This window comes from Nelumbo lutea, chromosome 1 (genome assembly GCF_056320005.1).
Source record: "Nelumbo lutea isolate HS-2025 chromosome 1, American lotus-T2T, whole genome shotgun sequence".
Classification (NCBI taxonomy): domain Eukaryota; kingdom Viridiplantae; phylum Streptophyta; class Magnoliopsida; order Proteales; family Nelumbonaceae; genus Nelumbo; species Nelumbo lutea.
Window position 1 is genome coordinate 46,462,556 of NC_142684.1, and position 144,179 is coordinate 46,606,734.

A 144,179-nucleotide genomic window follows, 5' to 3' on the forward strand; every position below is an offset into this window, starting at 1 on the left:
TCTTGATCTTCTCTAACTGAGAGCTCAAACTGGTAGAAAAGGTGGTGGCGACTGCTAGAGGAGAATGCTAGAAAAGAAGGTGGCGAACATCTATTTTCTTCTCTAGGGTTATCTGAGATCCTATCTCAAGAATGCAGAGTGTTCTGCTAAAACCCCTAGGGTTTGAATTCAAGTAATTCGAAATTAGGGTTCCTCCTCTTTCTTGGTGATTAAGAAACCTCCTAATCATATTAGGAGTAGCCCTTATCCAAATCTGTATTTGGATTATGACTCCTCTTAATCCTATATGCAGATTAGATCAGCTTTTGGGCTTAACCTAATCTCAGATCCGCCCCTTTAAGTGACTGATCAAATCAGCCCAGATCAAAATGGGCTTTAAGTCCAATATGTATTAAGTGCTCAATAGTTTTCCAACCTGCTGCCCAGTTGGGCTTCTTTGTATGGCGTGGGACCCAAACATTGATCTACACATTAGCCACATGGGTTCAGCCCAACCTCTGTTACAAGGCCTAGCTGAATTCACTGGAAAGCCCAGCAAACCCCTTGAGCCCATCACATGGACCCTATGGGCCCAACACTTATACTAAGTGGTCATTGGGCCAAGCCATCTTATAAAAACCCAGGGACTGTGGGCAAATGCAAGATTAGCCCATCAGTTTTTATCCTAAATGGCCTTACACTTAACCTCTCAGCCCATAATGATCAAGCACTGCCCGACAAGAGAGGACCTCTCCCTCGGCTGCAAGGAACAGTGCTGCACTCTCTACTCACATGGATCCCGGGAATTAAAACAATTTGCAAACATTTTGGACCATATATAAGTATATATCATATATATAAATTTTGCAAAACAAATTTCCAATGATTGAAATCAACTGCCGACAGTTTGGTTTCCATCAGAGAGAGTGCATCCACGATCATTACCTTTGTCCGACAAAGGGGCTGATCCTGTCACTATGATCACCCACTCGGATGAATTCTCAGACTATCCCAACATACCTAGGTTTTGACCCCCGCTAAGGATCTCATTAATTGGCATATCAAAGATAACCCAATCCGACACCTAGTGTAGTATCATAATCGAGTGTAGGGGTTAGGTGTAATTTTCCAGTTTTGCCCATCAATCTCCAAGGTCTAGGGCAATACTGGAAATCTGGTCCGGTTCAAGGGTTGAAGTAATCCTACACTGCATGTGCCTTGGCTCTCACCCTGGCGGCTGAGACAAGCCACCCCAACATTTGGCAACACATCAGTGTCATCCTTAGCAGGATAAATCTCTCCAAACTTATCCAACGGATGTGAACATTTAAAACTAACACAAGTCTCGTTAAGTGTCCTGTTTTAGGGTCTTACACAGAAGCATACCACACAACATGAATCAAACATGTACTTTATTTATTTACACTACATATCAAGGGCATACAAAACTGTCTTAACAATTCTCTAATATGTTCTCTCTTCCTCCTGCAAAACTCCACTCTAAATTCACTAATTTGAGGTTAACCATGGAATGTGATGAAAGTTGAATTTATCACATTTTTATCCCCAAATATTCTGTTTTTCATACTTAATTAGCACTTAATTGGACTCATATTCCTTGTATTTTGGTTCAGGGCATAAAAGAAGGCATCAGGAGCAAAGAAAGGCAAATCGGATGATTTTTCATAGTTTCGGCACCATTCAGTAATCTGAGCCTAACTCGCGATCCAAAATCCCATGGGATGATTCAAGACCCACTGGAAAGATAAGAGAAAAATCCACAACTTTTGTATTTTGGGCTTTCGCTGATTCGACCTGCATCGAAATCAAATCCGGGCCCGAAGTCGTGGAAAATTCGTAGGAAGGCCCAATCCGTAGCTGAAGCCCAACTCGCAGAGGAGGTCTAATATGAATCTAGGAGCAAGAAACTGAGAAGAGTCCTTCCAGATCTAAATTCTTGATGTAATCTTAGAGAGATAAGATGATTGGGTTCATTAGATAAAAAGATAAGATTAGAATTAGGATAGGACTTTCTATTCTTGTAAAGATCAACTTCAAGAGGAAGTAGGAGACCATCCCCTCCCCTTTAAGCTATATAAAGGAGGGGGCAGACCAGCTTTAGGCATCACTCAATCTTTGGATTTGATCACGAATTGCATTGAGAAATCAGTCAAGAGAGGAGAAAAGAAGTCAAGAAACAGAGGAAAGAAGATCAAGAATTCAAGAAATCTCAAGAAGAAGATGGCGACAAGAAGAGGAGATCTCAGCACCATGGACGAATTCAAGAGTTATTTCTTTCCCTTTATTTGCTTTAATTCTCTTATCATGAACTTGTTTGTTTCTTGCTAGGGTTGTGGAAAGCCTAATGAATATATTTTTATCTTTATGATTTATCCAAGATTGTGATTTCCATATAATCTATGAATTATTATGCTTAATGCAATTAAGAGCTTGGCCACCTCTTAATTGATTTGTGTTATGTGAATGAATCGAGAGAGGAATTCACATAATCGACTGAATAATTCATAGTGTGAATTGAATGGTATATAGAGATATATATACATGATTCATCTGAATTTAATGGTTTTTTTTTACTTAATGCATTTCCATCTTGAGAGTTCTACTTGAGAGATCGAAGGGTTACCTGATGGACGTAGTTTTAGTATATCTCGAGAGAGAATATTAAATAAAATTGGAAAGACCTCAGCTTATGGGAATGACAAATAATCTTGGTTAATCGAATCCATTAATATTCATTACATTGGTTAGGTGGACCTAAAGTCCTAGCGATTTCATCCATTGCATATTCGGTTAGTGATCACTTTTGTTTTTGGTTTCTTTTTCTAGTTTTTAACTTCAATAGTTCTTGCTTAAATCTGAATTTCGATTGTCTAAATAATTAGGGAAGGCTGTGGTTCTAATACTTATTTTGTTAAATCCCTATGGGAACGATATTATTATACTACTTGATAACTAGTGCACTTACTAGGGTTATATTATAGCTATCGGAATGCCTCCGGCTGGGCTGATATGAAGTGCAAAGATAAGAGCTGAAGACCTCATAAACAAGTTCAGAACTTGATTTTGAGCCATGATGTGTTTCTGTACTTTAAAGGGAAATCAAAAGTAGTTGGAGGTTGAGTTGCATAAATTAATTCAATTTGGCTTCCATCAAGGAAAATGATGAAGCCTTTTCCTATAGTCGTCCTTGTTGCTGATAATTTAAAGATAGAAAGCAGTCAGTTGTGGAACTTCAAAGTCGCATAATCAAGACAAAAAGCTTTCTGGGGATAACTTAAAAAGACATTATTGTCATTGTTTCAAGCCTTCATCTTAACCAGAGCCGTCACCCGTATCTGTCACGATTCTTTCCTTCTGCGGTTTTTCAATTGCAAAAAGAAAAAGAAATTAAAAAAAAACTAAGAAACGCATTTGACAATATCTGAGATGAGAGGTGATAGTACGCGACCTGGAAGCTCCTTAAGAATCCGAGCTGATACCCATTGAATCCGTGAAGACAGAAGCAGGGCCCACACCACCGTCGATCCATGTTTTCCAAGTTGTAAGCCGAGCTCGAAGCCGTCAGAGACGAGCTCCACCAAGTCAATGAGAGCCAAGCTGACACCTCCGCTAGTTACGGCAATTCTGCCAGCTGCATAGACGCATTCACCCAAGAAATCATTTTGGAACCTCTCCCCCACACTTCAAGGCTCCTACTTTGGAGATGTATGATGGCTCCTTGGACCCTAACGACCACCTGGAAAGTTTCAAAGCGCTCATGATACTCTACGGGTATTCCGATGCCTTGACGTGCCAAACTTTTCAGGCCACCTTCAAGGGGGCAGCACGCCGCTGGTTCTCCAGCCTCCCCCTGAGGTCAATCAGCTCGTGGGAGCAGTTCGCCAATGTGTTCCTCGCCCGCGTCATCAACAGTTAACATTGCCAGAAGAGTGTTGTCTCACTCATGTCCATCAAGCAGAAACTAGGCGAAAGCTTGCGGTCTTACATCGACCACTTCAAAAAAGAAGAGCTCGAGTCAGGGACCTCGACCCCATGGTCTCAATGCACGCCGCCATCAACGGACTCCGAGCTGGCTCCGCCCTCTAGTGCTCGGTCGCCAAGACCTCATCGAAGACAAAGCTGGAGTTCCTCAAAAAGGCCCAAAAGTACATTGTGGCCGAAGAGGCTTCGGCCAGGGACCACTAGGAGAAGGATACCAAATGCAGTGGCAGGCCCTCGGGGAAGAAAAGGAAGAATGAAGACTGCCAAGGGGATAGCGGCAAAGATAATAGGAAGTTGTTGGCCCTGATCACGGCTTACAGCCAATATATGCCGCTCAACTCCTCTCAGACCCAAATCCTGGTGCAAATGGGCAAGGAGAAGTTCATGAAGTGGCCAGAGAAGATGAAGAGGAACCCAAGAGGGGGAACCCCAAAAAGTACTACAAGTTTCACCATGACGTCGGTCATGACACCAAGGACTACTATGAGTTGAAGAACGAAATAGAGTCACTCATCCGCCGTGGGCATTTGAGGCAGTTCATCGGGGGCGAAGCCGGCGCTTCTTCCTCCCAGTAGCAGCACCAACAGGTCATCAAAGTCATCGATGTCATCATCGAGGGCTTAGCCTTGGCTTGCAAGGCCTACGCCAAGTAGTTGAACGTCCAAGGGCCAGCCCCCAAGAGGCCAAAGCAGCAAGAGGACCTCTCCTTTACGGACAACGGAAAGCAGTTTGATGACACCAAATTTCGCGAGTGGTGTGCCCCCCTTGGCATCAAACAGCAATACGCCTCAATGGGCTACCCCCAGACAAATGGCCTAACCGAAGTCACCAACAGAACAATCCTAGACAGACTGAAGATGAGGTTAGACCAAGCTAAACGCTTATGGGCCGACGAGCTGAACAATGTTCTCTAGGCATACCGAACCACACCTCAGACGGCCACGGGGGAAACTCCCTTCAGCCTGACCTATGGTACAGAAGTGGTAATCCTAGCAGAGATCGACCAGCCAACGCTTTGAGTCGAAGCCTACAACAAAGTAGAGAACAATGAAGCCCTCAAAGCCAACCTAGATCTGTTGGAAGAAGCCATGGAGCAGGCGCAGATCAGGGTAGCTGCCTACCAACAACGCGTGGCTGGCTACTACAACTCGAAAATAAAAGAAAGACACTTCCAAGAAAGAAACCTCATCCTTAGAAAGGTCATGGTTCCCGAACCTAGAGTAGGAAAATAGGGCCCCAACTGGGAAGGCCCCTATAGATGTTAGACAGTTTTGTATGCCCTTGGATTCAATCAAAATGATGTACTTTATGAGTTTATTGTAAATGAATAAAAGTGCATATTTGATTCATGTTCTCTTGGTATGTTTCTGTGTAATACCCTTAAACTGGACACTTAATGAGACTCGTGTAAGTTTAGAATGTTCACAGCCAGTGGGTCGGTCTGAGGAGACCTATCCTGACAAGTATGACACTGTGGTGCCACCAAGTCGGTTGGGGTGGCTTGTCTCAGCTACTGGGGTGAGACCCTAGGCACATACAGTGTAGGATTAATTAAATCTTTGAACTGGATCAGATTTCCAGTATTGCCCTGGACCTTGGAGATTGATGAGCAAAACTAGAAAGTTACACCCGACCCCTAGACTCGATTATGATACTACACTAGGTGTCGGATTGGGTTGTCTTTGATTTACCAATCAGTGAGATCCTTAGCGGGGGTCAAAACCTGGGTATATTGGGACAGTCTGAGAATTCATCTGAGTGGGTCATCATAGTGATAGGATCAGCCACTTTGTCGGGCAAAGGTAATGATCGAGGATGCACTCTCACTAATGGAAACCAAGACTGTCGGCAGCCAATTTCAATCGTTGAGATTTGTTTTGCAAAATATATTTTATATGACATATAAAAGTATATAAATTATGGTTTCGAAATGATTTGCAAAAGGTTTTAATTCTCTGGATCCATACTTGAGAGAGTGCAACACTGTTCTTTGCAGCCGAGGGAGAGGTCCTCTCTTGTCGGGCAGTGTATGATCATTATGGGCTGAGAGGTTAAGTGTAAGACCATTGAGGATAATACCTGATGGGCTAATCTTGCATCTGCCCACAGTCCCTGGGTGTTACAAGGTGGCTTGGCCCAGGGACCACTTAGGGTAAGTGTTGGGCCCATAGAGCCCATCTGATGGGTTTCAGGGGGTGCACTGTCCATAACAGTGTATTCGGCCAGACCTTGTAACAAAGACTGGGCTGAACCCATGTGGCTGATGTGTAGATCAATGTTTGGTGTCACGCCATACAAGGAAGCCCAACTGGGCAGCAGTTTGAAAGGCTAAATGAATACATAACCCTAAATGGGCCTTAAGCCCATTTCGAACTGGGCTAATTTGATTAGTCATTAAGGGGCGAATTCTGGGATAAGATCAGCTGATAGGATTGGGCCCACACCCTATCCACTCAGAGAGTCCAAAGATCTAAATGAGATTTAGATCTGAAAACTTCCTAATTAGATTAGGAGATGGCTGATCTAATCTGCAAATAAGATAATGATTATCCTTTATCTTAAAGGGACTTCTAATCCAGATATGATTTAGGTTAACAACTCCTAATGGGATTAGGAGCTGATCCCTTTAAGTCTATAAAAGGAAGAGGGGGCGGTAGCCTTTAGACACACAACAGACAACCAACAGCCTTGTCTTCAGAACTGAGATCACAGAAGAGAAAATTCTGCTCCCTGCAAATACTCTCCAGCCTCCTCCTTCCTGCAGCCACCGCCTACAATAGTTCGATCTCCATTGCTTGGGAGAAATCAAGATTGGATCTTGATTCTAGTCTTTTGGAGAAAAGATTGGTGGGAGTTGTATTTACAAATCGTCCAGGTGATTCTTGAGAAGGATCAAGTTCTTTTGGAAGAACACTGCTGAATCTGCTCCACCCTGCATTGCGTCATTTTCAGTGGGAGCAGATTTTGGATCCTACCTTGGGTGTGAACACCTCCATTGAGAGATATTGTTTCTCTGTATCAGGTTTTATCTCTCCCTACTTCTTTTGGTTCAGATCTGGTTCAGTTTATGGTTAAAGAATGATCCTTGAAAATAAGATTTTCTAAATGGGGAATTCGATTCTCAGTTGAAGGGAGAGAAAAATTTTTGAAATCCGCCCCTCTTATTCCGCAATCTTTGGGCGTCCATGTGATGGATTTCCTATCCCTTCAATAGAGTCAAGTGCGTCCTCGGCCCCGGAACCTTTCACTTTGAACACTTGGATGGAAGACCTGTCCCCTGGACATGGAACTCGGAGAACCTCCGAATGTATTTTCAATAAATGTAACTGCTTGTGGCTAAGTGATGAATGAATGAAGCAAAAGTTCCTCTCTGGCTCAAATATTGAATGAATGTGTCCTACGTCCTCAAAAACCCTTGGCTTCACAACTTGCCGGTGCATGAAACCCTCCTCCGAGGGATGAACACTCGGTACGGACCGATGCAGAAGACTGTGATGACCCTCAGACGAGCACCTCACCAAAAGCATGCACGCTAGGGCGAATGAGGCCTTTAACGTCTCATCACCTCCTTGGTGGATGGTGACCCCCCGCGGCATGCCAGGGCGAACGAGACCCTACATGCCTCGTCAACTCTATAGAGGACGGTTACCCCTTCGGCTACCTATACTTAGTGCAATAAAAATGGCAACCCCGATTGCCTTGGCTCGAGCTCCGGCTTCGCCGGTGTGATGCCTCAGCCTTCCTTGAGGAGTCACTTGGTGGGAAACAAGCTAAGTGAGATGCACCCTGATAGTGCTGCTCCACCTCAGCCCCTCATCCCCCCAGGTACCTTGGTGTTTCACCTCGACCCATGACCTCGACTATGGTGCTAGGTCACTTCGGCCTTGCCTATGTTAACACTTAAAGGAATTCTGAAGCCAGGCGAGCCTCACTTCGGACATGTGGCCCTGCCTCGGCTCCCAATGCCCTAACTACATAAAGCGAGCATGCAAGCAAACTATACGTGCTATGTGCGAACTATACGTGTTTGTGTGTTGTGGTCTCATTGTTCGGAGGGGCAAGGACCTCTCAAACCAAAAAAAAAAAAAAAAAAAAAAAGAAGAAGAAGAAGAGAAGAAAGGAGGGGAACACAACATATACAAAAGATGGCTTCATTCATCATTGTATTTCTATACTGCCTTTACAAAAAGTTTTTTGAGGCCTCATGGGCCGAACACAAGTACATTAACAAAAAAAAAGAAGAGAAAACAACACAAAAGCTGAACAGGAAAGAAAAGGGGGGAGATCCACATTTAGGCCTCACCACCGGCAGGAGGAGCAAGGTCATCAGCAACTTGGGCTTCGCCAGGAGCATCTGGAATCACTTGCAGCCCCTTGACGTCAAAGTCTGGCATCACCTGCAGGAGTGCCTGCTTCATGTCTTCGATCTTGTCGAGGTAGGATGCCAACGCGTTCTCCTCGAGCGCATCCAGATACTCGAAGGACTTCTTGAATGCCTCCACTACTTTGGTTGCTGCCTTCTTTGCTTGCTCCACTAATGCCATGACCTTGGTAGCCTTCTTTTCCGCCTCAGCAACCCTTCCTTCATATCCGTTGCTTGCCTCTCCGCCTCGGAGACAATGCTCTCCAGGCGAACCCTCCCCATCTGCTCCTTGGATAGACCCTGTCGTGCCTCTTTCAACTATATCTCGAGGCATTCCCGAACTGACTGTTCGTCCAAGAACACCTTCCTAAATTTCTGGTATTTTTTTTCAGTGGTAGCAGCTGTCTTCTGATGCTTCTCCCTCTCCTTCTAGAGCTTCTCCTTGGCGGACTTCTGGAGCCTCTCCTTCTCCTTCTCTAGCTTGCCGATGCAGGACATCGCCAGCCTCGTCTGGTCCCCCAAACCGACAAAGTGTAGGCAAGCTTGCAACAGAACCAGTTAGTGAACAAAAGAGGAGGAAAAGAAGGAAATACATAAGATACAAAGCAAAAAAAAACAAAAAAAAAAAACAAAAATATCTTACCTCGGCCAGATGGTACAGGCCCTCGTCGTAGATGGCCTTGGGGTCACTCTACAGCAAGCGGTAATGGTCCTTCGGCAAGATCGCCCCGCTCACCGAGGCCTGGCTGATCCCTTCGTCATGGATGGAGTCCATGTTTCACAAGAGACCCCAATTTCATGGAATTTCATAACAAAGTACTCCAGCAAGTGAAGCCCTGTGGTCTTGTTCTTATGCATCATTGCTTGAAAATCCTAACTGATGCATAAATACTATCCATGTCATCAAACTAGTCTTCATCGTGGACTTGACCATGAAGGAATAGGAGCTTGAAGCTAGAGATACTGGAGAGGACAATATTTTGAAGAGTCCATTTGAATGCTCCGCGATTGCTAATGGATGCATGCGGGTAACCTTTGATGGAAGACTCATTCACTGCCAACATTATCCAAGCTGACTCTGATTCCACCCCCTCTTTCCATTGCTCTCTATATTCTGTCTTTGTTATCTTGTTGACATCGTCTCCCTGAAACCTCCCCTACATCGTAATGAAGCTTGCTACTAATATGCACCAAAGAACGGTGTGACAGACCATCTATTACTGAGACAACAGTTGCAGAACAATCGCACAAGAAGCCTAGGGATTGTTGATTGTCAGAACTAAACTAATGGTTCTTGAAATAATAATATTTATGCAATAATAAATTGTTTACCAAAAAAATTAAAGCACCATTATTTGTTGATTTGATCATTTTAGTCATAACATTGATTTCCGAAGAAAAGAAAACTGCTCATGTGGGATGTTATCAAAGCTCCATTGGTGGCAAGTGGATAATTCAGCTGTGAAATGAACAAAAACCAAGTTCTATATTCCAAGGTTAAAGGTGATGTTTTTTTCTCTTTGAATTAATTACATATCAATCTAATGCCAAAATTAACTTGGCGTACATTAGTCATTTTGCTTTCTCTATTAGAGATAACGATTTAATAAAATTAAGAGGGGAGGTCTAAGTCCAATTTAAAAAGTGAGGTTCAAGTCTTTTAGCCCACAATATTTTAAAACTTTTATTTGATAATACATAATGTATATTTTTTGGTAGAATACGAAGGGCCCGTTTGATTTGCAATAGAAAATTGGAATCAAAATCCTTTGGGCTTGAATGTTTAGGTCAAGCCCGATTCGGAATTTTGCAGGTTTGATGTGGGCTGATCCGGGGCAGGCCAAGAATGATCACCCATCTCTTGCATTCTATGGACCCTTGGGTTCACGGGAAGCGTGAACCTGCAATATAATTGAAAATTGAACACATCGCCTTAATGAATTAGCAGGAATTTAACAAGGCTCTTTGATTAACAAGGGCCTAACTGATTGAACCAGCCACTAAAAGACAAAATACAATAAAACCAAACAACACTTCCGTTCCCTCTCCCATTAGTTTACACTCTGCGTTTTCCATTGACTCTTGAATTTCATCTTCCGTTTCTTTCAAGTCTATTACACACAAAGCACAACCGCAAGGCTTTCATAAGAACCAAGCATAGTTGAAAATGGCTTTAGCTCGTTTGGCTTTGAAGAATTTGCAGCAAAAATTCTCGAGATCAGTCCTGTCTCTCACTTAAGCAGCAGAGCAACAACCTTGCCCAAACAACGGAGAACGATGGGATTCCGGGATCATAAGGAGGTTCTCAACTGCTGCTTCAAAAAAATAAAAAACAGCCTCCAATGACAAATCCGAGGGCTAGGAAGTTGCCGTCTTTGAAGGAGATAACAAGAAATCCAAGTTGTTTTGTAGGAACCAATGTAGAAGAAACCTTTGGAGGAACTGTAGACATGATTTCTTTCTCTTTTCTCTCAATGATAATGTATTCCTTTTGTTTTGGCCAAGCCAACAATTGTGATGGCATGAAATCTGAACCATTTTTTTTCTGTTACTTTTGCGAATCTCCAGAACTCTTCTGTTGAAACGCACTACTACAAGTATTGAGAACCTGAACAGATTGCTAGATAATTTGACGCCATTCTCTTGTTAATCCATGTATTCATGGACTGGTTGTGATAAAAACAGCAAGTGTCACGTTGGGTTGCTGCCATTTTTCTTACTATTTGTTGCAAGCCAAAATGGATTGAGGGCAATACTGTTAATTCGCTCATGAGCCGAGGTGTGATCGAGTAGTTTGAGGCCTGAAGTGGCCGAGGGCTGGTAGGCCTGTCCTGTGAGGAGTGAAAAAAGGAGAACGTCAGAGGCCCTAGGTTGGTACCCAAGGCAGTGACTCCGATGATCAAGTTAGTATGAGGGGGTGCAAGGTGGACGAGGCCTGAGGTGAAAACACTTAGACGAGGCCACAAAGGAGATCAGGAATTCTCAAGTCCAAGTTCTTAAGTTTCAGTCTCTTACCTTGAGGGGATTGGCTCCTATTTATACTTGAAGCCGTTTAAAGATAGGTAGGCTCGGACAGTCTGTATGCGGTTTGTACGTGGGGAGCGCGGCCATCCGAAGTTGCCAAATGCAGCTGCGCTACTAATTCCGGAATACACGCCGAGTTCTGTTCCGTGCACGCCTTGATTGGGTCCGCTCTAAACGTCGCCGCCTAACACACGCAAGCCGCTATTGGGCAGGACCACATGCACCTACATCACTATCCATCTTTTTTACAATGTCATAATTCTTGGCAATGTATCTAAAACTTCCTATTTTGGCATGTGTCTCAGTTAAAAAATGGTACTATTTTGGCCTTCTCCATAGCATGCTGAGAGGAGTTCAGATCTACTATTATTGAATAGTAGATGTGCAGCAGGATGTGCAGCACACCGGCCTTCTCCGTAGGAATATTCATATTTTAAAGCACAACCAATATTACTGATGTGTAGCAGGATGTGGGAGACCAGATTTGCTTCTCACATAAGACACCTCACACCGGCCTCACATGTAGATTCTACCATGCATTGGGAACATCTCTCGTACTTATAAGTTATTATTCATGGGAGATGTCCCCAATGCACGGTGGATGTGCCTGTGAGGCGCCCATGTATAAGGAACAAATCCCATTCCAGGATGTGTGTGGTCAGCACATCTGAACTCTACTGAGAAACGGTGGGAGGGAGGAATTGTTGAATTTTATTGTTTTTCATTTTGTCTTTTAGCGGCTGGTTGAACCAGCTTTAACCGAGCAATTCCGTCAAATTCCTGTTCACTCAATATGACTGACGTGCTCAATTTTCATTTGCAGGTTCAAGTTTCCCGTGAATCAAGGATCTATAGAATGCAAGCTCCCATGTAGGGGTGGCAATTTTTTCACCCAGCCCGTTGAACCCATCCAATCCACCCATTTAAATGGGTTGGGTTGGGTTGGATTGTGGATAACCATTGGGTTAACCGTTACAGGTCCTTAGCCTTTTTCGTTTTTTCTTGAATCAGCACATTTCACCCAATATAAATCCAAACCAATTTGACCCGAGTTCTAACCAGTTCAACGTGGTTTGACCCGATCCAGCATATACCAGTCTAGGTCGACCCAAGTCCGAAATAGACCCCAGGGGGGATGGTTCAGTACCACTTGCTATGCCCAGTTTGGGTCATTCAGTCCAATCAGCATTCATACAGCTTGACCTGACCCAATACAAGTTGATCCGAGTTGGCCCAAATCCGAAACGGTTTCAGCAAGACAGTTCGGTGTCTGTGTGCTTTGCTCGATCTGGACCGTCCGACCAACCAATAGTCACACAGTCGACCCGAATCCGGACCGAACCGATTCTACTTACGTTGATCCGATTCGGATTAGTCGGTTCGGTCCCAAACTCGTGCACAAACCTGATATGATCTAGTCCAAGTCAATCCACCATTGTGTGAACCGGTCCAACCCGACCGGACTGATCTAGATCTAAACGGTTCAACCACCCTTGATGTGATTAGCTCGAAGATAATCCAATTATCTTCGTCGCTTGTGTAAAAATAGCATGCATGTAATGTAATTTAAACCTTCACCACTTATGTAAATAATAACTACAATTACCACCAAGCTATGACCAACTTATTTGTTAAGAGAGAGTTAGTTTATTTTTTAATTCCATAAATATAAGATTTAATGGATTTGGGCAGGTTAAATTGGGTTAGGGTTTGGATTGAGCCCAATCCATTTAATTTTATATAATTGGTTCATTAATGGATTGGCGGGTTAGATGGATTAGATTGACGCTCAACCCAAACCAAACCCAGCCCAACCCGCCCAATTGCCACCGCTACTCCCATGGTTAATCCTTCTTATACAATTTCATTTACCAAAGCCCGTGCATCGCACGGGTCCGGAACTCCCGATTACGGATTAACGTCGACCATCGAGAATTTAATTGTGAAGTGGCCACCACTCACCAGAGGAGAAAGAACGCGGGCGAGAGCATGGAGATGATGAAGCCTTGCTATTTACTAATGATTGTATCAGTGCTAAATGTGATGGTCTTTTCAGCGATTTTTGGTAAAATTTTATTTGAATTGCGTTTATTCAAATCAGAAAGAATGGTGGAATGATTCTTAAGAGTTTAACTCCAATGTTTTTGTTAGATCTGGTTGGTTGTTGAAGCAATTTCCTTCTTCCTGTTTTTCTACTTTTTCCTTCTTTTGCAGTTTCTGCTAAAAAATCTGGTGACGTTACGGAGCTGCAGATCGGTGTGAAGGTAGCTTACCTTCCCGTTCCTTTTGGCCCTTCTTTTGATATTCTTTGGGATTGAGATCTACTTGTGGCAATTTATTTCTATCAGAAATATTTAGGTGGAGTCAAAGAAAATTTATGCTTTTGGAGCTTCTGTTTCATTCAATCAACTATTGTCAATGCTAAGAATTTATTGTAAAACATATGAATTTAACAATATCCGAAACGGAAGGTTAGTCTTTTTTTCCGGAGGGGGGGGTCTCCTAAAGTATGCTTGACACTGTTTGTTGATTCTGCATTGGTAATTCAAGTTTCTTTTACTCGTTTAGTCGGGCATTCTCGAAAAAATTGTATCTTACATTGCCGTGTGAAAAGAAGAAAGGAAAATGTTCCAGATCAAACGTCTAGGATATTGTTTATTTAGTGATATCCTATACTGTATTGCTTCATTTTAGCAAAAAGAAAAAATTATAATAAATATGCCTTGCAAGTTATCTATTTTCCTTAGCAGTGGTTATTTATTTTCCTTAGATGGCATAAGCCTTCTTTACTGGTTAACTTTTTATGTGCTATTGTAAGATTAGTATGCCTTGCAAGTTTAATGAAGGTGTTGTAGATCTAGATTGTTAGAGCCTTTCCATTTAAGTAGAGCTTGCTTCATGTCAGATCCATTTATACAGTGGGTAGGCAGGAAAGATTGCTTTTCAGGATCATCATAGTTGTCGTTTTCATCTCTTGAGCATGTTAAGCATTGGCATAGGCCAGTTTTGTCTTTTGTACCCCATCCTTGAGCTTGCGATGTCTTTCGTACCCCATCCTTGGCTTCCAAATCAAAATCTGTGTAAAAGGCTGTCTGAGGGAAAAATTAGTAAAAAGGTAGAGTGCCATAAAATTTTATCCATTGGATCAAAAGCCTTCCTTATTGAGGATACAGAAGGTATTGGCAATGAGAAGTTAAAGACACAGAAACTATCACCTATCTGAACCTGCTATTTTTTTTCATATTGCCACAATTAGATCAGAATTTGTGTACTATAAGGTTGTCATTTTCAATATAAATGTGTTTTGGTTTTTCTGTGCTTCTTAGAATTCTACACACACACACACACACACATATATATATACATGCACAGGCATGTATGTCTATATGTAAAATAGAAGCCTGACTATATTCTTCCATTCTCATTTACAGTTTCTTTTCTGCTTGTTTTTATTGGAAACGGCAACGTCTTTGAAGATCTTTTGAAGTACAACTGTCAACCCCTAGTATAGGGTGTTGAACAAAGAGAAAAGCAAATTAAATTACAACACTGCCCAAAACATAGTCTCCCTAACAGTCCCTTGTTTTGCTAAGGTATCAGCTAACCCATTAGCTGATCTTCTTGTCCACTAAAAAGCAAACACCAACCTCCCTTGTTAAACTAAAAATTTCTCTCATCATTGTCTGTGTCCAGGCTCCCAAACAACCTGATTGCATCCACCCAATTACCAAATTAGAATCCCCTTCTATCTCAATGTGGTATAGCCTCAGTTTCTTTTTCTGCTTGGTTATCTTTTAATTTGCTTTTTGTTTTGTTGTTACAGTTTAAGCCAGAATCCTGTGATGTTCAGGCTCACAAAGGTGATCGAATCAAAGTACACTACCGGGTAAGTGTAATGTAGCTTGAATCTCTTATAAAAGAATGAGCAGCATGAATGCATATCACTGCCACAATGGATGTCATAATAGGATGCAAGCAGTATTCATTCTTTTGAAATTTCATGATATTCTAGTTTTGTTCCAAGGTATTTTGACATAAAGCTATAAGAGACTAGATTTATTTTGTGGTGGATAATGGGTTAAAGATGGATATATTGTGGTGGGTAATGGGTTAAAGATGGATATATTGTGGTGGATAATGGGTTAAAGATGAAATCACGATAATAATATTTTACAAATTATTATGTTTCCAGTACCTATGTCTTGTGGTATATCAGATTGCTATTTAACCATTTCAGCATTTCTTAAGTTATTTTACCTTGAAATGAACATAGGATATAACTTATCAGCATGCTACATATCTGGTGTTGGGAGAAATCTTGTTTATACCCCCAGCATCTGATGATAAAATTAGGGAAGATGACTTTGATGCTAGTTATAGAATGTTTTTTACAATTTAGTAGTCAATATCTTGCACTCTTTGATTAATGTGCAATCGAGGATAATGCTTTTTATTTAGGTAGTACACTGAGTTTAATTGGTCCTTAGAAATTTATCTCCAATTTCAAGGTTGTCGTGATAAGATTTTTTATCAGTAAAAAAGATTTTATTAATATCAAGTTCAAGTATTACAAATACGTGGGTTTTTCCACCCTAAAGACAACCTTTATAAATTATAATTTTGCCCAAAACATTTGGTACCTCGCTGTCCCTTGTTTGGCCAAAACATCTGCCATCCCATTTGCTGATCTTCTCACCCATTTAAAGACAACATTCAACTCCCTTGATATGATTTCTATTTCCCAAGAAGTACGTCTATAGACCCATGGGATTTTGGAGCTACATCTTGTCCATGACTTGACCACCTGAGAGTCCCCTTCCACCTCCAAGTTGTGGAAACCGAATTGCTTAGCAAATTTTAAACCGTGAAGAAATCCACACAGCTCTGCTGTCAATGCACTACCATTTGCTAATGGTCCTGAATACAGTACACCTTTCCTTCTGTGTCTTGGAACATGGTACGAACTGCCTACTGCAGGTGCCCCTTCGAGGGTGACACAGCCTCCTAATCGGAGAAGAAGAAGAAGGAAAGAATAGTTGATTTTTTTTTTTTTTGCTAATCTAAAGAATAGTTGATTCATTCATAAGCAAATCCATAGACCAGGTCCTTTATATAGAGGAGGCCTGGGACTCTCAACAGACTCTGACCATTAGGTTATTCATGGATGCTGGTTGCTCGAGTGTATAGTCCCACTCCTAATGGCATCTGACAGGTCGGTTTGTTGTCATGGCCTTCTGGCATAAACCCAAGCTATGATGGGCCAATCCATTACCTAGGGTGGCGGGTTGGACTGATCTCCACCCTCTCCTCCCTTGGGGTCCATACTGAGCTGGGCCCTAACAGAACACCCCTCCCAGTCCAGCCTTAACCTGCTGACTACCAATATAACTCCCATCAAAATTGAGTTTAACAAAGTTGGTTGCTGGGGGTCTCCATTCCATATTTACTCTTTCCTTGGAATGAGCCGATAATACCACTTCCTTCCAAATTCTCAAGATGTCATTTGTCGTGGTAGGGTGTTAAGCACAGCAGTTTCCTCAAAAAAGAAAAAAAAAACATCATTATCAATTAAACACCATAAAGCTAAATTTCAATATTGCTTCTAGCCCTCTTCTAAGATCTCATATTGTTATTCTTCCTTGGGTACAACAGAGTGATGACAGGGAGGGGATGGATTCCTATGTTATCTTATTGAATGGACGAGAGGTTCCGTTTGTAGGGGCTATTTGCTATTGCTTGGTGCAATGGTAAAATCTCAGGCTGACAAGCATGAGAATGTGCATTTGAGTCTGAATGTGGCCATTTCGCAGGAGAATGCAGGAGATTAGGTCCATGTCCATTCTACAACACCCCCAAAAAAAATAATAATAAATAAATAAAAAGATCATGGATATCTGGGACCAAGGTAATGACACTTACGAGAGGTTCTGCTGGTGAGCCTTGATTATTGAATCATCTCAATACTAGATATTTGGCTTTTACATTGAACACCATATTCATCAGGGTTCCTAAATCTTCTAATTTCATTCCTACTAGGCTTGCTAGAGTCAGAGTTCAAGGGTGTGGGTTGTTTCAGAAGCATCTACAGGTTTAGCTTGTGTATTTTGTACATTTCTGTGCATGATGCACATACCCCATATACCCTGCATGTTAAGGTTATCTCCATTTCTGCATTCAATAGAGATAATGCTAAGTTATTATCCAGAACTTGCATTCCTATGACTCTGCATGTGACTCTTCCCTAATAACAGTGTGAGGCCAAATAATCACCTTCTCCCCAGTGGTGCCCTTTTTCTTTATTGAGGGTAAGAATAAAAATATGCATTTATTGGATATGAAGTTATGTCTAGCATTGTACATCATCGTTTTCACCATATGATGTTTCTTTGTGTTTATAGATTTCCCTCTTCCTGATCTTTAATTTCCTTGTTATAAAATGAATCTGAAAATTTAATGTTTCAATTATTGTGAGCATTTTAGAGCTAAATGACAGAACTATTCTATCATCATATAAGTTCAAGCAAATAGGTACTTGACTGGTTAGGTTAAATACATAGTCAAGCTTCACATATGTGCATTTTCTAAAACTGACGTATCTTTACATTACAGGGCAAACTCATAGATGGAACTGTCTTTGATTCCAGTTTTGAAAGAGGTGACCCAATTGAGTTTGAGCTTGGTAGTGGACAAGTTATTAAAGGTATGTTAACAAAAGTAGATGACATCATGAAATCAGCAAATGTGCTTCTGCAGCTTAGTCTTCACATTCTATGGGCTATAGAAGATTATGTGAAAGCAATTGTATAAAATATGTCATCAATTGATCTTTCCCAGCAACAGTGGTAAAGATACATAATGTTACTTGACCACAAGCAGTTAGATCGTGGTGCAATGATAAATCCAATTCCATTACTGTAGGCATAATTCATTCTCAAAAACTTGCTGTCTTTGGCTATTCAAACTACAAAAGAAATGGTTACAGGCCTCTTTTAATACAAGTTCAATGCTATTCATAGTGGACCCTTGTGACTTTGTATTTGCTTTCTATAGTCTTCCAATGAGAGTAACCTTCTTTAATAATAATTTCCTTCATCAGAGATGTGATTCAGTCCAATAAAACCTGAAAATAATCTCAGATTATAGCAAGAAAAAGAAGAAAAAGTAGAAGAGGAACAGCAGAGAAGGAAGAAGAAGATGGAGAAGAGAGTTCAATGTCTTCTTTTTCCTCTCTCTAATCTTTATTAATCTCACTTAATTAGAAGTGATTACAATTCTGCCCTTAAGTGGGCAGCCAGCTCATGAACACACTTAAAAGAAATAAAAAAAGATTAACAGACCCATAAGAATAAGGCCTATTATCAAACAAAAACATGTAAGGAACAATAATAACAAAATAATGTACTAGGGCCCATTCGGCCCAGTCTCTCTACACTCCCCCCCAAATTGAGCATAGATATCAATCATGCCCAGCTTACTTATGTAATGAATCAGCTTCCCTTTTGGAATATCTTTTGTCAAAACATCAGCCAACTATTTTTTAGAAGCAATAAATGGCAAGCAGACTTCCCCTGAAGCAACTCTCTCCCGTATAAAATGTCTATCAACCTCTATGTGCTTAGTTCTGTCATGCTGGACAGGATTATGTGCAATGTCGATAACTGCCTGATTGTCACAATATAGCATCATTAGCTTCTCATAGTCAATACCCAATTCTTTCAAAAGTGATCTAAGCCACAATAGTTCAGAAACTCCATATGTCATTGCCTTGTATAGTTGTACTCTATCTCAGCTAAGAATAAGGCATTGAAAACTTCATCACTATATTATTGTTTTTTTATCAATAACATAAGCATTTCATTAATGAAAAATGAAAGATAAGTACAAAGGTTGGGGAAGATAAACTCTCTTAACTCCCCCCAAAAAATAAAAGATTACAAGTAGGCCCAAAATAGATTATTTCTTCTCACCCCTTGTTTGGCTAGTGCATCTGCAAAGGAATTGGCACGCCTCTTTACCTGTTGTAATCTCACTGTCATATCTCGAGTCAACCACTTAAATATTCTTTTTTCATTCAAGTAGCTCCACATGCTACTCTCCTCCTTTTGTACCCATTCTATTACTAACTTCGAGTCTCCCTCAATAATTAACCTCCTTGAGGTAAGCTCCTTAGCCTTTTTGGCATCTTCCAAGAGTGCCAAAATTTCAGCTCGAAGAGAGTCTCCTTCCCCAACTGGGCCTGAAAACATAACAATAATTGCATCCACCTCATTCCTAAAGACCCCTCCAATGCCTAAAGGGCCAGGGCTTCCTTCACTTCTACCACGAAGTTCAGCTTTATATAGCTAGGAGTTGGAAGATTCCATTTGGACGGGGGACAATCCAATGATTTAAAAGGCGTGCCTAACAGGCGAGGCACATTTTAGGGTAGGTGCCTTGCCCAAGTCCTAGGCACAACCCTTTCAAAAGGCGCACACTTGGTGCGCCTGATGCACCTTGTGCCTCAACCCAGGCATGTGCCTTTTGAAAGTTTGACACTTTTTTGCTTTTTTGAACCTAGTGGCTGGGTCGGGGGCTTCACCCCTATTTGGTAATGGTGTTCATTCATTCATCCTACTAAAATATCTTCTTAAAAAGCAATTAAAATTATAAAATGGACTTGTTTGGACTTGCCTCGAGGGGCGTGGCACAAAGGTGGCTCATACAATTAAGAATGTAATATGTTTTACATCACATTAGCTACTTTAATTAATGCAATTGAGGAAAAAAAGAGATTGTGGGTTTTACATGCTTGAAAATGTTTTATATGTTTGATTTTATTTTTAAATTCACATTTGAATATGTTTGATTTTATTTTTAAATTCACATTTGAATATGTTTGATTTTATTTTTAAATCCACATTTAAATATACTTTACATGTTATGCTTATGTATTTTAATTTTAGATAATAGGTTTTTTAAAACGTTTATTTTAAACTTTAAAGTTTATATTATTAATATTATGTTTAATATTTTTTGGCATATTTTTTTATTTTCTGCCTTTTTTTAGGTTTTTAGCATTTTTTTTTTTGCGACTTCCTTCAAAAGGGCGTGCACCTCACCTTGTGCCTCGGGCGCAAATTGACCCCTGTGCCTTTTTAGCGCCTTGCGCTTTTAAAACACTGGGACAATCTTGCCAGGAGCTGAACATGCCACTTCCAATTGTTCAACAAAGCTGATGTGGATATATCTTCAAATTCATCACCATATTATTGTTTGTGGTGGGTGGAGTCTCCTCTTTCATCCTTTTATACCATTTTACTTTTGTTTTCAAAGGGTGGAAATATGTGTTTGTCTAATGTCCTTTTCTAGAATCATTAAAAAAAAATGAAAGATAGTTAAAGTGATAATTGAATACATAGTTTTCAAGGCACCAAGGCGAGGCTAGGCAACGAGGGCACCTTGTCGCCTAGGCAATTTTTTTAAGTAAACATCATATATTCTAGGGTAGTTCCCTAGGTTCCATAGCAACTGGCAATCATATTTCCTTAATAATAATCTATAATTTTCATGAGAAAAGTATAAACTTCATATTAAAGTATAGAAAATCAACATGTTCATGAGAGGAAAAAGGAAACAGAAAAAAGAAAAGATAATTCAGAAAATATAGGAGCTGAACCCCCTATTTTTTGTTATCAGGTTTTGAAGTCTTTGAGGCTTCAAGACAGCATTTAGCAACATGTGTGTTGATTAAACCTAACAAATAAGAAAATAATAAAAAGAAACTAGTATATAAACACAAAATGATTATTTTAGTTTAGGTGTCTATTTTATAATTATAATATTAAAAAATTAAGAATATAAAAATATTTCATAACACCATGTACAAATCTGCTTGGTGATTAGGGAAGGTGACCCTCCAAGGGTGCATTGTTGCCTAGATGTCACCTTGACAACTATGATTGAATGGTTTCCACTCTAAACCTATGCCATGACTATGGGACAAAAAGCATATTGGCATTACACCATTGAGTATATGGAATCAAATGATTCAAACCACATAGTGTCATAGTAGGAAAGAGAAGCTAATCTTCGCCCTTGTCTAAAGGAGGGTTACGAGGGCATGCATATAGACTCGTAGCGCTTCCAAGAAAATCCCTTGGTTGATCTCCATAAATTCTAATTTCCCAAGGCATTTCAAATCATGATATGATTAAGTGTAATTTGATGATTGTTCCATAGAGAGCATGGGGGATTGAGACTTGATGGGGTCTTTAGAAATCATCTTGGACAAGTTCTTTGAGTTTCTCAGTTACTATTTGGGAAGGAATCTAGGTGCTGATCTGATGGCACTATTTAAAGGTTTAAAACTTACATCTTCGGGGTGAGTTAATTTTTTGGTGGAAAGAGATTGTCGAGTTGTTATTGGTTGGATGTCTTCTTCTGACAAGCTTCATCTCTGTCTTGGGATTTGGGTTGAATTGTCCAATTGTTGATTAATAAATTGGGTTTGGATGAGCATTTCACAATCAGAATTCTGCATGGTATGGATTAATACAACCTTGTCAGTCATTGAACAAACTCTTTATCCAGCCCTGTTCTCCATAGGTTTGGGTTGGCATTTTCTCTACCAAGTTGGTAAATTGGTGGATTTTGTGAACCCGACCCCAACAACCACCATTTGTCATAAATGTTGAAGGAAAAGAAAAACGAGGTTTGCATAAAAACCTTGTACATATATTTTCTGTTACAGGTTATGTTCTTCATGGTTTATATTTTTCTATACAAGGTTTACATTTCACAAAAATATCAATGACAGTTGATTGTATCACAGCTTAATTTTTTGTGAATAAATCATATAGTTCGCTTCATCAGCTCATGCAACAGCATTTTTTATGAGCTCATGCAACAGCTTTTTTTTACCATTAAAAAGCTGTTAGACATCCAATTAAAACGAAGTGTATGTATTATATGCAACAGATTGATCAAAAAAGCTGTTTGATTATAATACCTATACCTCCTAATTAATTCCAATGAATTCTGTTATTGATCAATATATATATACATATATATATGCCACAGGTTGGTGTAGGAGCTTAGGCTGTTGTCAATTACCATGGTAATCTTCTCTTGATAAGATCCATTTTTTGCAGGATGGGACCAAGGGATTTTGGGAATGTGTGTGGGGGAGAAGCGGAAGTTGAAAATACCTGCAAAACTTGGTTATGGGGCTCAAGGATCCCCGCCTACAATCCCAGGTAATAATGATCCTTTCTGGTATTCTTCTAATTGCAAACTTTCATGGATCTTGATAAGTATTGCAGTGAGACAATGCCACCATGCCATATGGTTGAAAAACATGTCTTCAGAGTGAAACAGTTCCTGTTGCTTCCAGCATCAGCTGTTACAATGTCGTTGCCTCAAGTAGGAATCTTTGCACTCTAGTGAACTTAGGACCCATTTATAACAGCTGAATGGCTTACTGCTTTATCGTGTAATGAATAAATTACCAAGAATATTGTGAGCTCCTTAATGTCTCAAGATGAAGTTAACATGTTGAAATTCAATTTCAGTTCAAAATTATATTGCAACCTGATGTGGTCATCATCTCATTTATTTTTTTCCTAATCATATGATTTCATACTTAGAACAAGAAAAAAGCAAAATAAAAACGCTAAATTGTGATGAGGTGCTTGTTTTCTTAACTCACCTTCAACCTTTTGCAATATCCTAACAATTGTTAGAGGCGATTTGGAGATAAGAGGTTTTATCTCCGATTGTTTTTTGTACTTTGTGTTGTTTATATTTTAATGAAATTTCAGTTGTTGATCCAAAAAAAAAAAGAAATCTTAACAACTGTTCTAAACATTACAGGCGGAGCAACACTGATTTTTGATACTGAACTTGTTGCGGTGAATGGAAAAACATCTAGTGGAAAGAAAACAACAGGTGGCAAGAGCGAGTTATAGTCAGAGGAAGAAGGAAGAATTTCTCAAGTGTTACATAGTAGCTAAATGCTTATAGGTTTTCTTTAGTTACAATGTTTTTGTTTCTTTAACGGTCTGACCATTTTGATACATATCAATCTGTAATACTAACTTTTGGCCTTACAACACTTAGGATTACATTTAGACTTTGAAATCATGGATTTGATCCCAGCTTTACTCGTAAGGAAAATAAGAAATAATTGGTCTTAGCTGCTATGTCAAATCAAAAGTAGATCATTTGAAATGCCAAATTATTTAGTAAACCTGTGTGTACAACCATCATAGTTCACAAGATAGTTTTGTCATGAAATTTCTGAGTATAAGACGGAGAAAAATAATGGAACGTTAGTTCAATTAGAAAAATTAGGGAGGCTGATGTGCAGATACATTTATTGTAAATAAATAAAAGTGTCTTATTGTTTCATGTTGATTTGGTATGTTTTTATGTAATTACCCCTTAAATTGGACAATTATAAGACTCGTGTTAATTTAGAATGTTCTCAATCGTTGGATAGATTTGGGGAGTTTATCCTGCCAAGGCTGACACTAATATGCTAGGGTGTAACTAGAAGCACATGCAGTGTATGTTTAAATGAAACGTTGAACTTAGACCATTTTTTAGTTATACCTTGAATCTTGAAAATTGATGGGTAAAATTGAAAAGTTACACATAACCCTTAAATTTGATTATAGTACTACACCATGTGTTGGATTATGTTGTTTTTTATATGCCAATCAATGAGATCCATCAAAGGTTAGAACCTAGGTATATTGGGGCAATTTAAGAATTCATTTGAGTGGATGATAGGATCTGTCTCTTTGTCAAACAAAGTGAATTATAGGGTTTATGTTGGAAGGGTTATGATCTATTATTTGTGGAATCATGTTAGATGGCTAGGTGAAATTTCAAAAATTCCATAATCCTTTTAGGAATCAAATTCCTTATGTTTTGAAAAATTGTATTTTTTAGGATTGATCTTGCATTAAATTAGACCAGATTTGAAACCAAACGAAAAGATAGATGTGTATCTGATATGGATACCACAAACGCAAATTCCAATGTGGAAGCTCACACCCAAATCAATCATAAAACCAGCCTCTATTGAAAATGGCGAAGTGTATAAGTGAGTTGATTCAGCAACATAGTTTTTAGCAAAACTATAATTAATTGCTTTGATCGAGCTAGGGAAAGTGAGTTTGAAATTCCTTTAAATTTTTCTTGCAAAAATTAGAAAAAAAAAAAGCTAATCTCTATTGGTTCTTTAAAGCCTAGGTTGTGATAGAGTTTCTTGTAAGACAAAAGAGAATAAAAGAAAACAAGAGAGAGTGGTCTCTTAGTTTGTTTCGCCATCTTCTTCTTTTATCTCCTTATGGAACACTCTCCTAATCAAATTAAGAGATTATCCAAATCTAATTTGGATTTAGAATTTATTAAGAGATAAGTCTTATCCCCTTAAGAGGATGGGTGTTCTATATCTATTTCCAAACCTAGATTTGACCCAGAGCATAACAATTTGCTTAATCTTATTAATTATGGACCTTATGACTATTTCCTTCAAATGCTCATGACCCAAGGTGTTGCATCGCCAACTTAGGCCCGATTTGTATGGCGTGAGACCTCACAATGACTTTAGTAAATCCACAAGAGTTTAACCCAGCCTCTATGAAAAGGCATAGCCAAATTTACTACTAAACGAAGTGAACCCCTGAGCACATCACTATGGACTCAATATGGATTCAACATTTACTCTTAAACGATCCTTGAATTCAGTCATCTTATGAAGATCCAAGGGTAATGGATTTAAGTAAGATAAAACCCATTAGGTAATCAGCCTTGTAAAGGTTTCTCACACTTAACCTCACAGCTCATAATAATTAAACACTATCTGACAAGGAAGGACTCCTCCCCTGTAATGGTCTCTTACACTTAACATCTCGGCTCATCTTCAATGGAGGCTAGTTATAGGACTAATTTAGGCATAAACTTCCACCTTGGGAATTGCATTGGTGGTATCCATATCAAGTATACATCTCCCTCTTTGTTTGATTTCAAATCTAGTACCGTTTAATACAAGATCAATCATGAAAAATGTAATTTTTCAAAACATAGGAAATTTGACTCTCAAAAGGATTAAAAAATTTTTGAAATTTAGCCCAACCATCAAGCATGGTTCGGCCATCCATATGATGGATCTTAACCCTTTCAACAAGAGTATATTCAAGAATCAGTTACTCTTTATCAGAGTCTCAAATTTCTTGGATGTATTAAAAATTTGACTAAAGCCTTGTCCTAAATCCTAACTATATGGGGTCATCTCAGTGAATCAGAATATGGAACAATTCAACTTGGGAAAGAGCTCAATTAAAGAGCTTCTGTGGCATTGGAATGTCAGACTTGAGTAAAAAAGTGTGTGTAGAAGTCTATCCCCGTTGTTGTTTTAGGAACTATTTGGTTGCGAGAAACAATCAAGTTTTCAAATTCAGTTGGTTGTTGGTTGGGTGGTGTCTTGGTTCTCTGTTGTTAAAGAGATTATGCAACAAAATGTCTCTTTGCTACTTAGCTCTAAATGTTTGTGGGAGTTGTAATCTGGTGTATTTTTATAGGTGGGGGCTTTCTGCTCCCACAGGAGACTATTGTACCTTTCTTCTTTTTGTTTTAGCTTATTTCAATCATGTAAGGGCCAATCCACTTAGAGTTGAGTTGGCCATAAGGTATCACTTATATTAATGATGCATGGTTCTAAAGGCAGGTTTTTCACATTGTATGCCAGTGAGATTTTTGTACCCTGTTACAAACCCCACTAATCCATTAAGGCAGCATTTGGCTAAAGCTCAATAAATCTTTTCATACAGTAACCAACATTAAAAGAAATCAAAATAAAATTTTTAGAATTAATAATGAAGAGGGTGAGTAGATTAATAAAGATAATGACATTCAAAATCATTTTTGCTCCATCTCTCAACAGAAATTTAAAACCTAGGGCAAATGTGGTATTGATGAGGCAATTAATGAAATTAACCATTGCATCACAAATGGTGTCAATTAGGAGATCCTAAATACTTTATTCATCATTTAGGACTTTTAAGCCACTAGTCTTGATGGATTAAATTCTTTTTTTCTTAAAACTTTTCAATCTATTGTGGGGATTTTGTTTGTAAGACAATTAAAGCCTTCCTTTGTTCTAAGAAAATGAACAAAGCAATAAATAGAACATTCATAATGTTGATTCCCAAATCCAACAACCTGGAGATTGTTAATGGCTACCATCTCGTCAATCTATGTAATGTGATTTATAAAATTATTTTAAAAAATTTGATTAATCGTCTTAAACCTTATTTACATATCATCATCTTCGTTTGAAAGTGCTTTTGTACTTAATAGATAGGTTGTTGACAATTTTCTCATTGCTAATGAAATGTTTCACTCCATGAAGAAGGGAAGTTGGATGTATTGGCCTATAAATTTGATATGGAGAAAGTGTATGATAGGTTGAATGGGATTTTATACAAAGGGTATTGGATAAATTTGGGTTTCATTACCAATGGATTAAGTGGGTTATGGAATGTATAAAATTAGTGTCCTTCCATATTTTGATTAGTAGATCCCTACTATAAAGTTTCTTCCCACCAGAGATATTAGACAAGAGGATCCTTAATCCCCATATATCTTTGTATTATGTGTGAAGGCTTTGTCTACAAAACTTGTGTTGGTTAGGTTAGAAATCAGATTTAACATGGCCGAACAAATCGGGTGGTTGGTCAAATTATTAAAAAAAAGAAAGCCCAACTTGGGAACTGATTTCCTGATAATTTGAAAACTGAAGTTTTGGATCAATTTTGCATTGAACCAGACCAAATTTGAAACACAAATTAAAAGTTGATCATACCTGATACGGAATCCACAAAAACAACTTCCAAAGTGGTTCATGCCTAATATTAGACCTAGGTCGGCCTCTTGTTAAAGATGGTGTAGCAGTGTGTGTGAATCTAATCCAGCAATGCAGTTTCAACAAAACCAGCTCTAAACTCATTGGAACAATGCAGATGTGTGAACCTTGATGTGACTGATGTTTTTCTCAAAAAAATCAGCTAAGTATTGAAGAGAATCAGTCCCTACAGTGGCTAGTTTGAACTAGGGTTTTGGGGTGTAAGGGAAAAGAGAAAGAGTGCAAGAGAGTGGAGAGAAATTGGATAGTTCGACCCTTCACTCTCATCCCTTATATAGAACATTTTCCTAATTCTATTAGGATTTTATCTAAATTAGATCTGGATCAAGACTCATCCATGTTTAAATAAGCATTATTTTATTTAAAAGAAATGGGTGCTCCATTACCCATATTCGACCCATATCACATTACAAGTTAAGTCGTCACGTGACTACTTAATTAATCTTATTAATAATTGGACTAAGGCCCATTTCCCTCAATGGTTCATGTCCCATGGCATTGCATGGCCACTTTAAGTGGCCATGAATATTGTGTGGTGTGGGACACACAAATGTCTTACATCAACTTACAAGGGTTCAGCCCCACCCCTAGAAAGGAGTAGGTCGAATTCACTACCTAAGGGTAGTAAACCCTTGATCCAATCAACTTAAGCTTAGTTTGGGCCCAACATTTGAACATAAATTATCATTGGATTCAACCACCTTATGAAGACCCAAGAATAATGAACTTATGCAAAATGAAACTCATTAGGTAATCAATCCTATAATGGTCTCTTACCCTTAACCTCTTCACTTATAATCATCAAAACATTGCTCATTGGGAAATACCTCTTCCCATACTACAAAATGTAGTGTCACTCTTTTCTGAAATAGACCCTAGGATTAAAACTTTTTTTTCAAACATTTTACATAAAATAATAATATAACATATAAATACATTTTGCAAACTAGATTTTAAATGTAGTTGAAATCTACTGCCAATAGTTTAGGTTTCCATCAGAAGGAGTATAAACCTTAATATTCACTTTGTCTGACAAATGGGCCAATTCTATCACTATAATCACCCATTTTGGTAATTTTTCAAATTGCTCCAATATGCCTAATTATTTGACCCTTAATGGATATCACCGATTGGCATATCAAAATCAATTCAATCCAAGACCTAATACAATATCATAATCAAGTCTAAGATTAAGTGTAACTTTCTAAATTTGTTCATCTATCTCTAAAGTTTAGGGCATAACTAAAAACTGGTTCAGGTTCAATGTTTCTTCAAAACACCCATTGATTATGACTGGGATCTAACACTACCAGCTGAGACAAGCTGCTCTACCAATTTGGCAACACATCAGTGTTAGCATTGTCAGGATAAATCCCCCAAGTTTATCCAATGGCTAAGAATATTCTAAACTAACATAAGTCTCATAAGTGCCCAATTTAAGGAATAATTCACAAAAAATACACCAATTTGAACATAAAACAATAATGTACTTTGTTATTCATTCATAAATGTTTATGTACATCAGTCTGATTGGAGTAAGGGCGCACACACTGTTTAATAACTTGAAAAAGATTCCATTTGTGGTGAAAAATTAATTGGTTGTAGAGTTTCTCGTGGAATCCTACTATCCCAATCTTGCAATTTGCAGATAATTGTTTAATCTTTCTTAAGACTATCAATGCTTGTTTTAAAATCAAAGAGATTCTAGATAACTTTGCAAAGGCCTCAAGACAATGCTAGAAAGGGTATCTCTTCGGCTTTGAGAGGTATCATCTCCTCAAGAGATGTGATTAAAGGGGCTTGGTTGGGTCACTAGTGATGGTAAAAAAGTTAACCTTTGGACTGATGTTTAGGTTGGCAACAAACAAACACTTCAGTTATCAATGAGGTGGATCATGATCGTATTAAAATCATGGATCTTCTAATTAATTACCTCGTTGTTCATGAGAGAAACATTTGGAATGAGCAGCTTATTCAATCCTTGGTGCCAGGATATGTTTGGTGGAGAATTAAACCTTTTTTCTTCCATCAATGCCTAAGGAAGACAAAATTATATAGAGACTCACCCTAGTGGTGAGTAGACTATGAAGTTAGCCTATAATAATGAGTGTTTATTAAATCTTGATAATCCTATGCCAAATAATTTTTTCAAGAATGTGTGGAGAATCCTCTACCTCCTTAGCTTAAAACTTTCATGTTTTTGGTTCTCAATAACAAATTCCCCATAAAAAAAAAAATTGCTCATTGAAAGGGGTTGTAACATTGATGGTGCTTGTGCCATTTGTGGCAAGTACAAGGATATTGATCATATTTTTATCAAATGCCCATATATCAAGTAGGTATGGATGATCATTGGCTCAAATGATATTTGTTCCGGCAGAGAGATAGCTCAAGTTGTGATTGGTAGATAAGAATCACTAAAACTTTTTGTGGTAATCATGGTTCATTATTAAAAAAAAATATGGGGTTATTTTGTGGTTTCTTTGGAAAAACAAGAATGAGAAAATTTTCAATAATAGGTTAATACTCCCTCCAATCCTAATTGGCAGATCTCTTAACTTCCTTATGGAAATGAAAATCTTGTTTGGTGGGTGAGCAGGTTTCTTTGAACACTCATAAGATTTGGCTGCCGACTAGCCACTATATGGGTTCTATAAAGGTTAACTTTGATGCCTCCTATGAGCCTGGTGGTTTCCAATCAATGCAATTGGTGTGTATTGCTAGAGATCATGATGGTAGAATTTTGAATGTGAAAGATTATCCTATTGGTGTAACTTCTATTAACCCAACAGAAGTCTGGGTTGCATAGGAAGCCCACTATACTGTTCTCCTTTTTCGCGGCAAGCCCATTATTATTGAGGGTGATTCCAAGATCATCATAGATTGTCTTCTTAAAAAGGTGAACCCCCTATGGAGATTAAGGAATATCATTGAGTGTCATCATCTTGGTGTACAGATGGATCAAGGTACCAACATGCCTATTGCAAGGCCTCACAAGCAGCAAATTGATTAACTCATGTTGTGGTCAACAATCCTTCTTTTTTTTTGTTAATGATCTACTATGGGATTTAGTTTTCGTTTTATCAAAAAAAATCAACATGCCATTTCTTTTAAAATTTATTTCTCATCAACTATACTAGCCAAAAACATGTTGGATGCAATTAGGTGAGACAAGAGATAAAATAATTGTATTTCTTACCTGGTTGAGAATCAAAGTCAAGATTGGGGTTCGCAGCCGCCCCCCACAGAGTTGCCTCCCAAATACATCCCATGCATTGTAGGCGTGTTGCGTATCCGCCTACATGCAAATTAAAGAAACTCATGGAGCTAACGGGACGGCCGTTAGCTCTGCCCCGTTAACTCCCTCTCACCCAAAAGGGCATCATCCCCTAGGCTATTTTGTGTTCATATCCTCTTTCTCCAAACTCTAATCTCAAAACTGAAACTTAGGTCCTGAACCAGTTGACGAATTCTATATTGTGGTCCTGGTTGACTCCAAGCTTGGACTAGTCCTTGGAGACATGGGTGAAGAAGTGGTCTGCAAGAAGTTCAAGGATGTTGTCTCAGTTGCCCAATTCTCTTTGGTCTCCCAAACAGAGCATTTCTCAGGGAACCCTTTGTACTCAACCAAGGCACAATTCTGCGATACTGGGACAGCTCAAGACACTCTGATCAGATGTAGTGGAGAAAACAAAGTGTTGAAGTCTCCAGTGCTATTAGTCTATATCGATTAGAGGAAGGTAATTCGAGTGAAGAGGTTGCGATAAGAGGAAGGTAATTCGAGTGAAAAGGTTGCAATGGAATTTCAAAGGGAACCAGACCATCTTTGTTGATGGGTTGCTGGTTGATATGATGTGGAATGTTCATGACTGGTTCTTCAATTCAGACACTAGATATGTTGTTTTCATGTTTAGGACAAGAAGCAGGTTGGATAGCCGGTTGGGTTAGAGGAGAAGACAGCGCAGAAGGACCAAGAAAGAGTTAATTTTTCTTTGTTGATCTATGCCTATAAGAGCCCATAAAGAAATTTACTGTGTCCATTTTTTTTCAATTTTATCTTCTCTCACTCTTTCAATTCTCTTTCTTCTTGGGAGAGTGAATGTAGTTATTCATTTGATGATGATTATAGGAAAAAAAAAATAGAAAATACTTAGCGATGACTTTCTTCTTGGCATTGACCGTTAGAACTCAAAGGGGGGCAATCTCCGATGGGTTACGGAAAGTGGAGGTTTCAGTTATGAGTTTAGAGTCTGGAGAAAGAGGATACAAACACAGAATAGCCTAAGGGATGATTCCCTTTTGGGCGAGAGGGAGTTAACGGGGCAGAGCTAACAGCCATCCCATTAGCTCTGCATGAGTTTCTTTAATCTGCGTGTAGGCAAACATGCGGCACGCCCACAACGCGAGGTATGTATTTTGGGGGCAACTCTATGGGGGGGCAGATGTGAACCCTCAAGATCGGAAATGTTGGACCCACTCAACTCACTTCTCTACCTTTATGACCTTGGCATGGCTTTAGTCCCACAAAAAAAATGTTTATGTTTTTGTCGTATCCATGCAAGAGTCCATCTAAATGCAAAAGATGTATCCAATAAATTAAAAAAAAAAAACCAATAATATTAAAAATGTCACATGGGCTATTTATTTTTCATTATTCTATCTTTTATAAGGTGTACTTACTAATCACATTAAAGATTTTAATAATATTAAAGATGTCACTTGTGATGTTTCACTTTATCATGGATTCATGTTTTTTGCTTCATATTTGTTTCTACACTATATTTTGCCAAAAAAAATGTATTTATAATATGATCAAGTACTAGAAAATGTCAGCCTAATAGTTTGCATTTGGGCTTGGAGTAAGGGAATGTCAACCTCATTGAATTAGGTCAAGCTTACATTTGGGAATCATGTAATTCTTCCCTATTTCTTTTTATTTTTTGTATTCTTATACTACACAAGGCAAGGGATTCCATTGAGCACATGATTTCACACAATTTGCAAAGCACTTGAATTTTACAACACCATGAAAATGAATGGATTCTCTAAGTGGTGTCACCAATATTTGGACCAACAAGTCATTTATTATGAATTAGCTGTTGTTTGGCTTAAATGATTGACTTGTATTTTAGTGAATAAGCCATTAAGTTGTGAACTCCTTAATGGTTGAATGGAATGACAAGGTTTTTTAATTTGATTCCATTGTTGTTTCTACCTAAAGTTTTGGGTTGATAAATCCAAATTGGTATATACTTAAGTTTTTTAAATAAGAGTGGGCTTTATTCATAAGAAGCATCAAAGGATACGAGTGGCAAAAACATGTCTACAAAATTTCCACCATGGTTCTTTTATTATTGCGCTATGGCATGAGCTACCTTGGTTGCTTCCTTATGAAAAAACTTTAACTCAAAATCCTCCAACTTTCCAAGCATCAACCAAAAGTCAAAATATATAAAAAAGAGGGGAGATAATTACTTATTTTGTTTTAGATTCCACCATGAGCTTCCTACACCCAATAGTAAGGGGATCTAACCACAACTGTTCTTATAGATTGAGCTTTTTCCAATTTAGTAGACATGCATCCCATTTTTGTTCCACCAACATTAATTAGGACCCCATCTGCGTTCCTTAATGCAAAGCCAAGGCCAGTCGTGTCTTCTCTAGGCTTCCATGCCACATTATAGTTCAATTTCATCCATCCCCTAGGAAGTTTTGCCCACCTAGGATTGCACTATGCTGCACCCTATCTATGTTCTTCTATAGAGGCATTTACCTCCGACCAATCCTTCTACTCCTTACTAATTTTGAGTAGCAAGTTTGCACGATTCAACCTTTCCCTCATCTTTTCATCAATCCATTACCAATTCCTAAAATATCTTGTTCCATAAGAAACTTGTTCTTAATGGCGGTTCAAAAATAAATAAAAATGTTCTTGTAAATAGGTAGTGCATTAATAAAGGCTCTATTGTTTCTTGAGTGGCTAGGCATCTTGAATGTTTCCCCCTAACATCAATATATCTTCTAATCAACAAATTTATTTATTGCAATTGCAACAGAAACACATCTTCATACGAAGCTTTTAATTATTGGTTTTGAGGGTAACCTCCAAATTACTTTACAATCCCCTAGGGCTGCTATTGCATCTATTAATGTGGTTCTTCTAGTCTCATAGCTAATCTATACCCTGATTTTACAGGGTGTTAGCGGGGACCCGTGCAATGCATGGGATTTGTTAAAAAAAATGTGAAATAATAGAAATAAATAACAGTAAGCATACATTTTATGTTTGACATCACAAAAATATAGTCAAATGCCATCATAATGAAGGATTGTAATGTTTAAATTATATAATCTATAATCTATAAGAAAAGAGCAATGTAGCTATTATCCAAAATAATATGGTTCAATAATACATTTTTCATAAAAATAAAAATACATTTTAAACTCTCCATAATTTATAGTAATCTTGAGCCTGTTTGAAGGGTTGGGATCCATCGTATGAATGGCTAAACCATGATAGATGGTTGGGCGAAATTTGAAAAATCACCTAATCCTTCTATGAATCAAATTCCCTATGTTTTGAAAACTACATTTTCAGGATCGATCTTGCGCTAAACTGGACTAGATTTGAAAACAAACAAAGAGGGAAATGTATACCTGATACAGATACTATAAACGCAGATCCCAAAGGTAGAAGTTCATGCCCAAATCAATCCTAAAACCAACCTATACTAAAGATGGTATAGTGTATTCCTGAAGTCGGTTCAACCACAATTTTCTACAAAACTAAGATCCAACTATTTGAATCGAACTGAAAATGATGAGCCTGATATCCCCTAAATTTTTCTTGCAAAAATCAGAAAAAAAAAATTATCTATATCAATCCTAGATAGCTAATGTCGAATTATGAAAAACTAGGAGACAAAAGGGTGTAGAGAGAACAAAAAACTACAAAAATATAAAGTTGTCTTGGGCTGGTCCACCCCCCCTCTTTTATAATCTCTTGTGGAGCTATCTCTTAATCTAATTAGGAGATAATCCTGATCTAAATCATATCTAGACTCTAATTAGATGCATACCTTATCTTCTTATAAGATTAGAAGCTCCATGCCTAAATTCAAACCTAGATTTGCCTCATGGCACATGACAACCAACTTAATTAATCATATAAATAATGGGCCTTAGCCCATCAACTATAAGGCTCACGACGCGAGGGTGTTGCATAGCCAATTTAGGCCTGATTTGTATGGCATGGGACCCCACAATGACTTCACATAAGTCCACATGGGTTCGGCCTAGCCTCTATGAAAATGACTGGCCAAATCCACTATTAAATGCAATGAACCCCTGAGCACATCACTATGGGTTCAATATGGACCCAACATTTACGGTTAAATGACCATTGAATTCAGTCATCATATGAATATCCAAGGACAATGGACTTACATAAGATAAAGCCCATCAGGTAATCAGTCCTATAATGGTCTCTTACACTTACCTCTCGGCCCATAATGATCAAACACTACCCGACAGGGAAGGACCTCTCCCTAAGCTACAAGGTGCAGTGTCACACTCTCTACTCAGATGGATCTCAGGAATTAAAACATTTTGCAAACATTTTTCATAAAACATTTATATATATATATATATATAGTTGAAATTCATTGTCGGTAGTTTAAATTTTCATCAGAGACAGTGTAAACCCTATCATTCACATTGTCCGACAAGGGGTCTATCCTATCACTATGATCACCCACTTAGGTGAATTATCTGGCTACCCCAATATACCTAAGTTTTGACATTTGATGGATCTTATTAATTTGTATATCAAAGGCATTTCAATCCAACATGACCACATACATTAGTATGTATAAGGTCAAGCGTGCCTGTAGTTCTTTCAAAATTACCTGTAAATGGCATTTTTGCCATTTTGCCTTGAAGGCAAGACTCACAAGCTTATAAATCTTTCATAGTGAGAAATTCTAGAGGACCATCATTCACCAATCTTGTGATATGTTCTATATTAATATGTCCAAATTGATAATTCCACAAACACGTGTGATTAATTATATCACATGTCCTTTTCTTAGGGATGTGTTCCAATAACAGTAGTTGCAATAGTTGTAGTCATCCCCAAGTAAAGCACAATCTCGTCATCAATTAGCCTTCTATTTTTCTTGAACCCCTGCAATATATTACATATATTAGTGGAAGCTCCAAAGAATACATTAAGATGTAGAAGTCACCAACATATTAGTGGACAATCCCTCTATAGAATTCCATAAATTTATCTTCTTTGTTCTTGTAGAATTCCAAATATTGTGGACAATCCCTCTATAATGAAGGAGTTTAATGACAATATTGTATTCTTCATAGTACAATATTGTATCCTACTATGATGTTTAACATGAAAGATGAGAGGCTATATTATTCAAAAAAAAAAAACAAATGTAATGGGTTAACTTCACACAACTTTCAATGACAATTATAATTTTTTTTATTTCTTTAGTACAAAAATGAACAATATCTACAAATTTGTCCTATAAAGTGAATTTCATTGGAATCAACATGTCATTTTTTTAATCCGGATACACCAGGCAAGTATCACCCACATAAATGATTATTCCAATAACATCTATATTAGATATAAATGTTAGGAAAAAGAAATATAATTTTAATATATTTAAGAAAAGAATAAACTAAAACATACATATAAAAACCTTTTTGCTTGCATATTCTATAATATGGTCAAACATAACAAAATTGTACTTGTATAAGGAGATTTCTATGCAATTGTCAACACTACATATTATCTTTGTATTTTTAGTGAATTGCAATTTTATATCAATACATGTTACGGTATAAATAGAATCAGCATAATCAACCATTAACCCTGAAATGCAATATATTGTTCCCTCATTTAACTCATTCCATAATTATTCAACTTCTGCTCCATACATTTTGGCTTCAATATCATCCCCTTGTAATATAAAAAATTGTAAATGTATTGAACAAATATTAACTATAATTATGTAATAACCTTTAAATATGTAAAAATATACCTTCTAAGAGTCAACAAATATCAACTTGCATGCTTTTTGAATATTATCTTCTTTTTAGGAAGTGTGGATATCCAATTTTCTAACAAAAGCACCTGTCAAGTCCTAATACTTTTTAATAAAGTTCTTCGAATTTGATACTGGATGAAATAGCATTCTATTAACATAATTTTATTGTAAAGACAAAATGAGAGTAATCAATTGAAAATAAAGCATTTAGCGAAAAGTATCAAAATAATAAAATTCAAAGATAATATTTTCATTAAAAAAATCTAAAAACTCATATATATAATCAAAATTTATTCCAAAAAAATAATGAAGCTTCTAAAAATTTTAAACAATGAAAATATCCTTGTCATTCCCCTGTTGCATAAAAGTTCACGTTAGAAACTTAAACAATTACAATTTTATAATATTAGTTATAGATTTTAATAATTTAAAATGAGTAATATTCATTCTAATAGAAACACTATATGCCAGTTAAATATACTCAATGAAGAACAACTTCTTCATTAGGTAAATTTAAGTTTCAATCAATTTCTTATACTGTAGAAAACATAATGAGTGCATCTTTACAGTCTAATAAAACAATCAATAACTTCAAAAAATCTTTAGGGATTTGGTTTTCAATGAATCTGAAACCTATTCTAACAGTGGTCGCGTTAGGGATCTTATTGGCTAATTTTTATCCATTTTTACTAATTTATGACAATTTTTAGTAATAAAATGTAACTTTATACTATTTAAAACATATTTAAATATATATTTTGAATATAATTATTGTTAATCATAGTTTAAAATTTAATATTAGTTATAGTATCGAATAATAATAATAATAATAAAGTATTTAGCATAATAAATTGGGTTGGACCCATGTTTAACATGATAAACCTTCCAACCATGTATAATATGGTATTTAGAAGGCTATTTTGAAAGATGGGTCAACACTGACCCACCATAGCTTAATTATTGAAAACAAGTCAATGCCAACCTATTTATATTCATCTTCTTCGTCCGATTAATGGAAAACGGTTTTTTTAACAACATCAGGTTTTGTCATTTTTTTTGTGTTGTTTACTATTTTCTTATTAATAACATATATAGTGTTCTCAACATACATTGAACTGAAACATGTAGAAAAAAAATATTTCTACCCGAATTCAAAAGCAAAACGCATTAATCACACTTGGTTTGCCTTTGCCCCTGTTTCTTGTCGAAAACAACGTATTCTCACCTTTGTTTTTAGTGGGAAAAAACAACAAAACTTAAACTAGATTTGAAATAAAGAATGAATAAAAGAGATGGTAAAGTGATTTACTAATTTGGTGTTCTTTTGCCATTGTTTTTCTCTCAAAAACTGAGTTACTTCCACTATTGTGGAAGCTACGAGTTGAAGAGAAATAGAACGAATAAAAAAAAGAGATCAAGGTGGGTTGATAATGAGAAGAGAATGGGGAAAATCTAACTTGTAAGGTAGAAGAAGAACAAAGTTTTAGATTGATTGATCGTGTTTCAGTTGGACACGATCTAGGAGATGTTTTGGATGTGATAAACCCTTTTAGAATCATGACGAAACATGGCTTTTTTAAAGCCATCTAGCATGGCCAAAAATCGTTCAAGTGTAGATATTTAATTGGTTAAATTCATAAAAATGTATTAAAAAATTTTCAAAAAAAAAAGAAAATTTATTCACTTCCTTCTTATATATATATTGGCTACTTTGTTCATACTTATTATACTAAATTTCATACTTATTATACTAAATGGCGGAAGTTTTGAAACCTTTTGGAATATTTCAAAATTTCCCTCCTTTCTTTTAATCCAAACACGAACTAAAGGAAAGTAAGAAGTCACTCAATTTAGCCACTTCTGTTGTTATCAAATGACTTAAGGATATAGTCAAATTTGACTAAATTCTAAATGATTGGATCAATTTATATATAATGGATTGGATATATCCAAAATTGTTTTAAATCAGTTTTTGAAAAGGACAAGCAAAGCATCCATTTTCACTAAGAAGAAAGCAAATACAATGAGAGCATGCAGGAAAGGTGGTTCAAGAGACCACATATGAAATGCTTTAATTGTGACAAGCATGCTTCACTAATCGCTAGGAATGTAAGAGAAGTGACACACCAAGAAGGAAGATGGTAAACTTCTACAAGGTGGAGAAGAACATTCCACCAATATATTGAAGTTTAATGAGAAGTGCACAATTGCCTTCAATAATGATCCCTGGGTATCCAACTCCATCGCAATCTATAAAGCACCAAGGATGGCAAGTGTTTGACTAGGTTCTTTAGCAAATCCAATATTTTTAAAACCAAAATGGATAGGAAAAGCTAGGAATTAGTCACCTGACTGATTCCGTTTCACCTCAAAACCACTTTTTCGTCTAAAACAGTTGATTTGATCAATGAACCGTTGACCTGGGTGATCGAACTATTGTCCCAAACAACAGTTTTTGGCCTTTTTTGTTTTTAATTTTTTATTTTTTATTTTTTTGTCAGAATGGATTGTCCATTTGAACTAGATGGTCGGATCGCTTGACCCAAGAGTCGGACCCAAAACGGTTCCCTATCCAGTCCAGTTTTAAAAATGTTGATCAAATCAACCAATGCAAAACTTTCTGCCAATGGCCCTAATGATAATACCTGCCCCAATGCTAGTATTAGAGGAAGTTCCATCAATGTTGGTTCCCATAAATCCTTAAGGCATGGTGATTACCACTAGGCATAGCACATTAGACGGTTTAGGAGTTTCATGAGCTATGACATGAGGGAAGTGCGACTTCCATTCAATAAATTGATCTTGAGCAGTGACAATGATATCATGTGGGGAAAGTTGCATCCGCCCATCACCCTTCTGCACCTCCACATCTAAGTTTGTCATAGTACAATGCAACAATATATAAAGAGCCAAGGGTCTCTACTATATAGTATTGCTTCCAAGTGAGAAACCCATCGTGAAGGACCAATTAGTATGGAAGTTGATTCTTACATGAAAGGAAAATCAAGTTGGCTTCATGGAAGGACATCTCAAGCAATGTTCAAAATATCGATACAACTTGATACGTTAATAGGGCATATCGAGTTGTATTGGCCCTCGCAATTCTTTTTTTTTTTCTTTGTGAATCTGGTTTAGAGGGGTCGGTCTAAGGCCCTTCTACCACCTAAACCGGGTTAAACCTTGAAACACCCCCTGTAGGGGCGTATTAGGAGGCTCCTGATATGTTACATATTGGCTAATACTGTCCGATATGTATCGAAATTTCAAACCTTGATCTCAAGAAATGATGATCAATAGACATCTCAAGAAAAGTTGAAATATTTTGTAAAATCTAGGAAAATGAATAAGAAGGATTTTGGAAAATTATTGAAAATGGTGTAATTTTCATTGTAAATTATTGAAATTAGTGAAAATTAAATTAAATTTACACTATTTAATAAATAAATAAATAATGGTAACTTAAAAAATTAAATAAATTTTTAAGATTAAACAAATTTAATAAAATTTTCAAAATTTTACATAAAATTGCATTTTGGAAAATTAAAGATAATGGTCAGGTATACCGATGTTGATTTCTAGTTTGACTCAGATGATAGAAAGTCTACATCTAGATACATCTTCATGATGGGGTCCTGTATAGTTAGTTGGAAAAGTAGCAAGGGTCCATAGTAGACCCATTGACTAAGTCACTAACACATAAAGTGTTTGAGAAACACATGGACAATATGGAACTAAAGCTTATACACGATTGGACCTAAATGCATGTGGGAGCTGTTAAATAGTATAGACCCTTAGCTCCAATCAGATTGATGTACAAATACATTTATTGTAAATGAATAAAAATACATTATTGTTTCATTTTGATATTGGTATGTTACTGTGAAATTACCTCTTAAACTAGTCACCTATGAAACTCGTGTTAGCTTAGAATGTTCTTTGCCATTGGATAAGATTTGGAGAGTTTATCCTGTCAAGACTGACACTGATGTGCTGCCAAAGAAGTTAGGGCAGCTTGTCTTACCTGTTAAGGTTAGACTCAAAGCACATGCAATGTGTGTTTGTATGAAACAATGAACCCGGACCATTTCTAGTTATGCCCTAGACCTTAGAGATTGATGGGCAAAACTAGAAAGTTACACGTAATCTCTATACTTGGTTATGGTACTGCACTAGGTGTTGGATTGGATTGTCTTTGATATGCCAATTAGTGGGATCTATCAAAGGTCAAAACTTGGGTATGTTGGGGCAGTCTGAGAATTCACGTAATCTCTAAACTGGTAGCAATGGATTTCAATTGTGTTTGAGATTTGGTTTTACAAAATATACTTATATGAATGTTTTATAAAAACTGTTTGCAAAAGTTTTTAATTCTTGAGATTCATTTGAGTAGTGAGTGTGGCACTACACCTTGTAGCCAGGGGAGAGGTCCTGCCCTCTCGGGCTGTGTTTGATCATTATGGGCCGAGAAGGTAAGTGTAAGGGAGTATTACAGGGCTGATTACCTGATGGGTTTTAGTTTACTTAAGTCCATTATCCTTGGGTCTTCATAGGAGGGTTAAATTCAATGATCATTTAGGTGTAAATGCTAAGCCCATATTGAGCCCATAATGATGTGCTCAGGGATTCAATATGTTTAATAGTTAATTCAGCCAAGCTTTTCCAGAAAAGTTGGGCCAAACCCATGTGAACTTTTGTGAGGTCATTGTGGGGTCCCATGCCAAACAAATCAGGCCTAAGATAGCCTTGCAACACTTTGGGTCATAAGCTTTTGAAGTAAATGGGTCTAATGCCCATAATTAATAAGATTAAGTAAGTTGTACAAGACAAATTAAGTTGTCATGTGCTCTAGGTCAAATCTAGGTTCGGAGCACCCATCCTTTTAAGAGAATAAGGCTTATCTCTTAATAGAGTCTAGATCCAAATTAAATTTGGATGATTTCCTAATTTGATTAGGAGAGTGCCTCATAATGAGATAAAAGAAGAGGGTGAATCAGAGTAGAACACTGCTCTCTTGTTCTCTCTTCTTCCCTTTTGTCTTCCAAAAAACCCTATCACGACCTAGGCTTTCAAGGACTGATAGAGACCAATTTTCTTATGATTTTGCAAAAAAAAAGAAAAAAAAATCAAAGGAATTTCAAACTCACATTCCCTAGTTTGATCCAAGCAATTGGGTTGCAACTTTGTTGAAAATTGTGTTACTGAATCAACTTGTCCTACATAATGCGCCATATTCAATGGATGCTAGTTTTAGGACTGATTTGGCATGTTAGGATTTGCGTTTGTGGTATTTGTATCTGGTATAAATCTCCCTCTTTGTTTGGTTTCAAATTTGGTTCAGTTTAGTGCAAGACCGATCTTGAAAAATTGAGTTTTTCAAACCATAGAGAATTCGATTCCTAGAAGGATTAGGAAATTTTTGAAATTTCACCCAACCATCTAGCATGGTTTTGGCCATCCATAAGATAGATCCTAACCCTTCCAACACATGTGGCCACCCAAGGCCTATGTAGTAGTGAAACTTCACTTATAGAACATGCACCCATACGATCAATTGCTACTTGCTTCATCTTGATCTTGTTGTTGATTGCTTTTCTAGCTTGAGGTCTTTGAATCCTAACGCATATGCTTGCCGCCGGTCGACTCCACTAGTGATGAACCAATGAACCTTGGTTAGAAGAAATGATGATTTGACATTGTGTATGAGGGTTTCGAAAGCTTAAATTGGTAGAAGATATGAAAAGAAAAAGGACTAGCTATTGCCCATCCAATCTCCTTCGGTTTCATATTGTGTCATTTAAACTAGTGTAATCAATGCTAAATGGTGAGAATGGATGGAACTTTTAGGCACCTAGTTTTTATTCCACCACCGCCACCCCACCCCCTCCTCCACCTCCTGGGAAGCTCCAGCTCATCCTCTATAACTCCTTCTAGACTAGTTGTCTTTTAGAATTCATCAACAATTTCTCCGATTAGATTGACACAGAGTTCCCATAACTTGGAGAGAAGTGAGGAGACTCCAAAACCAAAGCTAAAGGACGATGCTAAGGCAAGCTTTGATCATGCAATGGTTTGGGATCAGTTGAAATCTAGTTCTTTCTAGTATTTTTTTTTTAATTTATCTCTCAATTTTCTTTTCTGATGTCACCCCAGGCTCGTCTGTGGTAGGGATGCAAACAGATTAGATCATATTCGAATCCAATTCGACATTTTGTTTAGCAACATGAACAATGTCGGATTGGATATGGGATCTATGATAAAGACCCCCCTATACTTTGTTTTGCAACAAATACCACCCTTGTACTATGATCGTGAGACAAAGACCTCCTTCTGTTAGCCTTTCATCCAAAAAGACCGTTACAATATTTTTTAATCCCTATATTACCCTCGAACGAAAAATACTATTCATCTTCCCCGACTTCATACACTAACAATAGCGGCACTAATCTCATCTACCTCAGATTTTTTTCAAATTTCTCTCTCCCAGATTTTTTCAAATCTAGAGTGCACTGTTCATGATGCACTAACAGATCTGGAGGATAAAAATCCGGTACAAATTAGCGGCCTTGGCATGGGACAACACCATATTGTGAAGTACAATCACAAGTTCAATCTCAAACAATGGCCTGGTGGATACACTCCCCTAAATACGCATAAACAGCATATGCGTTGGGCTCATTCAAGCTACTCCACAACATTTGTGACAGTGAGATACAAACACAAACTTCCCCCAAAATTTGTGTTTTATAATTCATAAAATCTAAACGAGATTCATATAATTAGAGAAACAAAGGGCTTACTGTATTAGAGGGCTCAACCATCCCCCATATCTGTCCTCTAGTTCTTGTGACAGGTCGTGATGATACAAGGTCACAAACGGTTCGATCCCTGCCGACACAAGCCTAAATTTGTTACAGATGATAAGATGAACACAGGAGTCTAGGAGATTGTCTATCATACTGTTATAATTCTAGTCTTGAGGTCTATGAGAGTAGATTTGGTTAGAATTAAATTCCAAGTCTCTGACTCACCTCTCAATAGGAATTGTCTATGATACTACTATAAAATGCGATCCTCGTAGGATTAACGTTTCCAAACCTCCCTCCTACAGCATACTGGTAGCTTAGTTAAATGGGATTTATCATTTATGAAGAAGGTGCATGATGAATCAATTTTTTGGCTAAGTACCTCGTCATTTGGTTTGCTTCCAAGTGGCCAATGACTCAGGCCGAAGTGGAGAACTTTGGCTGCTGAGCTGAATCGAGCTAGGCAGCCTAGGTGGCGAGATGACTATAGGGCCGAGCTGCCTATGAGGTGCCGGGCTGACCAGGTGCCGAGTTGCCTGTGAGGTGCTAGGCTGACCAGGTGCCGAGCTGCTTGTGGCGGACTAGATTGATGAGCTTCGCTGATCTTTAGAGACCTGCAAGGAACCCAATGTCAGAGGACCCGGGGTGGCTAACCCGACAAGGTCACTCCAATTCTTAAGTCAGTACTCTCATAGTAGACTACGAGCTAAAAATCACAAAGTCTGAGATCTAGAACTTGCTTACTTGCTTGCTTGCTCGCCCTATGCCATTGGGAGGTCATGTCTAAATTGTCCGAGATCCTCGGAGGTAACTGCCATGCACGTTGACCATCTTCCGGAACAAGGGCCAACCTCCAATGATCATGGGGTATGCATGCCGAATTTGTCGGCGAGCACATCTCGCAGGTTGCCAGATCGACGCATGTGCCAAGTCAGCGCCTAGGCCAGGCCGCCAGGTTGGACACCACCAACTTGGCAAGTTGTTGCCTGAGTGGTTTCGGGTGTCACCTAGTTGTTTTGAGGTGCCATGTGTCACAATGTCATTGGAGGGCCGAATTTGCCCTCATCAATGCATATGAAGAAGGTGTAGCTTGTCTATGATACTGTTATAGAACACGATCACCGTAGGATTTACAATAGTGCACTCCGGATTTTTATCCTCCAGATCTGTTAGTGTATCATGAACATAGCACTCTAGATTTGAAAAAATCTGGGAAAGAGAGAGGAAGAGAGAAATTTGAAAATATCTGAGGTAGATGAGATTACTGCCGCTATTGTTAGTGTACGAGGTCGAGGAAGATGAACATTGTTTTTTCATCCGAGGGTAATATTGGAATTAAAAAATATTATAATGGTTTTTTTGAACGGAAGGGGGTCTTTGTCTCACAGTCATAGTAAAAAGGGGGTATTTATTGCAAAACAAAGTACAGGGGTCTTTGTCACAGACCCCATAATACAAGGGGGTATTTGTAATTTACCCAAATTTTTTATCCGTAAATTGGGTTTCTCAGCTTTCATGGATAAAATCGTTCAACTCACTTGGCTTTGGTCTCAGAGCCCGTATATTCACTATTGCCATCTTCCCGTTCCCTGTCGAAGTGTCAACCAGTCGACCAGTTTACAGGATATTATAGTCGTTTATAAACCATTGCTGGGGTCTCCCAGTGCTATTTTTCTATTTTATTCAAAAGTACGGGAGGGGACGTCCTCCCCCACTGATCAGAAATCCTTCTCGCTTCTTCTCAAATTCCAGCTCCAAGGTAGAGTGGAGGGAAAGCCAAACCAAGTTCTCACATTGTCTTTATAGTTTATGAGAAAATGCAGTTTCCCAGGTTCTATAAATCAGAGGATTCATCAGCTCCAAAGCCCTGTCTCCAACAAGCCTTCTTTAGCATTCAAAACAACTTCTCTGATTTTCTACAGAACATCTCAAACTCTCTTCAACATCAAAAACAACAGAAACAGCCTAACCTTTCTTTCTTGAATCCTAACCCATCTGCCCTGAAAACCCATTTCGAATTTGCTTTAGAGAATTTCGGAAACCAAGCCAAACGGGCGTTTTGCAAAGGCATTTCTGGATTTGGCTCTGCTTCTTCTTCTAGCAGAAATCCGGTTTGGGCTTGGGTATCTGCACAGAATGAGACCCTCAACGAGCCAGTTCATCGTTTTGACCTTGCCATGTCGACTGAAGCTATTGAAGAGCGTCTAGCCGGCGTGCCTGTATATGCTCTCAGCAACTCCGCCGAAGAATTCGTATTGGTTTCGGGCGTTAAGACAGGGAAATCTCTTGGACTTTTTTGCTTCAAGAGGGAGGATGCTGAAGCGCTTTTAGAGCAAATGAGGTCTATGGACCCTGGCATGCGCCGTGGTTCTAAAGTTGTCGCCGTCGCTCTGAACAAAGTAAAGTACAGACTTTTTTCTGTTCTATTTTTCATTTCAAATTTCGCAACATTTTTGGTGCGTATATTTGTGTTTGAATTGAAATTTTGATAAAGTATTTTGCACTGAATCGTCTGCAATGATGTCACATTGTTTTCCATCACCATTAATATAGTATTGCACTATTTGCCTGATATTGCAATGTTTTATTGTACTGCATGATTGATTGACTGCAATATAACCTTATTACTTGGTTATTTGTTTGATTTTTAATTTCTGCATTATTTGATTGGAGAAGTAGTGGATGATGAAAGAATAAAGACAGAGGTTTAATGTTTGTTAATATAGTCTAATAATTTATGGGTGATGCAGGTTTTCCAGCTGAAGGTTGATGGTGTTGCCTTTAGGTTTATACCCGACTCTTCTCAAATAAAACATGCACTTACGGTGAGTGATGCTAATTTTTTTGATGGATAACTTGAAAATTTTATTAGTTGTGGATAAAGAATGATACTATTTACAGCATTGATTGTGCCAAGGCATTCTATACTTACATAAGGGAGCTAAACTCCCAAACCCCAAATCCTTTTCCTTTAGTTAGGATACAGAGTTCACAAGTTCCCAATCAGTGGATCCCCAAAACATTTGGATCCTGTTGGCCCCTTGTCTTGCTAATGCATCTGCCATCCCAGTTACTGTTCTTGTCCAGCTGAGTGTAGCTCTCAGCTGCATTTCTAAACATGTTGTCTCTCTAATGGGGTTCCTATAGAACCATCGACCTTTTCTGTTGCTAGTCATCCACCCAATGTTTGTCCAAGAGTCACCTTCCACCAAAACATTTTTATAGTTCAGTATCTTCCCTAATTTCAACCCATGCACTAATGCCATCAAAAATCAATTCTGCCTTGATCGAGTTACCTTGATGTATGGGTCCTGAATAAATTGTTAAACTTTCATCTTCATGGTTTCTAAACATGTTGTCTCTCTAATGGGGTTCCTATAGAACCATCTTCCTTTTCTGTTGCTAGTCATCGACCCAATGATTGTCCAAGAGTCACCTTTCACCAAAAGATTTTTATAGTTCAGTGTCTTCCCTAATTTCAACCCATGCACTAATGCCATCAAACATCAATTCTGCCTTGATCGAGTGGTCCAGGTTCGAACAATCCATTAAATAAAAAATAAATAAAGAACAAATCTAAATAAATTTTTGGATTTAACAAAATTAATTTCAGATCAAACGCCCTTAACAATAAACCATTTCTTGAAAAAAAGAAAGCAATCTGCACAGATCTTGGCAGAACATTTTCTGTTCATCTGCGCAGAGTTATATCTGATTTTCTTTTGGTTCAAGATTCGAACCTGGCTCTGATACCACTGAAAGAATGGTAGGATCCATCTAATGGACGCCAAGAAGGGTGCGAAATGGAGGGCGAATTTCAAAAGAAATTTCCTACCTTCCAACTGGGAATCATATTCCCTAAATTTAGAATACATTATTCAAGGATCCTACTTGAATCATAAACAAACCAGATCTGAACCAAAAAGAAACAGGAAGGATTATACCTGATCCAGAGAAATAATATCTCCCAAAGTTGGTGTTCACGCCCAAAGAAGAAACCAAGATCCGCTCCTGCTGAAGATGACACAGCTGTGGATGGAACGGAACCAGCAGGGTGCGTCCTACACTGGATTCTTCACAAGAACCCTCTGGAAACTTTGAACACCGAATCCTTTTGTCTTTCTTGCAAGACTATTGTCAGGAACTGCTTTCTTGACTTCCTGTTGCTGCAAAGATCCAATCTTCCAACAGGGAGTGGCGGCGGCTGAAGGAGGAGAAGTCTAGGGATGAAGAGGGCAGAACTGTCTCTTCTCTCTGGAGTCTGTCAGAGATCAAATCTCAGATTGCAGGATGTGTTTCTTGCTTACTCAAACCCCTAATTTGAAATCTGATATTTCTGCTAGGGTTTTCTCCTCTTTCTTCTTGATTAAGAAACCTCCCAATATTTTGGGAGTTATCCCAATCCAAATCAGTATTTGGATAGGGGTTAATCTTAATCCTATCTGCAGATTAAGTTAGTTAACTCCTGATCTTATCAGGAGGTTACCAGATTCAAATCTAATTTGAATTTGGTCTCTTAGAGTGGATAAGGTCAAAGACCCAATCCTTTTACTAACACTAATCTCAGATTCGCCTCATGAACTGGTGATCATATCAGCCCAGTTCGAAATGGGCTTTTGGCCCATTAAGTGTTCAGTGTTTAACCAGTTTCCAACCTACTGCCTAGTTGGGATTCTTTGTATGGCGTGGAACCCAAGCATTGATCTACACACTAGTCACATGGGTTCGGCCCAGCCTTTGTTACAAGGCCTAGCTGAATTCACTGAAAGACTCAGTGACCCCCTTGAGCCCATCACATGGACCGTATGGGCCCAACACTTACATTAAGTGGTCCCTGGGCCAAGCCATCTTATAAAAACCCAGGGACTGTGGGCAGGTGCAAGATTAGCCCATCAGGTATTATCCTAAATGGTCTTACACTTAACCTCTCAGCCCTTAATGATCAAGCACTGCCCGACAAGAGAAGACCTCTCTCTCGGCTGCAAGGAACAGAGCCGCACTCTCTACTCACATGGATCCCGAGAATTAAAACCTTTTTGCAAATCTTTTGAAACCGTACAATATATATATATATTAATTTTGCAAAACAAAATTCCAACGGTTGAAATCAACTACCGGCAGTTTGGTTTCCATCAGAGAGAGTGCATTACCGATCATTACCATTGTCCGACAAAGGGGCTGATCCTGTCACTATGACCACTCACTCAGATGAATTCTCAGACTGCCCCAACATGTCCAGGTTTTGACCCCCACTAAGGATCTCACTGATTGACACATCAAAGACAGCCTGATCTGACACCTAGTGATGTGTCATAATCGAGTCTAGGGGGTCAGGTGTAACTTTCTAGTTTTGCCCATCTGTCTCCAAGGCCTAGGGCAATACTGGAAAATCTGGTCCAGTTCAAGGGTTCAAGCAATCCCATACTGCATGTGCCTTGGGTCTTACCCTGATGTTCGAAACAAGCCATCCCAACACTTGGTGGCACATCAGTATCAGCCTTGGCAGGATAAATCTCCCCAGACTTATCCAATGGCTGTGAACATTTAAAACTAACACAAGTTTATATAAGTGTCCAGTTTTAGGGTCTTATACAGAATTATACCAAACAACATGAATCAAACATGCACTTTAATTTATTTCCACTAAATAACAAAAGTACATCAAATCCAATTGAAGCTAAGGGCATACAAGACTGTCTAACATCTACCTCAATTCAGTTACAATAGGTCTTCTAGAAGCAATGTTTGCAATTGTTCCCCATGATTTGAATAAATCTTCTGTTTTAAAATCTGCAAATATTTTCAAAGTGTTCATCCAATGTGACACCCTTATAGCTATCACTTCAATCACAGCATCTCCACCTCTTTCCTTATCATCAAATATCCTTAGATTTCTTTCCTCCCGGATTTTCCAAGCCACTGCTGCTCTAGTGCATTTTCCATCACTTTGCCTCTCCTTTTAGAGCACCTGAATATGTTGGAGCTAAAAAGATCTTCCGGATTAGCAGGAGGTTTCCAGTCGCAACCAAATAGAGAGGAAAACCACTCCCAAATAAAGTTAGCAAAAGGACAGGAGATAAAGAGGTGAAAAGCAGTCTCACCATTCAGCTTACATAAGGAGCACTAGTTTGGGGACAAGCACCACTTTGCTCTTTTTCTCTGAAGCAAGTCATAGGTGTTGATGGAACCATGGAAAACTTCCCAACAGAAAGCACTGACCTTAGGAGGGATGGGCAGAAACCAAATCTCCTTAACAGGGAAACAAGGAAAGGAGGAAGTGGCAACAAGAGAGTTTAAGAAGGATTTGCAAGAAAAAGAACCTGACTGATTGAGGGCCCAGACTCTAGAATCTGGAACACTACCCCCCAATCCCCCAAAACTATTTGAATTCAACAAGTCAACCAAGGTAGAGACACTAGAAATTTCAGATTCTAGTGTAACCCAAATTCCATCTCAAGTTTGAAGAGGAAGAGGAAGAGCTGATAAAATCAGTAATAGGTTTACCCTTGAGTCTGGAAAGAGCAAAGAAGGAAGGGATTAGAAGGAACTATTTATAGACAAAGAATGCTAAAAGGGCGTTGGGTAATGTTGCAAAGACTTAATCTCAGGTTATGAATGTCGCAAGGGCCTATTGTGTGAAGTGAATAATCTGAAATAAGGAAAGAAGCAACTAGTACTTCTCAACTTTTAAGTCTTATTGGCAGGAGTTAGTTCATCTAGAGTCTGGAACGAGAGGGTCCCAAGGATTTTTCTACGTATAGGAAGTTGGTTGGGAGAAACCGTATTGGAGTTTTTTTTTTTTTGGGTTAAATCCTGAGCTTGACATCACCAGTCAGCATATTCTCACACATGATGATATCACTGTTCAAGGCTTATTATTATTATTATTATTATTATTATTTTGATAATTGAAAAGAAAAACTTCATTAATGAAAGTTGGATACATCCGCCATTGGTGCCAAGATGGCACCACTCAACAAGCATAAATCAAACAAAGCACAAGAAAACACCTCACAAGAGCTTCAAATTCATCAGAAAAAGATAACTTTTCAAATTTCCAATGGGACACTCATTCCTTAGAAACAAAAAATTCTTCTGCCCCTCCTTCCTAATTCCAAATTTCTCCCCCGTCCCCTATTAATGATTTCTTAAGACACTCTTCCTTCTCATTTCAAACTCCTCAAAAGCCATTTTAGCGAAAGCCTCACCTCCCAAGAAGAACAAATCCAAAGATTTGCTGACCTCCACCTCCCTATTGACAAGCTTCTTTAAATCCACGCTTCCTTGCTTCACCTCCTCCCCTTTGATGCCACCTCTCCCTCCACTTCTTATCTTCCTTCCAATTTTCCTCCACACCTCCAACAGGAATATCAAATCTTGGCCCTCTACATTTAGCTCCTCTTCTTTTGTATAATTTAAATTTATTGGTTGGGCCTGCCCCAGCAAGACCATCCTTTTTTTTTTTTGGTAAAACAACAAGACCATCCTTAAGACACGAGAAAACCTTAGTAACATGCATTAAATGAGTTTTGTCCAAACTTCTTGTCTTCCTCCTACGTCCTAGGTTGACACCTAGCTTCCCAACAATCACTTTAGCAACAAAAGACTCATCCCTACTTTCAAAACACATTGCTTTGTTCAGAGCAGGGTTGGCACATTTAGATTCCACAAAGCCACCAAAAACTACTGTCTATCCTTCTACCTTACCCATCTTTTCTCTCTCCATCTCATCCCCCAAGCCAACCACCTTCCCCACCTCCAAACCTTGTGAATGGCCACCACTTAAATTATCAACTCCACCCAAAATCATCTTTACTGTCCCAACAGAATTATAAGGCAAGGCTCCCCCAAATTCACAACCTCTTGAAACAAAACCCCAAAGTCAACAACCTTTGGCTCACCATTGGAAGGTGTTGGAATAGGGTTACAATCCATCAGATGGATGGCCAAACCATGCAAGATGGCTGGCTGAAATTTCAAAAATTTTCTAACCTTCTTGGGAACTGATTTCCCAGTAAATTGAAATATGAAATTCTAGAATCGTTCTTGCATTGAATCGGACCAGATTTGAAGCCAAAGATAAGGGAGATAGTACTTGATACGGAGACCATAAATCACAGCTCCTAAGGTGGTAGTTCACGCCCAATATCAGTCTTAAAAACTGGCCTTCAATTGAAGATGGCGCAGTGTACAGAGAACCGACTCAGCAACACTTGATTTCGACAAATATGCTATCCAATTTGTTTGGATCGAGTGGGGAAATTGAGCCTGAAATTCTTCTGAGTTTTTCTTGCAAAAACAAAGAAGAAAACTGATCAAAATCAGTTCTTGACAGCATAGGTTGTTCTAGGGTTTCTTGGGAGACAAGAGAGAAAAAGAGAGAACAAGAAAGAGAGGTGTTCAGGTCTAGTTCGCCCTCTTCTTCTTTTATCTCTTAATGTAGCATTCTCCTAATCTAATTAGGAGATTATCTAGATCTGAATTGGATCTAGACTCTTTTAACAATTAAACATTATCCTCTTGAGAGGATAAGTGCTCCATACCCAATGCCAAATCCATACCAAACATTAATTAAGTTGTCATGTGACAACTTATTTAATCTTATTAATATTGGGCCTTTGGCACATTTTCTTCAAAGGCTCATGATCCTAGGTGTTGCATGGCCACATTAGGCCTGATATTGTATGGCGTGGGACCCTACAAAGGTCTCTTTCAAGTCCATAAGGGTCCAGCCCCACCTCTGTAAGAGGCTAGGTCGAATTCACTGTTTAGAGCAGCGAATCCCTGAGCCAATCAGCATGGGCTCAGTCTAGGCCCAACATTTACACATAAATGATCATTGGACTCAACCACCTTATGAAGACCCAAGGATAATGGAATTAAGTGAGATAAAGCCCACTAGGTAATCAACCTTGTAATGGTCTCTTACACTTAACCTCTCAGCCCATAATGATCATGACACTACCCGACAGGGAATGACTTCTCCCCTGGTTGCAAGGTGCAGTGCCACACTCTCTGCTTAGATGGATCCCGAAATTAAAATCTTTTGCAAACCTTTTTCATAAAATAGTAGTATATAACATATAAATATATTTTGCGAAAACAAATTTCAAATACAGTTGAAATCCACAGTTGGCAGTTTAGGTTTCCGTCAGAGAGAGTGTAAACCTTGATATTCACTTTGTCCAACAAAGGGACCGATTCTATCACTATGATCACCCACTCAGGTGAATTCCCAAACTACCCCAACATGCCCAGGTGTTGACCCTTGATGGATTTCATTGATTGGCATATAAAGACAGCCCAATCCAACACCTAGAGCAGTACCATAATCAAGTCTGGGGTTGTGTAAATTTTCAGTTTTGCCCATCTATTTCCAAACACACACTTTCTGTGTTTGGGGTCTAACCGTAGCAGTTGAGACAAGCTGCTCTAACTGTTTGGTAGCACATCAGTGTCAGTCTTGGCAGGATAAACTCCCCAAGTCTATCCAATGGCTGAGAACATTCTACATTAACACGAGTCTCATAAGTGCCCTGTTTAAGGGGTAATTCACAGAAAACATCACAACCTCCTGAGACAAAACCCCAAAGTCAACCACCTTTGGCTCACCACTGGAAGGTCCAGTGGAACTTACCACTGGCTGGTAGGAATTGGAAGATCGAGCAAAGAAAAACTCCCCAAGGTCCATTTTTTTTATTATTTGGTACACAACGAGGGGCAATATTTGAAAACTCAAATTGGAGGTTGACCTTTTTTCTATCTTAGTAACAATTCACCGATTTGACTGTCCGGGTTGTATGGGTCAACCCATCAAACTAAAAACAACCTTTAGATGGGATTAGTGGGTTGAATCTAGTTCTCAACCCTTAGCTAAGAATATTAGGTTAAGTGTTAAGGGCTTTTATATATGATGAGAAAAAGAAAAAGAAAGAGAATCTCAGAAAGGAGGAGCAGGAGCATGGATGATTTGTTTCCGAATGCCATTTGCCATCTGCCATTGTTGTTTGTTGTTGCCGTCGTCAGTTTCTGTTCATCAGTTAAAGATTTTATTTTATTTTTTATTTTTGATCAGTAACAAAGCAAAGGTTTTTATTGATGTTATAAAAAGTATAGTACATTACATGTATGGATAGCCTTAGCTAGCCACAACCTCAAAGCAGAACAAAGGGAACCCATTACAATAATACACCCCCTCTAGGAACCCAACTAATGGTAGTATTCATTTGCCTCAAAATGCTTCTTATTTCCCTTACGATATGTCTGTAGAACCATAAACCCTCCTGATTGCTCTTCATCCAGTTTGTGACTACCTTGGAATTGCCTTCAATGATAACATTTGTATAATTCAAAGATTTAATCTTTCGTAAATCTTTTAACACTGCCATGAGTTATGCTGTTGTTGAGTTGCTCATCCAAATTGGTGTTGAAAATAAAGCAATTATTTCACCTGCATTATTTCTAATCAGCAATCACACCTCCAATCCATGATAGCCCTGGGTTGCCTAGGCTGCATCCATCAAAATTCAGCTTATAAAAGGGGAACAAGGAGGTCTCCAAACAGCATGGAATTTCTTTTTTCCAGTAGAAGGTTCGGCCACTTGTTGCTACCTCCTGCAAATATCATCGATGGGGAAAGGAGCAAGCAAATCTGACATTTTGACCAAACGAGCTACCTTGATCAGAATGCCATTGCTGACTTTCAAAATAGTTCTCTCCTTGAAAAGCCTTGAATTTTTTTTTCCTCCCACATAGACCACAATACTACTGCTCTTGTGCATCTCCAAATGATTTTACCCCTCTTTCGTGCAGGGTAGAGAAGAGTTGAGTCAAATAAAGTCTGTACTGCCTTGGAGGGTGCCACCTACAACCAAAACATGAAAAGAAGTAATCCCAAATAGTAGTCATGTAATTGCAGGATATTAGCAGGAGATTAATAGCCACACATCAGCGATCAGCCTAAGGCTACTTAGTGTATGTCTTGGGCTTGATTCCTATTTCCTAAGGCTGTAGTGTTGGGGATTCATTGTTATTTCAATGGAATCATCTGGAAGTGGTTTCAAAATAGTGCTGGATAGGGATGCAAATGTAAGAAGGTTTAGGATTCATCATATGGATGGCTAAACCATGCTGGATGGCTGGGCCAAATTTCAAAAATTTCCCAATTCTTTTGGGAATCGAATTCCCTATGTTTTGAAAAACTGCATTATCGATCTTGCATTGAACTGAACCAGATTTAAAACCAAACAAAGAGGGAGATGTATACCTGATACGGATTTCACAAATGCAAATCCCAAGGTGGAAATTCACTCCCAAATCAGTCATAAAACCAACCTCTGCTGAAGATGGTGTAGTGTGTAGATGAAACCAATTCAACAACACTATTTTCAGCAAAATTGTGGTCCAATTTGCTTGAATCGAATGAGGTAAGTGAGTCTGATTTTCTTCTGAGTTTTTCTTGCAAAAACAAAGAAGAAAACTGATATAAATTAGTTCTTGAAAGCCTAGGTCGTGATAGGGTTTATTGGAAGACAAAAGAGAAGAAGAGAGAACAAGAGAGTAGTGTTCTAATCTGGTTCGACCTCTTCTTCTTTTATCTCCTTATGGTTATGGAGCACTCTCCTAATCAAATTAGGAGATTATCCAAATCTAATTTGGATTTGGACTCTATTAAGAAATAAGCCTTATCCTCTTAAGAGGATGAGTGCTTTGTATCCATTTCCAAACCCAGATTTGACCTAGAGCAAGTTGTCATGTGACAATTTACTTAATCTTATTAATTATGGGCATTAGGCCCATTTACTTCAAAGGCTTATGACCCAAGATGTTGCATGGCCAACTTAGGCCTGATTTGTATGGCGTGGGACCACACAATGACCTCACATAAGTCCACATGTGTTCGGCCCAACCTCTCTAGAAAGGTTTGGCCGAATTCATTGCTAAATGCAGTGAACCCCTGCGTATATCACTATGGGCTCAATATGGGCCTAGCATTTACACCTAAATGATCATTGAACTCAGCCCTCTTATGAAGACCCAAGGATAATGGACTTAAGTAAGCTAAAATTCATCAGGTAATCAGTCTTGTAATAGTCTCTTACGCTTAACTTCTCGACCCATAATGATCAAACACTACTTGACAGGGAAGGGCCTCTCCCTTGGCTGCAAGGTGTAGTGTCACACTTTCTATTCGAATGAATCCCGGGAATTAAAACCTTTTGCAAACATTTTTCATAAAACATTAATATATATATCATATAAGTATATCACCCACTCAAGTGAATTCTCAAATTGCCCCAATATACCCAGGTTTTACTTTTGATGGATCTCACTGATTGGCATATCAAAGGTAGCCCAATCCAACACATAATGCAGTACCATAATCAAGTTTAGGGGTTATGTGTAACTTTCCAGTTTTGCCCATCAATTTCCAAGGTCTAGGGCATAACTGGAAATGGTCCGGGTTTAGTGTTTCATCCAAACACACACTGCATGTGCTTTGGGTCTAACCCTAGTAGGTAGGACAAGCTGCCCCAATTTCTTTAGCAGCACATCAGTGTTTGCCTTGGCAGGACAAACTCTCCAAGTCTATCCAATGGCTGAGAACATTCTAAGCTAACACTAGTCTCATTAGTGCCCAATTTAAGGGGTAATTACAAAGAAACATACCAATATCAAAATGAAACAATAATGTACTTTTATTCATTTACAATAAATATATTTGTACATCAATCTGATTGGAGGACATACACTGTCTAATAGCAAACGGATTGGATCGGATTGAAATCAGGGTATATTTGAATCCAACCCAACACTGTTCATGTTGGATCCGATCTTATAGGACTCAATTTGAATTCGAATCCTATTGGTGAGTCGGATCTTCGGAATCTGATTTGACTTGTTTTCTTTAAAAATTAATAAATTATTAAAAGAAAAATGAAATATACTAATTTAAATAAAATAAAAACAAAAATTTCAAGTATTTTGAATTATTTTCATCATATATATACATGTTTATTTTATAAAAAATAAATAATATAACAAATTTTTAAAAATATAATATAAAAAATATATTTATATAAATAAATAACATATGTATATATGTATTATATATGCTTATATTTATAAATATATAATATATATCGGATCGGATAGGGGGTCCGAATCTGTTTCAAAGATCCAAATTGGAGCGGATCTCGGATTTGATCCAATCCGATCCATTGGCACCCTTAGTGCTGGACCAATCTCTTATTTTTAGGAATGCCAGGGAGTTTCTCAATGCATCCATTACATCTTTATGATTAGATGAAACAAATTATTTGGAGTGGTCACAATCCATTAAAATCTACATTGGTGGTGTAGGTACATGTTGTTCACCACGACTGTAATAGTACAGAAGGCGCTAAACTAATGCTACAAAAATGCCCGTGACGAGTTCGCAACTCGTCATAGATTTCCGATGAGCTCAAAGCCCGCATAGACTTGTGATTAGCTCAAAGCCTGCACGAGCTTGCGATGAGCTCAAAGTCACCACAAACTTGCGATGAACTCAGCCACAGTGCTGATGACAAACTTGAGGTTGCCATGGATCTGCGATGAGCCCAAAGCCATTGCAAGCTTGCGATGAGCTTAGGGCCATCACGAACTTGCGATGGGCTCAGGGCCATCGTGAACTTGCGATGAGCTCAAGGCCATTGCGAACTTGTGATGAGCTTAGAGACATCGCAAATCGGCGACGGACGAAAAAGACGATGACTAGTCGATGTCACTCGTAACAGGACGCCCAATAGGATTAAGAGAGACACGTAAGACTAGCACTGACATCATCTACGCCACGCCAATATAGGAGACCCGCAAAAGGAAGTAGCATACATGTATTATGAAAATCCTCAGATGGAAGGAAATCTCGTTCTGGAGAGATCTCATAAGACACATGGCGAACCCTTAGCAGTGTCCCCCTGACAATTGACACCGAATCAAACATTCCCTTTCCAAATGGAAATCAAACTCTTTTGGCTCCTTCCTTTCAGGACCTTGGGATCTCTCCTTATAAAGGGAGGCATGAATCATAATGAGCACATGACTCTGCCGATAGAAGCCCTTAGTCTACACACTTTGCTCCCAGCCTTTTTTTGTCTTTCAAGGAGACCACCACACGTAGCCTTACCACACCACTCACAATGAGCATGAGAAGATTGGTTACATAATTGGAGAAACTAAAAATCTGCTTCTACAAACACGTCTTAAGCAAAATGGGTGCAAGAAAATTATATGGTGATGTTGTGGCTTCTTGGCTTCTTAACTCTATGCATTCACACATCAGCCATAATTTTATGTAGGCAAAAACTTCAAAAGAAATATGGGATGGTGTTGCTGAAACCTATTTCCAGGCATTGGATGTTGCAAGGGTTTATTAGTTAAGTGAAATCAACAATTTGATAATTAAGATTGGGAAGAAATGTCTTGCCATTTACTTCTCTACTTTGAAATCTCTTTGGCAAGAAAAGTTCTTTGGGTTGAACCTAGAATATGGCATAATGAGGCAACATATTCTCACTAAAAGATGATATCACCTTATCTCAGGCGTATGCTACAGTTCACAGTGAGGAAGTAGGAGGGTTGTGATATTGTCTTCTACTTATGCACTAGATTTTTCTACCCATGTGTCTATGAAGCCCAAGAATACTATGGGAGCTCGTAGTCGCAAGGGTGAGAACAAGAAGTATGTGGTATGTGACTATTTCAAAAAGCCCAAGCACATTAAGGAGAAGTATTGGAAGTATTCCTTAATGTGCTTGGGCGTTTTTGCAATAGTCACATACAACACCTTTTGAGAAATTGGGAAATGATCTTTTAGGGGAGAGTCCCCTGTTGTGGATGCTTTTACAGCCGCAAACAGCAGCAGTAATGGACAGCAGTAGTAATGGGCGATTAATTCAGTGTTTAATGGACAACAACAGTAATGGGCGATTAACTTAGTGTTCCTATCTTATCTCTTAGCCAAATTCAGTGTTCCTATCTTATCTCTTAGATAGATTCAGTGTTATCTTATCTCTTAGCTAGATTCAGTGTTCCTATCTTATCTCTTAGCTAGATTCAGTGTTCCTATCTTATCTCTAGGCTAAATTCAGTGTTCCTATTAATTAGGTAATAGCATTATCATTTAGAGATAAATGTTGTTAGAATGTCTTCCTAAAGAAGGACTCTTATCTTCTTGTAATCTCCTATTTAAAGGACCAGATGTTATTCAATGAAATCATCGAAATTTTCAGTCAAGAAAGAGCAGAGGAGAGTTGGCGATATCTTTAACAAATCACCATTAAGGCGCCAAAGATAGGTACCTCGAGGAAAGGGAGAAATAAGGGAAAACAAGAGGTTTTCCCCATTAATTGACTTGTGACGAGATCCTATTTTTCGGGCCCATAACAATTTGGTATCAGAGCAGGGCGTCATGGGTGACTTTGAGCAATTGAAGACTAGGGTTCATGATCTATGGAGCACAAACTCATGGAAAACAGCAAGGAGGTGCGCGAGATCAAGGACGGCGTTTGAGAATTGAGGCGCTTGATGGAGTTATATTTTTCTAGCAAGGAAAAGAGTTTAGAAGGGGCTGCAATCACAGACAGCCGCCGACTAGACATGGCAGAATCGTCCGGCGAGCAGCAAGTCGTTGCCCAGGGAACCGCGATCGTTCCCAAATACAGCAAGCTAGAATTTCCTTCCTATAATGGAACTGGAAATCCTTTGGGATGGCTGTACAGATGTGAGCAGTTCTTCTGCAACCAACGGATAGAGGATAGGGACAAGGTAGGCTTAGCCGCATTCCACATGACAGAGGAAGCGCAACTCTGGTTTTATATATTGGAGCATGAGGAACCTGGGCTCAGTTGGACCCAATTCAAATCCTATTGCCTTCTCAGATTCGTGCCCCCATTAACAAGCAATCCATTAGGTGAACTAATCAACCTCAAACAAACTGGAACTGTGGCTGAGTATCAGCGCTAGTTTCAGACCCTCCTTACAAGAGCATCTTCGGTACGACTAGACCAACAAGTTGACATGTTCACCGCGGGTTAGCGGAAACTTTGAGGGTGGATGTGGAGATGCAAAATCCCCTCAATCTGGTTACTGCTATGAATTTGGCTCGCGCTTTTGAACGCAAATTGCAACTCAACCTCGGAAGTATCAGTATTGGGTGGCCTCAAACAACATGGGCAGCCCTGAAACCACTCGGAATGGCTCCATCTGCAGCAGCCAGCCAAGAACAGAAACCACAGACGAGCAACAATTCTTGATCGACATCCAGTGAGGGATGCAGTGTTGTTGCACCCTCTATTAAGCGCTTGTCTAGGGCTGAGATGGCGGAACGCAGGGCGAGGGGACAGTGTTTTAATTGTGATGAACTTTACTCAACAGGGCACAAGTGCAAGAGACTTTTTTGCCTCCTGGTGGAACAAGAAGAAGATGAGGATGAACCCTCTTCATTGGAACCCGATCCAGGAGGGCAAAATCATTCCACCTATCCTAGATTCCTTTGACTGTGTTTCAAGACACCTATCCTGAATTCGAGCTTGAGGACAAGCTCTTAGTCCAGGAGGGGAGTAATGTTGTGGATGCTTTTACAGTTGCAAACAACAGCAGTAATGGACAGCAGTAGTAATGGGTGATTAATTCAGTGTTTAATGGACAGCAGCAGTAATGGGCGATTAACTCAGAGTTCCTATCTTATCTCTTAGCCAAATTCAGTGTTCCTATCTTATCTCTTAGCTAGATTCAGTGTTCCTATCTTATCTCTAGGCTAAATTCAGTGTTCCTATTAATTAGGTAGTAGCATTATCATTTAGAGATAAATGTTGTTAGGATGTTTTCCTAAAGAAGGGCTCTTATCTTCTTGTAATCTCCTATTTAAAGGACCAGATGCTATTCAATGAAATCATCGAAATTTTCAGTCAAGAAAGAGCAGAGGAGAGTTGGTGATTTCTTTAACAAATCACCATTAAGGCGCCAAAGATAGGTACCTCGAGGAAAGGGAGAAATAAGGGAAAACAAGAGGTTTTCCCCGTTAACCAACCTGTGACGAGATCCTATTCGCTGGCCCATAACATCCCCCACTTACTGTTCTTTCCAAAACATTATTTTGTTACCTGCCCAAGTGTCATACCTTATGAATCTATGAACATAGATGTTAGATCATGGATAGAAGTCCAAGGAGAAGCAAAGTACCTCTAGTTGCCAACCAGGCATCTCAACCATTAGAGCACATCCTATGAATGATAATTACCACCGTGTGCCTCAATCCATTGGATTCAATTGGAAGTCTCCATAGCCATTTTCCAAGTGGGGATTTGTTATTCTCTCTCAACCTTCCAAGCCCCAAATGGCCTTTCCTCCTATAGGCTACATCCCACCTCACTATATGTTCTCTTTTGGTCTCCGTTGCTTCCCAAAGAAAATCCCTCATGATCATTTCTAAGCTCTTCACCATTGACATTGGAGTAAAATACTAGAAGGTTTGCCAAAGTTGATCAAATCAAGGTCATCCTCCTATCCATAAGATGTGGCTCTTTTTCCAAGAGGTTAGCTTTCTAGTGAATCTGTTAAGAACCAGGTCTTAGAAATTGCTAGCTCTGGGTTTGCCTCCTAATGGAAGACCTAAATACTTAATGGGCCAAGGAGACACCAATGATCCCATTGCTACAGTATATCTTCCCAATTCCTCATCCCCGATATTTAATCCCCTTAAACTGCTTTTGTGTCACGGGGATAATTGTTGGGGCCTCGTGCGGCACTCGAAATGGGCGAGTAAGCCTACGAAACAAAGCAAACACAACCACAAAGGCAACAAGATGGCACACGAGTTAGCAAAAGGCTATTTGTATTGCATCAATCAGTGGTAAGCACAAGCACACAGTACAGTGTCGAGGGGATCTCGTGCTTAACCTTTACACGCTTATGAGCTCACTCGACTACCTACCTCCCCTCAAAGAGTACGTTAAGCTTTTGGGGGAGTGACAATATGAGACATCAAAATGATGGAAAAGCATACTAAGTAATTACAATAACGCCATTGGCGGTCCCCCTTACAAAATACAAGCAAAGCCCACCCATGACACATGTTGACACCATGAAGGCACGCGGTTGGCACTCGGATGGCTCACTGTAGGTGCTTGATGGCGCGACGAAGGAGTCACCTGTGACATTCTCCCCCACTCAATTCGATCTACGTTCTCGGAGATCGGCTTTGGCTGGTCCCTTAGAGTCACTGTTGCGGAAGGAGGGTTCTTCTGCTGCTCCGTGAACCGGTAGTCGTCCAAGGCCGAGGTGTATATTTTGGTGGCATGGTCGGGTTGGCTCATTCTGTTGGGGTTTCCTATGGCTAAGTCCTTTCCTAGCAGCCTCAAGGTAGGTTAGTGGCTGGTTCTGTTTGGTTAAGGGGTAGGTTTGTGCCAGGTAAGGATCAAAATGGTGTTTTGGATTATTATTAAGGTGTGGATCCCCATGCATTTTTCCCCAAGGGTAACTCACAGGGCTACTATGGGAACTGGCCTTAGGGATGATGTGAATGTGGTCCCTAGATGGCTTGGGTGGCACTCGCTCTCCCCGGTGGTTGTGGTAGTAGATGTGGGCAAGGTTTGACCCGGCCTTGGGTCTTCTTCTGTTGGGCCCACCAGTTGTGGCCACTTGTGGCTTCTGCTGCGAAGTCGATTTCTGCTGATGTGGTTGGTGTTGAAGTTGATGCTGCTGCTGGTGTTGACTTGGGCGCTGGCATTGGTGTTGGCGCTGAAAATGGAGCTGTCTGGGGGGTGACTTCCTCCTGGTGACGACTTCCCAACCAGTTCTCGTGTCGATGGGAGGTACTTGACAGGGGTTCGTCCTTGTTGCTGCAAAGCTGTCTTCATGGTTGATAGTTTCTTGGTACAACTGCAAGGCTGAAAGCTGCTTCCCAAGTATCTGCAAGACTGATGAGACAGGAACCATGCAAGGGCAGTGTTCGTCCAGAATAAGCAAACTGTTGATGTGGGGCATAAGTGCTGCTTCCGCCTGTTTGAGGAACTCCACTCTAAGAACCACCTGAAAATCATCCAGGGGAACCACAGATAGATGGATGGGTCCTTTCCATGGTCCAACTCGAAGTTCTACTCCACGGGCCGTGCCCTCTACTGCTTTGGCCCCAGAGTTGACAGCCTTGACCCATCCAGTTTGTTTGGTGGTGGTCAAGCCGAGTCGCTTTGACTCCGCAAGCGAAATGAAGTTGTGGGTGGCTCCAGTGTCCACCAAGGCTTGGGTCGGCCTCCCGCCGAGGGTGATGTCTACATAACTCAGCCCCTTGCGGGCTTTGGTGGGCCGCTTTGATGTGGCCTCTTTCTTGACCATGGCATTGATGAGTTGGAGGGCACCTACTCTTGGCGCCGCTGTGGGTTTCTCCTCATCGCTCTCTTCACTATCGCTGAGTTTGGCGATGAGGGCAGTTATTTTCTTTCGGGTTGGACAGCCACTCGTCCAATGTTTCCTGTTGCAAAGGTAACACGGCGCAGGAGGAGGTCTCCTAGTGGATTGGTGGCCCTGGTAGCTTGGGCCTCCTTGTGGCTTCTTCCCTTGTTGGTAATTGTAGGACTTGTTCGTGGGCACTGGCTTCTCCTTTGTAGGGGTTGATTGTGGGTCTCCCCCACTCAAACTCGTGGTACCTGGGGTCTTTGCACATCTTCCTTAGGGGTTCTCAGATCAACAAGTTGTTCAACTATGGCCATGGCGGTGGCGAGGTCCTCAACCCCACGTCACTAGAGTTCAAGCTCAGCCCATGGCCTGAGACCATCCATAAAATTGAACAGAAGATCCTTGTCTGACATGTCAGTGATCTCCAGCGTCAAGGCCGAAAACTCTTTGACATAGTCATGTAGTGATTCTTGATGTCTGAGGTTCTTCATTCTTCGGCGCGCCAAGTACTCCACATTTTCTGGGTAGAACAGCCGCTTGATCTCACGCTTAAATCCAACCCAAGTGTCGATGGTACGGGTTCCACGTTCGATGTCTTGGCAACACCTACGCCACCATAACATTGCGATATCAGTCAAATACATAGCAGCTGTACGTACCTGAGTTTGGTTGTCAATGATGCCAGTGGCTGAGAAATATTGCTCCAGTTGCCACAAGAAGTTGTCGAGCTCCCTAGCATCCCGAGCACCCGAGTAAAGTGTTGGCTCTCGGATCTTGATGTTCATGGAAGCTAGGGTGGAGGGAGTGCTTGGTGTGTTGGCCACAGTCCTCTTTAGGAGAGTCATCTCATCTCTCATCTCATCCAATTGCGCTTGGAATCTATCTAGCAAGCCCTGCAGGTTGCTTTGGGACGGCCCAGCTCCCGAATTCTGTATGGTGGTGTGCATGTCTCTGAAGGCGCCATTGAAACGTCCTTCTAGTTCCACCACTGCATTCTCAACCGTCTCTAGGTTGAGGTGGAGTTCATCAACCCGATCTCGGGTTTCTCCCACTGTCACCTCGCAACGTAGGAGGCGCATGTCCACGGTAGCTAGTTGGTCGACTGATTTGGTAGGTTCGTCAAGTGGAGCTTCATCAATGTCGTGGGCTTGAATCCGCCCATGTGGTGTGTCATCGGAAATGCCCCGATTGCTCTTCATTGGGTTGATGTAGGGACGAAGACAAGGTCCAAGGTGTTTGTAGGAGCACCTGCTCTGATACCAACTGTCACGGGGATAATCGTTGGGGCCCCGTGCGGCACTCGAAATGGGCGAGTAAGCCTACGAAACAAAGCAAACACAACCACAAAGGCAACAAGATGGCACACGAGTTAGCAAAAGGCTATTTGTATTGCATTAATTAGTGGTAAGCACAAGCACACAGTACAGTGTCGAGGGGATCTCGTGCTTAACCTTTACACACTTATGAGCTCACTCGACTACCTACCTCCCCTCAAAGAGTACATTAAGCTTTTGGGGGAGTGACAATAGGAGACATCAAAATGATGGAAAAGCATACTAAGTAATTACAATAACGCCATTGGCGGTCCCCCTTACAAAATACAAGCAAAGCCCACCCATGACACACATGTTGACACCATGAAGGCACGCGGTTGGCACTCGGATGGCTCACTGTAGGTGCTTGATGGCGCGACGAAGGAGTCACCTGTGACATTTGTGCTCAAGTTAAGTCTTAGATTTGTTTTTCTCTTGAACAACTCAATCAAAAGTTCAGGCCTCATTCTTACCTGCTTGAACATGATACGATTCTTTGAGATAACTCATTTGTCACCAGAAATTGTTCTTTCCTATTTTCTATTTGCTAAAATGATTTTTCTCATTTATAACATTTTCTTTAACAATTATTATTTTTATTTGACTAAAATATTCTACCTTGTATCTGTTTAATTGCATAAGGACAACTTGTTAATATCTTTTTCCATTCTTACTTTTTGTAGGTAAGACAAAATACTGAGTTTTCTGATGAGGGCTTCTCTGGGGTTCCAGTTTTCCAGGTTCTTATCTTAGCACATCTCAATCTATCTATTAATTAGCAGCAACATTTCTATTTGGTGTATGTTCTGAAAGGTAAGTGAAACATTATCTTTGCATGCTAAAAACCAACTTAAAGAGAGTGAAAACCCAACATAGTAATCCCAATATATCCGCAAAGAAGTTAGAAAACCAGTATACCAAACAGAAACCAAAGTGAAAGCCACATGTGTTATGGGTGTGCAAACCTTAGAGCATAGATACTGGTCTACTGGAAAATCCAAGAGATCACCTATAGGACACAGATGAATTCTAAAACGTGATTGCACTCCATCTATTTAATTGATTTATTGGGTGGGCAATTTTAAACATTTGATAATTTGGAAGTTACTTGGTAATAGTTTTTTTTTTTTTTTTCAAGGAGATGATGAAGGATGATTCGAGAGTTGTGTACTTAGATCACTAACTTATAGAAAAAATGATAAAAAACAACAAAGAGAAACAAGAGAGAAGAGAGTAGACAAAGAGGAGAGCATGTGAAAGAGTTTGAGAAAGGTAAAGTAATTTCATTACATAACGAGGCAACAACTGAGGGAATAAACACTGAGACACTGTTTTAGTGATCTAAAAGGCATGCCTAGGAACACAGGAGAGGTTCATTTTAAGGTATGCGCCTCACCTAGCCCCCAAGTGCAGCACTTTCAAAAGGCGCGTGCCTGGTGCGCCTTGTGCTTCAGCCCAGGTGTGCACCTTTTGAAAATTTGTGCCTTTTTGATTTTTTTTTTCTGTTTTTTTATGCCTAATGGCTTGATTGAGGGCTCTGCCTTTGGGCCCCCAACCAAGCCCCTTGAGGCAAGCCCAAACAAGTCCATATAAAGGTCTTAAATTCTTAATCCCTACAAAAAAGAAAATATTTTGTAACTTTAATAGTCTCTCTTAGAAATATCTTTTATTAAGATTAATGAACGAGCAACATTAGCAAATATGGGGTTTTCGGAGAATTAGGAACACATAAGGTTTAATGTTTAAGACCCTGGTACGAACTTGTTTGGACTTGCCTCGAGGGACTTGGTACAAAGGCGGTTTGTAGAGTTAGGAATGTGTGATGTTTAACATCACATTAGCTATTTGAAGTAATGCAATTGGAAAAAGAATAAAGAGATTGAGAATTTTACATGGTTGAATATGTTTCTCTTTTTTGAGAAAAAGGTTAACCAAATTTCATTAAAAAAAGCAGGGAATGCATGAGTAGATGTACTACACAGAAAAAAGAAAACCCGAACAGATAAATAAAAAATTACAGAGGGGGAAGCCTATTGCTGTACAGATTCTCTAGTCTTGCTCCAATTTTAGCTAATCCATCTGCAATATGATTCAGCTCCCTCGGTATCCACAACAAGTTTGAGTTTAGATTTTCCAAGGAGTCTCTTGCCTCAGCCAGATAATGACTCAACCTCCAAGGACCCCCTCCTTGTCCTTCATCCATTTAATGGTATTAGCAGAATCTCTGAAAATCCTACAATAGATAAGTTCTGAATGCCCAATCTTTTTATTATTCTGATTCCAATGAGAGCAGCCATAACTTCAGCCTTTGTTGAGTCAGCATAACTGACTGGGCCACTGAAAACCCAACAGATATTACCCACATTGTCCCTCAAAATACCCATGTTTAGGATTAAAAATATATAATATATATGATGCAAAAAAATATAAGGCTTGAGGGGCCAGATTTGACAGCTGGCCCACTTCACATTAATTAAAATTTAATTTATTCTGGTTATGGGGGGAGTTAAGCAACCACCCCACGTATGAAGAGTGGGGAGGTTGCTTTAACCTCCCTACCCATAACTGTCTTATAAGAGAGAGAGGAGAGGAAAAATGGGCGGCAGATAGAGAAAAAGGAGAAGAGAGAGAAGAAAATGAGAGGAGAGGAAGAGAGGAAATAAGGAGAGAACTTATAGTTCTGCTGGTTGAAGTGATTAAGGATAACTGTACACAGGTATAGATCTTATCTTTTTTCTTCTTTCCCTTTAATTTTATCTATTATCAATCTTTATCTTATCTTCTCTCTCTCTCTCTCCCTAGAGTTCTGTTAGAACTCAAAATCTTATCTCAAATTATATATACATATATATCTAGCGGATCCCATCCACCACAAAGAAAACAAAAAACTAATACTGGGGAGCCTCTGATATGATTGGTGGATTCTATCCACCCCAAAGAACTTTCAGTAGGCTAATCCAGTGCACTGTCAATACACCTGAAAATGGAATAGATGTGCTGGTTTACCACCTGTAACAACACTTTGCCACTTGTTGCAGCACTGCTATCTACCTGAGAAGGGGGACAGATGTGCTGGTTTGCTACCTGTAACAGCACATGTTGTCACTTGTTACTGACAATTTTTTGGAACCCATTGTTTTCAGTTTTCTGCTAGTGGGCTCAACCTGTCAGTGGGGCCCACTTAATATTCAGTATAAAACATTAAAGTGGGCCACACCCACTATCAAATCAACCTAGTGGGTCCCACCTATCAATGGGGCCCACAGTTAAAATATTTAAGTTTAAAACATTAAAGTGGGCCACGCCCACTATCAAATCAACCTAGTGGGTCCCACCTGTCAGTAGGGCTCACTGTTAAATATTTAGTATAAAATGTTAAAGTGGGCCGCACCCACTATCAAATCAACCTAGTGGGTCCCACCTATCAGTGGGACCCACCATTAAAATATTCAAGTTCAAAACATTAAGGTGGGCCGCACCCACTAGCAAGTCATTGTAGTGGGTCCCACCCATCAGTGGGGCCCACTGTTAAAATATTTAAATGTAAAATATCAAATTGGGTCACATCCACTATCAGATTAGTATAGTGGGTCCCATTGATTTGTGGGGCCTACTGTTAAAATATTAAAGTGGGCCATGCCCACTACCAAATCAATATAGTAGTTCCACTTTTTACCGATTAACGAAACTCACTGTTTAGATGTGTAAGGCTAAAATACATAAGTACCCAATGGCGTATGGGTCCTATGGCTTATCTACCAATTGTGGGACCCACTCATGGGTATAACCCACTAAGAATCCAAGTTGATGGGACTGCTTATACCTGCTATTGGGTTTAACCCTTACAAAACAGTTCTTTCACATAAAATCAAAGGGTATTTCCTCTAAGGAATATAATTAAGGGGTTTTAGTAGACATAGTGCATACTTATACACCCCGAATAGGGAAACCCTAATTCTACTCAAAGTCCTTTTTTTTTTTTTGTGAATTAAGATCAAAACAGCCCACAATCCCAGCTACACCAGGATTGCCTGCAAAACTTCCGTCGAAGTTTAAAGACATTCCTCCTTCATTAGGAGGTACCTGTAGTCTCTGGACTGATTGAGGGTAGGTTGGAAGAAGCAAGATTGTTTGGATATTTCTGTTAAGGTCACTGAGAGAGAGTCCTTGGAACAGCTCAGAATTAGCAGCCCAGAAATTACATTTGAAAAGATATCTGAGATTAGCTCTTCAAGAGATCTGGTTTTGTTGTCAAATAAGCACATGTTTCTTTCCTCCCAAACTCCCCACAGAACTGCATGTAACATTGTTTGCTAGTAAACTTTACCTCTATTGCTCAAGCCTGAACCTTGCCACTGATGGAGAAACTCCTGAGTATGCTTTGGAAAAACCCAATTGTTTCCAGCCAGGTTTAAGAAATGGCACCAAATCTTTTGAGAGAAATTGCAATGGGTAAGTAGATGATCAGCTGATTCACCTTCTCTTAGGCATAATAGACAGGCATGGGGATAAATATAGGATCTTCCCAAACTTTTTTTTGAAGGTCACAGGTATTTATTCTTTGTAGGCACGCTTCCCAAACAAAGAAGCAGACTCTTAAGGGAATGTGACTGCACCATATCTTCTTGAACGGGAAAGAGGAACTCTGTTCACTTGCAATTAGAGCCTTGAACATAGATTTGGAAGAAAATTCACCATTTGGGTGGAGGGTCCACACTTAGGTGTGAATGGAGAGAGGGGATGTATAGACTTCTTTAATGGTATTCTTAACAAAGAAAGAATAGTAGGAAACAAGAAGAAGAAGGAAGAGAGAGAAGAGAGAAGGGAGAAGAGAAGAAAGATGTTTGGCGAACTGAACTGAGTCTGGCGGCACCAGATTATATCATTATATATGGGGTGATCATAAATAAAGGGGAAAGGACCCTTGTGCCTCTACTATAGTTAAAGTACAAGAACAATGATAAAAAAGCATATCAGAGTGAGAGATAGGATGCTTAGTAGTATGAGATCTAATACCTTTTCTCTTAGCAATAGGAACATCAAGATCATCAAGAACAGGTGGATCAATATCAAGAGGTTTAGGCATATCAATGGGAACAAGTGTACCTAGTTGATGATGAGGATCTGCTTCTGGAGAGTCTAATGATGTTGGTTGCATAGTCTCAGGTTCCATGGCTCTTGAACTCTATTGGCTCTTATGGTGACAAAGAAAGACATGAAATGGAGGGTCAAGAAGAGGAGGTAATTTAGCCTAGGCGTGTTTCTCCTTAACCCTACTCTCCCCCTAGGAGAAACCAGGAAAAAAGGTTAACACTCAAAGAAGGATACATCCATGGAGATATAGCACTTGCGTGAAGCAGGATCATAGCATTGGTAGCCCTTTTGAGATAAAGGGTAACCAAGAAAAACACAAGGAATGGCACAACGATGGAGCTTATCGCCAGTAGAGGACAAGTCATGAACAAAGCAACGACACCCAAAGACATGCATTTGAATAGGGGATAGAGGAGCCGTAGGAAACAATAGTTGATGTGGGGCCTTATACTCTAGTAACCGAGATGGTGTACAGTTGATGATATATGCAACACACATAACGACATCGATCCAAAAGCGTTTCGGAACATTCATATGGATTTATAACCCATGGGCCATTTCGAGAAGATGGCGATTTTACCTTTTAGTGACACTGTTTTGATTGGGTGTCCTAGCACAAGAGCTTCAATGCATAGATCCACACAAAGCAAAGAACTTCGTGAGATCATTATGGAAGTACTAATTTGCATTGTCTGACTAGAAAATATGAATCTCAGTTTGGAATTGAGTAAAAATGATGTGTTGAGAATCTTTCACAATCTTTGGCACTTCATCTCTAGATCACATAGTATAAACCCAAGTATATCTAGAGTAGTCATCAATCAAAGTAATGAAATGCTTATATCCAGTGTCAGAAGATAGAGTAATAGGTCCCCAAACATCAGAATAGACAATATGAAATGGAAATTCAGATCTTTTATTTCTTAAAGGAAAAAAAAAATTTTACAGTGTTTGCTCAATTGACATGTTTGACATTGTAACTCACTAATTGACAAAGACTTAAATAACTCTGGAAACATAAGTTTTAATGACTTAGATGAATATGCCATAAGTAGGCATGACTCTCACTAGATGAATTCAAGGGCTCAGTAGCCATAAGACTGGCTCTATTCTTCAACACATAGAGACCACCCACCATGCTTCCTCTATCAATCATCTTCCCTGAGCCCAAATTTTGAAACACACATGAAGAAGGAAAGAAGGTAACTGAACAATTCAAGGAGTGAGTGACACTGCTAATAGAAAGTAAATTGATAGGTAATTTAGGAACATGCAACACATTAGAGAGGGTAAAACCGAAAGGAAGGGATATAGTTCCTTGACCGGCTATGGTGGAGAATGATCCATCAACCAGTCTTACCTTATCTCTCCCAGAGAGGAGGTTATATGCCTGAAATAAAGTTGACTTACCAGTCATGTGGTTTGAGGCTCCAGAGTCAGTTATCTAGGGGGAATCAGATTATGAGATGATACATGGAAAGCAATGGCAGTGCTACTTGATGTAGACACAAAGGAGGTGGAAGGAGTAGGGCAAGAATCCATCAGGCGAAATGTCTTACCATATAACTCCAAATGGTCATGAAAAGAGTTGATAATCTCTTCCTTGGGGTCAGAACCAGAGTGCTGCTCTTGAGGTATATTTCTTCTAATTTTGCTAGGTTGGCTTCTTACTTTGATCAGATGCCGATTTATTGCTCAATTTTTAAGCCCATTTAGGCTTCCCATGGAAGTCCCAACATGTGTCTCTAGTGTGCTTGATCTTTTGACAATGAGTGCACCAAAGCTTGTCTTTGTCGTCCACTCTCTTTTGTGAATCGCTCTTCTTAAAAGAGCCTCCAACATTTGAATTTCTACTTCCTCGAACTGCAAGAGCAACTGGCTCCCCCTTTGCACTGAATTTTGATGGAAGTAGCAGAGGGAACCCGAGGCCTTTGGGTATTGGGGACATGTTTAGGGATGAGAATGGGACCATTTAGCTTTGTTCTCAGGCCCAATAGGGACAGGGGATTCTCTCAGTTCTGAGATCTGTGCAATTGTGGAAGGTTTCCAGAAAGCAAAGGATGACTTTGTAATTGAAGGGGATTTGGAGGTGGTAGTAGGGTGGCTGAAAGAAGATAAGGCTGGCCTATGGGCATATAACAATGAAAGGAAAAAGTTTAAGTGGCTGGTCAAAGACATGGAAGTGAAGTTCAGTTGGGTGAAGAGATCTGCTAACCCATTTGCTGATGAGTTGGCTAAGCTAGGGGTGGGTAGGGAAATTTTATTTTGGGCTCAGTTGTAATTCCAAACTTTTGTCTAGGGCTTTAGCCTCACTAGGGGGAGTTAAGAAATTTTCTCTCTTTTGTACCATATTTACAGACTGGTTAATGAAACTGTTGTTATTGATAAAAAAAAGAAAAAAAAAAAACTAATCAGTGATGTTGAAGGGGACAAAGAATTCAGTGCCAAGAGGGGAGAAGGAAAGGAAGTCTTTAGGAAAAGGGGGCATTTGGGTTTTCTCAGTTAAGTCCAATGAAGATCATTAGCTGGAATGTTAGGGGTCTAGGAAGTGCTACAAATAGAAGATTGATTAGAGAGTTGCTGAAGAAAGAAAAACTAGACATAGTTTTGATTTAGGAATCTAAGGTTCAGGGGGCTGATAGGAAGTGAATTAGGAGTGTAAGCTGAAATGTTGTAGCCGAAGTAGTAGAAGAGAGGAGGAGACCAAGAGGTGCTGAGAATGTCGAACTGCATAACCCAGTCGACAGTACTATCATTTATATTAGATTACAGTACAATGTTATAGGAAATGTCTGGAATGCCCCTGATTAGTGATGGGACACCCAAACTACTTAAAATACCAAATAAACTTAGGCCCATTAACACAAGCGCAGTACATAACAACTTAAACACAAATACAGGCTAATAAGAACACTTATCAGCCGAACCATCAATACATAAAACCCTTCAACCTAACACTCCCCCCTCAAGCTAAGCATGGATGTCAATCATGTTTAGCTTGCCAAGAAGGTCCACGAATTTTGCTGTAGCCAACCCTTTGGTCAGTACATCTGCAATTTGCATCTTAGGTGGAGTATAAGTAACGCAGAGTTCTCCCGAGACTATTCTCTTTCTAACAAAATGTCGATCGATCTCAATATGTTTTGTCCTATCATGTTGCATAGGGTTATTTGCAATGTTGATGGCAGCCTTGTTGTCACAATACAATCTGAGAGGGCCTTCAACTTTAATGCCAAGCTCATTAAGAAGAGTCCTGAGCCATAGGAGTTCAACAACCCCGTGAGCCATAGCTCGATATTCAGCTTCGACACTTGATCTAGCAACTACATTCTGCTTCTTACTGCGCCATGTAACCAGGTTCCCTCCCACAAATATACAATATCCTGAAGTTGATTTTCTGTCCCCAACATAATTGGCCCAATCTGCATCAGTATAAGCTTCAATTTCAATTTTATTGTTTTTTTTTAATAGAATTCCCTTTCCTGGGCAAGTCTTCAAGTACTTGAGAATCCTTTCAACTGCTTTCATATGAGGGATCTTTGGAGAGTGCATGAATTGACTGAACATGCACATCATAAGCAATATCTGGTCGAGTGAGAGATAAATATATCAGCTTCCCTACCAATTTTTGGTATCTCTCTCTATCACAGTAGTCCTCCCCTACTGATTCCTATAGGCCATGATTCTGTTTTATTGGAGTATCTGCTGGTCTACACCCCATCATGCCTATCTCCTCCAGGAGGTCAAGAACATATTTTCGCTGACATATGTAGATCCTCTCTCTTGACCTAGCAACTTCAATCCCAAGAAAATATCTCAAATGACCCAAGTCTTTGATCTCAAATTCAGAATCTAAAAACTCCTGTCTTTTGATCTCTTCCAAGTCATTCCCAGTAATCACCATATCATCCACATAAACAATGAGTGCTGTAAGTTTTCTATCCTGTCTCCTTATGAATAAGGTATGGTCTACACCACTCTGAGTGTACCCCACTTTCTTCATGACCCCACAAAGCCTCTCAAACCATGCACGAGGAGACTGCTTTAAACCATATAATGCTTTCCTCAGTTTACACACCTTTCTGTCAAAGTCATAGCCTGGTGGAGGTTCCATAAATACCTCTTCATGAAGGTCACCATTTAGGAAGGCATTCTTCACATCCAGTTGATGAAGTTCCCATGAAAAATTTGCTGCCAATGACAAATTGTGTTGAGCTTTGCTACTGGGGCAAAGGTTTCTTTGTAGTCAATCCCTTCTTTTCGAGTAAACCCCTTTTCCACAAGCCTGGCCTTGTACCTCTCAATGGACCCGTCCTCCCTATGCTTTATAGTAAACACCCACTTGCACCGACAGTGCTCTTCCCCTCTGGCAGATCCATTAATTCCCAAGTTCTTGTTTTCATTAGGGCTTTCATCTCTTCATTCATAGCTTCTTTCCACTTGGATCAGACACGGCCTCTGAGTACCTAGAAGGAACATGTTACAAAGGAAAGAGCAGACACAAAGGACTGATAGGCTGGAGATAAATGTGAGTAAGAAACAAAATCAGCAATGGGATGCCGAGTGGTGCAAGAACGGATAAGCTTACAGAGAGCAGTAGGAAGATCCAAATCAAAAGTATGTGTGCTGGAATTACCTTGGATTGCAGAGACAGATTGATCCGAGTCCAACTGGTTTTTGTCCCCTACTAGAGCCCTTTTTCCTTCTGTTGTAGGTGATTCATATCTCTTTCTGTTCCCTACTGGAGCCTTCAGGGATATCTGCAGTATCAGGAGAGGTAACCGACACAGTGGGAGCCTCACTAGGTTGACCCGGGATGCTACAACTAGGAGTAGAAGAAGAGGATGGAAGGCCCGAGGCAGATAGGGGAACAAAAAAGGAGGGAGAAAGAATCCTCTTCCATCCCACTAGTCTCCCCCTGAAGAGGATTCAGAGAAGACTGAAAATAGGGTTGAGACTCAAAAAAGACATCTCTAGTGACATACTTTCTCTTGGAGACAGGATTATAACATTTGTAACCCTTTTGTGTAGGAGAATACCCCAAAAATATTCCTTTCGTAGCCCTAGGATCCAACTTGGTCTTCTTTGGATCCTTCACATGTATAAAACATATACAACCAAAGACCCATGGAGGAAGAGGAAAGTCTGGAAGAGTAGGACACATAACAGAGAAAGGGGTTTTCATACCCAACACCTTAGATGGCATCCGATTTATCAGATATGATGCAGTAAGTACAGCTTGAGACCAGTATTGCTTGGGAACATTGTGTTGGAATAGTAAGGCTTGAGCTGTCTCCAATAGATGTCTATTCTTGCGCTCAACAACCCCATTCTTCTGAGGAGTATTAGCACAGGATGATTGATGTAACATGCCAGCATCTTCCATGAATAAGTTCAAGGATTTTTCAAAATATTCAGCAGCATTATCTAACTGGAATTGCTTAATCCTCTTATCAAATTGTATTTCAATCATTTTGCAAAATGCCATAGTTATCCGTGGAACTTCATCTCTTCCTTTTAACAGGTAGATCTATGTGCATCGTGAGTAGTGGTCAATAAAACTGATAAAGTAACGAAAGCCATCAATAGAAACAATAGGTGAAGGGCACCAAACGTCAGAATGAACCAAATCAAAAGGAGCTCGAATTTCATTACTGGAAATTGGATAAACAGTTCTACATTGTTTTGACATTTGACATACTTCACAGACTAAACTCTGACTTGAAATGCCCTTAAACAATTTGGGAAACAACATTTCTAATGAAGAGAAAGGTAAATGACCTAACCTAGCATGCCACAGATGCAACCTAGCTATTGACTCCACACTCTCCGTACTACTAGCAACAGATGCTTGTAAGGCTGAACCGATGTCTGCATCAAAATAGTAGAGGCCTCCATACTCATGACCGCTCCCCATCGTTCTCCAAGTCAATTTGTCTTGAAAGACGCAATGAGTAGGAAAAAAGGTAATACTACAGTTCAAATTTTTGGTAAGTTTTGAAACAGACAAGATTTGAGGTGAGATTGGGAACATGTAGAACTGATTTAAGAGAGAGGTCCTTGCATAGGTCAACCACCCCTTTTCTAGAGATGGTGGAGAAAGACCCGTCAACAACTCTCATCTTATCCTGACTAGACAACAATTGATATGAAGAGAATAAGGACATATGTGTCATGTGGTCAGTTGCACAGGAATCAATAACCCAAGAAGTAGAGTCAATAGAACTAGTTGCACTAAAGGCAAAGACTATACCTGATCTGGCAAGAGAGGTGGAAGCAAAAGAATTACTCCTTAGACGGGCTAAAGCTCGGCTAAGGACCTCTACCTCACTAGCAGTGAAGCCCAAGGCACCAGCTCTAGAGGAATCAACAACCTGCCCCATGGGAGAAGAAGCCACTGTTGGTATTCTCTGTGAGTTGTCACCATTGTTACTAGTGACAAGGTTCCCACTTGTCGCATGACCCTTCTGTTGTTTCTTGTCCTTTCTTAATGCAACTGGCTTCAGGTGAGGATACAGGACCCAACACTTTTCTTTTACATGTTTCTCACCCCCACAATGAGTGCACTTAAGATGCTTCTTGTCTGGATGTCTGTTTCCCTTAGTGGAAATCAGAACTTAATGTTCACCAAATTGCTCAGTTGGTTGAATCTGAGTCAACTTGCATCTCCTTTCTCCTGACTTCTTCATTCCTTACTAGATAATAAACATGATGTAACTCGGGTCCAAGCCAACCAAGAACTTAAAGGCTCTGCTCTCTTCAATCTGCTTATCATGTCTCTCCTTGTCCCTGGCATTTTCCTAGTCCAAAATCAAGTGATGGTCAAGTTCTTCCCAAAGGCCTTCCAGAGTTGCAAAATATGTTGCAACTGTCATATCCCCTTACCTTAAGGCAGCAATGTCTTGATTCAATCTGTAGATTCTAGCATTATTTTTCTTCTGTCCATAGGTTTTAGACACTTTTTCCCAAATCTTGGCTGCTGTGGGAAGTGTTGAACAGTCCTGGCAACTCGTGGAGTCATAGAGACAAGCAGCCAGGACATAACTGTGGCATTCTCCTTGCGCCACACTGCATACTCTGCACTGCCAACTTCAGGTTCTTTCTTACTCCCATCTAAGTAGCCTGTGAGATCACGGGAAGTAATAAAAAGCATTGCAGAAACAGACCACTCCCTGAAGTTGTATTCATCCAGCAGCACACTTGTAATCTGCAAGCTGTGCAGATTCGGGCTTTCCAGATTTGAAGACCTCTCACCAGGTCTGATATCCCTAGAAGAGACCTCTCTGGATATTGAAGACATCTTGGCTGCTGACTCTGTGTGGATAATACTGATCCCGATTGGTTATACCTGAATGCGGTCCCCTTGCCGGCAGGTAACAGACAATAATAGCTTAGCCTTTGGTTTTCTAATCTGCGCGCTTGTTTGTTTGGTTGAGGTGTCGATCTATACGATGTTCTTATTACTTATTCAATATGAAAAAGAAAAAAATGAAAAATGAAAAGGTCGTCTTATTCAAAACCCCAATTATGACATCCCTTCTCTCCCACTTCACACCTCAGAATGCACCGCTCTTATAGAGAGAAACGCGCTTTCACATCTTCTTAACCCGAAATGGCTGAGGAGAGGAAAGGTTCCTTTGTGAGGGTACTCCCGGGAACAGATCTAGTGGAGACGGGGTGGGGCCTGTAGCTCAGAGGATTAGAGCATGTGGCTACGAACCACGGTGTCAGGGGTTCGAATCCCTCCTCGCCCACAACTGGCCAAAAAGGGAAGGACCTTTCCTTTACCTCTGGGGGTAGGAAAATCATGATCGGGATAGCGGACCCAAAGCATATTGATTGTTCCCCAATAACCGAATACTTTTGTCTGTAAATACTGCATATTTGATTCCATCCATAAATCCATTTTCTTCCCTATGAGTTCCAGTATCTATAAGAATTCTAGTTCTTACTGTTCATATGTTATGGTATGAATATACCATACCAATTCGTTATGTATGGATGATGAGATTCCATTGATACAGAGCCAATTCCAATAGACTTATTGAACGTTCCCATTGGCGTGCATCCAGCAGGAATTGAACCTACGAATTTGCCAATTATGAGTTGGGCGCTTTAACCATTCAGCCATGGATGCTTAACTAGCCGAAGTGTTCACAGTGCTGAAAGAAGACTAGTTGCAGTATTGAAGAAGGTTCTGACAGCTCGCAACACTGGTTCAGACTTGCCGAGACTGTCACAGTTCTGAAGTAGTCCAGTTACAGCAGCAAATAAGGTGTTCTGTGAGCTGGTAACCGACCTGAAGCTGAGAGCTCTCCACCACTGCACTATGCAGACTTCTCTTGGGCTTCGATTACTGCAACTATAGAGAGTGTTCCCCCCTACGACCAATACTAGGACTGCTGAAATCAGTCCTCAATCTAGGTCTGTCCTATACAGACCTCTCTTAGCAGCTGAATGGCTACACACTACTAGAAACAGTCTAGTAGGACATCAACTTCTGGATCTTACTTCCCTTGCGCCCTACAGCCAAGGGAAACCCTAGGTTCGAACCTTGTATTGTTCTCATGCAACCCTAGGGTTTCACCGCAGCAACCAAGATAAGAAAAAGAAAGAAAGACAGCAAGAGAGAGGAGATGGCATCGGCTATAACCAGGAAATTGCTTAATGCTCTGATACCATATAAGCTGAAATGTTGTAGCCAGAGTAGTAGAAGAGAGGAGACCAAGAGGTGCTGAGAATGTCGAACTGCATAACCCAGTCGACAGTACTATCATTTATATTAGATTACAGTACAATGTTACAGGAAATGTTTGGAATGCCCCTGATTAGTGATGGGACACCCAAACTACTTAAAACACCAAATAAACTTAGGCCCATTAACACATGCCCAATACATAACAACTTAAACACAAATATAGGCTAATAAGAACACTTATCAGCCAAACCATCAATACATAAAACCCTTCAACCTAACAAGGAGCTTTCGGGGAGAAAGAAACTATCAATGGGGCTTTGCACCAGTTTGGGGTGCTTCTGGGGGAATAATAACAGCCTGGAAGGATGACATGTTTACTTGTTGTGAAGAGCTAGTGGGAAGATTTTCAGTCTCGGTAAAACTGAAAAATAATCAGGATGGGATGAATTCCATAGAAGGGGAGTAATCAGCCCAGGGATGAATTCAACCTTCTTAGCTTTGATCCCAAAGAAGCAAAGTGCCACCCGGCTAGGTGGTTTCAGACCTATAAGCATAGTGACTCATATCTATGAGGTAATTGCCAAGGTACTATTTCTAAGGGTTAAAAATGTGCTCCCCTTTTTCATTTCCCAATACCAGGGGGACTTTGTCCAAGATAGACAAATTATTGATCAAATTCTAATTGAAAGTGTGTGTAAAGTCTCAAAAAAGGCTAAAGAGGAAGGGAGTGGCAATTAAACTGGATTTGGAGAAGGCCTATGACCTAGTGGACTAGGATTTCTTTATTAACATCATGAGATGGTGTGGGTTTGGGGATTTGTGGTGTAAATGGATCAAAGGTTGTCTGCAAACAAGTCATTTTTCTGTTCTAGTGAATGGCACTGCAGTCGATTTCATTGAAGGGATTAGAGGCCTTAGACAAGGAGATCCACTCTCTCCCTTTCTCTTTACTTTGGTGGCTGAGGTCTTAAGTATGTTAATCTCAAAGGGTAACTTGATGCAATTAATCAAAGGTTGGACAGTAGGGAGAGATAGAGTTTTGGTCTCACATTTGCAGTTTGCAGATGACATCTTGGTCTTCTGTGATGGGGAGAGCCAAGGTGTAGAAAATCTAAAGCTAGTTGTGAGCCTTTTTGAAAGGATTTCCAATTTGAGAATCAATTGGTCTAAGAGCCTAGTGGTTGGTATCAACTTGGAAGAGAGTGGTTTGAGATCTTTGGCTGATTTGTTGGGTTGTGAAAAAGGAGATTGACCTTTGTATTATTTGGGATTGCCCCTTGGTGGAAACCCTTGATCAGTTAGCTTTTGGAACATAGTAGTGGAAAGGTTTGAAAAAAGGCTGGCAAGTTGGAAAAGGAATTATATTTCTTTGGAAGGGAGAATCACACTGATTAAATCTACTTTGGCTAATCTTCCAGTTCATTACATGTCGGTTTTTAAGACACCCCAAGTTGTCATAAGAAGATTAGATAAGATCATGAGGAACTTTTTGTGGGAGCTTGGAGAGGGGAAAAAGATCATCTGGTTAGGTGGGAAAATGTGAGACAGTTGAAAGAGGAAGGGGGCTTGGGAATTGGAAATGTAAAGTTGAAGAATGTGGCTTTGTTAAGTAAATGGCTTTGGAGGTTCCCTAAAGAAAATGAGAAACTATGGACTAGAGTTATCTCAAGTATCCATGGGATGTCAAGCAATGGTTGGGATGCGGGCTGTTTGCATAGAACTACTTTGGTTGTTCCCTGGAAGGCCATCCATGACATTCTTCTTCTGTTTCTCCCTACATAAGGTATGGTTTGGTTTTGGGTCAGAAAATCAGATTTTGGGTGGACATTTGGGTTGGGGATACCCTCCTGTCTGAGGTTTTCCCTTCCCTTTTTGCTATTTCGAATCTTAAAGGAAAACGTATTAGTGATTTTATTTATTCATCCTTTTCACTTTCAATTTTGAGTTGGAATCTGGGTTTTATTAGAAATTTGAGAGAATCTACAAGTCTAGTGTCTTTGTTTTGATTAATTTTCTGAACTCAGTGGTATTGGGGAACAGTGGTTCAAACTCTACAGTTTAGGAACTCAATCAGTTTAGGTCCTTCCCTTGCAAATCTTTCTTGAATTCTATTGTTGCCACCTCCTCTCCTTCATTCCTTGTCAAGGAGATTTGGTTTCGGCCCATCCATTCCTAAAGTCAGGGCCTTCTGTTGGGAAGTATTCCATGGCTCCATCAATACGTGAGATTTGCTTCAGAGAAAAAGACCAAATTGGTATTTGTCTCCAAATTGGTGCTCCTTATGTAAGTTGCATGGTGAGACTGCCTTTCACCTTTTAATCTCCTGTCCTTTTGCTAACTATATTTAGGAGTGGTTTTCCTTTCTGTTTGGATGCAGTTGGACTCCTCCCGCTAATTTCGAAAGCTTCTTTAGTTCTCACATTTTCAAGTGTTCTAAAAAGACAGGCAGAATTATGGGAAGATGCACTAGAGCAGTAGTAGCTCGGACAATTTGGGAAGAAAGAAATCTGAGGATCCTTGATGATAAAGAAAGGAGTAAAGAAGCTGTGATTGAAGTGATAACTCTAAGGGTGGCGCATTGGGTGAAAACACTAAAATTGCTTGCTGATTTTAAGACAAAAGACTTTTTCAAAATTCAAATAATGGGGAACAATTACAAACACTGCTTCTAGAAGATCTGTTGTAAATGAGTTCTGGTCCCCTCGGGATGCTGGGTGGAAGAAACTAAATTTCGATGGAAGTTTTCTGGGAAATCTAGGCCCATTGGGCATTGGTGGGGTAATAAGGGAAGAGAATGGAAATATGTTAGCCATGTTCTCAGGTCCTATTCAGCATGGTGATGTGGTGAGCTCAGAAATGAAGGCAGCAGTATATGGCGTTGAAAAAGCTAAAGAAATGGGGATTAACAGGTTGATTATTGAAGGGGACTCAAAAATTGTGGTAAACTGGCTGAAGAAAGGGGAAGGAATAATTTGGCAGCTAAGGAATGAGTTCAGGCACTTCAAGCAGGCTTCTAAAGACATGGTGATTCAAATAAGATGGATTAGAAGATCAGCCAACCGTACGGCTGATGGTCTAGCTTGGTAAGGAGTTCAAAGACAATCTATGTTCCGGGCTATGTTGTAGTTAGTGGGATTTTCTTTTTGGCCACCTTTGGGGCTGTGATGTAATTAGTGTGATACTTTGGACTTCTTGTCTGCCCACATCTTCTTGTTGTGCATGATTGAATCTTTTCTGTGTTGCAGATCAAAAAGAAAAAACATGAGGGAGGAGGAAGCAAGGAATAGATAATGGAGGAATGGAGGGACCATCCACTATAGGAGCTAGGGAGTGGTAGGTGGTGGATGTCAGATAGACTTGCAATGTGGGAGCAAAATTTTGAGCATGCACAATAATACTATCCACAGTTGAGTTAGGAACATTAAAATCATGAAGAACAATTGGAGACCCATTGGAACACTTTGCCACTTTATTGAAATATAAAACTTGCTCAAGAAAGATCAAATTTATAGAAACACAATAGCAATGAAGAGTTGGATTATAACAAAAACAGCCTTTATATTGCAACTGTAGCCCAAAAAGACAGCATATTGAATAGACAACTTAGTGTGCTCATCAGGAGGAAGGTGAACAAAACATATGCAACCAAGGACGGGCAATATTGAGTGACAGGAGAACAATGATACAACTGTTGAAACAAAGAAACATTTGAAAGAGTTTGTAAAGAACACTGATGTGGACCCCACTGATGTGGACCCCACTGATGTGGTCCCCACAGTGTTCGTATGGCAGCAATGTTTCTGTTAGATATGACAGTGTTAGTTGGTAGTTATTTCAGCTTTATTATTAGTTATTTCTTATTCTATTTGCCATGTAAGCAATAAGGGCAATTCAGCTTTGTTTACTTCTTTTCTTCCTATTAGTCAATAGTTATAAATACTAAGACAGGGTCGGCAGAAATTATGACCTACTCTCTCTCTTTTCTGAAACTCTCTTTGTTTACTTCTTTTCTTCCTCTCTTATCTTCTTCTTCTCTTCAAATTTTCATCATTTTTTTCTTTTTAATTCAAGACTAATTGTTGTCTAGATCGACTACTTGGTATTAGAGCCGACCTAGGAGCTCTTATGCTAGTCTGATTAGGCCGACTGCATGAGGACCACCTAGGTTTGGAAGTTTTTCAACAAGGAAGGAGGATCAGCTGATTCTTGGAGGTTACTGGTAGTGTGCAACTGCTACTAAAGAGATTGTAGAAGTCTAGGAGAGTTCCAGTAGTCAGGAAGAATCAAAAGAAGCTTTGGATCTTCAAGATTAGGGTTTTGCATCAACCAGAAGGTGGTGGCCAGAGATTTTTTCATAAAGTAAGCTTTTTCTTGTGATTTTGTTCAGAAAAGATAATCTTGGTTTAGTCTGAGAGGTGCGACTTCAGAATTTTTGTGTTTTCTTTAGGGTTTTGAGAGAAAACCCTAAAATTCAAACTGTTATTTGTTTCAGATTAGAATTTGAACTGGTTTCATTCAGAATTCTGTTTTTTGGAAGAACTAGGCCGGCTGCTATAAGTTGTTTGAGTGCTGTTTCTCCTATTATAGTAATTAAAAAAGATTTTTTATTAATTCTTGATCAAGAATGGAGTTCAAGAGTCAAGGGGAAGGTGTTTTTGGGACTAGAAATTCTGGTAACATGTCTGAGAATACCTTTTAGATTACAATAGTTAAGTTTGATGGATCTCATAATCCGTTACAGCATGACAAAACTAAGCATATTGAAGTAGACCGACATTTTGTCAGAGAAAGGGTTTCATCTCAAGAAGTGTGTCTTCCGTATATATCACCTCTAGCATGCAGCTTGCAGATCTTCCCACCAAAGTTGTTCCAAGAAAGAAGTTAGAGGCAGATTTATGGAAGTTGGGAATGACAAATATCTATTCCCAACTTGAGGGGGATTGTAAAGAACACTGATGTGGACCCCACAGTGTTCGTATGGAAGCAATATTTCTTATTCTATTTGCCATGTAAGCAATAAGGGCAATTCAGCCCTTTTACAGTTAGCCAATAGTTATAAATACTAAGAGAGGGTCAGCAGAAATTATGACTTTCTCTCTCTCTTTTCTGAAACTCTCTTCGTGTACTTCTTTTCTTCCTCTCTTCTCTTCTTCTCTTCAAATTTTCATCCTTTTTTTTTCTTTTTAATTCAAGATTGATTGTAGTCCAGATCGACTACTGAGTTGAGAAAGGGAGACGGTTTACAAGATACATTGGGTACATAGTTTTCAAGGCACCAAGGCGAGGCAATGGATTTTTTATGTAGAAAACATAGATCCTAGGGTAGTTCCCTAGGTACCATAACCATATTTCCTTAAGAATTATTGTTACTTTCATAAGAAAAGTATAAAGTTCATGTTAAAGTAAAGAAAATCAACATATTCATGAGAAGAAAAAGAAGGAAAAGAAAATTCAAAAAGTATAGGGGCTGAACCCTTATTATGGTGGTAGTAGTAGTAGTAGTAGAGAAATTTCAACAACTTCTGAAATTAACCATCCATATACTCTCCTGTTGAGTCTATATAAGAAATTTTAATGTTAGTAGAGAATTGGGTCTCAACCATAGCATGAAAGTGTTGAGAATATGTAAGAATATATGTGTGAACTAATGGTATTTTAGCCCTTTTTACTTCTTTGTATTTGGGTGCCCATGTAAGGGAAACCTTGTACTTTTTTCCATAAGTACAAATGTCATGTTTGGGGTGTGAACATTACACACCATTTGTAACTTGCTCTCTTCTTTTCTCTTTCTTCATCTTCTCTTCTTCTTCATTCTTTCCTTCTCTCTTCCATCTTCAATCTAACAACTTGGGAAGCAACTCCTAGATTCTTGGGAAGTGATGTTCCTATTCTACATTTCAAAGGTGACCTACTAATGTTAGACTACTGACAGATGATGTTGGTAGTCTGTATAGGTGGTGGTGGCAACACTCGAATCTGGTTCAATTCAAATCACATTGATTTTAGGGATTTTTTGGTATTAATCTTGTAGCCTTTTGAAGCTGCTGTGATTTGTTATGATTTTCTGAGCAAAAAATTGTAGAAAATTCAGATGTGTAATTGAAGCATTTTTTTGCGCATAGATGGAGTTTTTCTATGTTAAACCTAGACTACTTGAGTCGTTTTACTTATCATTTTTTTTGATAAACCCAAAAGGGGCTACACAAGACAGGGGGTAGCACGTCTCCACATATCACAAAAACAAATTAAGGATAGAAACCAAGGCAGGTCAGCAACATTATAGGATACAAACCCGTTCACTAATGTAGAAGCTTCATGGGCCAGCTAGTTAGCAGTTTGATTTGCCTCCTGAAATACATGTCTACCCTTCGTGCCCCTTTCTAATTGCTCCTTCAACTCTCAATAGTCTTGGATGATGTTCCTTAGCTTCCATGGCGGGTCGAGGTTGTGTTGCAAACAAGATATCACCAGCTTTAATCATCCTCGATAATGATGGGATGGTCCTTGAATTTTAGAGCCTAGTTGTGGGCTTCCCAAGCAGCCTAAGCTTCAACCAAGTTGATGGTTGCAGACTGTTAAAGTTTGACCTGCCCTAGAATTCTGTCTTGTTTGTTGACTGTAAAGTAAAGTAAAGTAAAGTAGGAGAAGAAAGAAGAAGAGAGAAAGATGAGGAAAGAAAGGCTGGTTCGAATTAGAGAAAGATTTTTTTTTCACCCTAGATTCGGCCAGACCTGTTATTATATTATTAACTAAATGGAAAAGACTTAAGTGCCATTCTTTAAGTAAGAGACACTCGAACTAACATAACAGTACGCATCAACCTTCTCAACAAGTACAAAGACCGAAATACCCCTTCACTAACACCACTAACACTCCCCCTCAAGCTGGTGAGTATATATCATATAATCCTAGCTTGTTACATATGTAGTCCACTCTCCCCCGACTCAAACCTTTTGTAAACAAGTCTGCCCACTGGTTTCCCGTACTAACATATGCAGTTTCTATCACCCCATTCAACACCTTCTCTCTCACAAAATGACAGTCAACTTTGATGTGCTTGGTTCTTTCATGAAACACTAGATTGGAAGAGATATGAACCGCTGCCTGATTGTCACAATAGAGCTTCATTGGAGTACTGATGTCATATCCTATCTCCTGTAGAAGGTTCCTCAACCACACTAATTCACAAGAAGTATGTGCCATGGCCCTATATTCTGCTTCTGCACTGCTTCTTGCCACAACTGTTTGCTTCTTACTTTTCCACGTTACCAGGTTACCCCCCAGAAAGGTGCAATAGCCTGCGGTGGATCATCTGTCAGACATAGAACCTGCCCAATCAGCATCGGTGTATCCTTCTACTACCAGTTTTCCACCACTCCTGTACAGCAAACCACGACTAGGAGCTCCTTTCAGATACCTCACAATCCTTAGCACTGCATTCCAATGTGGGACCAAAGATTTCTGCATGAACTGACTCACCACACTAACCGTAAATGAAATATCTGGCCGAGTAATGGTTAGATAGTTTAGTTTGCCTACAAGCCGTCGATATCTGCCAGGGTCTTCAAATACTTCACCTATATCACTGCTCAGCCTCGTATTTGTTTCCATAGGTGTCTCAGCCGGTTTAGTACCCAACAACCCTGCTTCTTCCAATAAATCGAGCACATATTTCCTCTGACACAAATTAATGCCATGCTTAGGTCTTGCTACTTCTATGCCCAAAAAGTATTTCAACTTGCCAAGGTCCTTTGTCTGAAAGTGTTCCTGTAGGAATGCCTTCAATCTGTCAATGCCCATTTTGTCATTCTCAGTCACAACGATATCATCCACATACACCACCAATATTATTTTGCCTGCTGAAGAGTCAAAATTGAAGACAGAGTGATCAACTTGGCACTGTTTCATACCAAACTTCTTGACCACCTCACTGAACCTACCAAACCATGCTCGAGGGGACTGTTTAAGTCCATAAATAGCCTTCTTAAGTCTGCATACCTTACCATCCTCCCCCTGAGCAACAAACCCTGGTGGCTGCTCCATGTAGACCTCCTCGAGCAAATCACCATGCAAAAATGCATTTTTGATATTTAGCTGATGGAGAGGCCAATCATACATAGCTGCAAGAGAGATGACGACATGAACTGACCTTATCTTAGCAACCGGGGAGAATGTCTCTGTGTAGTCAATGCCATAGGTTTGGGAGTACCCTTTGGCAACCAGCCGTGCCTTCAAGCGCTCAACACGACCATCTGGCAAGTACTTAACACTATACACCCACTTACAACCGACAACCTGCTTCTCGGGAGGAAGAGTGGTGAGGTCCCAAGTGTGATTATGAAGCAGAGCAGAGAGCTCTTCTTCCATAGCACGACACCACTCTGGAGAGGTAAGGGCTTCCTGGACATCCTTAGGAACAACCACGGAGGATAACAAAGAGATGAACTGGCGATGGGAGGCGGAGAGGTGGGTAAGTGAAACAAAATTGGAAATAGGGTGAAGGGTGTAAGTACGTTTACCTTTCCGGAAGGCAATAGGGAGATCTAGGTCGGAGGCTGGTGTCGGAGCCGGAGCTGGATCTGTCGACGGTGATGAAGTTGGAGGAGCTGCAGCCGGTACACGCGGGCGATGTGTATACACGTGACGGATGGGTGGACGGTCAACCGACGGTGGCACCGGAGGCAAGGACGTAGGCATGACTGGAACCAGAGGAGGTGGATCAACCACGGGAAGAGGAAGAGGAGGTGGTGATGAGGAGGAAGCAGTAGCACCGGACCCGACGAAGAACGGAGTAGACTCGAAGAATGTAACATTAGCACATACCAAGGAACGACGAGAACTGGGATGATAACACTTGCACCCTTTCTGAGTTCGGGAATAGCCAAGGAAGATACATTTCAGGGAACGTGCATCTAACTTGTTAGTCCCGGGACCCAGATTATGAACGAAGCAGACACACCCGAATACCCGAGGAAGCGGAAACAGAGACATGTTGGGGAATAAGACACTAAAAGGAGAACGACCATCGAGGATAGACGTGGGCATCCGATTAATTAAGAAACAAGAGGTGAGCATTGCATCGCTCCAAAAGGTTTTGGGAACATTCATGTGGTGCATGAGGGAGCGTGCTGTTTCTACAAGATGACGGTTCTTCATCTCAGCCACCCCATTTTGTTGCAGAGTATAAGTACATGAAGTTTGGTGTATAACGCCATGTTGGTCCAAGTATTCTTGAAAAGATGAAGACAAGTATTCACGTCCATTATCAGAACGGAAAATTTTGATGTGAACGCCAAATTGATTGCGGATCTCAGCATAAAATTTCTGGAAGATGGCAAATAATTCACTTCTTTCTTTCATTAAATAGAGCCACGTCATTCTTGAACAGTCATCAACAAAAATAACAAAATATCGGTATCCATTATATGACATTACTTAATAAGGACCCCAAACATCTGAATGAATTAAAGAAAAAAGACTCGACACACAATTATCAACCCTAGAACGAAAGGGAACACGATGGTGTTTCCCAAATTGACACGACTCACAATCTAAAACAGAAAGTTGACTCAATGAAGGGACTAAGGACTGCAACACTTTCAACGAAGGGTGACCAAATCTACAATGCCACTGGAGAGGAGAAATGGATGACTGAAGGGCCGTCGACGTTCGTCCACCACCATCAAGATAATACAGTCCACCGGCTTCATGCCCTCCACCAATCTTCATCCCCGTCTTGAGATCCTGAAAAACACACATAGAAGGGTAAAATGTGATGGAGCACTTAAGGGACTTGGTCAGCTTACTAACAGACATAAGATTAAATGGAAACTTAGGTACATATAAAACAGAGAATAGGGATACAGGGTCTAGGTCAACATTACCAACACCACAGATAGATGATGTGGAGCCATTAGCAAGGGTAACAGATTATGATGTTGAGCAATGAGTGAGAGATGAAAACACACCTGGAGTTCCCGTCATGTGATCGGAGGCTCCATAATCAATAATCCAAGGGTTGGGTGTGGATGCCAAACAAGCTATACCTGAGTGTGCAAAGGAAGCTGTGTTCTGTTGCGACTTGGATTGAACCAACCTCTCATACTCATCCCGAGGAACACTCACCATCTCCTTGCCTAGGCCATCTGAGGGAGTAGAAGGCAACGGGTCAGTTGACCGGTTCTCCTGTCTAGAGCTGAAACTGGTGTCACTAGTCATGGCATGGTTGGCCCATGTCGAGGGAGGACCATGTAAGTCGTAGCAGTAGTTAATGGTATGTCCATCCAATCCACAATGAGTACACTTCCGTGGACCCGAGCCACGTCCTCTACCATGATCTCCCCCTGAATCTCTGCCTCCAGTACGACCACCACCACGGGTATGTGTAGATCCACCACTACCACTTCTGCCAGGCTGGGCTTCTCGAGCCCCACTTCTGCCACCTCGACCTCTCGACACTACAAATGTTGATTTATTGGAGACATTAGAATCCATAGATCCAATGGAAGCCCTCCGAAGACGGGCAAACACCTCTACAGATGGAAGAGAAGATCTCCCTAGTATCTGAGCTCGTACTGGTTCATACTCAGACTTTAGCCCCACCAGAAACCATGTCACATCAAGCTGCTCTTGTTGTTGCTGTTGAACTTTGACATCAGAAGTGAGAGGATGATAGACATTTAACTCATTACGGATATTCCTCACACTGGCATAGTATTCCTCAAGGCTCTGACTTCCCTGTTGCAGATTGAAGTATTCCTGATACAGTTGATATACCCTAGTGGTATTATCCTGACTTGAATACAATTTCTTAGCATGATCCCACACCTCTTTGCTGTGTCAAGAAACATGAAGTTCACACTGATTTTGGGTTCCATACTGTTCCACAACCATGTAATGATCTGTGCATCTTCCTGTTCCTAGTCTTCATACTCTTGAGAATTAGCAGGGGGTTTCTCCTCTCTTATATGCTTCACTTTCTTCTTTGCCTTCAGAAAAACCTCTACAGACTTGGCCCAAGGAACATAATTCTCTCCATTCAGTTTAATGGAGGTCATTTGGACATTCAGGTAGTCAGTAGAGATCATGACACTAGGTTTACTATCACTGTTATCTGCCATTGCCGAACTCCTTATCACTGAATTATGAGCACTACACACTGCACACTACACACAGACACTTCACCGAAATCTGCACACTGATTTCAACAGTAATAAATGCTGAGAACTGCAACACCACAAACCCTACTCACCGAAATCTGCACACTGATTTCAGCAGTATTAAATGCTGAAAACTGCAACACCACAACCCCTACTCACCGAAGTCTATACACTGATTTCAGCGATATCAAATGCTGAAAACCACACTTGTAACACCACAAACCCTAATCCACAGTTATAGGGAGTTTCACCATTAAGTAGACACTATTGCCCTTCGATTCACACACAAACCAGAATAAACCCTAGCTTAAACCCTAGCATACTGCAATCTGAAAACCCATCATGCGAACTGTACTACACCTCTCATGTATTCTATAACAGATAATAAAAAAAAACTTTACCTCATTGCCTGAAGGCCAACCACACGAAGTGCTGAGACACCACTGCACCACACGTACCAAGCCCTAACTAGGGCTTAGAAACCATAGCAACCAATCACCAACGACACAATCGGAGGCATAGGAACCTCCTAGGGAAGAGGGCGATCACTCCTTTTCAGCCCTTTTCCCAGTCTCCAACTCACAACTGAGAAACCCAAGAGAAACCCTAATTCGAATGCGCAAAAGGCAGAATTTTAGCAAGTCTAATTTGTTGAACCTTGCTCTGATACCATGTTAAAGTTTGACCTGCCCTAGAATTCTATCTTGTTCGTTGACTGTAAAGTAAAGTAAAGTAAAGTAGGAGAAGAAAGAAGAAGAAAGAAAGATGAGGAAAGAGAAAGGCTGGTTCGAATTAGAGAAATATTTTTTTTCACCTTAGATTCGGCCAGACCTGTTATTATATTATTAACTAAATGGAAAAGACTTAAGTGCCCTTCTTTAAGTAAGAGGCACTCGAACTAACATAACAATACACATCAACCTTCTCAACAAGTACAAAGACCGAAATACCCCTTCACTAACACTACTAACATAGACAATAGATAATAAGTTTTTGTTAGACAATGTATGCCCTTAGCTCCAATCAACATGATGTACATTATGACATTTATTGTAAATGAATAAAGTACATATTTGATTCATGTTATTGTGGTGTGTTTCTGTGTAATACCCTTAAATTGGACACATATGAGACTCGTGTTAGTTTAGAATCTTCATAGCCGTTTGATAGATTTGGGGAGATTCATCTTGCCAAGGATGACACTGATGTGTCGCCAAGTTGGTTGAGGTGGCTTGTCTCAGCTGCCAGGGTGAGACCTAAGGTACATGCAGTGTGGGTTTTCTTGAAACCCTAAATCGGACCAAACTACAGTGATTGCCCTAGACTTTGGAGACAGATGGGCAAAACTGGAATGTTACACCTGACCCCTAGACTCGATTATGGTACTACACTAGGTGTTGGATTGGGCTGTCTTTGATATTCCAGTCAGTGAGATCCTTAGAGGGGGTTAAAACCTGGGTATGTTGGGACAGTTCGAGAATTCATCTGAGTGGGTGATCATAGTGACTAGATCAGCCCCTTTGTCAGACAAAGTGAATGATCGGGGAAATGCACTCTCTGATGGAAACCTAAATTGTCGGTAGTGGATTTCAAATGTGTTTGAAATTTGGTTTTGCAAAATATATTTATATAGAGATATATTTATATATTATGGTTTCAAATTGTTTGCAAAAAGGTTTTAATTCCTAAGATCCATGTGAGTAGAGAGTGCAACACTGTACCTTGTAGTCGAGGGAGAGGTCTTTTCTTGTCGGGTAGTGTTTGATCAATAAGGGTTGAGAAGTTAAGTGTAAGACCATTGATGGTTATACGTGATGGGCTAATCTTGCATCTCCCCACAGTCCTTGGGCCTTCATAAGATAGCTAGACCCAAAGACTATTTAGTGTAAATGTTGGGCCCGTTAAGAGCCCATGGTGATGGACTCAGGGGTTCATTGTATTCAGCTGTGAATTTGGCCCAGCCTTGTAACAGAGGCTAAGCTGAACCCATGTGGTTGATGTGTAGATCAATGATAGGGTCCCACGCCATACAAAGAGAGCCAAGCTAGCTAGCATTAAAAAGGAAGTGAGCCTGAAAGCTTAATGGGCCTAAATCCCATTTTGAGCTGAGTTAATTGGATTAATTAAATAGGGGCGAATCTGGGTATGGATCAACAGATAAGGATAAGAAGATAGCTCTTATCCACTTAAAGAGTCCAGATCCAAATAGAGATTTGGATAAGGGAACTCCTAATTTGATTAGGAAAAAACTAATCTTGATTTGCAGATAAGATAAGGAATTATCCTTATCACTTAAAGAGTTCAGATCCAAATAAAGATTTGGATCAAGAAACTCCTAATCAGATTAAGAGATCATCTCTTTGAGGCTATAAATAAAGAGCAGGGCGGATCTAAAAAACACACAACACAGAAAATAACTTAGTTTGACTGTTTCTGCCTTCAGTTCTTTCTCTCCCTGCTCTTGCCGCCCTACCCTGTTCGATCCCCATTTCTTGGAACTGATCAAGATTTGATCTTGATATTGTTTCTTACTAGAAGAAACAATTTTAAAACTGTGCTCACTACCCCATTCGATTCTTGCTGAAGAATTACAAGTTCTTGGTGAAGAACTACCTACTGATCCTGCCTCATCCTATGCTGCGTCATCTTCGATGGAGGGAGGATTTGGTACACTCTTTGGGCATGAACACCTGTGTTGGGAGGAGCAACTTTTGCGTGGATTCCGTATCAGGTATACCTTTCCCTAATCTTGGTTTCAGATTTGGTTCAGTGTGGTTACAAGAACGAACCTTGATAATGCAGTTTTCTAAATTGGGAATACGATTCTTGGATGGGAGTAAAAGAAATTTTGAAAATTTGTCCAACCTTCCTGTAGGGTTTGGCCATCCATATGATGGATCTCCCATCCCTTCAGTTTTGAGGTCCAAAACTTCTCCAAGATGATTTCTTGCAAATTTATCGATCCATATTTCGGAGGGTGCCATGCAATAAGATTCCAGGGCTTTGACGAGTCGACTAACCCCTTATCATTACAATTAGAGTTCTCTAAAAAAGAATCACTAACTCTTTTTAAAACCATTTCAGGTGGGTTCGAAGAGTTGTTGGAGGTCTTCCTATTTCTATTCTTCCATATAAGCCATAGAATAAAAACACATCATTTGGATCCATAATAGATGGACCCATAAGCTGCCATATTTTTTGAGCCATAGAACATTTCTTGAAAATATGATCTAAACCTTCATCCTCACCACACAAGGTACAAGAGCCATCAATATCAAACCCTTTACTTGTAAGTTTTTGGAAGGGAGTCTATTATTGAGGAGAAGATATAAGAAAATCTTCATCCTCACCCTATTTGTCGTTTTACTTATCTAGGAGGATGAAGAAGTGGTTCCATGTTTTTTGAACCCTCGAAGATTTTTGGGAGATTTTCTTCTCCTATATTGTTGCCAATTAGGTTTTGGGCTGTTATTTGCCTCTTAGTAGAGTTTTTGACCCATTTTCTTGGGTTTATTGTGTGTCGGTCACTCGGTTGAGGGTTGAATTGGCTGTCGAGAGATTCATTTGACAAGGTATGTAGTCTTCCTTGGATGTTCAGATGACCTCCAATGTGCTTCCGGAAATGTGGATACTTCTAGTGGTATGATAACCATTATAAAGGTTGATTGGACCAACTTTCTGGGGTGGTCTCAATTTGCCAAGTTGACCATTTGAGGAAGGTGTCAGCTAGGTTTCATTACCGAGGAGACTAAGCCTAAACCCAAAGACCTGAAGATTGCTAAATTGGAGCAAGACAATCACATGGTAATGTCTTGGCTAGTTTGCTCTATGCAGTCACAAATAGCTCATAATTATATGTTCTTATCCATTGCCAAGGACATTTGGGATAGAGTCACTGCTACCTATACCTAAGCTCAAAACAATGCTAGAGTCTATCAGTTCTGTAGGGAGGCTTGTAGTATGTGTTAGGGCAAAGGACTGTAGCTATGTAGTTTTCCTCTTAACAGTCTTTGGGAAGAAATAGTTCATTTGGAGGCCCTGGAGTGGATAGATCTAGAAGATAGTGAGAAGTATATGAAATACATTTAGAAAAATAGGGTCTTTGATTTCTTTGTGGGTTTGGATCTTGAGTTTGATTTTACTCAACAACATACCTTGAGTGCATACATTATATCCCTTATAGTTGCTTACTCCCTAGTGCAGGGCGAGGCAAGTAGGAGGGCTGCCATGATGCACCTTCCATGGTTGAACGTTTTGCTTTCATGTTTTCAAGTTCCAGGTAGAGCATTAGCAAGCCCAAGGTTAATGAGAAGGTTGATGATGCGATTTGTGAATATTGTAAAAAGCCTAAACATACTAAGGAAAGATATTGGAAACTCAATCTTCATTTGAAACCTGAAAGGTTTAAGACTGGTAAGAAGGGCCCACTTGGCTATGGTTGATAATGATGTTTAGCCCTTTGCTATTCCAGCTCTTTCCCATGACTCCTAATGTAATGGATAAACTACAGAGTCTCTTGCTACACCTGGAGAAGAGTGGGACTTCTACCTCGATTGGTTCTAATAATTCTTCTGGTGCATATGCCGAGATAGGTATTTCTGATTAAAAAAAAAGTGCTAAGTATTGCACTTGGTTGTTTCTCCCCTAACAATATCTGGATTGCTGATTCTGGGGCAACTGCCCACATGATTGGTATGCATCCCTTCATATTTTACTTCATATAAGTCAACCCTCGAAGTTGATTCTAGGGCTAGCTTCATTGGAACCTAGGAGTAGCTCCAATAGGTGACAAAACGAGAGTAAACTAAGATGGTTTAGTCACATGCATAGAAGATCACCAACAACTCCATTTAGAACAAGTGGAAGGAGCTAAAAGAGCTAGGGGTAAACCAAAAAGGAATGGGTAGAAGTAGTATGAAATGATTTAAGCACTAATAAGTTAACAATGAATATGACTTTAAATAGAATGGTGGCAAAATAGAATTCATGTAGCCGGTCCCATATAGTTGGGATAAGGCATGGAAGATGATAAGGATGATATGATAAGTTAATCCCTGGGAAAGGCAAGATTGTTGTTGTCCATGGATATCAGACTCCAATTTCTGGTTTGGATGAAGTTAAGCTTGTCAACAACCTTTCCCTTGAATCTATCCTTCATGTACCTTAATTGCATAAAAACTTGTTATCTATTAGTTCCCTTACTAAATCTCATAGTTCTTTTGTGATTTTCTTTTCCACCCATTGTCTTTCAAGACCTGAGCACGGGGAGGATGATTAGAAGTGGATGTAAGGTTGATGGAGCCTACCTTTTTGACCAAGTTTTAGAACAAGGGATGTTGTGCCAAATTGAGCCTTGTTCTAGTGAGAAATTGATTCTTTTGAAATTATAGCATTTTTGTCTTGAACACATGCATTTTTGTTTTATAAAACTTTTGTTTTCAAATTTGTTTAGTTCGGTGTCAAACTTCAGTCCTCAATGTGAGGATTGTCATTTGTCAAAGCAATGTTGGTGGTTACAAGTATTTCACTTGATACATATTGATTTTTTTTGGGTTAATTACATATTGATTTTCACTTGATAGAAGAAGTAATGTTGCTTTTTACTTGATACAAATTGATGTATGGGCCATATACTATTCACCTATTCCTTGCATTGGTGGTTACAAGTATTTCATTCTCTTCATTGATGACTAATATTGGGTATACATAGCTCTACTTGATGATAAGTCGGGATGAAATTACTATTATTGTCTAAAACTTTATGGATATGGTAAAAACACAATTTGAGAGGAGGGTTAAAATAATAAGATCTAATAATCAATGTTTTAAAAGGCGTGGGAGGCAACACCTAGAGGCATGCTTCCAGGTAAACCTATTCATAGGCTAGGTAGCCTGATAGCCCGGTTCAGCCCAACTCGTTAATTTTAGGCTTGGACAAAATTTCAGGCTTGCGGGTTCAAGCTCGGGCTTTAAATACCAGGCCCAACCATTTTTCGAGTTGGGCTCAGGCTTTCTCAAATAAGCCCGACCCGGTACTATTACATATAATAAAAAATCATTTATGTTATATATGAAGGGATAGAAAATCCATCACATGGACGCCCAAAGATTGCGGAATAAGGGGGCGAATTTCAAAAATTTTTCTCTCCCTTCAACTGGGAATCGAATTCCCTATTTAGAAAATCATATTTTCAATGATCATTCTTGAACCATAAACTGAACCAGATCTGAACCAAAAGGAGTAGGGAGAGATAATACTTGATACAGAGAAGTAGTATCTCCCAATGGAGGTGTTCACGCACAAGGAAGGATCCAAAATCTGCTCCCACTGAAAATGGCGTAGTGCAGGGTGGAGCAGAATCAACAGTGTTCTTCCAAAATAACTTGACCTTCTCAAGAATCACTTGGACGGCTTGTGAATACAACTCCCACCAATCTTTTCTCCAAAAGATTGGAATCAAGATCCAATCTTGATTTCTCCCAAGAACTGGAGATCGAACTGCTGTAGGCGGCGGCTGCAGGAAGGAGGCTGAAGACAAGACTATGTATTGCTTGTTTGTGATGTCTAAAGGCTGCCGCCCCCTCTTTCTTTTATAAACTTAAAGGGATCAGCTCCTAATCCCATTAGGAGTTGCTAACCCAAATCATATCTAGATTAGAAGTCCCTTTAAGATAAGGGATAACCCTTATCTTATCTGCAGATTAGATCAGCCATCTCCTAATCTAATTAGGAAGTTTCCAGATCTAAACCTCATTTAGATCATGGACTCTCTAACTGGATAGGGTGTGGGCCCAATCCTATCAGTTAATCCATCTTAGATTTCGCCCCTTAAGTGACTAATCAAATTACACCAGTTCGAAATGGGCTTAAGGCCCATTTAAGGTTATGTATTCATTTAGCCTTCCAAACTGCTGCCCAGTTGGGCTTCCTTGTATTGCGTGGGACCCAAACATTGATCTACACATCAGCCACATGGGTTCAGCGCAGCCTTTGTTACAAAACCTAGCCGAATACACTGTTATGGACAGTGCACCCCCTGAAACCCATCAGATGGGCTCTATGGGCCCAACACTTACCCTAAGTGGTCCCTGGGCCAAGCCACCTTGTAACACCCAGGGACTGCAGGCAGATGCAAGATTAGCCCATCAGGTATTATCCTCAATGGTCTTACACTTAACCTCTCAGCCCATAATGATCATACACTGCCCGACAAGAGAGGACCTCTCCCTCGGCTGCAAGGAACAGTGTTGCACTCTCTGCTTATATGGATCCCGGGAATTAAAACCTTTTGCAAATCATTTCAAAACCATAATATATATACTTTTATATCTCATATAAAATATATTTTGCAAAACAAATCTCAACGATTGAAATCGGCTACCGGCAGTCTTGGTTTCTATCAGTGAGAGTGTATCCCCGATCATTACCTTTGTCCAACAAAGGGGCTGATCCTGTCACTATGATCACCCACTCAAATGAATTCTCAGACTGTCCCAACACCTAGTGCAGTATCATAATCGAGTCTAGGGGTCGGGTGTAATTTTCCAGTTTTGCCCATCAATCTCCAAGGTCTAGGGCAATACTGGAAATCTGGTCCAATTCAAAGATTCAATTAATCTTACACTGTATGTGCCTAGGGTCTCACCCCAGCAGCTGAGACAAGCCACCCCAATCGACTTGGTTGCACCACAGTGTCATCCTTGTCAGGATAGGTCTCCCCAGACCGACCCACTGGTTGTGAACATTCTAAACTAACACGAGTCTCATTAAGTGTCCAGTTTAAGGGTATTATACAGAAACATACCAAGGGAACATGAATCAAATATGTACTTTTATTCATAAACTCATAAAATACATCATTTTGATTGAAGCTAAGGGCATACAAAACTGTATAACAGCTCCCACTTGCATTTAGGTCCAATCAGGTACTAGCCGGAGTCCCATGCTTTCCACGTGTTTATCAAACACTTTCTGTGACAGTGGCTTAGTCAATGGGCCTACCACATTCACCGCTGATGCTACCTCTTAATGTCATCTTCCCGTAGATCCAGTCTTGTCATACAACAATGGAATGGGTGATGTGTTGAATTCCAAATTCAGGAATGAACACCTTCATTCATAAGGCAGCCTCACTTACGGCAATGCGTTCAGCTTGGGTTGTGGACTATTAATTTGCTACTCAGGACCCCTGTTTGTTGACACTCAGGAAACAGCACACGATCTTATCGTGAAAACATATCCAGATGTAGACTTTCTATCATCTGGATCCGACTGGAAATCGGCATCAGTATACCCTTGGATCTGTAGTGAATTACCATCGAATACTAGACAAAACTCTTTTGTCCTTCGAAGGTACCTAAGTATGTTTTTCACAGCAGTCCAGTGCTCCTGCCCTGGTTGGCCTGAAATTTGCTTACTACACTCACTGCTTGAGCAATGTTAGGATGAGTGCACAGCATGGCATACATGATGCTCCCTACGGCAGAGTCACAGGGAACGTCTTTCATGCCATCAAATCTCCTCAGAAGTCTTGGGAGACATCTTCTTAGAGAGAGTGACTCCGTGCCTGAAAGGAACATTTCCTTTCTTGGAGTTTTCCATGCTGTATCTTTTGACTATTTTGTCAATGTAGGCAGATTGGGATAATCCTATTATCCGCTTCGATCTATCTCTATAGAGTCGAAGACCTAGTATATAGGAGGCTTCTCCAAGATCTTTCATGGAGAATTGCTGTGAAAGCCATACTTTCACCGTAGTCAGCATTCCTACATCATTCCCGATGAGTAGAATGTCGTCTACATACAGAACCAAGAAGGTAACCTTATCTCCACTGTACTTTCTGTAAACACAGGGTTCATCCAGATTTTGTTCGAAGTCAAACGATTTGACAGCAGAGTCAAAACGGATGTTCCAACTTCTAGAAGCTTGCTTAAGTCCATAAATGGATCTATTGAGTTTACATACCATGTTTTCTTGAACCGCAGCTGTGAAGCCTTGCGGTTGCTGCATATAGATATCTTCAGTAAGATCTCCATTTAGGAATGTAGTTTTGACATCCATTTGCCAAATCTCATAATCATGGTATGCTGCTACAGCTAGCAGGATCCTAATGGATTTAAGCATGGCCACAGACGAAAAGGTTTCCTCATAATTGATGCCCTCTTTCTGAAGGTACCCTTTCGCCACCAGATGAGCTTTGAATGTCTCAACCCTACCATCGGGGCCCTTCTTCCTCTTGTAAATCCATTTGCAACCGATTGCTTTTACCCCGAAGGGCGGATCTACTAGAGTCCAGACTCCATTGGTCTCCATTGAGTCCATCTCTGCTCACATGGCCTCCACCCACTTCTGGGAATCTATGTTCAACATAGCTTCCGCGTAAGTCACGGGATCCTCCTCACTAGTCAAAGTTTCTACCAAGTAATTATCCTGGTCATAACCATAACGGACTGGTGGCCTGGATACGCGAGTGGATCTTCTTGGTTGGTCACTACCTGGAACTTGTGGGACATCTCCCACTGCTCCTGAGCTCTCCTCATCAAAACAATTTCCTGACGATGGGTGTCCAGGATGTAATCGGTCTCCAAGAATTGGGCATTTCGACTGCAGAACACTTTCTGCTCACTTGGGTCATAGAATAGGTAACCTACAGAGCCTTTTGGGTAGCCTACAAATAGGCAACGACTGGTTTTGGATTCCAACTTGTCTGCACTCGTTCTTTTAACGTGTGCTGGACAACCCCAAATCTTCAAGTGTCTGACACTTGGTTTATTTTCGGTCCAAAGTTCATATGGAGTGTTCGGAACCGATTTGGTTGGAATCCTATTCAGCACGTAAATCGCAGTTTCTAATGCGTAACCCCAAAAGGATGTGGGTAACTCTGAATGTATGAGAAGTCACCGGACTATATCCAATAAGGTCCTATTCCTCCTCTCTGAAACACCGTTAAATTGTGGTGTAGCAGGAGGAGCTAGTTGTGATACTATCCCATTGTCCTTTAAGTAGTCCCTGAATCCGTCAGAGAGATACTCGCCACCTCGATTAGATTGAAGGGCTTTAATTTCTCTTCTCAACTGTTTCTCGACCTCTTGTCTAAACTTTTTGAACTTTTCAAAGGATTCAGACTTGTGTCTCATTAGGTACACGTAACGGTATCGTGAGAAATCATCTATGAAGGTGATAAATACACGTGTTGATTTCGTGTTCTAACACTCAGGGGACCACATACATCAGTATGTATTAGGTCAAGTGTGCCTATACATCTTTCAGGCTTACCGTTAAATGGCCGTTTCGTCATCTTGCCTTGTAGGCAAGGTTCACAGGTGGGAAGATCTTCTACAGTTAGAAAATCCAAAGGACCATTCTTTACCAACCTTGTGACCGTGGGATTAACTGTATCACGGGCTCTCTTCTTGGGGATTTCAGCCGACGTAGTTTCGTTTATGTTAGTTTCTAGAGAAGGATGTAGAACATAGAGACCGTTCTCCAGTTCCCCGTATGCGATGAATCTGTTATTTTTTTAATAGTAATCGTATTATTAAAGAAGACAGAATAACCATTTGCACACAGTTTTGAAACAGGAATCGAATTTCTTCTTAAATTTTGTACATAAAGACAATCAATTATTCCTTCTCTAAAAATTAACTCCACGGTTCCTATTGCCGCGGCTGCAACAGTTGCAATAGTCCCCAAATAGAGTGTAATTTCTCCTTCACTCAGCCTTCTGTTTACCTTGAACCCCTGCAGTGAGTTACACACATGAGTTGAAGCCCCGGAATCAATGCATTAGGATGCAGAAGCTACTAATAAATTGGTTTCTATAACACAAGATTCGAAATTACCTTTCTTGGATTCCAGGTAGGCAGGACAGTTCCTTTTCCAGTGCCCGGTCTTCTTGCAGAAGTGACAGGCATTCGATGTTTTGTGTTTCTTCTGCCTCTTGGGTTTGGCAGCCTTCTTCTGGGGCTTTCTCTTTGCCTTCTTTTTCTTGCCCGATTTGCCAGTTTCAACAAGCATGGCAATGGGCTCATCATTTTTAATCAATTCTTCAGCTCTTTGCAACATATTGCTGAGCTCTTGCAAACTGACATTCAGCTTGTTCATGTTGTAGTTCATGATGAATGGATTAAAGGATGGAGGCAGAGAGTTGAGAATAGCATCGATCTGTGTTTCCAGATCCAGCCTAGATCCAAGAGCCTTTAGTTCATTGATATAACCCATCATCCGGAGACAATGGTCGTGAACTTGTTGGTTCTTGGACATCTGCGCGGTCATGAACTGTTTCAAGACCTTTTGCTGAGTAGAACGATTATGCTCTTCGTACATTGTCTTAAGAATATCCAATACGTCCTTGGCAAGTTCGACCTTTCTGTGAAGGATCATATTCGCTCATCATATGAGTTTTCCCTTTGGCCTGTGTCAGACAAGGTTCAGAGCCGTTTTCAGGTAAACCTTTCTGTCCAGTGAGTGCTCACCCATCATGTTCATGAACGCCAAGGTACCATGAGAGAGTTCCCATTTTTTGGTGAAGCCCCTCCCACATCGGTCTATGATGCCTCTATAATCTTATGAAACACTTAGACAAGCCCAACATCAAATGGATAGCCCATTTTCTGGTGCGTTTCCTCATTACTGAAGGACCCATCCTCATGCTAATGATGGAAGGCCTTTAGAGAGTTCATCATATGAATCTCCCTATCACGTGCACTCATATTAGCTGAAGGGAATAGTTAATTACGCCCTAGTTTGATTTAGGTCAAACCAAAGTGGCTCCCACTTACTTTCATAAAACCAGATTTCGGTGGGTCTTAAATCGGCTAGGGTTCTGCACGTAACCTTTTGATGAGCTGTGGGGCCCACCACTGAGGGAGGTCATCCAATGACCAAAAGGGATGGCAATGATGTGCATTCAGCCATGGTGTGCGCAAGAGCCGCTGTCGAATGAGCATGGGCCAAACACTTATGGCCCATGTACGGAGCACATCACACATCCAAACATCTCATGCAGGGATAAATTGATCCAATCAATTAATTATCTGTAAGGCCCATTGGAAGCCCGTTGAAAATCCATAATATTAACCATTAATATTATCTAGGTATATGGGCTGAATTAGGGTTACCCAGTTCAGCCCATATAGCTTTATCCTTTGAACTGGGCTTTTAGCAGTTTTAATTATTTAAAACTGGGCCTTTACAGGTTGGGTCGAATTAACCATTTAATTAAATATCAATCCTCAGGCCCATTAGTGGGAAAATTAGGGCTGACTTTCAGCCTTGATTAAACCATAGGTTTGGTCCAAACAGTTTTGAACCAATCTTGGTTCGAATGGGTTTTGGGTTTGATCTTTAATTAAATCTTTAATTCAAGAAAATAATCTGAAATTAAATAACTGATAAAAGAAAATAGTTAATCAAGGTTGTTCGCACACTCCATCTTGCAAAACAGAGGTTAGATCACAGATTGCAGTTTCTCAAACTGCAAATCGCAGATAGCGAATGTCCCATCTGCGAAATCTCCTCTGTGCCGCCATCTTCGATCCAAAATAAAATTAAATAGAAATCCTATTTCTATTAATAATTACATCAGATCGAATGCCTATACATTGAGTCTAAAAATAAAAAAAAATTATTTACAGACCAAATGTAATAAATAAATTCAAGAAATTGCAAATCTTGTAGTTCTCCCTGCGCAAACCAAGAATTCGATCTCCTCTTGTACGAACAGCCCATAAATCAAGAAAATCATATAGAACTATTCTAAAGAATAATCAGATTTATATAAAATGAATTTCAGATTATTTGCCCATCAATTTTGGGAACAAATTTCCCAAAACCCATATATGCGCAAATTGGGTATAACGCCTTCTCCCTATTTGCGCAGGTTTAGATCTGAAACAGAATGGTTCAAGATTTGAACCATGGCTCTGATACCACTGAAGGGACAGGAAATCCATCACATGGACGCCCAAAGATTGCGGAATAAGGGGGCGAATTTCAAAAATTTTTCTCTCCCTTCAACTAGGAATCATATTCCCTATATAGAAAATCATATTTTCAAAGATCATTCTTGAACCATAAACTGAACCAGATCTTAACCAAAAGGAGTAGGGAGAGATAATACCTGATACAGAGAAGTAGTATATCCCAATGGAAGGATCCAAAATCTGCTCCCACTGAAAATGGCGCAGTGCAGGGTGGAGCAGAATCAACAGTGTTCTTCCAAAAGAACATGACCCTTCTCAAGAATCACCTGGACGGCTTGTGAATACAACTCCCACCAATCTTTTCACCAAAAGATTGGAATCAAGATCCAATCTTAATTTCTCCCAAGAACTGGAGATCGAACTGCTGTAGGCGGCGGCTGCAGGAAGGAGGCGGCAAGAGAGTATTTGCAGGGTGCGGATTCTCTCTTCTGTGATTTCAGCTCTGAAGACAAGACTATGTATTGTTTGCTTGTGATGTTTAAAGGCTACCGTCCCCTCTTCCTTTTATAAACTTAAAGGGATCAGCTCCTAATCCCATTAGGAGTTGTTAACCCAAATCATATCTGGATTAGAAGTCCCTTTAAGATAAGGGATAACCCTTATCTTATCTGCAGATTAGATCAGCCATCTCCTAATCTAATTAGGAAGTTTCCGGATCTAAATCTCATTTAGATCATGGACTCTCTAAGTGGATAGGGTGTGGGCCCAATCCTATCAGTTGATCCATCTCAGAATTCGCCCCTTAAGTGACTAATCAAATTAGCCCAGTTTGAAATGGTCTTAAGGCCCATTTAAGGTTATGTATTCATTTAGCCTTCCAAACTGTTGCCCAGTTGGGCTTCCTTGTATGGCGTGGGACCCAAACATTGATCTACACATCAGCCACATGGGTTACCCACTCAGATGAACAGCCCAATCCCACACCTAGTGCAGTATCATAATTGAGTCTCGGGGTCGGGTGTAATTTTCCAATTTTGCCCATCAATCTCCAAGGTCCAAGGCAATACTTGAAATCTGGTCCAGTTCAAAGATTCAATTGATCCTACACTATATGTGCCTAGGGTCTCACCCCGGCTGCTGAGACAAGCCACCCCAACCGAGTTGGTGGCACCACAGTGTCATCCTTGTCAGGATAGGTCTCCCCAGACCGACCCACTGGCTGTGAACATTCTAAACTAACACGAGTCTCATTAAGTGTCCAGTTTATGGGTATTATACAGAAATATACCAAGGGAACATGAATCAAATATGCACTTTTATTCATAAACTCATAAAGTACATCATTTTGATTGAAGCTAAGGGCATACAAAACTGTCTAACAATATATAATAAATATATATATATATATATAATATTTGTTTCTTAAATTATTAATAAATGTTAATTTACTATTAGGAAATACAAATTAGTTTATTAATTTATTAAATTAATATAATATTAGTTTATAAAATTACACTGAATTTGAGACATTTTCTGTATAGATCGGGCTTCGAGCTTTATATTAGGGCCATGCTCGGGATCAAGATCTAGGCCAGATGGTCGGGTCATGCTCAGGCTCGGGCCTACACATTTTATGTTGATAAAGAGGCAAAGCCCGACCCATGAACGATATACTTCCAGGTGAGGTGCTCCCAAAACGCCCTGTGATGTATGCCAAAGGTGCTGACACCTTTGAGGTGTACGCCTCAAGTGCAAGAGGCATATGCCTCATATGCTTTTTTCATGAGGCGTGCTAGAGGCGTACGCCTCATGCGCCTCATGCACACCTCGTGTAAAAAGAGAGAAAAAAAAGAAAGAAAAAAAAAAGGAAAGGAAGGGAAAGGAAAAGAAAGGGAAGGGAAAGAAAATAAGAGAAGAAAAAAAGTGAAAAAGAAAGAAAAGAAAAGGAAAGGGAAGGGAAGGGAAGGGAAGATAAGGGGAAAGAAAGTGGGCTGAAGCCCCCCAGCCCCCCAGGCCCTCAGATCCCCCCCTAGAGGTGTGAGGCATAGTTCAGAACTAAGAGGCATAAGGGGTGTCTTTCCCCTCAGATCCTCCCCTAGAGGTGAGGCATAGTTCAGAACTAAGAAAAGAAAAGGAAAGGGAAGGGAAGGGAAGGGAAGATAAGGGGAAAGAAAGTGGGCTGAAGCCCCCCAGCCCCCCAGGCCCTCAGATCCCCCCCTAGAGGTGTGAGGCATAGTTCAGAACTAAGAGGCGTAAGGGGTGTCTTTCCCCTCAGATCCTCCCCTAGAGGTGAGGCATAGTTCAGAACTAAGAGGCGTAAGGGGTGTCTTTCCCTTTATCTTTCTATCCTTCCCTTTGCCTTTTCTTTGTTTTCTCTTTTTTCTTTCTTTCTTTTTTTTTTATCCTTTCCTTTCCCCTTCTTTTTTTTTGTCTTTTTGTATGAGTTGTGTGTGAGGCACTATTGTCACTCTCATCTACAGTTTGCAGACAACATTATAATTATATGTGAGACATAGAGGTGACCAATTTACCATTTCTTCACTTTTCTGCATGAATTTCTTGGCTAATGTTTTGAACTTTCTCAAATTTGTTGGCTTCAGTCACAAAGCTTGATCTTGAGGAGTCAGAACAAGAGATATCGTCCAGTTTTCTTCAGAAAGGTAAGCCAGTAATTGTATCTACCCCTGCATTTTATTTTCTTAATCCTGATATAAAAATTAAATGTGTTCCTTTGCCCATACTTTTCAAGGAGGACCTAGATAAATCACTAGAAAGAGCTTCTCGCCAGCAAAACCAGTTAAATCCTGCATTCAAGCAAGGAGACATTCAGGTATATCTTTGATGTCTCTAAAGTTCAGTTAGTGTGATAAGGAAAGTTGAAGCTTTTTTTTTCTGATACTGTCCTGCTCTGTTGTAGGTTGCTGTGCTTGAGGAAATAATCAAAGGGATGAAGGTAAAGGATTCTCATGAAATGGAATCTTTGCATTTCTTCTAAAAATTTACTATTTAACTGACAATTTTGCAGGAGAGTTTGCCTTCAAAGTGGGATGATGTTGTTTTCATCCCTCCTGGTTTTGATGTTTCAACTGATCTTCCCAAGCAGGAGAAGCTCATTGCAAATGCATAATCATTAGCATTCTTGAACTACTGTAAGTTTATGTACTCTTCAATTGTCACATAAAGATACTTGCCAGGATACTGGAGGCATGGTGAAAAGAGTCAACCGTGTTTTTTCCTTTTAATTTAATTTAATTTATTTTTTTTTTGTGAAATATAGACATGATGTTCTCCTGAAGTCATGATTGCATGTAGAGGTCGACTAGAAGGGTAAGATTTTCATAAATGTAATGGTTTAACTGATCTATCAACTGCAATCTGTTACACTATGGGGGCGTTCTTTTTCTGGATTTTGAGGGGGCAAAATTGGTCAATGGGATTTTGATGCTTATTGACCAAGAATTCCATGCTCTTTTTTCAGATTTATGTGGGGACCAGGAAAAAACTATTTTCTAGTGTATCACTTACCCAAGTAAGTGGTACCCTATCTCTTAGGTGGGTAAATAACTTTCCCACTTGGGCATCACAAGATATGACAAAATAATAAACTATTATAGTGGTTAATTAAAGCCATTATTCATATAAAACTGTAGAGGTATTAGCCAATAGCCAAACAACGTACTGATATCATAGCATAGCATTTTGCTCACAAATTGCTCAAGCATTTTGCTTTTCATTCACTGATCAGTAACGAGCAAAGTACCTTCATGGGATAATTTACAGCCACTCCGGTGGCTCACTGTCAACCGAGTATTAGATCAGTGTGTCTCTTGTCTCAGTTTCTTCAATTTCATGATTCAAGTTATATAAAAAATTATTAATAAAAAAGAAAGGTGGCCTCAAATAAATAAGTAATATATATATATATATATTCTCTTTTTTTGAAATTTTTATTTTATTTTATTCCATGACATTTTTACAAACAACCAAAATATAAAGAGATTGTTTTTCTGATATCTAGCCATGTGGCACCATTATCCCCTTTACCAATAAGTCCCACTTCAATTCCTTTCTATTCTCTTCTCCATTTTCTCATAAAAAGGGAATTCTTTTAAGAAATTATGTCCTGTTTGGCATCATTATGGAGAATCAATTCTAGTGGTTTTTACAATTCTTCGGATGAGAATCATGTTCGGTTGTGCCATTTCCTAAAAATCAGACTCTATTCACAATAGAAAAACTCAGTCTGAAGGCCTGTTTCTTAGAAGTAAAACTTTTTCACTTCTAAGAATTTTATTCTCATAACCCAAACAATTCTTGCTACGTCCTTTTATAAGTAAAACGAACATGTGACGTGAGATCGATTTATACATGAGAGAAGGGGTATTAATGTGATTTTGCATAAGAATATTACATTGACAAACCCTAACCCTTCTTCTTTCATCTTCTTCTTGTCTTCTCAATGCCTCTCTCTCTGCTCAATGTCTCCTCTGCTTAACGGCTACATGAGATCTGGTTGTCTTCATCGTTGGTGGTCATTCTCTTATCTTCATTATTTCAACTTATATGATAACAAATTGCAAGAGGTGGATCTCTAGGAATCAAACTTGAAGCCAGTTAAAGCTAGTAGTGATGTGTAGATTGGGGCCATTCCTTCTATTGAAGCTTTGAATTGTAGTTGAGACTATTTGAACACAACAGAGGGCAATGAGGTGCGATGAATAACTATTTACAAGTTAGTTTTATGTGGTTGTCAATTATTGAATTAATCACGCCAAATATCATTCTTATTCTGAGAAATAAGAACCAGAAACATTTATCAAATGCCTACATAGATTCTTAGAATCACAAGTCTAAATCCATTCTTTTTTGGATGATTATGAGAATGAGAATTTTTCAGAATTGATTTCAAATAAATTATTCTCTCCAAAAATATCTCTAATTACTATTTGTCCTCTCCTCCACTTTCTCATATATATCTATCCAAATAAAGTTTGAATTAAAAAGTTTAAAAACTATTTAAATGTTATAACCAAATTATGTAATAACTTTAAAATGTTTATTAAAAATAAAAAGAATAAATATAATATATTTAATAATATTTAGATTATTAATAATTTTAGATTTTTATGAAATTTATAACGACATTATGTAACAAGAATATAAACTATAATCTTATGGATTATTCAATTTAATAACTAAAAATGTTTTTAAATTTTAACTAAGAAAATTGTTTAAAAGTTATTTAAATAATAAAAGTTTAAAAAATATATTACTTATATATTTTAATAACTAAATATATTAAATAACAAAATAATTAAACATAGCTAAATAATTATATAACAAAATATTTATATTACATAATAACTTTAAAATAAATAAAATTTAAATAAAAAATTATTATAATAAATTTCATAATATTTGAATTAAAAAAATTCTATTTTACAAAATTAATAACGAAATTATGTAAACATAGTGTAAATTATAATTTAATAAATAATTAATATTTTAAAGAGTTAAATAACAAAATTACTTAAATAACTAAATAATTTTCGAAAAAACTATATTTTAAAAATCAAAAAATTTAAAAACTAAATAGTATTGTAAATATTATTTAAATAACGAAAAATATATTAAATAATAAATTATGTAGTAATTTTAAAAATTTTATTAAAAACATAAAAATACTTATAATAGATTTAATAAGAATATAAAATATAAATAATTTAAAAAGTTTAAATATTATTAAATTAGTATAAACTAATTAAATATTTTAAAGGTATTGAAGCTTCCAAAGAACAAAAATATGTAATAATAGTAAATTACAATTATTTTTAATAGTTATTAAAAAATAGAATAAAAATTACAATTATTATTGTGCTAATAGTAAAAAATAGAATAACAAAGTCAATCTATTTATATTATATATTTATATGCACTAAAATTAATATTTATTTTATTTTTAATAATTATTTATTGTTTATTTGTGATAAATATATTTTCAACAATTATGTATATATCTATTTTTGTTTTATTATTTAACAATAAATTTTCAATAGTTATTGGAGATTAAACTATTGTTATTTAACTTTTTTAAATTTAATTTATTGAACTTATAATTTTTTTTTCAATAGTTACACATTTTTGTTATATTTTATTAATTAATATTTAATAGAGATTAAACTGTTATCCTCCCGTGGAATGTACTAACATGCCAAGTCTAGAAGGCTGGCTTGAATTCAGTTAATGGACAAGAGAAAAACAACTCTTTGGTGGTACTCTGAAGCAGGGTTTGGAGTAACCTTCAACACACCTTTTATACATAGTCACTTCTTGTAATCACAATTAGGTCATCAGAGGCCTTGGGATGATATCCCGGGGTGAATGCTTATACGGTCAAGTTAGACAAGTCTGACGAGGTAAGTATGAGGTGTGCAAGGTAAAAGAATAGTTAATGCAAGTGTAAACACATACCTATTTATAGGGAGAATATTTGCCTCTCGGGACCGATTGGTTTGCAACATGGGTTTCGAGATAGAGGTCAATTGGACTGGATTTGGTTCAACCCGATCCAATCCAATGTGAGTTTACTTACAAATGGACTGGACTCAATCCAGTCCAAATCCAATACAAATTAAATTCAATCTAATCCATTAAAATGTAAATGGACTGGATTGAGTCCAATCAAACCAGATGAAATGTCAAAAATTATATAAAAAATAGAACATATTAAAAATTACAAAAATATACCTTTTGGTATTGTAAGTACTTCGTAAAAGTACTTTTATAAGAATACTTTTGTTGAAGTGCTTTTACAAAAGTACTTTCATAGAAGTGCTTTTACAAAAGTACTTTCATAGAAGTGCTTTTATAAAAGTACTTTCATAGAAGTGCTTTTATAAAAGTACTTTCATAAAAGTGCTTTTGTAAAAGTATTTTCGTAAAAGTTCTTTCATAAAAGTACTTTTATAAAAATGTTTTCGTAAAAGTGCTTTTATAAAAGTACTTCCATAAAAAGTGCTTTCATAAAAGTACTTTTGTAAGTGCTTTTATAAAAATACTTTTGTAAAAGTTCTGTAAAAGTGATTTCATAAAAGTGCTTTCGTGTAAAAGTACTTTTATAAAAGTGCTTTTGTAAAAGTACTTTTGTAAATGTGCTTTTATAAAATTTCTTTTCTAAAAGTGCTTTCATAAAAAGTATTTTTGGAAAAAGCACTTTTCATAAATTTACTTTTATAAAAGTTTTTGTAAGTGTTTTCGTAAAAGTGCTTTCGTAAAAGTACTTTCATAAAAGTGATTTTATGCCAACTTCAGTTTTGATTGGTTTCAAATTGGACAAGGATTTAACCTCATGATCGGATTATTGGGAATTTGGTTTAGGTCCAATTTAGACCAATAAGAATATTGACCAATTTATTTTGGATTACCCCAATTCAATAATTATAATGGACCATCCAAAACCGGTCGATTGATGGTCCTATCTCGAGACACTTGTTTTACTGTGCCTTGACATGTTTGGTGTACATGGTATGATTTGGGGCCCCACTCTTAGTCTTACATGTAGGTTAGTTGGTTACATGAGATCACAACATGGCGAGGTGGTGCCTAGATCATTACCATTTGTTCTAGTGCTCTTATCATTGAATTGTCATACCTAAAAGCACTGAATTCATCTTCTTAGTACAAAGATAATAGGTGATTGCTAAAGCTAAGGTGGGTGAAGTGGTTTATGAGCTGAGGTGTTGAGTGAACACATGTTAGGAAGGAATTGGTGCCATATGTCTGTAGGGACCGATGGTCTTACCTAAAGGGGTGAACTGGGTAGAACTTTAAAACTTAGGCCATGTTTGGTTCGTTGCTTTGGGCCTCATTCTCTTAATTCTTGATCATTCTAGGCAAGAATGGGCAAGAATAAATAACATTAGAGTGTTTGGTTACAATATTCTTGCCCAGGGCCACATTCTTTTTAGAATAAAAAATCAGCCCCATAGCACAAAAATTAACTTGCCTACAGCATGAAAAATAATCATGCTCCATCTTGCTCGGTTCATTCTTTGAGGAAACTCTACCTATAAAACTGTTTCCATAGATGTTTAATTTTGATAAAGCACTTTTACAGAAGTACTTTTGCGAAACCACTTTTACGAAAGCACTTTTACTAAAGTACTTTTATGAAAGTACTTTTACAAAAGTACTTTATTCTTTAATGCAAAAGTACTTTTATAAAATCACTTTTACAAAAGTACAAAAGCACTTTTAGGAAAGTACTTTTATAAAAGCACTTACTTTTATAAAAGTTCTTTTACAAAAGTAGTTTTATAAAAGCATTTTTATGAAAGTACTTTTATAAAAGTACTTTTGCGAAAGTACTTTTACAAAACATCTATGCCAATTGGTAAACATTGACTATTGGAGACCTAGGCTGGCGTGTTATGGATGCACCACCCAACAGCGCGCTGCGACGTAGTCATAGGCAGCAGCACGCACCGCAGCACGCACAGCAACACGCACCTCCCGGCGGTGCACTGCGGCACAGTCATAGGCAGCAGCACGCATCGCACGGCAGCAGCACGCACCCCACGGCAGCAGCATCGTGAGGCGCATGCACCATCGGCAACAGTAGTAGAGCGGGGCCTACACGACAGCTCATCAGGGTGGGCCCCACCTTATCCTACCACAACAGCTCTGCTCGCTATCCGCCAGCTACACTTTCCCTCATGCCTTATCCTTATCTTATTTGTTCTTAGTAGGAGTTGTTATCATTAGAAGTAGGAGTTTGAGTTTGTTAAGGATTCCCTAGTCTACCCGAATCGAACAAGGAATTCCCTTTGCAATCTCCTATTTAAGGAGCTGTGTGGAAATAAATTCATTCAGTTTTCAACCAAGAAAGGTGTTAGGAGAGTTTGGGTGATCTCTTGGACAAATCAACCATGTGATTGCCACAATAGGGTATGTACGCAAGGGGAAGGGCAAGGGAAGACAGGAGTCTCTCCCGGTGGACTGACCCATGACAAGATCCTACGCTCGGGCCCATAACATTCTGGTATCAGAGCCTTCCATAATGGGGGAACAAGAGCCGCTGTCTTCCAAGGTCCACGAACTGGAACACAAACTTACAGAGACCAACATGGAGGTTCGTGAGTTCAAGGATGATGTTCGAGAGCTTTGGCGCTTGCTAGAGACGTTCTTAGCCAATAGGGAAGGGAACTCAGAAGGAACCGCCACCAACAACAGCCACAGGCAGGACTAGGCAGAAATGTCCGGCAAAGATCAGATGGCCGCCCCGACTGCCGCTGTTATCCCCAAATACAGTCGGCTAGAATTTCTATCCTCCAACGACACTGAAGACCCACTGGGATGGTTGTACCACTGCGAACAGTTCTTCCCCAACCAACGCACCGATAACAAAGACAAGGTTAGTCTGGCCGCTTTCCACCTCACAGAAGAGGCACAACTCTGGTTCTACCATCTAGAGCAGGAAGAACTCGGGCTTAGTTGGGAATAATTTAAATCCTATTGCCTCCTCCGGTTTGGACTCCCGCTGACAAGTAACCCACTGGACGAACTAATCAATCTCAAGCAAACCGGGACTGTGGCGGATTATCAGCACCAATTCCAAATCCTTCTCACCATAGCAGCCTTGGTACGCCAAGACCAGCAAGTCGACATGTTCACAGCAAGGCTAGTGGAACCCCTAAGAGTGGACGTCAAGATGCAGCACCCCCCTAATCTAGTCACAGCTATGAACGTCGCACATGCCTTCAAAAGGAAGATGCAGATCTTGCACGGGGTTTTCAGTATAGGACGACTGACATCAACATGGACGCCTTCGAAGATAGCAGGAGTGACTCCCTCTTCGATCACTAGCAGAGAACCAAGGCTGCCAGAGGGCAACCCCTCCAGATCAGCGTCAAGCATAGGAAGTAGCAGGTCTGCACCCCCCATTAGGCGGCTGACCCGAGCCGAGATGGCGGAACAACGCGCAAGGGGGCAATGCTTCAACTGCGATGACCTGTACTCCGCCAGCCACAAGTGAAAGAAGTTGTTTTGTCTCCTAGTAGAAGAACCCGAAGAGGAAGAGGACGAACCTGCAACATCAGACTAGAAATCTCCCTCCATGCCATCACGGGGGTCAAGACTTCCCAAACCATGCAACTGAGAGCATTGATAGCAGAGCGGCTAGTCCGTATTCTAGTGGACTCAGGTAGCACCCACAATTTCATCAGCGAATAGGCGGCCCGCAAGTTAGAACTACCCATGGAAAGACCACAATTATAGGTGGTTGTGGCAAATGGGGAAAGAGTTCACAACCCTGGAATTTGCAAGAACACCAGAATTCAGGTCGGAACAAAGTCCTTCCATGCAAATTTATTCATACTATCCTTTGACGAATTTGACATCGTCCTAGGTGTTAAATGGCTGATCATGCTTGGACCAATCCTATGGGACTTCGCCGCCTTGACCATGAACTTCCATTCGGATGGCAAACCAGTCACATGGCAGGGAACCAGAATAAGAACAAGGGCGCAACTACATACACTCCAAGGTTGGGACTCACGCACAACAGATATGGAAAGGCTCCTTACGGACTTATCTGCAGTATTCAAGGAGCCCAAGTGGCTTCCCCCTCCCAGAGCTTGCGACCACCGAATCCCGCTGATAACCGGATCAGATTTTGTTGTTGTCAGGCCCTACCGCTACCCACATCGGCAGAAAGACGAAATAGAAAGGCAGTGCGTAGACATGTTACAGCAAGGGATCATTTGCCCCAGCCACTCCCCCTTCTCCTCCCCAGTTCTTTTGGTGTCCAAGCAAGACGGGACTTGGAGATTCTGTGTGGATTACAGAGAACTTAACAGCCGGACGGTCAAGGATAAGTTTCCCTTCCCAGTCGTAGATAGACGAACTCCATGGCGCGCAGTACTTCTCTAAGCTAGACCTCCGATCAGGATACATCGAGAAGACGACATGCTACTCCATGCAATCTCACAGCCCCGAGCCTCCATGCTGGAAGACATTCGGAATGAACTGCCATAGTCACTCGAATGGAATGATCTGCTCAAGAAAATACAGGCGGGAACGACCAACTCAAATTGGAACATGTAGGACGGGTTGGCACTGTACAAGGGCCGAATTTATCTTCCAACCGACTGCCCCTTAATTTCCTCTGTTATCTCCAACATACACAATGCCACGGATGAGGGTATCTAGAAAACACTGCACCGCATCCATGTAGATTTCCACTGGAAAGGCATGAAGGCTTCGGTACGGGACTTCATCCATAATTGTTCAACGTGCCAGTAGCAGAAGTGGGAAAACTTGCACCCAGCAAGCCTTCTCCAACCCCTCTCTCTCCCCACTCAGATCTGGGTAGATATTCCATGGACTTCATCGAAGGCTTACCCAAGGTGGGAGGGAAATCGGTAATATTTGTGGTGGTGGACCGTTTCTCAAAGTATGCCCACTTCCTCCCCTTATCTCACCCCTACAGCGCGGTTTCAGTGGTCCACGCCTTCTTCAGCCACATCTTTCGATTACATGGTCTACCCGAATCCATTGTAAGTGACAGGGACCCGATCTTTACCAGTGCCTTTTGGAAGGAGATCTTCCAGCTGTAGGGAACAGACCTAGCCTTCTCCTCTGCCTACCATCCACAAACTGACGACCAAACAGAGGTGGTGAGCTGGACAATAGAAATGTACCTCCACTGCCTTGTGGGAGCCCAGCCTAGGCGTTGAGTGGAGTGCCTTCCATGGGCCGAATACTGTTATAACACGTCCTACCACTCCTCCCTTGGCATGACTCCCTTCCGGGTGGTATATGGCCAAGACCCTCCCCGTCTCTTATCTTACGAACCAGGCTCAACACGGCTGGAAGAAGTGGATTGTAGCCTCCAAGATTGCGACGCCCTCTTGGCCGAAGTCTCCCTGTGCCTATAGCAGGCATAGGCGCGCATGAAGCACACCTACGATCAACACCACCGCGAAGTCACCTTTGAGCCAGGACAATTCGTTTGGCTGAAGCTACATCCCTACTGGCAACTTTCCCATAGGTGTCGAGGCCCCCCAAGCTAGCCCCAAAATTTTACGGGCCCTTCAAGGTTCTCAGGCAGATCGGGAAGGTTGCCTATCAACTCGAGCTACCAGAGCATAGCAGAATCCATGACATCTTCCATGTATCCCTCCTGAAGCCTTTTACAGGGACTCCCCAGGATCAAGTGCCTCCCCTACCACCTCTAAAGGACGGTAGACCCATCCTCCAACCTCGAGCTCTTGTATGGTCACGCATCAATCAGGGTACCTTCGAGGTTCGGGTGGAATGGGATGGACTACCATCAGCTGAGGCCACCTGGATTCCCTGGACCGATCTTCACAGTGCCTACCTCGAAGTCGAGCTTGAGGACAAGCTCGTTGTCTAGGAGGGGTGTGATGTTATGGATGCACTGCCAGGCAGCGCGCTGCGGTGCAGTCATAGACAGCAGCACGCACCGCCCGGTGGTGCACTGTGGCACAGTCATAGGCAGCAGCACGCACCGCACGGCAGCAGCACCGTGAGGCACACGCACCACCGACAGTAATTGTAGAGTGGGGCCTACACGAAAACTCATCAGGGTGGGCCCCACCTTGTCCTACCACAACAGCTCTGCTCGCCATCCGCCAGCTACACTTTCCCTCATGCCTTATCCTTATCTTATCTATTCTTAGTAGGAGTTGTGTTATCATTAGAAGTAGGAGTTTGAGTTTGTTAAGGATTCCCCAGTCTACCCGAATCCAACAAGGAATTTCCTTTGTAATCTCCTATTTAAGGAGCTATGAGTGGAAATAAATTCATTTGGTTTTCAACCAAGAAAGGTGTTAGGAGAGTTCGGGTGATCTCTTGGACAAATCACTCATGCAATTGCCACAATAGGGTCTGTACGCAAGGGGAAGGGCAAGGGAAGACAGGAGTCTCTCTTGGTGGACCGACCCGTGACGAGATCCTATGCCCGGGCCCATAACATTGCGTTTTGTGAATATTGGCACAATTTTTTTTTGAATATTGAAAATGAGCAACATAGGAAGCTTGTCAGTTTGAAAAGAATTAATTTTTAAGAAAAAAGTGTTTGGTTCATAGCAATATTTTCTCATTCTGCCTATTTTTATCCATTCTTTTCCATTGAATTCAAAATCCGAATTTTTAGACTCCTAGCAAATTAAGCTCAAAACACTTTCCCTTAAACTGAAACTAGGCCTTCTTGCTAATAAAGATCAAGATGTAGCGGAAGATTAGGCTTAGTCAATTTGGTTCAATAACTAATTAAGAAGTTATTCTTAAATTAACCTTAACTACTAAACTAGAAACCTACAGCTACAAAACAAACAAACAGTATAGTAGCAGGAGCTATAGGATCAATAAATAAGAGCAATAATAAATAAGGATTGCTAACAAGTTGATAGCAATGCAAAGACAAATATATAATAGTTAAAATATATAATAGTTAAGAACTATAGCCTGCTATCTAGTTAGTTGTTCTACAGTTAACAAAAGAATATAAACATTGAACGTAACTATAGAAAAGCAAGTAAAGGAGAGAGAGGACTGCCCACAAACAGTATTAGAGATGCCGACCTACTACAAAATGATAGTTGAGATATAGACCAGCTATTCATCTACACTCAACTTGAGATTTCTAGTGAAATCTCAAGGACAAGTCTACTCCATCCCTGCCCTGACCCTAGTGGTGGGATGGGTTCATGGCAAGACACCTATTCCCCGTTGGAGATGGGGAATCCCCAAATTTCCCCACCCTGAGGCAACCATCTAAAAATATCTAATATATGGATATTTCATAAATAAAATTATAAGAATTTGGGGGTATTTTAGGAATTGGATTATGGCAATTTGGGGGTTTTATAAATGAAATTATGGGATCATAGGATTATAAAAATATGAGGAAAACTTAGAGATATTTTAAAAATCAATATTAAATCTAAGGATATTTTACTAATTTACCATTGGGTTCAGGGAACTATATGCAAACCCATCCCTAATTTAGGGCAAAAATAATTTTCCCTATCTCTGCCCCATCCCCATTTAAGATTTGAGAAAACTTGTCCTGTTCAGGGTGGGGTAGGGTAAGGCCCTAGTTTTAAAGGGACAACTGTCATCCCCACAATTTTAATAATTTTCTATAAGTAATGAACTAACATTAAATTAAATAACAACAAATTACAATATTTTATTATAATTTCCAAAAAATTATTGAAATTTCTATTGATTAGTAGTAATGCATAGTAAATTAATCAATTACAATAATAATAAATTAATGTAAATTGTTTACTTTATAACCCTAAATTATTTACTATTAATCAAAGTAAATGTAATTATAGTAATTAATGTAACTATGGTAAATTACATTAATTTTAATTAAAAGTAAACCATTTGTTGTTAATTAATGTAAAACCAGGTGTCGATTCTCGGATTGGATGAGGTCAACATTGTAATTCACTTCCCAAGCCGAGGTGAGGCTGAGGGGTCTGAAGCCCGAAGCCTGAGGTTCATGGAGCGAGATGTCAGACGACTTGCGAGGAGGAAGGGGTCAAAGGCCTTGGGTGGAAACCCAAGGCGAGGACTCTGACAATCAAGTCAATAATGAGGTACGAGGTGGACGACGTCCGAGGTGACAAGCACCCAGACGAGGCCACAGGAGAACAGGTAATCTCAGAGTCTAGTGAGAGGGCTTTCGTTCCACATCCCTTACTTGGAGGGGGTCAACTCCTATTTATACTTGAGGTTGCTTGGGGTCTATGTGACCTTATGCCACTAGTTCCGTGAAGCCCATCGAACTTGGGTGCGCGTGCACTCTGATTGATCCCGACCTGATGCATGCCCGGGGACATGTGTAGGTCTATGGTTGGATGAACCAAACATGCCTACACCATTTGCCTCCCACTTCTGAGGCCATGGTGGAAGTTTAGGGTGAGGGCCTCGGCTTCGGGCGAAGGGAGTGTATCGATGGTGTAAGGCGGCGCTGTTGGGTTTCCGAACATAACGTAGCTTGTGGCGGCAGCATTTTGACTTTGCCTCTCCCTCTCTCTAGGGTGAGCCACAAGGGCTTCTCCCATGAGGAGGCCTTGGCTTCAGCTTTGAGGTTGTCCTTGGTAGGCGGGTGAGGGAGAGGTCTTGCCCCCATGTCCTATTCTAGTGCCGATGCAGAAGCAAATTCATTGCTACCTTAGCCTCGACTGTAGGGGCCTTTGGCTAGGCGCCCTGGCGCTCGAGTTGGTGACTCGGCCACCCACGGGTGAAGCTCGTCTTCACCAAGTGGTCATGGAGGAGACAGGTTCTGAGTGAACTAGGTTTTCCTATCACCGGGCCAGCCTAATTAGTCGAGCCAATGGGTCATAGTGTGTCGGTCGACCGGTTCGCTCGTTGTTGTTTTGTCTTCCCGAGGTGAGAGACGTGTGTTGGCACGCAGACGGGGCCGTGGAGGCAACCGCTTCATGGCCGTTGGATTGGGTGAGATCTGGGCCATCTATTCTTCTAATAGGGGCCTTAGTCACCATTTTCCCTCCACATTTGCTCGTGAGTGCTTTCGCCTTCAAGACCCTTGCTTCCCAGAGCCCTCGACTTTAGCTCTCGTCTTTAGAACTTTTTCATCCACATCCTCGTCCTAGGTAAACGTCTCACCATGTCTTACTCTAACTCAAGCCTAGAATGTTATGACCTCTTGGACTCCTTGGGAGCAAGTTCATTCCAAACCCCTTTGCCTGTCAGCTCCAGCTAAGACCTGTCGGTTGTCAAGATCTTGACCCTGTGTCATGGGGTCGAGGTGCTAAGGGAGAGGATTGCCCCTGGTGATGCCGAGTGCGGCTGAAGGGGCGAAGACTCTCCTCGTGAGAGCGCCAAATCTGTGATGCCTAGGGAGGCCGAGGGGTCCCCCTTAGTGGTTCAGGGGGAACCGATTCTCGAGTCGAGCCTGAGGACGATGACCAATTATGCTGCCCGAGGTGTGCACATACAACGTTTGTTGCATTCGGAGCACAACAGTATCTTAGACGTCAACCAAGTGAAGTCCCTAGCCAAGAGGTACCACATCCCTCAGTCCTATAAGTTGAGGGTCCTCGATGTTGGTGACTAGTCACATATGTCGGAGGAAGAGGAGATATGTGTTTATCAGCACTTCCTTGAGTTCGGCCTCAGGTTCCCCTTCCATCCATTGATCTCCAAGCTGCTGAAGTGATAGGGATCACTCTTAGCCAGTTAGCCCCAAATGCCCTTAGGACCATTATAGCCATGTTGGTGGTGGCTCAGCTTCAGGATGTGGACCTGACGTCGAAGGCGTTCTGAGCCCTTTTTGTGCTAAGGGCTCACACTACCGAGGGAGGCATGCATTACTTCCATCCTCGGAGAGGTCGACCTATAGACAACTCGTCATCCGTCCACAATTGGAAGAGTAAATTCTTCTTCATCTCTTGTCCTGAGGATTGGTCTTTCAAGTCAGGTTGGGGGGAGATCTACTTGTCCACTGAGAAGCCTAAGCCGATGCTTCAAGATGATGAAGCTGCCACGGTAAACCATCTCCTTGTGTTGGGAACGCTCCGGGCCAAGCCCCTGGTGGAGGCCAAGCTCCCCTTGGTTTTTGTGGGGCTTAGCTCTGCTGCCCTCGGTAGGAGAAGTCCTTGTGCCGCTAGACGCTAAACACATGCTGCTAGAGAGTGCTTTGGCGAAGAAGAAGGCTCCAGGAGAGGGGCCATCAGGGAAAACGCTGAGGAGGACCACCGAAGAACCAAGGGTGCTTGCATGTGCGGAGAGAGGTGTCGTGCCCGCCAAGAGGACATCTTGGCCAAGCCTCCTACCAATGGAGGGGGCGATAGAGGAAAGAGGCTACCGAATGGAGGTCGACTGAAGGAGGCGGGGCAGGAGAGGCCGGCCGAGGCACTGACTATGCCCCCAACGAAGAAGCTGGCACATAAGGACCATCCTACCAAGGGTGGTAAAAGAAGGAAGGACACTCCTATTGCTTCGAGGAGGCCTTTGGCTATGGGGCTTGCAAACGGGCCTTCATTCGCCCCTCCTTCTACATCGGGGCCAGCTGAAGAGGGGCAGCACCTTGCACAGGTATTTTGGCCGAAGTCCAACGTTCGCGAGGGTGACTCCATCGATGCCGAGGGGGTTGGCTGAGCTCTGGTGAAGGGGATGATCCCCCAAGGTGATCATCTTGGCATGATGTAGACAGACCCCCTCCTCGTTCGGGATTAGGGGCTGGACTTCCTAGCCAAGGTAAACTTTGGCTACTCTTGACTTGTTTTTTTTTGCTTCCTTTCATTTGCTTGACTGGCAGGTGTGTTCACTACAGGTCTACCGGCATTACATTGGCTTGAGAGATTGAGTCAACCTCCTCCTCAACCGTGTAGACCGGGATGAGGAGAAGAACGAGCAGCTCATGATGCAGTGGAGAGCAGTTGAGATGACAACCTTAAGGCCCTGTCGGACGAGAGGAAGCTCCAGCAGACACTTGAGGATGACCTGAAGGTGGAGTAGACCTGCATTACTCGGCTTCAGGAACACTTGAAGAAAATAGACCTGGAGCGAGTTCATCTCAACAAGGTCATGCTGGAGGCCAACAAGCATGCTGCGGAGTCCAAAGCTCGAGTAGCAAAGGTTGAGGCCAATTCTTGGGAGTATGTCCTTGCTTGGAAGTGGAAGCTAGAATATCAGTGTCTGGCAAACTATGCGGCACTGCTGAAGTTGATCCCTGAGTTCCAAGTGGATGACTTGGAGGTGCTCCCAGAAACCGTTCCTCCTGAGGACGCTTCCAAGAACCCTACTGACGTTGCTATCGCCGAGGACTCATTTGCCCCCTAGCCAAGGGTGATGCCCCACAAGCCTAAGCTCCCTGAGTGCCTTGCTATTTGTTTTTTGTTTTTCTTTGCCTGTACATGTTTTTGTAAAGGGGTTCGGCCTCCCCGTTCAAGGCCAAAGTTTTTCTAATATGCCAAACATTGAACATTTAATGAAATATACTTTTTTTGCATATCTTGTGCCTTCGCATGTTTCTTCTCTTTTTGCATCTTTTTTTACCGAGGGATCTATGCCCCCCCTCCTTTCGAGAGGTCACAAGTAGGAAAGCTTGTTGCTCGAAGTGGCTCGTTACTTGGTCACTTGCTTTAGAAAGTTAGAGGGCATTGGCCAAGGCTGAGATGGTTTGGGTCCCTCTCCTCTTCAGGGAGGGGTGGGCTGCAATCAGCTCTCTTGTCTTTGATCTTTTGAGGATCGGCTAGGCGAGGCTGAGGTGGTTGCTGTATTCTTGGCTTACCAAGGTGGTCGGTAGCTGTCGGGCTGGCCTGATGCCACCGAGGTGGTCGGGGCAAAGGGCTGAGTTGGCTTTATGTCATCGAGGTGCTCGAGATGAAGGGATGAGTTGGCTTTATGCCACCGAGGTGCTCAAGACGTAGGGCCAAAATAGCCCAATGCTGCCAAGGTGCTTGGGGTGAAGGGTCGAACTAGCCCGATGTCCCCGAGGTGCTCGAGGCAAGGGTTATACGTTGGCCAGCCTGGCCGACTTTTATAAGGGTGCCCTAGGGCTTTCCTTTGAGTGACCAACATTATCGAGGCGTGCTTGGCTGAGGACCATGCCCTTCCTGTATGACGAGGTGCTCTAGTGTTTATTTGTCATGGATCGAGGAAACTGACTACGTCTCAACCGCAGTCTAGTCCGAGTATGGGGCCTCTGTTGAGGTTGTGCACGTCGGACAAGCATGGGGCCAAGGGGTCCTAGCCACTTAACAACTTTCACACCAAAAAATTGAGCCCAGGTGAGGAACCTTGCACCAGTATTCTTTGAGTTCCATGTCCAAGAGATAGGTCTTCCATCGAGGTGTTCAAGCTGAAAGGTGTCGGGACCGATAACTTGTTCAATTTTGTAGGGACCCTCCTACTTGTTAGACAGTTTTGTATGCCCTTAGCATCAATCAAAATGATGTACTTTATGAGTTTATTGTAAATGAATAAAAGTGCATATTTGATTCATGTTTCCTTGGTATGTTTCTGTGTAATACCCTTAAACTGCACACTTAATGAGACTCGTGTTGGATCTTGATTCCAATCTTCTGGAGAAAAGATTGGTAGGAGTTGCACTCACAAGCCGCCCAGGTGATTCTTGGGAAGAATCAAGTTCTTAGGAAGGACACTACTGATTCTGCTCCACCTTGCACTGTGCCATCTTCAGTAAGAGCAGATTTTGGTTTATACCTTGGGTGTGAACATCTCCATTGAGAGATATTGTTTCTCTGTATTAGGTATTATCTCTCTCTCCTCCTTTTGGTTCAGATTGGTTCAGTTTATGGTTCAAGAATGATCTTTGAAAATATGATTTTCTAAATAGGGAATTCGATTCCTAGTTGAAGGGAAAGAAAATTTTTTGAAATTCGCCCCCTTTATTCTGCAATCTTGGGTGTCCATGTGATGGATTTCCTATCTCTTTAGTGGTATCAGAGCCATGGTTCAAATCTTGAACCATTCTGTTTCAGATCTGAACCTGCGCAAATAGGGAGAACGCATTCTACCCAATTTGCGCAGATATGGGTTTTGGGAAATTTGTTCCCAAAATAGATGGGCAAATAATCTGAAATTAATTTTAAATAAATCTTATTATTATTTAGAATAGTTCTTTATAATTTTCTTGATTTATGGGCTGTTCGTACAAGAGGAGATCAAAATTTGGGTTTGCATAGGGAGAACTGCAAGATTTACAGTTTATTGAATTTATTTATTACATTTGGTCTGTAAATAATTTTTTTTTCTTTTAGACTCAATGTATAGGCATTCGATCTGATGTAATAATTAATAGAAATAGGATTTCTATTTATTTTTAATTCTGGATCGAAGATGGCAGCGCAGAGAAGGAGATTTCGCAGATGGGAGATTCGCTATTTGCGATTTACAGTTAGAGAAACTACAATCTTTGATCTAACCTTTGTTTTGCAGGATGGAGTGTGCGAACAACCTTGATTAACTGTTTTTTGTTTTTCTTTTATCAGTTATTTAAATTCAGATTATTTTCTTGAATTAAGGATTTGATTAAAAATCAAACCCTAGACCCATTCGAACCAGGATTGGTTCAAACTGTTTGGGCCAATTCTAGGGTTTAATCAAGGCTGAAAGTCAGCCCTAATTTTCCCACTAATGGGCCTGAGGATTGATATTTAATTAAATGGTTAATTCGGCCCAGCCTGTAAAGGCCCAATTTTAAATAGTTAAAATTGCAAAAAGCCCACTTTAAAGGATAAAGCTATATGGGCCGAATTGGGTAACCCTAATTCAGCCCATATACCTAGATAATATTAATGGTTAATATTATGAAATTTTAACGGGCTTCCAATGGGCCTTATAGATAATTAATTGATTGGATCAATTTATCCCTACATGAGATGTATGGATGTGTAATGTGCTGCGTACATGGGCCATAAGTACTTGGCCCATACTCATTCGAGTGGCTCATGCGCACACCCTGGCTGAATGCACATCATTGCCATGGTGTCCCTTTTGGTCATTGGATGACCTCCCTCAGTGGTGGGCCCCACACCTCATCAAGAGGTTACGTGCGGAACCCTATCTGATTTAAGGTCCACCAAAATCTGGCTTTATGAAAGTTAGTGGGAGCCACTTTGGTTTGACCTAAATCAAACAATGGTGTAATTATTTGTTCCCTCCAGCTAATATGAGTGCATGTGATAGGGAGATTCATATGATGAACTCTCTATAGGCCTTCCATCATTAGCATGATGATGGGTCCTTAAGTAATGAGGAAACACACCAGAAAATGGGCTATCCATTTGCTGTTGGGCTTGTCTGAGTGTTTCATAAGATGATAGGGGCGTCATAGACCGATGTGGGAGGGCTTCACCAAAAAATGGGAACTCTCTCACGGTACCTTGGCGTTCACGAATATGACGGGTAAGCACTCACTGGACAGAAAGGTTTACCTGAAAACGGCTCTGAACCTTGTCTGACACAGGCCAAAGGGAAAACTCATATGATGAGTGGATATGATCCTTCACAGAAAGGTGGTGGGGCTATGCAGCTGAAACAGTTGGCTCCATGCACCCTATGTGATTTTCCACATTTCCAGAGACAACCCGTAGTCTCCGTTACTGAGAAAGGAGGGAAATCTTAGAGATGAATAAATGGAAATGGATCGTAGATTAAAATCCATATCTATGAAATGAACATGAATCAAATTAGGTTGGGGACTGATGTTTGCTCTTTTATCAGAAAATGGAAAACGGATCTTTTGCAAAGCTTCTTAATGACAACAAGCTTAAGGGCCCAAACTACGCCGACTGGTACGGGAACCTTATGTTGGTCCTAACTTCAGAAAAGCTGGACAAAGTGGCAAAAAATCCTGCCTCGGAGCGTCCGGGAGACAAGGCTTCTGAGCCCCGAAGGAGAGTTACCTGGTGGAAACCTTGACTAGTGAAATGGATCCCGTGACTTACGCAGAAGCTATGTTGAACATAGATTCCCAGAAGTGGGTGGAGGCCATGAGAGCAGAGATGGACTCAATGGATACCAATGGAGTCTGGACTCTAGTAGATCCGCCCTCTGGGGTAAAAGCAATCGGTTGCAAATGGATTTACAAGAGGAAGAAGGGCCCCGATGGTAGGATTGAGACATTCAGAGCTCGTCTGGTGGTGATAGGGTACACTCAGAAAAAGGGCATCGATTATGAGAAAACTTTTTCGCCTGTGACCATGCTAAAATCCATTAGGATCCTGCTAGCTGTAGCAGCATACCATGATTATGATGTTTGGCAGATGGATGTCAAAATTGCATTCCTGAATGGAGATCTTACTGAAGATATCTATATGCAGCAGCCGCAAGGCTTCATAGCTACGGGTCAGGAAAACATGGTATGTAAACTTAATAGATCCATTTATAGACTTAAGCAAGCTTCTAGAAGTTGGAACATCCATTTTGACTATGCTGTCAAATCGTTTGACTTCGAGCAAAATCCGGATGAACCCTATGTTTACAGGAAGTATAGTGAAGATAAGGTTACCTTCTTGGTTCTGTATGTAGATGACATTCTACTCATTGGGAATGATGTAGGAATGTTGACAACGATGAAAGTGTGGCTTTCACAGCAATTCTCCATGAAAGATCTTGGAGAGGCCTCCTATATATTGGGTTTTCGACTCTATAGAGATAGATCGAAGTGGATAATAGGATTATCCCAATCTGCTTACATTGACAAAATAGTCAAAAGATACAGCATGGAAAACTCCAAGAAAGGAAATGTTCCTTTCAGGCACGAAGTCACTCTCTCCAAAAAGATGTCTCCCAAGACTTCTGAGGAGATTGATGTCATGAAAGATGTTCCCTATGCCTCTGCCATAGGGAGCATCATGTATGCCATGCTATGCACTCGCCCTGACATTGCTCAGGCAGTGAATGTAGTAAGCAGATTTCACGCCAACCCATGGCAAGAGAATTGGACAATAGAGTTTTGTCTAGTATTCGATGGTAGCTCACTACAAATCCAAGGGTATACAGATGCCGATTTCCAGTCAGATCTAGATGATATAAAGTCTACATCTGGATATGTTTTCACGATAGGATCGTGTGCTGTTTGCTAGAAAAGCAGCAAACAGGGGTCCACTACAGACTCCACGACCGAGGCCGAGTACATTGCCGCAAGTGAGGCTGCCAAAGAAACCGTTTGGATGAAGAAGTTCGTTCACGAGTTGGGAGTAGTTCCATCCAGCACATCACCCATCCCATTGTTGTGTGACAACAATGGAGCTATTGCTTAGGCTAAGGAGCCACGAGCCCACTCGAAGTCGAAGCACATCGAGAGGAAGTACCATGTACTGAGGGAGATTGTTGGTAGAGGGGACGTCCTGATTCAGAAGGTAGCGTCAGCGGAAAATGAAGCAGACTCATTGACAAAGCCACTATCACAGAAAGCTTTTAAGAAACACGTGGAAAGCATGGGACTCCGGCTAGTACCTGATTGGACCTAAGTGCAAGTGGGAGTTGTTAGACAGTTTTGTATGCCCTTAGCTTCAATCAAAATGATGTACTTTATGAGTTTATTGTAAATGAATAAAAGTGCATATTTGATTCATGTTCCCTTGGTATGTTTCTGTGTAATACCCTTAAACTGGACACTTAATGAGACTCGTGTTAGTTTAGAATGTTCACAGCCAGTGGGTCGGTCTGGGGAGACCTATCCTAACAAGGCTGACACTGTGGTGCCACCAAGTCGGTTGGGGTGGCTTGTCTCAGCTATCGGGGTGAGACCCTAGAAACATACAGTGTGGGATTAATTGAATCTTTGAACTGGACCAGATTTCTAGTATTGCCCTGGACCTTGGAGATTGATAGGCAAAACTGGAAAGTTACATCCGACCCCTAGACTCGATTATGATACTGCACTAGGTGTCGGATTGGGCTGTCTTTGACGTACCAATCAATGAGATCCTTAGCGGGGGTCAAAACCTGGGTATGTTGGGATATTTTGAGAATTCATCTGAGTGGGTGATCATAGTGACAGGATCAACCCCTTTGTCGGATAAAGGTAATGATCGGGGATGCACTCTCACTGATGGAAACCAAAACTACCGGCAGCCGATTTCAATCGTTGAGATTTGCTTTGAAAAATATATTTTATATGAGATATAAAAGTATATATATTATGGTTTCGAAATGTTTGCAAATAGGTTTTAATTCCCGGGATTCATAATAGAGAGAGTGCAACATTGTTCCTTGCAGCCGAGGGAGAGGTCCTCTCTTGTCGGGCAGTGTATGATCATTATGGGCTAAGAGGTTAAGTGTAAGGCCATTGAGGATAATGCTTGATGGACTAATCATGCATCTGCCCATAGTCCCTGGGTGTTACAAGGTGGCTTGGCCCAGGGACCACTTAGGGTAAGTGTTGGGCCCATAGAGCCTATCTGATGGGTTTCAGGGTGTGCACTGTCCATAACAGTGTATTCGGATAGGCCTTGTTACAAAGGCTGGGCTGAACCCATGTGGCTGATGTGTAGATCAATGTTTGGGTCCCACGCCATACAAGGAATCCCAACTGGGCAGCAGTTTGAAAGGCTTAATGAATACATAACCCTAAATGGGCCTTAAGCCCATTTCGAACTGGGCTAATTTGATTAGTCTTTAAGGGGCGAATTCTGAGATATGGTTAGCTGATAGGATTGGACCCACACCCTATCCACTCAGAGAGTTCAAGATCTAAATGAGATTTAGATTTGGAAACTTCCTAATTACATTAGGAACTGGCTGATCTAATCTGCAGATAAGATAAGGTTTATCCCTTATCTTAAAGGGACTGTAATCTAGATATGATTTGGGTTAGCAACTCCTAATGAAATTAGGAGCTGATCCCTTTAAGTCTATAAAAAGGAAGAGGGGGTGGCAGCCTTTAGACATACAATCACCAGCAACAGTCTTGTCTTCAGTGCTGAGATCACGGAGTAGAGAATTCTGCACCCTGCAAATTCTCTCTAGCCGCCTCCTTCTTGCAGCCGCCACCTATAGCAGTTCAATCTCCATTGCTTGGGAGAAATCAAGATCAGATCTTGATTCCAATCTTTTGGAGAAAAGATTGGTAGGAGTTGTATTCACTAGCTGTCTAGGTGATTCTTGGGAAGAATCAAGTTCTTAGGAAGGACACTGTTGATTCTGCTCCACCCTACACTGCGCCATCTTCAATGGGAGCAGATTTTGGTTTCTACCTTGGACGTGAACACCTCCGTTGAGAGATATTATTTCTCTGTATCAGGTATTATCTCTCTCTTCTCTTTTTGGTTCAGATTTGGTTCAGTTTATGGTTCAAGAATGATCCTTGAAAATATGATTTTCTAAATAGGGAATTCGATTCCCAGTTGAAGGGAAAGAAAAATTTTTGAAATTCGCCCCCTTTTATTCTACAATCTTGGGCATCCATATGATGGATTTCCTATCCCTTCAAAAGGGACTTCTAATCCAGATATGATTTGGGTTAGAAACTCCTAATGGGATTAGGAGCTGATCCCTTTAAGTCTATAAAAGGAAGAGGGGCGGCAACCTTTAGACTCATCCAAGAGACTCACCAGCAACAGTCTTGTCTTCAGAGCTGAGATCACAAAAGAGAGAATTCTGCACCCTGCAAATACTCTCTAGCCGCCTCCTTCCTGCAGCCGCCGCCTATAGCAGTTCGATCTCCATTGCTCAGGAGAAATCAAGATTGGATCTTGATTCCAATCTTTTGGAGAAAAGATTGGTAGGAGTTGTATTCAAAATGCCGCCCAGGTGATTCTTGGGAAGAATTAAGTTCTTAGGAAGAATTAAGTTCTTCAGTGGGAGCAGATTTTGGTTTCTACCTTGGGCGTGAACACCTCCATTGAGAGATATTCTCTCTGTATTAGGTATTATCTCTCTCTCCTCCTTTTGGTTCAAATATGCTTCAGCTTATGGTTCAAGAATGATCCTTGAAAATATGATTTTTTAAATAGGGAATTCGATTCCCAGTTGAAGGGAAAGAAATTTTTTTGAAATTTGCCCCCTTTATTCCGCAATCTTGGGCGTCCATGTAATGGATTTCCTATCCCTTCACCAGTTGGGGCCGAGTTTGCCTACACTAGGCTCGGGCACCATGACTTTTCTGAGGATGAAGTCTCCTTCTTGGTAATGTCTTTCTTTCACCCTTGTGTTGTAGTAGCGAGCTACCCTCTGCTGGTAGGGTTCTATCCTTATCTACGCTTGCTCTTAGACTTCTTCCAGCAGGTCTAGGTTCGTTTGGAGTTCTTTGTTATTCTCGGCTTCATTGTACACCTCGATTCAAAGCGTTGGCTAGCCGATTTCTATTGGAATGACGACCTTGGTGCCATAAGTTAGGTTGAAGGGAGTCTTTCTCGTGGCTGTCCGAGGTGTTGTCCGATAGGCCCACAGGACACTACTTAGTTTGTCAACCCATAGACCTTTGGTTCGACCAAGTTTGGTCTTCAGTCCTTCCAAGATGGTTTGCTTGGTGACCTTGGCTAGGCCATTCATCAAGGGGTAGCTAACCGAGGTGTATTATTGTTTGATGCCGAGGGAGGCACACCATTCTCGAAACCTCGCATCGTCGAATTGCTTCCCGTTGTCCATAACCAGCATGTGGGGGAGGCCAAAGCGGTAGATGATGTTCTTCTAGAAGAAACTTTGAATCACCTAGGCTGTAATGGTGGCCAAGTGTTTGACTTCAACCTACTTGGTGAAGTAGTCGATGGAGATGACAAGGTATTTGCTGTTGCCTATTGCTTGAGGGAAGGGGCCGAAGAGGTCCATGCCCCACTTGGCGAAGGGCCAAGGGCTGTTGAGGGCCGATAGTGTTGTGGCCGGCTGATGGCAGATGTTGGAGTGTCTCTGGCATTTGTCATATTTTCATACTAGCTCGGCCGCATCCTTCTGAAGAGTCGGCCAAAAATACCCTTGCCTTAGTGCTTTTTGGGCCAAGGCTCTACCTCCGAGGTAGTTGCCACAGATGCCTTCATGAATCTCTCAGAGCATGTACTTGCCCTCCTCTTGATAGAGGCATCGGAGGTAGGGAAAAGTAATTGACCTTCAGTACAACTTTCCTTCGAGCAAAGTGTAGTGAGCGTCCTGACGTCGGATTCACTTGGCATGGTTTCTATCATCGGGCAACTGCTCGGTCAAGAGGAAATTAATAATGGAATCCATCCACGACGGCTCGTCTTGGACTGGGAAGATGTGAGCTTCTTCAATGAAGGGTCGAGGTAACTTCTCCACGTGAACTTTGCAGCCAAGGGCTATGCTTGAGGTGCTCCCTAGCTTGGATAGGGTGTCGGCCCTCATGTTCTCGGACCGCAAGACTCGTTATAGGAAGAAGTGTTGGAAGTGGTAAGCTAGTTCTTGTACTTTGGCGAGGTACTTGGCCATGCTCTGCTCCCTTGCTTCGTACTCACCGTTGACTTGATTAACCACCAGTTGAGAGTCACTAAAGACCTCAATGTGTTGTGAGCCAAGGTCCTTCATGAGTTATAGTCTGGCGAGGATGGCTTCATACTCAACTTCATTGTTGGATGCCGAGAAGTCCAACCTCAGCGCATATTCCACTTTAGTATTGTTTGGGGTGAGAAGTATGAGGTCAACTCCACTTCCTTTAGAGTTGGATGATCCATCAACGAAAAGCTTCCAGGTGGGTCGAGCTTCCTCTACTAGCCGAGGTCTTTCTTTGGTTTCGTCCTCAAGGGCTCAGTAGAGGGCTCGACTTAAGGTGCACCCTGTCACAAAATCCGCCAAGGCTTGAGCTTTGGTCGCGAGCCTCGGCTGGTACTTTAGGTCAAATTCAGATAGCTCAACAACCCACTTAGTTATCCATTCCAAGGTCTCAAGCTTAGTTAGGACAGCTCTGAAGGGTTGATTGGTCAGGACCGTGACTATGGGCTTGGAAGTACGGCCTGAGTTTCCTAGCCGAGATGACCTAGGTGAAGGCTAACTTCTCCACCATGGGATATTGGGTCTCGGCGTTGCAAAGGTCCTTGCTGACATAGTAGATTGGTTTTTGCACTTCGTCTTCTCTAATTAGGATTGAGTTGATAGCCTCGTTCCCGGTTAACAAGTATAAGTGCAAAATATCTCCTAGGAGGGGCCAAGTGAGGAGGGGAGGTGAGGCAAGGTAGGACTTCAGTTCTTCAAAGGCTCATTGGCACTCTTCCATCCATTGAAAGTCTATTATGTTCTTGACGGCCGACTTTGACATGAAGCGGTTGAGGGTATCCACTTGGCCGGTCAGTCTTTGTGTTTCCTTCACCAACTGAGGTGGTGCCATAGATAATATGGCTTTGATCTTCTCTGGATTGACCTTTATGCCTCGTTGATGATGACGAAGCCCAAGAATTTGCCTAAGGTGATGCCAAAGGCACACTTGATGGGGTTGAGCCTCATGTTGTACCTCTGTAAGGCATTGAAGGTCTCGGTCAGGTCCAAGGTGTGGGCATCGGCCTTCAGGCTCTTCACCACCATGTCGTTTACATAGGCTTTGACGTTCCGCCCAATCTGATTCTTAAAAACTTTGTTAACAAGGTGCAGGTAGGTGGCCCTGACGTTCTTTAGGCTGAAGGGCATGACCTTGTAACAGTAAGTGCCATGCTCAGTGATGAATGAGGTCTTCTCCTTATCCTTAGGGTGCATCTCAATCTGGTTGTATCTGGAGAAGGAATCCATGAAGCTAAGTAGCTCATAGTTAGGGGTGTAACGAGCTGAGCTTTTCACGAGTTGCTCGAGTTCAACTCATGAAAAGCTTGGCTCAACTCGATTTCAGCCGAGCTCAGCTTAATTCAATGGCTCGATCCGAGCTCGAGCCTACTAGCGCTCAGTTCGTAAGGCTCGCAAGCCGGCTCGAATATATATATAACATAATATAATTATAAAAAATAATATATATAATAAAAATATTATAATTCTTAATTTTTAAAATTTAAAATAAATTTTTTATATATAAATTTATATATAAAATTTTTTATATATAAATTTTATTTTTATAAAATATTTTTTCTCAAAATTGAGCTCGAGCTTATGAACTTTTGACTCGAGCCAAGCTCAAGCTCAAGGTTCTAGCTCGAACCAAGCTTGAGCCTGGTACTATTCGGCTTGGCTCGGCTCAAATCCACCCTTACCTGTAGTGATGTCGACGAGTTGGTCTCTCCTTGACAAAGGAAAATAGTCTTTTGGGTAGGCTCGGCTGAGGTCTGTGAAATCAATACAGATCCACCACTTCCCATTATCTTTTTTTACCATAACAACATTTAACAACCAGCTAGGGTACTGTACCTCTCGGATGAAGCTAGTGTTGAGTAGCTTGTTAATTTCCTCTCCTATGGCCTTCCAACACTCCAGTGCAAAGTTCTTCTTTCTTTGCCGAACTGGCCTAGAGCTCGGGTCCATGCTCAGCCTGTGAGTAATGACCGAAGGGTCAATTCCGAGCATGTTAGTGACAAGCCAAGGAAAGACGCTGGCCTTGGTTTTGAGGAAACTTACTAGTTCTGATAGGTTCTTTAGGGGAAGGTTGGTTCTGACGCAGATTGTCTTCCCGGGCTTGGCCCCATCTAGGGAGACTAAGATGAGGTCCTTGGCTAGCTGGCCTCGGCTCGCCAACTCTTCCCTGTGGTCGAGCCCCTTAAGTGGTAGGGCTTCTTTATTCTTTCCCTTTAGTGCTGCCACATAACATTGGCGGATTGCTTGCTGGTCCCCTCGAATGACTCCGACGCCGTGCTCGATGGGGAACTTGAAGGCAAGGTGGTAGGAGGAGATGGCCTCCTTGAGTTTGTGGAGTGTCAGCCTCCTGATGATGGCATTGTAAGGAGAGTCAACCCTCACGACCAAGAACTTGTTCATCCTCATCACCTGTCGAGGTTCTGTCCCTACCGTGGCAAGTAGAGTGATTCTTCCTTCCAGCCTGACTACGTTGTTGGAGAAGGTGATGAGTGGGACATTGGCTGGTAGAAGGGGCTCAAGTTCCAACTTCATCTTCTCGAATGCTTCATAGAAGATGATGTCGACCGAGGAGCCGTTGTCAACCAATATCTTTTTCACCTTGAAGTTCTCTACGACGGCTAAGATCACAAGCGCATCATCATGGGAGACCGTGACCCCCCTTCACGCCCTTGTCCATGAAGGTGAGGGCTTCTTGCTACTTCGGCTTTTTGGGAGCTGGCCCCTGGATGTTCAGTTTCCTAGCATAGACCTTGCGGGCCGAGGCCGAGGCTCCACCTAAGGCCGAGCCCCCGCTTTGACATCGATGACGCTGGCTAGTTGTTGGTGTTTTTTCTATTGGTGGGAGGACGAGGCCCTTTCCTTGCCTCCAATGTATTACTTAAGGTGGCCATGGTGGAGGACTCTATCTCGTTTTTCAACTTGTAGCAATCCTCGGTATCGTGGGCTGGTGCCTCAGTGGTATTTGCAATACTTCTTTGTGTTTCCCCTCTTGGCGTTCCTTTTCATCTTCTCTGGCCATTTCACGTACTCTTCCTTTCCGACCTGCATCAGGATCTGGGTCTGGGTGGAGTTGAGTGGCGTATACTGACTCTAAGCCAAGCCTGAGGTCTATGGCTTCTTGTCGTTGTTGTTGTTGTGGTGGTCTCTTGTGTGTCCGGAAGCATGTCGTTAAACACTCCAGAATACCAGTTTAAACATTTATAATTTTATTTCGATTCTCAAACAACTACTAACGTAGTAAAGTGATGAGAATGGTTGTATCCATAGGGAAGCAAGGGAAAAATAATTATGTACTCAGATTTGGGAGAGAAAACACAAAGTGGAGTTGTAGAAATATAAAATTAATAAATTAAAAAGAAAAAAAAATGGAATTCATTAAAACCAAATTTGAATAGTACTGAGAATAACAAGTGCATAAAAATAAATAACAAAAACAAATAAGTAAAAGGTACGAAATAAAAATGTCTGAGAATCTGATCAAAGGTAGTAGTCTACGGATCTCTCCTTCGACCCTCGAACTTCTCAAGCTAGGCCTTCTGTCTTACCTGACTGAATTTCAGATCTATAGAAAAGAAATAAAACGCAAATTAAATCTAATAAAATAAATTTGAAGGAATAAACTAGAAATTAAAGAACATAAAGTAATTCTAAAACAGTAGAAAAAATGGTTGGGATTTAAATCCAGAGGTGGTAGTAGTGGTGTTGGCGAACTGCAAGTAGGAACCCCAACTCTTGCCTAGGTATCCTCCTCATCCTCTACCCTTGAACTTCTCAAGATCAGCCTTCCTTCTTACCTGGGTGAATTGACCAACTCCTTCTACATGGCCCCTGGGACACTTTTTTATAGAGAATGGTGGACACAACTAGAAATAGGAAGAAAGATGGAGGGCGGCAACTAGGATTTAGCAAAGTTAGGGATGCCCTAGGGTTTCTAATGGATGGCTAAGATGGTTTTGGGGTGATCCTATGGGTGAAAATGGAAGGAGAGTGTACCCAATATTATATAGCGCTAAGATTTGGGCACCCAGAAATGGAGGGTGTAGATTGGAACATCTAGGGTTGAAGGGTTAAGATTAAAAGAATATGTGGTGCCCTAGATTGAATGGTTGGGATATAGGATGGAGCGAGTGGCTAAGATTTAATGGTGAGGAGCTGAATGGTGAGGATTAGCAGAATAGGTGGCACCTTAGGGTTTAGAAGCTACAAAGGAGAGCCCTAAAATGGATGGTGGAGATTAGGAGTGGATGATGAAGATTTCACATATGGGGTGGCTAGGGTTAGCTAAGGAGGAAAAGATTTGGTTAAAAAGGCTCCCTAGGGTTTGCTAATGAGAGGGGAGCATGGTAATATAGTAGAATGGGTGCCAACTGGGTTTAGAAGCTAGGAGGCGCCCTCCTGTTCTCAATTCTTTACAAAAACACCCCCTCTCACAACTGGACTTCACACCAGCTTCCCAAAAACTGCATTTCAACCATGAAAACTTTCCAGTTTTCTGCATAATTTGCACAAAGACCCTCAGAGGTCACATAATTGATTTTAACTGGGAAAATGGTGCACTTTGACTATTCTAAGTTCAAAATTACCCCTGAATTGATGCCCTTAAGGCATCAAAATGCAGGGTTATCAGTCTTCATTCTTTCTCTTTCTCTGGGCCTCCGTGGGGGCAGTCGACTAATCCCTCTTGACCATTGCCAGCCGAGGCCTCCTCAATCGCAATGTATTTTTGTGCCTTCTTGAGGAATTCTGCCTTGGACTTCGGTGGGGTCTTGGCAACCAAGCACTTGAGGGCCGAACTAGGGATGAGACCGTTGATAGCGGCGTGCATGGAGACCATGGAGTCGAGGTCTCAGACCTCGAGCTCCTCCTTCTTGAAGCGGTCAATGTAGGACCGCAGACCCTCCCTGCATTTTTTCTTGACGAACATTAGGGAGACGACGCTCTTTTGTTATCGCCTGCTACCGATGAAGTGTGCAAGGAAGAGGATGGAAAATTCCTCTCACAAAGCTAATGGAGCAAGGAGGAAGACCAGAGAACCAGCGTTGAGCTACCCCTTTGAAGGTTGCCTGGAAAATCTAGCACGTCAGGGTGTCAGATTACCCGTAGAGGAGCATGAGCGCCTTGAAACTTTCCAAGTGGTCATCAGGGTCGGTCGTCCCATCATACATTTCCAACACTGGTGTCTTGAAGTGCAGTGGGAGAGGCTCAGAGATTATATCCGAAGTGAATGCGTACATCCTTCCAAACGGATGGCCCTCCCTGACTTGGCAGAGCTCGTCCTTAACAGCTCTGAGCTAGGCTTGCAAATCTGCGATCCGTGGATTGAGGGGGGCCTGTGCCCCATTTTGGTCCTCGCAAACTCGATGGGTGTCAGCCCGGACCCTGGAGTACTTGAATGCAGGCTGCATTCATTCCTCTTGGCTTGTCGATTGTTCAGGAGAGAGGCACGGCGTCGGCCTTTGGCCCTCGAGAGGGGGTTGTGATGGCCCGAGTGCCCGGCTTCATCCTAGGGGTTCTCTCTTCGGTGGTAGTGATGCTGGTTGGAGTCTCGGCCATCATCGCAAGACTATACAGACTCTTCCCCCTTTGGTTGAGGGGTCTTGAGACTTTCGGTGGCTGGCTAACATGTCGATTGCTGCCAGACTCTAAGAGGTCGACTCGACAAGAGTCGGTGTGGTCGAGGGCCAAGGGATCTGTGGACTCGCATTCTCCTTGATGGCCTGAGCCCCTGGTGGGGCAATCACCCTGGTGGTAGCTTCCTTCCTGGGGTACCCCTCATCCACACGTCAGGCAAGGTGGTCCAACTTATCGAGGACCGCTTGGAATTGTTCTGTTGTGACCAGGTTCTAGACGTTCTTGGTGCTCCTCACCATATTGGCTGAGGCTTAGGAGTAGATTCTTTTACTTTCAGGTTAAGTTGAGGGAAGTCTTAGCAACATTCCCACAAATAGTGTCAATTGTTGATGCTCGGATTGGCCGAGGTCAACACTGTAATTCGCTTCCCAAGCCGAGTTGAGGCTGAGGGGTCTGAAGCCCAAACTCTGAGGTCCGGAGGCTGAGGTCCGTGGAGCGAGATGTCAGATGATTTGCAAGCAGGTCCTACGAGGAGGAAGGGGTCAAAGGCCTCAAGTGGAAACCCAAGGTGAGGACTCCAATGGCCAAGTCAGTAATGAGGTACAAAGTGGATGAGGTCTGAGGTGACCAGCACCCAGATGAGGCTACATGAGAACAAGTAATCTTAGAGACTAGTGAGAGGGCTATCGTTCCAAATCCCTTACTTGGAGGGGGTCACCTTATATTTATACTTGAGGTCGCTTGGGGGTTGCAAAGCCCAGACGATCGAGATGGATTTGGTACCAAGGTTTAAAATTTTGATACGATTCGCCCGATACAGGGCATATCGTATCGTATCTTTGAAAAACAGATATGAGATACACATGGAAATCAGACATTTCGTCTTTTTTTCATACGTATCGGGGGTGTATCGGTAGCATATCGATGAAAAAGATACAATGAAAGTCTAAAAAAAAGAATAAAGGGGAAAAGCAAGCATTTTCCCTCAAATAAGCCTTCTTTTACTCGCAAATGACTCTAAAACTCCAAACCTCATTCCTAGAGTGCTAGATTTGCAAAAATTTGCAAGAAACAAGTGTGAATTATTAATTCTGTTTTGAAAATTTTGCAAATTTAGAAAAAATATGGAAAAAATAGGTAAGTTTCTTTTCAATTTTTTATAATATCTTGTAATTTTTTTCTTGAATGTTTAAATTTATGTTGATCTACATTTCTTACATTCAAAATCATAATTTTTTTTTGTGTTATTAATAAATTTATGGAAATTTCATGAAGATATCTGGGGAAAATATAAATTAATAAAAAATTTGAAAATGTAATTTTTCTTTGCCTATAAAGACTAAATATATTTTAGATCTATGGATTTATCTATCATATCCATAGAGCAATTGAAATTTCTTCTTTAGTATTTTTTTTATTTTTTATATTTTTAGAATTAAAAAATAAATAGTAATTAATTATATTTTATCATTTGATCACAACAATTGAATATATTATAATTCTATGGATGATCTATCATATCCACAAATCAATTGAAATTTCTTATTCAATAATTATTTTATATTTAATATTTTTAGAATTAAAAAATAAATAATTAATTAATTATATTTTATCATTTGATCACAATGATTGAATATATTATAATTCTATGGATGATCTATCATATCCACAAAGCAATTGAAATTTCTTCTTTAATAACTATGTTTTGTATATATTATATAATATTTATTTATTTTTTATAATTTTTGGAAATAAATAATAAATAATTATTGATTATATTTTCACTTAGAAGTTGTGCCAATGCATCTTTTATGGTTGGATAAGAGAGTTGGGTTTTTCCCATCCCCATAAAACATTAAAACTTAAGAATTATAATTTATAAATTATAGTTAAGCATAGGATTTTTAATGAAATTATAATTAACCATAATATATTTCTTTATAAAACCATTTAAATATAGTAATTTAATGTATATACACCTCATTGAGGTCTTATATTTAGTGTTATTGATGTGTTTTCATGATTTATTAAAGTATTTATAGTGTTTCCAAGCATATCTATGCATATCTTAGTTTTTCTCCAATATGCATGCGTATCCCTATACGTTTCTTAAAATTGTCATTACGAAACACTTGGCATTTCCAATACTTTGAACCTTGGTCCGTACGTAGGGAGTGCGGCCATCTGAGGCTGCCATGTGACCTCGCACCATTGCTTCCACAAAGCCCGTCGAACTTGGGTGCATGCGCACCTCTGATTGGTCCCGACTTGATGCGCACCCTAGGACACATGTAGGGCTGCGGTTGGACGAACCAAACACGCCTACATCACCAGGTATGATCAAAATCAACTAATTATTTATTAACATATTAATAATGAATTGTTATTTAAATAATTATGAAACATTTTTTTATAGATTATGATGTGGGGCATTTTGGTCAACCTAATTGATGGTGGACATGTGGACGCTATCAACAACACAGTGTCCCACTCAACAAGACAGCTCGCCAGCATCAAGTACACGGCCGAGCTAGAGCAAGATCAGCTCGTAACATCCAACATAGCAGAGTAGCTCGCCAAAGTAACACGTGGTAGTCATTTTCTCGTACGTGGCCGAGCTAGGGTAAGCTCAATCTTCTAACAACCCCAGCTCGCTTGAAACAGTCCTGAAGGAAATGCCCGCGTAAACGCTGTAACTGCAACACAGGGAGCGGTCCACCGAGCTAACCGCCTCAAGACCAACAGGCGACCTGTAACCGACGCACGGATCTAGCAATTAACTGACTAGTACACCCCAGAATTTGTGAAACGGCTCCGTACAAGGCTCAGAGATGTTACCCAACAGTACCTGAACCTCAGACGACTATAAAAAGACCCTAGGACCACTTCAAAAAGGTATGCACACATAAGCTCTCACTCTCTCCCAATTTCTATGATTGAACTACTTATTGACTTAAACATCAGAGTGTCTTCTTGGGTAAAATTTACCTAGGCACTCTAACCTCTCTTTCATTTCAGTAGATCCAAGCTTGAACCCTCAGCTCAGCTTTGCATCTCAACACAGTAGCTCGTTTGACCGCTGATTGAACCCAGTCTAAGCAACCTCATCAGACACGAGGGAGTGAATAGATTTCATCTATTGGTAGGCATATTTTGTGCCTCATCAAATTAATTTCCCAATTTAAATTTCCTAAATGTTTTAATAATTATTTAGTTGAATAATAATTATGGGTTATTATTTAAATAGTTTTGGAGAATATTTTTTTATAGGTTAATTTCTTAATTTTTAATTACTTATTTAAAAAATAATTATAGATTATTAGTTAAAGAGTTTCCCTAAATCATTTGATAATTTTAACTATAATTATTGATTTTATAGAAATTAGTAAATTATGCTAATTAGTAATATCTTTTATCAATAAATTATTGTTATAAAAATTTAATGAAATTTTATAAAATTACAATGAATAATGTACATTGCACTAAACAATGAAATTTTGAACATTTATTAATAAAAAAAATTATTAAATAATGGAATGTTTATTATTTTTTGGTAGATTATTAAATTATTTAATATTTGTAAAATATTGGATTTTTCTGAAATAATTATTTCATAATTTTTGGTAGAATATTTTCTAGAATTTTTAAATAATTTTCATAACTAATGGATTATTTAACTATAGATTATTTAACAATAATGGAAGATGCCACGAATATATAGGAAACATTGAATTCCCCTTATTCTCCTCTCTTTACTTGATATCACATCTATAGATATTAATATTGTTTGATTTGGAAAACCAAATCTTAATAAATTATGGCCCTATCTTTATGAGAAAGTGGAGAGAATAGATGAGAATTAGAGATAGAAGTGAAGGAGAGGATAAAACATACATTGAGCTAATTAAGGAGAGAAATTAGGTTGTTATAGAAAGTGAGGAGACATGAGTTGTGGGGGCAGAGAGAGAATCCAATGGGAAGGGAGAGGAATGAAGAGCATGCTGAGATGGAAAATTCGCAGTGGTGGGAAGGTGGAGAGGAGAGAGAGTTGAGGAGAATGCAGGGTGCGAAAATGGAGCAAAGAGAAACAAGGTGACGTGGACCATGTTACTATATATATAGATAGATAGATAGATTCTATTTGAAAATCTTTTCCTTGACTCGTCCTCCCTACCCTTGAACCTAATGCAATACTCAATTGGAATTACCATGAGTTGACTAATGTGTTCTAACCAACTTTCGCCTTTTTCTGAGAGGTTATTGCAGACTTACACTGGGATATCAATGGCCAAGGAGAGGTGACATATTGCTACTACAAGTAAAAGGGGGCCCTAACACAGTAACACCTCCATTCTACAGCCATATACCTCCCGACTTTTGAAATTTCTATTGTCTTGCAAGCAAAAATTCTTTTCATGTGAAGTCATATTTCGAGCATTTATGCTAAAATAATTTAAAAAGAACCTCTAAGAAACTAAGAGCTTTTTTTCTCATTATTTAACTAAATGGAAGAGGACTCTAAAGCTTTTGAATTAGGACCCGTTTGGTTCGTAATTAGAATTGGAATTGAATGCCTCCGGAATCAGAATCAGAATAGTCCATTCCCATAGTCTGTTTGGTTCTAACAGGAACGAGAATGAGAATTAAAATCAATAGGGATGAGATTTCATTCCTAAGGGAGGGGGGGGGGGGGATGGCCATTCCCTCAAATGAGGGAATGCCATTCCAGCAGGAATGGGAATGGGATTCTGATTCGGCCCAATCATACAATTGGAATCAGAATAGCCCATTCCAATTCCAATTCCAGACCCCTATTCTTGCAAACCAAACATACCCTTAGATTTGAAGGATTTTCCTGATCTTGGCCCTAGAAAATTAACTTAAACAACAATCTGCCTTAAAAAAACCAAAAACAATCTATGCACTTAGTTGACTAATATGGCTTACCATGGTCAGGGTTGGGCCAAGTTTGGGCTTATAATGTCAAATAAAGAAAATTTAATTATTTATAAGGGAAATTTCTTGATCAGTACCCTGTACTTTGGCTTGAGTGACAATTTGGTCCCCCGAACTTTAAAATGTGACAATCTAGTACCCAAACTTTTGAAATGCAACAATCTAGTACCTGTCATTAACCATCCATTAAGTGGCATGTGAAAAGACACAAATACCCTTCAAGCATCTTCTAATTTTCTTTATCAACTAACCGTCAAAATCTTCTTCCCTATGACAACACTTTTGTCTTTCTTCTCCTCTGAATATTCCGTCATCTTCGGACCAAAACCAAAGCAATTTATTGGAGAAAAGTTTTCCTTTAATTATTGTATTTATCTTATTCGAAAAAAGGAAAAAGAGAAAAGTCCCTGACCATCATCACTGATCGATCTCTCTCTCTCTCTCTCAAGTATCAAGACAAATCTTTCAGTTCTTCTCTCTTTTACCTATAGGAATAAAATGTTACTGTGTTAAGTTAAAGAAATAAAAATAAGTTGTATAAAACCTGGAATTTTCTGTTCTTGGCAAAGACATTATAAGTGTTTATGATAGAGAGCTTGGGCTCTGTTTCATTTTCTTGAGGAAGAAGATGATGAACAATGTGTTTTATTTTCAAGGGTAATTTTGACATTTTCAAAAGTCTTAAATCGCACATGAGGTCATGTGATATACATAACTAATGGTCTATTAACGTCAAGTACTAGATTGTCACGTTTTGAAAGTTCGGATACTGATTGTCGCATTTTAAAGTTCGGGAACCAAATTGTCACTCGAGCCAAAGTATAGAGTACTGATCGGAAGTTTTCTCTATTTATAATTACTATTTTTATATTATATACAATATATGATATGTGATGTATAATAATACATAAAGAAAAATGTTGCATGGGTCCAAGTTGGGCTGGATTTGACTTGGCTTTGGACCTATGACAAAAAATAGGGCATGGGCTTTAATACATGTTTGTCATTCTTCTTATATGGATGAAGACAAGGCCTCCATTCTAATTCTTAATGTGGGACATGCGACAACACTCATTATTGACACTCAATACTGAGTGTTGCACTCAATAATGATTAATGACTATTGTCTCATTGTCCTTCATTGCTTAGAAGTTGGAATGAAGACCATACCTTCATCTATGTGTACAGGTTGGGTTGGGCTGGGTTTGAACACAAAGACCTAGGCCCAGGCCCAGAGATTTGCAAGCTCGGCTGAAAATGATTACCCTACTATTTAAAAACCCGTGATAGGCATGATAGGTTTAACTGACTTCCATTTTCTAAGGGAAGTTGGGTTTCCATCTCAATTACTTCATTGGCATTTTCCTATCATTTTAATATATACTAGCGTGGACCCGTGCCATGCATGGAAAAACGAAATGTAAATTTTGAAAATTTATTATAATTTATTTAGGTTCATATTATTTGATAATTGGAAGTAATTATCATCTTAAGTTTTACTAATTTTTGGAATATAATGGTTATTTTTACAAAGTTATACCAATTTCATCTATTTTATCATATTTTAAAGAAATTAGTGGTTATTTTTCCCTAAGTTCTACTAATTTCTGGTATTTTCTATTATATAATAATTTACGATAATTCTTGGTAAATATAATATTTTATGAAAATTAGTGGCCAAGTTCTACTAAATTCTGGTAATTTCTATTATACTAATTTATGAGAATTATTGGTCAATATGTAGTTATTTTTTATACTTATTATATGATAGTTTATTGGTCAATTAGTGGAAATTAGTTCTATTGTATAATTTCTACTATTCTTTGGTAATTTCTATTATATACTAATTTCTTGGTAAATATATACTAATGCATTATATTTATTATATGATAGTTTTATTGGTAAATTATAGTAATTTATCAATTTTATGGAATTTAGTGGCTATTTTTGGACGTTTCTACTAATTTATTATAATTTCTGTCAAATTATTTTAATGTATTTTGGATTATATTTGATGGATGATGATTTGGCCCGACCTACGAAACGATGACACGTGGACCCTATTGGACAGTTTTGTATGCCCTTAGCTTCAATCAGAATGATGTACATTATGAGTTTATTGTAAATGAATAAAAGTACATATTTGATTCATGTTCACCTAGTATGTTTCTATGTAATACCCTTAAACTGGACACTTAATGAGACTTGTGTTAGTTTAGAATGTTCACAGCCAGTGGATTGGTCTGGGGAGACCTATCCTGATAAGGTTGACACTGTTGTGTTACCAAGGCGGTTGGGGTGGCCTATCTCAACTGCCAGGGTGAAACCCTAGGCACATACAGTGTATGATTAATTGAATATTTGAATTGGACCAGATTTCCAGTATTGCCCTGGACCTTGGAGATTAATGGGCAAAACTGAAAAGTTACACCCGACCCCTAGACTCGATTATGATACTGCACTAGGTGTCGGATTGGGCTGTCTTTGATGTACCAATCAGTGAGATCCTTAGCGGGAGTCAAAACCTGGGTATGTTGGGACAGTCTGAGAATTCATCTGAGTGGGTGATCATAGTGACAGGATCAGTCCCTTTGTCGGACAAAGGTAATGATCGGGGATGCACTCTCATTGATGGAAACCAAGATTGTCGGCAGCCGATTTCAATTGTTGAGATTTGTTTTGCAAAATATATTTTATATGAGATATAAAAGTATATATATTATGGTTTCTAAAATGTTTGCAAAATGTTTTAATTCCCGAGATCCATGTAAGTAGAGGGTGCAACACTGTTCCTTGCAGCCGAGGGAGATGTCATCTTTTGTCGGGTAGTGTTTGATCATTATGGGCTGAGAGGTTGAGTGTAAGACCATTGAGGATAATACATGATGAGCTAATCTTGCATCTGCCCACAGTCCCTGGGTGTTACAAGGTGGCTTGGCCCAGGGACCACTTAGGGTAAGTGTTGGGCCCATAGAGCCCATGTGATGGGTATGAGGGTGTGCACTGTCCATAGCAGTGTATTCGGCCAGGCCTTATAATAAAGGCTAGGCCGAACCCATGTGGCTGATGTTTAGATCAATGTTTGGGTCCCACGCCATATAAGGAAGCCCAACTGGGTAGTAGTTAGAAAGGCTAAGTGAGCACATAAACTTAATGGGCCTAAAACTCATTTTGAACTGGGCTAATTTAATGAGTTAAATATGTCCAAGGGACACTGATGATTCCTATTTAAAATAGAAACAGCTAAAAGAGAATTAGTGAGAATATTAATATTACAGTGGCTCAGTTTGAAAAAATTATAAATACAAATATATACACTGCAAATGCATACAAAATAATACAAAATACAAGGTTTTATACTCTACAAATTTGTATAATTTATATTTATACTCCTTCCAAACATAACCTATAAGTACTGACTCTTCCCAAACCAAATAGCTTCCGGGATAGCCTTCAGCTCCATCTCCCATACCGATTCCTTTAGAGCATATTTTCCTCAAAATATTTACAAGATACCATCCACCGAATAAGAGCATGTCCTAACTCTTCACAAACAAAATAGCTGTCAGGATAATTTTCAGCTCCATCTCCAATACCTATTCCTTTAGAGCATATTTTCTTCCTGCAGTCACAGAATCAAAAGCACACCTTGTGGAGCTGAAAATACAGACATAATTTCCGCAATGATTGTAATAAAGATAAAATGATTGCAAAGCTAGTTAATGGGTCTAAATTGACCATGTTATTTTTATTGTTGTGATACAGAAAATTTTAAATAGCATTTATCCCTTCGCTGATCTTATTTTTCTGTGATATTCTTTGAAACCCAACAAAATATATCTGCCTTCCAACACTGTTAGAAAAAGTAATGGAGAAACCGTCTTGTCTCAAAAAGTCGCCCTTATAAAAAGAATGGATGGACCAGTTAAGTGTTCATTTGGTTTAGAATTGGAATCAAAATGGAAAATGAAATTAAAATTTTTGAAATTGAAATCAGAATAATTCATTTTTATAGTCTGTTTGATTTATATAAGAATTAGAATAAATTAAAATGAGATTTCATTTTCAAGGAATCAGAATGCCATTTCAACAGAAATGAAAATGGGATTTCGATTTTGTCCAATCAAATAGTTGGAATAGAAATGATCGAGCATTTTGATTCTGATTCTAAACCCCTATTAATAATTCCCACAAACCAAACATGCGCTAAGTCTTTACTAATGTTGTCAGACTTGGATCGATTGAACGGTTGGGCTCTAAAAATTGAGGACCGATGGCCTTTCTAAGTCTGCTTAAACAATATTTTTTACAAGTTGAATGAGCTATCCACCTGATTAACCCAAACATCCGTGACCCATAAAATATTCCAGTTTTCAGTCCGGTCCAAGTCTTACGACATTGACCGGTACATGAGCGGGGATTTTCCCAGATCTTCTTGGACTGCAAGCATTAGTTGGGATCTAGTTAGGTTTTATGCGCATAAAGTGACACATTCAGGCTCTGTAGACTGAGTTAAGCCTACATATAAATACCACAATCCGAGGCCTATATAAAATTCATTAAATGCATAAGATTTATATTAATTACATTAATTATATTGCTTGAGCTTTGATTAAGCTAAACCAACACACTTGGGTTTGGACTTATTTAGCTAATTATGTTAATAGATTAGGCTCAGGTGTGGTTCATGCGAGCTCAGCTGTCTCATCAAATTGACTATTGCATGCTTTGATTCTAAAGTTGCTGCAACGCAAAAAGGTGTTATGAAACTGTTTACAGAAGAATAATAGCTTCTCCTTCCTTTTCTGATTGTACATGAATTTTTCTGCCCCGTGATGGCTGATGGGGTCCAAGATTGGAGCTATCTATCTAGATTAGCCACTGTGCACTGTTCTGCTCCTATCTCAT

General features: G+C 40.2%; 2 protein-coding genes and 1 non-coding gene across 3 annotated transcripts; 2 read left to right on the forward strand and 1 right to left on the reverse strand.

Annotated features, from left to right (window-relative positions):
- Positions 1-13,312: 13,312 nt before the first annotated feature.
- On the forward strand, positions 13,313-23,540 carry LOC148874523 (FK506-binding protein 2-like). Its single transcript, XM_088961027.1, has 6 exons — positions 13,313-13,433; positions 13,583-13,632; positions 15,192-15,254; positions 17,978-18,068; positions 22,498-22,602; positions 23,219-23,540. The coding sequence occupies exons 1-6, from the start codon at positions 13,358-13,360 to the stop codon at positions 23,311-23,313; spliced, it is 480 nt and encodes a 159-aa protein (XP_088817153.1). The 5' UTR covers positions 13,313-13,357; the 3' UTR covers positions 23,314-23,540.
- A 21,123-nt stretch (positions 23,541-44,663) lies between these two features.
- On the forward strand, positions 44,664-105,139 carry TIC22-III (Tic22-like family protein). The gene is made up of 7 exons (XM_088966008.1): positions 44,664-45,548; positions 45,900-45,974; positions 64,580-64,636; positions 104,372-104,431; positions 104,521-104,601; positions 104,689-104,724; positions 104,797-105,139. Exons 1-7 carry the CDS (start codon positions 44,967-44,969, stop codon positions 104,896-104,898), a joined length of 993 nt encoding a protein of 330 aa, XP_088822134.1. The 5' UTR covers positions 44,664-44,966; the 3' UTR covers positions 104,899-105,139.
- Positions 77,054-77,127, reverse strand: TRNAM-CAU (transfer RNA methionine (anticodon CAU)). The gene has a single exon. It is a non-coding gene; the product is annotated as a tRNA-Met (tRNA).
- Positions 105,140-144,179: the final 39,040 nt, after the last annotated feature.

Excerpts from the sequence above, each read along its gene's own strand:
- LOC148874523 (XM_088961027.1), top strand. The coding sequence starts at position 13,358 with ATGGAGATGATGAAGCCTTGCTATTTACTAATGATTGTATCAGTGCTA. Across the intron at positions 18,069-22,497 it reads TAGTGGACAAGTTATTAAAG|GATGGGACCAAGGGATTTTG; the intron begins GTATGTTAACAA and ends CATTTTTTGCAG. Across the intron at positions 22,603-23,218 it reads ATCCCCGCCTACAATCCCAG|GCGGAGCAACACTGATTTTT; the intron begins GTAATAATGATC and ends TAAACATTACAG.
- TIC22-III (XM_088966008.1), top strand. The coding sequence starts at position 44,967 with ATGCAGTTTCCCAGGTTCTATAAATCAGAGGATTCATCAGCTCCAAAG. Across the intron at positions 45,975-64,579 it reads AAATAAAACATGCACTTACG|GTAAGACAAAATACTGAGTT; the intron begins GTGAGTGATGCT and ends TACTTTTTGTAG. Across the intron at positions 104,432-104,520 it reads GTCCAGTTTTCTTCAGAAAG|GAGGACCTAGATAAATCACT; the intron begins GTAAGCCAGTAA and ends ATACTTTTCAAG.